This window comes from Sphaerodactylus townsendi, linkage group LG06, assembly GCF_021028975.2.
Source record: "Sphaerodactylus townsendi isolate TG3544 linkage group LG06, MPM_Stown_v2.3, whole genome shotgun sequence".
In the NCBI taxonomy this organism is placed as follows: Eukaryota; Metazoa; Chordata; class Lepidosauria; order Squamata; family Sphaerodactylidae; genus Sphaerodactylus; species Sphaerodactylus townsendi.
The window spans coordinates 48168472-48312650 of NC_059430.1; the positions used below are offsets into that span (position 1 = coordinate 48168472).

At 42.3% G+C, this 144179-nt stretch overlaps 2 protein-coding genes across 4 annotated transcripts; one reads left to right on the plus strand and one right to left on the minus strand.

Annotated features, from left to right (window-relative positions):
- The first annotated feature begins 862 nt into the window (after window positions 1-862).
- EEA1 (early endosome antigen 1) lies at window positions 863-81032 on the plus strand. Its single transcript, XM_048499208.1, has 29 exons — window positions 863-1014; window positions 5730-5822; window positions 13662-13789; window positions 15864-15918; window positions 16031-16090; window positions 17096-17135; window positions 20268-20381; window positions 20471-20592; window positions 23624-23779; window positions 31070-31186; window positions 32083-32421; window positions 34718-34867; window positions 37616-37735; window positions 37844-38047; window positions 39424-39624; window positions 41843-41956; window positions 43336-43491; window positions 45917-46056; window positions 47292-47622; window positions 56340-56441; window positions 56867-57061; window positions 57991-58173; window positions 61879-62064; window positions 63301-63432; window positions 64467-64652; window positions 66401-66639; window positions 74771-74891; window positions 75746-75844; window positions 76964-81032. The coding sequence occupies exons 1-29, from the start codon at window positions 991-993 to the stop codon at window positions 77084-77086; spliced, it is 4230 nt and encodes a 1409-aa protein (XP_048355165.1). The 5' UTR covers window positions 863-990; the 3' UTR covers window positions 77087-81032.
- Window positions 81033-81037: 5 nt separating this feature from the next.
- PLEKHG7 (pleckstrin homology and RhoGEF domain containing G7) lies at window positions 81038-109466 on the minus strand. Of its 3 annotated transcripts, none has more exons than XM_048499211.1 (19): window positions 109402-109466; window positions 109096-109287; window positions 107326-107448; window positions 104212-104905; window positions 102577-102599; window positions 100387-100523; window positions 98879-98919; window positions 97129-97230; window positions 96484-96633; window positions 95478-95573; window positions 93510-93605; window positions 92610-92723; window positions 91529-91700; window positions 90904-91019; window positions 89991-90084; window positions 88856-88935; window positions 86422-86581; window positions 82970-83067; window positions 81038-82814 (listed from the first exon to the last, which is right to left on the minus strand). In XM_048499211.1, exons 4-19 carry the CDS (start codon window positions 104866-104868, stop codon window positions 82707-82709), a joined length of 2244 nt encoding a protein of 747 aa, XP_048355168.1. In that variant the 5' UTR covers window positions 104869-104905; window positions 107326-107448; window positions 109096-109287; window positions 109402-109466; the 3' UTR covers window positions 81038-82706. The 3 variants fall into 3 exon arrangements, with proteins under 3 accessions (XP_048355168.1, XP_048355167.1, XP_048355166.1); XM_048499210.1 differs by having other exon boundaries at window positions 107326-107451; XM_048499209.1 differs by lacking the exon at window positions 107326-107448.
- Window positions 109467-144179: the final 34713 nt, after the last annotated feature.

Sequence of the window (144179 nt, forward strand, 5' to 3'; positions counted from 1 at the left end):
CTAACCACTATAATTAAAGTCTTACCCTATTGGCTGCTTTACATACATCCTTTATAGCTCAAATGTAACTGCAAGTTTTTAAACTTAAGATTTATTTCCATTACAATATTCAATCTGTAGCACAGGAATTCTTTGTGCAGAAATACCCATCTACTATCTTCACAGCTCCAGAAAAATCAAATTCACTGTCTTAAGCTATAAGTCTGACCAAAATCGAGAAATTTTATTAAACACCATACATCTGAGATGGAACGAGTTAAAATGAGCAGAGTAGGGGATTGAAGAATCCGTTGATTCCTCCCAACCGCACATCTAAATCTGTATTACACACCCTTGCACTACCAGTCCGACTCCAGCACATCCTGTTTCATCGAGTCCAGCGCATCTTGTACTGACTCATCAAAGCAGCAGCTTCTCAAGATCTTCTTCGAGGTCCTTCTGAATCCTGCTAACCCAAAAGCTGTTAGAAAAGGGAACTCCGGGTCAGCCTCCGGCCTCTTTTCTCGAAGCCTCATCTCCTGTCACTCTCCGCTTGTTTGCTGGCACAGAAGACGCATCTGGCGTAAGCGCCGAGGGACGCTGCCCTGGTCAAGGCAAAGGGCGGCTCTACGCGCTTCTTCTGCTGCCTTTTCTTCCCTCCTCATCGTTCAGAAGTACCGCTCCGAGGCGCCTCCAAACGCGACCTTCCCTCATTATTGCGACGCCCGATCTGCTAACGATTCCCACGTTCAGGTCAGCCGCAGAAACACTCCTCCGCCTCGCGGCCTCCACCCGCCCTGCCGAGAACGAGCCGCCGTCCCTCCCTCCGCCCCTTTCGCAGTCAGTCCGCGCAGAGGGCGGTCTCGGCCGCGGCGGCCCCGCCTCTGGCTCCTTCCGCTGTCAGGACGCGACGGAACGAGTTGGGCCGGGCCGGAGGGGTTCCGTGAGTCGAGATGGCGCTCCGGAGTCCACTTTGAACCCTCATTTGGAGGAGACGCGACCTTTGCCACGATGTTGCGGAGGATTTTACAGAGGGTAAGAAGAGGCAGGCAAGCGAGGATGCCTGGCGCGCCTCAGCTGCAAAGTAGGCTGCCGAGATAGCAGCAGCAGCAGCAATAGTGGCGGCGGCGGCGGCATGGGGAGGTGGCTGCACTTCCCCGTGGCAGCGAGGGGGCAACCCTGCGCTGGAGTGGGGTGACCGCGGCAGCAGCGAGAGCCCCCGAGCGTGCCTGGCCCGTATCCCTTCTCCCTCCCTGCCCAAATCTTGGTTATGACCGCAGGGCTGCGAGCATCCGCGTTGCTTCCCCGTCCCTAGGCCGCGGATAGGCCTCTTCCTTTCCTGCCCTTGCACGGTGGAAGGAAGAGTGGAAACGGGCCGAGGAACGGGGAAGCGATGCAGGTGGCGCTGCTGCTGCAGGCGACCCACGACAGGAGGCTGCTTTTGGTTTGGGATGACGGAGGGCCTGTAGTTGGGATGGTGCGGGAAGAAGTTGCGAGTTCCCTCCTCGCCCGGGGGTCCGGGGGCGGAGAGAAACACAGGGAGGGAGGTGGGTGAAATGCAGAAGGAAGAATTGGCCGCGAGGCGGACGGAGCCTTTCTTCTCACGCCCCCTTTCCCGCGCGATGCTGAGGGGGTTCCGAGGGGCTCTGGCCTGGCCCCCGTGAATGTGGCTCCCGCGGCCCGCGGCGGTGGCAGCCTGGCGCTGAAGGCCTCCACACTTGCCAGAGTTAATCATCGCGCTTTTCTCCCGCTGACAGGGAGGCGTCTCTGCTGAGGGTGGAAGGCATTACTCACGGACTCTCCTCTGTGGTGTTAAACATAACAACAGATAAAAAATCTCTGGGTGTAGTTGGCGAGAGCCGTTGCACGTTCGCCGGGACATGTTTGAACTGACAGGCGGAACTCATCCCCTAAAGTGGGCGGCAGACGTGTACTCACGCTAATACAGTTTTTGACAAGTGGTCGCGCCTGCACCTTTTCTGTTTGTCACACTGTGGGAAGACAGGAGAACGGCAGCAGTTGTTAAACTGGGGTGATGATACTCAATGCTGAGTCCTTTGTGAAGGACTTTCTCCTGCCATGCGGTCTGGCTCATGTTAAAATGGTGTGCAGGTGACCTGAGAAGGGGTCAGATATTCTTTGCCTTAGGAGAAGGGAGTGGAATTGTTCTTTTACCTCTTCCAGAGGGCAGAAGCTCATAGAGTTGCTGCCGCACACTTGTCATCTGACTTCCAAATCACCCCAGAGCTGCCCCTGCCCATAAAACACACTGATTGATGAGAATCTGGAGTTCAGCCCCAGGACCTCGAATTGGTTGAGTGGTGGTCAAGTCTCATGCTGTTATTGTGCTCACTTGTGGCATATAATTGGTTTTCTCCCCAACCTTTTTGGGCCTGTGAGCTCATTTGGAGTTCTAATACGGCATGGTAGGTGCATCAACAAAACGGTTGCTACAGATCATGGAGCTAATCACAAAATGATTGCCACAGCTTAACTTCAGCAACACAGTGTAGATTCCTGTGCTGTGGTGGCAGTTGCTGCCAAAGCAAATTTTAAAAATCTGCACAGCCAGTCAAATCTCCAGTAATCAACCAGAAGATTTGTTGGGCACAAGCCAACACATGGCCCCACCGCTTCCTAAAAACTCTTAATGGGCACCACCAAGGGTGTTCAAAGGTACCATTGTACCCATGGGCCTCATGTTGGGGATCCTCGGCACAGAGCAGTGTTACTCTGCATCCATGGACAATATGAGCCACTGACCAGAAATTCAAATTTAGTGTGACATGGGTTGTCTTGGTTTTTTTGTGAGAGCACTTCTGAAAGTCTTCCTAGGCTTCTTTTCTCCCCTGTTCTGTTGGCCTGTGGCTAGTATGTGTTAAAAACCAATTGTATTTTTTTAAGGGATATGAGTTAGTACTTGAGTTGGGGCCTTTTAAGTCGTGGCCCTGTAGGTTTTGTTTTTTGTTCTGGTTTGTTTTTTGGTTCTACACAGCTGAGACCATAGTTACTGCTCTTCACTACATGAACCAAAAGCATTGGCTAGAATTCTCCATTATTGTTATTTGGTTATTTATAATCTGCCATTCTCTCTGAGACAATTACTGTATGTGGAAAATGTAAAAGCTGGTAATAGAATGTTAATTCTGTACCAAATTTAATGGAACACTTAGGTGTCACAATGTATCTCCTCCTTTGAGAGTTAGCAGTGGAAAGAAGAGTTCCTGTCAGTAGTGTAGCTAGAAGGGTCTGGAGGGGACCAGAGCCTCTTGCACCACTTCCTGGGTGCGCACAGCAGACAGAACTCCCCCCCCCCCGGGACTCCAGAAAGTTTGGGGTGGGATGCAGTTGCAGACTGGCGAGTAGGACTCACTCCACCCCCAGTGTCCATGTGGAGATTGGGGGTGGGATCAACTGAGACACTTCAGTCAGCTAGTGGGCGGGGGGGGGGGGAAGGAGATGGGAAAAAGACCCACTTTCCCCGGCAACACTTTTTTCGTCTGTGCTGTGCAGACAAAGAAAGGCAAAATAGTTTTTTTTAAAGAAGTCTGCAAGATGTTTTATTTGTGCTGTGCAGAAAAGACTAAAGAGAGGATTTAGCTGATCAGAAGGTTTTATTTTTTTAAAGTACTTTTAAGTGTCCAGTCCTCACCATATGTTCAAAGTTGTTGACATGAGTCCCAGTCAGCATTTTTCTTTAAATCTTCCCTCTTCCATTAACCATCCTGACTTGAGACATCTTTAGCACATTTAAGGGCAGTCTCTCTGTATGTTGAGTACCTGTGTGTGAACACTGTCATTTTTTTGACAAATTCACAAGGTGAGATATACTAGTCAAGGATAATAAGGTATGGAGAGACAGACTCACAATCCCCATTCTTCCATGACCTTACTGAGAGATCTCATGCTTGCCATTCTTGCTCATCGTAGCCTATTTCACAGTATGCTTGTGAGGATAAAAAAGAGTAGAAAAACATATTTTCTTCTCTGAGCTCTGTGTAGAAAGAGCAAGACCAAAATATAATAAATGTGTGGACTTTGTACATGTACATACACATCAGAGAACCAAACTGTAATTTAGTTATGGATATTTTGTTGTTACTTATTCTCATAAAATTATTGTATTTTATAAAAAGATATATTTTGCCTTATTTTCTGCTTCAGGCAGGAGTTGGCAGAAGATAACTTGTGATCTGTTGATGAACTGCTGGCCAATTTCTGGCTGATGGCTATGACTAGTTGCTGCTATATTGCAAAAGTGGTCAAGGCTGTTAGCTTTTATCATTAAAGATTGCATGTATTTTTGAAGAAAATAAATTACGAATTTGTCAGCAGCTTTTTCCTTAGTTCAAATGTAATGCAGAGTTTTGAAGAGTTGTCTAACATATTCTGTAGAAGGAGACTTTATAATTGGAGGTGATTTTAATGGGATAATAGATTCATATATTTGTTATATTTATTTACTTTAAGTTATTTAGAAGAAGAAGAAGAAGAAGAGGAAGAAGAGTTTGTATTTATATCCCCCCTTTCTCTCCTGCAGGAGACTCAAAGGGGCTTACAATCTCCTTGCCCTTCCCCCCTCACAACAAACACCCTGTGAGGTAGGTGGGGCTGAGAGAGCTCCGAGAAGCTGTGACTAGCCCAAGGTCACCCAGCTGGCGTGTGTGGGAGTGTACAGGCTAATCTGAATTCCCCAGATAAGCCTCCACAGCTCAAGCGGCAGAGCTGGGAATCAAACCCGGTTCCTCCAGATTAGATACATGTGCTCTTAGCCTCCTACGCCACTGCTGCTCCTCCAAAGCTGCCTTTCTACCCAGTTTGAAATCCCATGGTAGCCCACAGTCAAAACGTTATTTTTTTTTAAAAAATCATATATATCTATATATGTCCATATCTGTCTGGTTCTCTGTGTTTGTGTATGTATATATATATATACATTCACAGAGCCTCTTTCATGTGTTTGTGTCTAGTTAAATTTTTAAAATTGTTTTATTATATACATACACACACACACACACACACATATATATGTGTGTGTGTGTGTGTGTGTATGTATATAATAAAACAATTTTAAAAATTTAACTAGACACAAACACATGAAAGAGGCTCTGTGAATGTCACTGAGGGAAACGAGTACTGGGGGATGACAGTGATATACCTCTTTCAGGATAAAGATGACACTAGATTTGAGAATTAATCCTCCATTTCCTTGACCATCTTTGTTCTAGAATGCTTCTTTTGGGTCCTGGTGCCTAACTAGTTCTGTCCCAAAGGCATAGGACCCAAGTGGAACATCCTAGCACAAAGATGGTCCAGGAAGTAGTGATTGAATTCTCAAATCGGGTGTCATATTTAACCTGAAAAGGGTATAGATCCCCATCTTTAAATCCTGCCTCTTCCATCATTCCCTCCCTTGGGACACAGTTCCATAATTTTCATGCCATACCTGAGAAAGCCCTTCTGAGGATGGCGAAGGCATTCAAAGCAGGGCTCCTACAGAGGGTCATAGTGCCTGAGTAGGTTCATGGGAGTAGGTCGTCCTTTAGATAAGCTGGCCCCAAGTCAATACTGGCATCTTGAATTAAGCCCTGAAGCATACTGGGAGCTGATGTAGGTGGAACAAGATTGGAGTGATACTATCTCTAAATAAATATATTTATTTTGTGGAATTTTTTAAACTTTACAATGTAATTTTGCATATGTGAGTCATTCTCAATCCATTTTATAAAGATGATGTATTTCTTTTTCAGACTCCAGGTAGAGTTGGGTCTCAGAGCTCTGACTCAGAATCATCTGCAATTTCTGGAAATGCGGTGGATGTCAACAATGAGGGCTCTTCGGAGGTACTGTATTGCAATAGTATATAAATTTATTTTTATCAGACCCTGGATCTGGTCCCCACTTAAAAATCAGGTGTTTTAGTTGTTTTCCCCAGATGTGTTTGCTGTTTCTGGAAAATTTGAAATTCAGTACTTATCAGGTGGTACAGCAGATCTAAGGAGGAGACATAAGTTAACCAAACAGAATATTCACTAAAGTTTGTTTTTATTCAATATTTCAGCAGTTAGCATGTTTTCAATATAATTAATTTACATGCACACTTAGATCTTAATTCCACAGAATACAAGTGAGGTTGCCAGAACAGAATACCATTTGGTTTCCTTGGTAGTATATGAAGCTTAGAAATGGAGACATGCATTATTTTATGGAATAGTTTTGTTCTGTAAAGAACACCTACAATTCCAGAATCTAACATTAGGTTTGATTTCAGCCTTGCTGATTTGTGCCTAAAAGTTACTAGCCTTCATAGATTGTATTTGCTTGTTTTCTTGCTCCTAACATTTGTGTTAGGCACCAAAGACGAGAAGAACAAACTCTATTCCAGTTTACAAAAGTTTCTTTTCCTGGCTGCTTGTTGGTAATTACTTGTCACCAGCGATATAGTGAGTGGCTGTTTTTTTTTTAAGTATGCCTGTAGTGCCAACTGTTGACAAACTTAAGAATATCTTGCTGTACTATCTAATATAGTGTGTTAACTTCGTTTGCTCTGGCTTTAGCATATAGGAAAATGTCAACTTCTGTGCTGCTAGTTTAAGATATAAATTATAGCCATAATGCATAACTGTATAAGAATTGTAACAATCCTGTGAAGAATGGAAAGGTTGGCTGTATATTCATTTGATTTGACCAGAACAGGGGTCTGCAACCTGCGGCTCTCCAGATGTTCATGGACTACAGTTCCCATCAGCCCCTGCCAGCATGGCCAATTGGCAGGGGCTGATGGGATTTGTAGTCCATGAACATCTGGAGAGCCGCAGGTTGCAAACCCCTGGACTAGAAGAAGCTTCATCCTCATTGTTTTTCAGCGTATTGTTCTCACCCTTTGTTTATTTTGTTCTGTTCTGTTAATGTATGTTGATCTTTCAGCATGCCTAAGTGCTTTAAATTTCCCCTTGATTTCTTGGATCATGTTGAACAGATTTAATTCTTTTTTATTTCTTTGGTCATTATATTTCTCTTTGTCTCTCTGTGTGAATCGCTGGAATACTGCATTTAGGCTTTTAATTCTGTTTCTGTCACCTTTTATTTTTGCTTCACATCACTGTTTAGCAATTTTAAGAGTTTTCTCAGTCACCCATCAAGGCTTTTTGTTTCTTATGCTACAAGAATAGTCTTTGCACATTCTTCCTTGACAATATCTCAGGTTTCAACCTGCAGTTCTTCTGGTTCTCATTCACTTGAACTTAGTAATGCAAATCTGTTCTTCAGATGGTCTTTAAACTTGTCAGGAATGGTCCTTAGATTGTATTTCAACAGTATGAATGATTGGCATTTTTCTTTAGCTTTATTTTAATTTTCCATATTAACAATTCAAGGTCTGTACCATAATTAGATCCTGGCCTTGTTTTAGCAAAGAGAATGGAACATTTCCATCTTCTTCTAATTACATAATCTATTTAATTTCTGTATCAGCCATCCAATTATGTCCACATAAACAATCTTCTATTTGATTGCCTGAAATGTATTTGCAATGAATGAATTATTGTCTTTACAGAGTTATGTGAATCAGTCTCCTGCTTCAATTTGTGGTCCTGTCCTAAATCTCTCAACATTATTTGGTTCCTGATTTTGTATTCCAATCAGCTATGATTAGCAGCACATCTTGGCCAAATCCCCACTGAAAATTAAATACAGATACAATCAAGTTTCAAAAGAAACAACATCTTTTATCGAGGTTTCACCCTCCCCACCGCAGCGTGTGTGTGATGAGGACATCCATCTCAATCACACTTTCAAACAGTGCAGCAATCCCCACTACCGCGCGATTGAACGTGCGATCTTCTCAGTGGCTCTTCCTTCCTCATCCTGATTGGCTGTTGTGCTGTGTTGGGGCAGGAACTTTTTTTTTGTGCGAAAAAACCGTGCTAACCTTGAAGCGAGTATGGTTCTTTCGTGCACACGTTTAAGCGAGTAATGTTCTCTCGTGCACATGTTACGATAGACTCAGCTGGCGTGAAACAAAAAAAAGGTGCGCATCTCACACAGCCTTTCACGCTACAATTGGCTGGAAGGCACTTGTGTCACTCTGTATGGTGGGAAATTTGAAACCACATTAGACCCCCGACCCCCCCCCCCCGTCTGGATTGGAGACATGTTTTTTAAAAAAGGTTCACATTCAAGCATGTTTGGGAAAAACGCGGGATGGGGGGAGTGCCAGAACCGCAATGAATCTGTGTTCGGTGGTTCAGCTATGGGGAGTTCTTCATGAAACCTTGATATTTTGGGTGATTATCCTGGGATTAATCAGCAGTGGGAATATCGCCTTTGTTTAGGTGTGTGATTTAGGTGTGTGATCAGTTTCTTCTGGAACACTTGCATAAAAGCTTTCAATTTCTTCTTCATCAACATGCGTAATTAGGGCATAAACTTGAATTATGGTTATGTTGATTGGCTTTCTCTGAAGTCTGATTGATATTATTTGGTCAGACTTTGCATTATAGCTCCTGACTGCCTGTGCTACTTCTCACCTCACTATTAAAGCAATTCAATTTCTTCAGTTTTTATTGTTCCCAAGTAAAACATTTTTGTAATTTTCGTGTACCAATTCAGTCCATTTTAGTTCATTCACTCCTAGGATTTAAATGTTTATTCAATTTCTTGTATTGTCTAAGGCTTTCCACTTCTTGTTTTGCAATTTCATTCCATTTCTAGTTTGGCAGTTTCAGACTTTGATTCATTCTTCTCACATTCCATGTTCCTATTATATGCATCAAATAGGTTTGGATGCATTCTTATCAGCAAAGCCTTTTGGCTTTAGCCTAGTTGCATCATTAAGAGTAGCACTACTCATCCTTATCCTCAGCTCTTCCTCAATAGTTGACTGAGTGTCATCTGCCCTGGGGTACCATCTTTTAGCACTCTATATTCTTTTGCTTTGCATTGTCTCATCATAGAGTTTTTGAGACAAGAGTTGGTCAGAACTGGCTTGCCATTGCCTTCTTCTGTGCTGTACTAACCATGATTAGGTGAAGTGGTACTGCCGTTGTGCACAAAAGGTCTTACACCAGTGTCACTTTCTACTACTGCTTCTTCATAATAGCTACCCTTCAAGGATTCCTGTGCCCCCATCACCACTGTAACATTCTGTTCTCTTCTACTGATGTGGCTGTTGATTCCTGAAGGTGGTGAATGCATCTTAGTCTGGTGTCTCAGCTGCGATCATTCTACTTGAATGACTCTGCTAGGAATTTAGCCTCTTGACAGAGTGTATACTCCTTACAGTATTGCTCTCAGCTCTGCTGACATGTACAAGCCCCCTCACCATGCTAAGGTGTGCATCCAAGTTGGGGTGTACGTGTGTGTTCAGTGTTGTTAAATTAAATTGCTGGGTATGCCCTCTTTACCCTTCATCTCTCCCAGCTAAACAGAGCCCATACCTGTCCAATTCCCCCATGCTTTGGAATTCAGCGTCCACCAGGACTCTAGCATCTTGGCTGTTATATTTTTTTGTAATGCTGTTTAGGCACGTAAAGAAATTTAGGGATTGAGACTAAACCTTTGTAGCTTTGTGAGAAAATCCATGCAGGTTGCTGGAAATGGGAACAGAAACAATAGACTGTTGGATAGGCCTCCTATTGTTGCCTGTGGACTTACTGACCTGTTTAGAACTGCAAGAGTATGGACAGTTCTCTGTGGCCATATCCATATTATTTTAATGAACATATGTTAATCATTTTAACAGGAAATATAGAGGTATTGTATTGTTGGGACATCTGACGTTGTATCAAAAGGAAGTAGTAGCTGATAATAATTCTGTTCTGTATGTTGCAGTATTACAACTCTTTAGTGGTTTTTTTGGTCTTTGAGAAAGAATTGTATTGTTGGTATTGTATTGTTGGGACATCTGACGTTATATCAAAAGGAAGTAGTAGCTGATAATGATTCTGTTCTGTATGTTGCAGTATTACAACTCTTTAGTGGTTTTTTTGGTCTTTGAGAAAGAATTATGTTAACCACAGCTATTTAATAGCTCTTTGGTGATTTTTATAAAGCAGGAGTTACCAGCATTGTACCCATGGACACAGTGGCAACTGCTGATACCATTCCTGGTGCTTGCCAAATGTTTTTAGAATATAGGCAAAGCCAAGTGGGGTTTTTTTTGCCCAGCAGGATTCTGATTGGCCATGGAAGATCTGATTGATTGTGCACATTTTAAAAAGTTGCAGCAGCTGCCGTCATAGCAGAAAGATTTTAATTGCATGAGTGAAGGCATACTGTATAGGACAGTATGTTCATTTTTAAAGACATCCTGACAGCTTCTGCCTGAAATGTTGAAAGTTACTATTAAAATTGTACATGAGTGAATTCCCTGCCATGTTGTGGTTGGCTCTGCATCCTTCAGCAGCTACATTGTGGTTGGCTCTTCCTCCTGTGGCAGTCATGTTGTGATTGTTTCCAGCACCTTGTGCCTGATTTCCAAAGGTGCCAACAGGGTGACAAGGTTGAGGACTTCTCTTATAAATTCATCTAAAGTAGTAATATTTGAAGATGAGTTGGCTGTGGAAGTATACTGGTCCGTCCCCCCCAAGCTTAGCATCTTAATTCTCTTCACCCCAACTCTTAACATCACTGTATTCACTTCCATATTAATATCATATAAATAGCTTAGTTAGTTAGATTTTTTCTGTAAAAAATATAAAGAAATTCTTGGGAACAGTTGATAGGTTGGTTTTTTATTATTCTTAGGTCTTTTATTATTCTTATTTGATATTCAGTTTGTTTAGATTATTGTTTTAAAAAGTACATGTCTAAAAGCAGCTGTTTCACAGGGTTTCATCTGTCCACTGTGTATGAAAATGTACATTACTGCCTCTGATCTGTCTGAACATTACCAGAATGAGCACACTGGAATGGAAACAAGAAGACTGGAGCTTCATGAACCTCCTGCTGCTACTGTGGGTCTTGTTTATTTAGCTGAAGTGACTGGGTTATGGGATGCTTTGTAAAAGTGAATGGCTTTCCCTTTCTGTTTCATTGGTGTGGGCCTCTTCAGTTCTTCCTAGAGACTATGGCTGTTTTTGCATATTTAACAGACAGCAAGAGTCTAAATATGTACATCCTAAGGTTTTCTTGTTTCTTCTTTCTGGTTAGCAGCTGTCTTTTGCGGACTGTCTGGAGTACTGAAGATTTGCATATACTTGGAACATATTTTGCATTGTTTTCTTCTTATGTATATATTTGACCAGCTTTAATGTAGTGTTTTGCTTTGCCTTTGCATCTGCCTACCTCTGTTTAATGAAATAAATTAGAACGCAGCAGTGATTCATCCAGAGCAGTAATTTAACAGCTAAATCCTCTTAATTTTCATTATAACAAAAGTTTTCCCCTAAATGTGGTGTTTTTGTAGTACATTGGTACCTCGGTTTTTGTCGATAATTCATCTGAAAGGAATCGACAAAAACCCAAATTGACGAAAACCAATGAGAACTCCAAAAAGTGCCTCGAATGGATTAATTGGCTTCCAAAAACCCCAGCTGGGAGGCAGAGGGAGCTCCTTATTTGGGCAGTGACATCAGGGGGTGTCACTGCCCAAATAAGGAGCTCCTTCTGCCTCCCGGGTGGTCTTCCTCAAACCCCAGTCGGTTTCGGTTTTCGTGGACTTTTTCTGGGCGAACTTTTTCTGAGTTTGAGGACGAAAACTGAGGCCATCGATGAAAGCCGAGACAAATTTTGCCCAGAAAAAGTCGACGAAAACCGAAGTGTATTGTCGAAGGCTTTCACGGCCGGAATCACTTGGGTGCTGTGTGGTTTCCGGGCTGTATGGCCGTGTTCTAGCAGCATTCTCTCCTGACGTTTCACCTGCATCTGTGGCTGGCATCTTCAGAGGATCATCTTCAGAGGATCATCTTCAGAGGATCATCTTCAGAGTCATCTTCAGAGGATCATCTGGGAGGATCCTCTGAAGATGCCAGCCACAGATGCAGGCGAAACGTCAGGAGAGAATTCTGCTAGAACACGGCCATACAGCCCGGAAACCACACAGCACCCAAGAAAACCGAAGTCAATGATAACCAAGGTACCACTGTACATTTATCTTGCTAGACTTCCACTGTAAGAAAGATAATAGATTCTGCTATTGTAAGAGGGATTTCTAACCTCATGTGATTACACTGTCAAAGTCTTCGTGAATCGTTTTTTAGAACTGTCAGTCACAATATTATTTCATATGCTAAATAAATGTATGGAGATGACAGTTCTGTATAAAGTAGAGCTCAGACAGGGCTGACTCTGTGATTAAGGTTAATGCATTAGGAGGCCTGCAGTACCATCCTAAGGAGGTCCACTTGGGCTTATTTGATCAGGCTTACAAGTATTCTTAGAGTTACATTGCTAATGTGCATGTCTCTTTATAATGAATGTTAGAAATTCCAAGCATTAATATACTTAAGATCAAGCAGTAGTGTTTGCTTTAGTTTGTTCTATCAAGTTGTACATTTGCTACATGCAAGTGGTGCAGAATCATGCAGATGAGTGATAATATTCTTAGGCTGAGGGTAAACAACTTAGCTTATTTAAGAACTTTGCTGTTATACTAAATTTGTTCTACGATGGCCAGTTATCGCTAACTCCTGGTTGATTTTTGGCTTTTGATATGGTAGTTATCTGTGAAGATATGGATGCAGATATCCATGACTGCATAACTGTCCAGTTATAAAGGTGCATGGTTTGACCTTTAAACAAATGGTTTCAGGATAACTTTTAAAAGTACGTTTGTAAATCAAGATGCTCAGTGACAGATCACTGACAAAAGGTGCTGAATTAAGAACAGTATCTTCTGACATGGAAGTGCTGAGTTGAATTCAAACTAAATTTTCTGATGATAGAATGGAACTTTCCTTCCTCCCCCTCCCACTATAGCCCATGAAATGCTGCTCCTGAAGAACAAGCAGGGGAGTCTGCAGCAAGCAGGGAGAATAGTTGGAAATGGTTTTTTAGACAACCCTTAATCAAATTTGTCCTGAAGGGAAAAAACAGTCAAAACACATATCTTAGTTATCACACTTGAAATATCTTCTCCACCTGTGGAGTTGTAAAGTGTGAATGAACTTATTCTGTGCTATCATAGCACACCTTTCCAAGTTGAGAGTTCTAGGGTGAGGATTTTTTTTTATATTTGTAAGAAGCAAGAAAAAGAAAACTGCTCACTGCCTGGTATAATTTAGACAAGATTTCAAACCATGGGATTTACTTCACTTCCTCAGGGTCTTTTTCCAGCTTAATGGCCTCCTGACATCTTTCCCCCTTTCTCCTCCCCCTAGTATGGCACATCTGAATTTTAAATGGGGAGGGCAATGTTGTTATAGTCATTCATTTGATAGAGTGGACTCCAGCCTATGAACATTTATGCTACAATTCATTGGATAGTCTAATAAGTGATACTGTATTGTTTCAACAAAACAAACGGAGTTTTGTGGCAAACTCCTTTTTATTTTGTTGAAATGGAAGAGTGTCCCTTATTTATGCCATACCATGGAGCAGATGACAGTGTTATGTGGTTGGATGAAATGATAAAGAAAAGCCTGTAAACTTTTTACCAATTAGGTGATGTTTCAGTGAGCACTACAAGAAGGGGGGGAAAGCCAAAATAATATTATTAAATGTTTCCTTGCTTCATGTTATAGGGATTTATTTGCCCTCTTTGTATGAAATCCCATGGATCAGCTGAAGAACTTTTTAAACACTATGAAGCGGTTCATGATTCTGGTATTGATTCAAGTCATGGAGGAGAATCTAACATGTCTCCAAAAAGGTACCGGACAGGACTGATTTTATTACCTAATGAAGTGAAATATAATCTGTAATTGAGAAATGATCCATTTAAAAGAAAGAACAAAGTTGGTAGCGTTTGAAGTTTTTGAAGGGTTTTTTTCTGAAATAATGTGGAACCCATATTAAAGTATTACAATAATATCATGTGTTGGCATTAGATTCAGTAGCTCCCATTTTGTGGAATTTCCTTTAAAGGGATACTCCGCAAATCCATACTCTTGCTCTTTAAGAAGGGCAATAAATCCTTTTGCTTTTTCAATCCTTTGAATTGTTTTGTTTAATTTTTATGCATTGTTAAGGTACAGAGAGGGTTTTCCATTTAGGGGCTTAATAACTGAATAAAGGAAAAGAGTTGAGATAATTGAGATAATATATTAAGATTAAGACCTTTGTTCAACTTCATGTGTCATTATTATTATTATTATTATTATTATTATTATTATTATTATTATTATTATTATTATTATTATTATTATTATTATTACTACTACTACATATGCCACTCCATCCCCTGAGGGCTCTGAGCGGTGCACAACAAATCAATATAAAACATAGTAAATGTATCTAAAATTTTGTAAGTCCTGGAGACTTTGCTGTTTGCTTGAAGAAACTAATAACAATCAATTTTCTTTGTTATTTAGTAATTTTATTGAAATGCAACCACACATAATCAGAACCAGTGTGCAAAGCAAACAATACGTCTAGTTCACAATTAAAAGCAAATGAAGGAACAAGCAGTTATAATTAATCCTTTCTTATCCATAATTTCTAACTGCTTAAGGATTTTTTTAAAAAATAAGTCAATTGTTGTCAATTGTCATCTAAAATATTCTTAGAATTCTGAATTGCTGTTAGTTTGACTATTGGTAACAATTCTCACACCTTTAAGAACAATTTTAATTTACCAGCCAACACTGGTTATTTCCAATAGCATGCAAGTACCATCCTCTCACAAGTCAGAGTATATAGTAGTACTTCTCTGGGATCAATAGTTATGATATTGATCCAATTTAAGAGGTTAATTTCAGGCTTCAAATTAAAGACCAGTCCCCAAACATTGGAAATTGTCATGCCATGTGATATGTTTTCCAGCAAACTTGAACCATAACCAATTTTTCTATGTATTCACAATATAGCTAGCACCTAGAAGTAAATGCTGTGTAATGTGATTTTTAAAGATTGTATTTTTTCAGGACCTTAATTGGGAAAAAGAACTAGAGGGTGATTGATACAACAACATTATTGACTTAGCCTCAAGGGGCAATGTTTTAAGTAGCTGTTTAGTCAAGCAGTTGTTTGATTTCTGTGCATAGTGGCTAGATGATCACATGGCTCAGCTATAACGTATAATGGATTCAACTATTCCTTTTTAACCAGCTTTCTAGACATTTGAAACCTCTAAAAGAATGGAGGTGTTCATGTTATTGTCACTGCAAAAAATGTGGCTCTCTTCCCATAAAATATTGTCATGGCTGTGACTGTTATCAAATGTGTTAGTTTTCTTTTTTCTTTTATGTTTTATTATTTACATTCCATATATAATCTTTCTTTAAAAATACATTCAAGCGTTTGTATACAAAGATGTGTACTTGTTTGCAATCTGTTTAAAGTTTCAGTCCTAAACACAATTGCTACAGGAATAAATCCACTGATTTTGGAGTGACTTGTTTTTTTAGTATAGATTCAAGTGGGTATCTGATGTAGCAAAAAAAAGTTTCAGTCCAGTGGTGTCTTTAAGACCAACAAAGTTTTATTCCAAGCATAGGATTTTGTGTGTATGCACAAAGAAGTGTGCATGCACACGAAAATTTATACCAGGAATAAAACTTTGATGCCACTGTACTCCATTTTTTTAAAAAAGTAAATGCATACAACATTGCTTGAGTGATTCTGATATGGGAGCTAGTATGAAAAGTAATTTGTAAAATTCTGACTACTGTTTGTGTTGGGTTTTTAATGACAAGTTAGTTGTTTAAAAAGAGAAATAATGTTAAAGTGATTATTGCTGTTAAATATTTATTTGTCTCCTTCTCTTTAACATGGGATGTATTCAGGGATGACATAACACTTCTCCAGCAAGAGGTTCACGACTTGCAAGCTTCACTTAAGGTTGGAAGCATGCATCCCTTGTTATGCAGTCCCCCCTTCCCTCAAATTGTCATGTGTCCGAAAATATCCAAAGTTGTGCACTCATAAAATACTTTTAACTCTCTTTGTTCAGGAGGAACGATGGTACTCTGAAGAACTGAAGAAAGAATTAGAAAAAGTGCAGAGGCAGCAAGTAATTGCTTTAAAAATACTTGAAGCGGGTTTTCAACAAGCAGTTTGTTATCAACCTTGACTTGGAAGATTAATACCTTTTTTTGTAAGGCACGTGGCCTGATTCAGTTAGTTTTATAACTTGTTTACTGAAGTAATTTAAGAGTTTCATATTCATGTATTATATTCACAATGCATATCATAGACAATTTATACAGTTGGAAAGACAAGTTCTGATGTTAGGACACAGAGCTTCTACATTCCCATTTTGTTGTTCCGTGTTTGACCTTTGGCACTTGGTGAGCTATGAACTTGAATTTCTCTGTTTAACTTATCTTTTTCAATGTAGAACTTTGCTTTTTATCTTTCCTTTGTTGTATCTCCTTTATCAGATTTCCTATTTGTCCTTCCTCTTCTTTTTTCTGCTAGGTCTATCTTTCCTTTCTATCTCTTCTAATGTAGAGTATAAGGTTGCAAGCTAAGGAGGGATTGCTTAAAGGGCTTCTAAAACTAAAAATTACATAGGCTCAGATTTGTGTATATGAATTCTAATAACTGAAAGAAAAAAAACTTGGCTCTTTGACTTCTTTCTCCCTTTCTGCTCTACATTTTCTGGTTACAAGTGAGTGAAATTGAATGTGTCAGACACAGCCTGTACAACTTTTATCCACTAAATAAGTTCCAATGAAATAAATGGAAATTGCATAATACTAGAAAAAGTAGATTGGTTCTTCAGTGCATGGTATATGGACTCTTGTATAAGCATTTGATATTTAGTACAGTACTTGTTAATCCTAGAAACTTATTCTAGTTCAAGGTTATTTTCAGTCATGTAAGCATATTTATTATCTTGGCCCTTTCTAGTGGTAACTGCCCAAATGAATTGTACTTAGAAATGCTTTGTAATGTGACTACAACATTTACTTTTGCACCTTCCAGCAGTAGAAATCTTTTAAATACCGGTGAAAATATTTTGGCTACCTCTGATATTTTGTGTAAGCATTTACTCTAGTGTCTTCTTTTTAAGGAGTCTAAACTTGATGGACCATCAACTGCATCATCTACAGGTAACTCTTTTTAAAAGAAGTTTCCATGTAGATAATTATTCCAGTAGTATGAATGAGGAAAACAAGATTATTTTTGATGATGGTATGAGCTCTATATCTCTTTCTCCTTCCTTTCCCCTTTAATTCATTCCCCTTAGCTAGGTATTGGTTACTGGGGCACTATGGTATGTTGATTGTAATCAGTTTATTTTAATTGTAAATCTGCTGTTGTAAGCTGCCCTGAATCTGTTTATGGGAAAGGGCAGCCAATAAATTGAACTATAAATACATTTTTATTAAGGATAGATAAATATGTCTTCTGATTGTTTTGCGTTCATTTATTGCAGTGATGAGTTTTTTTGTTTCACCCATTTTTGCTGCTGGTGATTTGTTTGTATGGTTTTGCTTTAAATGCCATTTTTCTGCTATTGACATAAAAAGTGTGAATTTGAATGGCATCATTAGCATGACTGGGGAAAAAAACATAGCTGCAGTTTGGCTGCATGCTACCAGGAGGGTATCCCATCTCAGAAGACTGACTTTTCTAATTAAAACCATTCAGAGTATGTTTAATATGATTAATACTTGCATTATATTGGCATGAGACACATACAGTGATAAACCATATTTAGGTGCTAGAACAAGCTTTGGGTTACCACTTTCTCTTCTTCCTTCACACCTGGCATACAACTAGAAAGTTAAATTCTTTGCAAACCATAGTCAATTTTTTTTGTCTGAATCACTAGGATAAAATTGTGGTAGGACAGAGAACAAACTACTTTCTGTTACTGTGAGAAGCAGCCAACTATTGATTGTCCTGGGGGTGTTCAACTTTCCAGTTGCATGTGACAGGAGAGAACACACAGGTCTGCTGACTTTCCAGTCTTGTTCTTGCAATCGTGTTTTTTTCTTTTGTTAATCATGCCATTGCTTACTAGCAGTTTTCTGGGAATAAGCCCCATTGAATAAAATAAATCTTATTTCTAAGTAGCCCTGCTTACTGTTTCTCTTGAATTGCCTGTTGTGTAAATATTTTAATTTAAACCCTCTCTTTTAGGTACTTCAGAATTCACAAAGTGCTTTGCTTTTGTTTAAAAACCTAGCCTGTAGTTCCAGAATATCAATAATTATTCCTGGGTTTTATTTATTTTATTTATATTTGTATTTATATCCTGCCCTCCTCCAAGGGGTTCAGGGTGGCAACCAATAGTATATAAAACAATATAAAACCACAAAAACGGGTTAACCAGTTAAAACAATAACAACCCATTTAAAACCCCACAGCGTAGTAAAAACAGATGGCAATAAAAACAGATGGCAATTTTCTTTGGAGTGTGTATCCCTGATAATTTATTCTGTTAAACATAATATCTTCAACTTGAGTTTGATAACCTGTTTTTCTTTTTTGATGAAGTTGATGTAGAAACTACCCTTTCTAGTAAAGCTTGGAGATTCTGGGAAGTTTCCAATACCTGTTGCTCCTTTTTGTTATAAATGAAGATTTAAATGTATGTGCTCTGTATTTAGAGACCTGCTTAAGGTGACTCACAACTAGGGGCAGGCATTTAGGTAAAGCCAAATAAAAAAAATGCCAGTATTTTTTTCCTGAAAAAAAAATCAGCACTAAAAATGAACCAAAAAAGTAGAACCCAAAAAATGCTGAGGGGGGTGGGGGAGGGAATCTGGGGCCCATTCAGACTGCTGCCTTTAAAAAAAGGAAAAGAAAACCCCTCCACCTTCCCTCACTTACCTGCAGCCTGATCAGACCTAGTGTTTAACTGTGCGTGCCACCTCTGAAGTCCACATGGAGTTTGGAGGAAGCACGTGGAGTTCAATGCTATGCTTAGCCTGGCTGGGTCTAGCATTCAACTGCAGGCATCATTTCTGATCTCTGTATGGAGATTGGAGGTGGTGCCTGCAATTGAATGCTGGACTCTGCCTGCTGGCACCCAGTGTTCAATTCTTCACCTGTGTCTGAAGTCCATGTGGGTGTAGGAGGCAGCAAGATGCATGGGCTCAGCCTGCTACCTCCCAGACTCATGTGTAATCTGGAGGCGGGTGTATTTTTTGGTTTTATAACCAGAACATTTTTGGAAAAACCAGAAAAAGATACATGAAAAATAAAGATTTTTTCCCCACCCCTACTCAGCATGGTGAAGTGATTAAGGATAGGTGGACTGTAATCTGGAGATCCGGGTTTGGTTCCCCACTCCTCTACATGAGCGGCAGACTCCTATCTGGTGAACTAGATTTGTTTCCCCACTCCTTCTGGGTGACCTTGAACTAGTCACAGTTCATTCAGACCTCTCAACCTCACCTACCTCACAAGGTATCTGTTGTGGGGAGAGGAAGGGAAAGGAGTTTGTAAGCTGCCTTGAGTCTCCTTACAGGAGAAAAAGAGGGGTATAAATTCAAACTCTTCTTTTTCTACTCATGAGCAAAACAGAATGTTCAGGCTGTAAAAACAAGCAATTCAAAATAAGTCAGGGCATAAACACTGCTATGTTGATGGGGGACATAAATTTTGTAAATAAAAAAAACCCCTGACCTAAATATTACCTGAGTAAAAAGAGGAAAGGTTTGACTTGGTGCCAAAGGAAAACAAATAACGTGCTAGGTGAGTGTCAAGAGTGAGGACATTCTAAAGACAAGGGTTCAGCAATGAAAAAAACCTGTCTCTGGTTGAGAGGAAGCCACCCAGGTACCATGTGGGTAATTAGTGTATGGTGTTTGCATATAAGATTTTTCTTTTTTGGTCTAGTTTTTCTTCACTTCTAGAACAATGCTTTGCTCATGTATTTGCCCAGCCATTAGTTATTCTTTATTGAATGCCATGTTATCACTGTGAGGGTTTTAGAAATTTTGCTGTTTTAAAGATTGATAGATTAACCGTGGTGGGATGGCTACATCAGAGTAGGCTGATACTAAATCCAGCTCAGACAGAGGTCCTGTGGCTGGGGTGACATGCCAGAGCAGCGGTTCCAGGTGCCAGTTTTGGATGGTGAGGCTTTAACACCTGCCTCATCAGTTAAAAAAAAGCAAGATCCTAATACAATTAAAATTCCTTTATTTGATGAGAATTTCATCTTTATAGGTATTTAGAAAACCTAACTCCAGTCTTAGATCTGTTAATTTATTATACCTTCTTTTTAGAATTAGAATCATTACAAAATCAGCTGGAAGAGAGTCAAGTAGAAAACTTCAATGTTAAGCAGATGAAAGACTTGTTTGAACAGAAAGCCGCCCAGTTGGCCACTGAAATTGTGGGTAAGTACCCATAATTATTAAGTAATATTAGTCGTGTTTCTGTTAAAGTAGAGTGAGTGACCTTTTTGTGTGATGTTTCTCTTAACTAGATCTTAAAGCCAAATATGATGAAGAAACAAGTCTGCGAGCAGCAGCAGAACAGAAAGTGACAAATTTGTCACATGAATTAAAGAAAGAAAGAGAGAGATGTGAAGATTTACAAAATGAGCTGGTAATTTGTATCTTATGAGTTTTGTTTTATCATTCTTTTTTTCAAGGTAAAAGTAATGCTTCTCAGCTGTGTGATCATTCAGTCCACAACATTGTTATGTTTGAGCAGATTATTCTTCATCACTAAGTGGTTGATTTTTGGTAACAGACAAGGGCATGTATTTTTTTTTTAATTAAGCTGATCACATATCCTAAATTCAGAATTGTCTGTTTTATTTATGTAATTTCTCTCTACCTACAGGTTGCTTTATACTTGCATGGTTGTTGTTTTTTAATTGTAATTTATGCATTCTCACGTATACTGTGAATTTCTGGTAAAATGTGATTTGTCCAGTGCAAACTTTAATAACTACAGCTGTTAGAGACTTTGGCCGTACACGCACTTGTGTTTTGCCTTGCAGGAAGCACACCTTCCCTTTGCCATTGACTTTCCATTAGGCAACATTTTTCGCCTCTCCCAAAGCCACCACGTGGCAGATCAGAATGTGAGCAAAATGCAACATTTATTGTTGTACTGCTTTCCCCATGAAGCTAAAAAATGCATTACTCTCTTTCTCAATTTTGTCTCTCCTCTTTGCCTTCTGCCGCTCAACTGCTCCTCCATCCATGCTACTATTTTGTTCTTTCAGATTTCTGGTCAATTGAAAATTTAACAGACCACTGAAATCTCTTGGATTTTTGATAGACCAGCCTCCCCTTCCCCTCAGCCCCCCACCCGAAGGTGGCACATAGACACAGGGGAAAGTGACTAGTGGCCAAAATGAAGGTAGCTTTGCAGCGGGAGGCTCCTTCAGAATGGGGAACCATGGGGGAAACTCCAGAACGAGACTCCCAGCTAGGTAACATAAATAAATAAATAAATAACAGCAGTAAATGCGTAAAAGGGTTTAAACATTCACCTTACCTGGAAGTTCTCTGAACAGTTTCCATGTATCCAGTTGCAATTTCAGTTCTTGAGATCTGAGGTCATGAACAAGTTGCTTGCAGGGGTGCAGCCTACAACTAACCCCTGGACCCTTGTCCATACTGGCTGATAAAAGCTAGTCTGGGAGGAGTGGGTTCATGAGGTGGTAAATGTCTCTTTGAGGGATGGGGGTAGTGTCAGAGCTTCTGAAAGAGCTAGTGGTCCACCCCTTTTTGAAGGGGCCCTCTTTGAACCCTATGGTGCTGGGCAATTATCGCCCAGTGGCCAACATCCAATTTTGGGGCAAGGTCCTGGAGAGTGTGGTGGTGGTTCAACTGCAGGCTTACTTGGAAGAAACTGATTTTCTGGACCCATGTCAGTCTTGTTTCAAGTGTGGTTATGGCATGGAAATACTACCCTGTTGATTCTTCTTGATCTCTCAGCGATTTTTGATACCATACACCATAGTATTTTGTTGGACTAGGTTCAAGGAAAGGGGGTTGGGGGGCACTGTGTTACAGTGGTTCTTCCTCCTACCTTTGGGGTTGGCTCCAGAGGATAGCATTGGAGAACTCATGCTCGCAGTCCTTTGAGCTCTCTTGTGGGGTTCCCCAGGGCTCAGAACTGTTACCTATGCTGTTCAACATCTATATGAATCTACTGAGTGAGGTCATCAGGGGATTTGGAGTCAAGTGTCATTAATGTGCACATGACACCCTACTATTTCATCAGAGTCAGGAGAGGTGCTCTCTATTTCATCAGAGTCAGCAGAGGTGCTGCATGTGCTGAACTACTGCCTGAGGCTGAATCCAGAAAAGATGGTGGTTCTCTGTCTTCTGGGTTTCAGAGTCTACAAGATCTTGGGGTGCCCGGTTCTGCATGGGGTTGTATTGACCTAGAAAGACTGGGTGTGAGACCTGGGGTGCTTCTGGATTCATCGCTGTCATTTGAGCTTCAGGTGATGGCAGTGGCCACAAGGGCCTTCCAGCAGCTCTGTCTGGTTCACCAGCATTGCTCATTTTTGGAAACAGAGGACTTGGCCATAGTGTTACACGCTTTGGTAACCTCCTGATTATATTACTGTAATTGGATGTGAGGGTGATCTGGCTGCGACGTCTGTCACCCCATTGATCACCAGGGTTGATTTGACTGATCTAGCTGGCTAGGCTGGTGTCCCCTACCTCCCTCACTGCTCCATGTGCATCCCTCCTGAAGCTGCTCACTCAGTGGAAGAGGATGACTATCCCAGAAAGGAGTGTACCGTTCTTCGGTCAAGGGTATACAATTATTGTGATGTGCTCTGTGTGAAGCTACCCTTGAAGATGGTCCAGAAGCTGGAGTTGGTGCAGCATGTGGTAGCTAGGCTGTTAGCTGGTACATCTGGCTGGATTCATATCACACCGGTCCTTAAGGAACTGCACTGGTTCCCGATTTGCTCCCAGGCTCAATTCAAAATGTTGACGTTGATGTCCAAACCCCTAAATGGCTTGAGACCTGTCTATCTGAAGGAGCACCTGTGTCTGTATGTACCTGCACAGGCACTGAGATCACAGGGTGAAGCACTCCTGGTGGTACCTCTCCCTGCTGTGGTGTGGGGACAGGGCAGGGGCATGTGAAAGAGCTTTTTCCATGATAGTTCCCAGGCTCTGGAATAGTCTCCCCTTTGAGATTCTCTGTGCGCTTACTGTTTATTAAGTTGAGGCGCATAGCAAAGGCCTTCCTCTTCACTCAGGCATTTGGTTAGCATTCCTGAAAACTCCTTGAACAGCTGCTGGTCTGGAGGGCTGAGAGTGGGAGCTTGGGGTTATCTTAGTGTGATTTTGTTGCAGTTACATTCATGATGTTTTAATTGTGATTTTAATGGGTTTTTTTAACCTTTGTAAGCCGCCTAGAGATGCTAGTATGAAGCGAGGTATAAATATTGTAGTTAAATAAATTTTAGACAGCTACCAGTCTCAACTTTTTGAAAGAAAGAAAGAAATTAATTGGTTTTCTAGAAAATATTCAAATAGTGGATAGAAATGTAATTATGCTCCCAGTCCAAGATGCAATAGTGCAGAAAAACCAGTGTTAAAAGTATGTTTTCATTCTGATTTCTGTAAGACTAATTGCTTCTGCTTTTGTAAAGCTTCAGAGGCCTGGTGTGGAAGATGTCACTGTTTTGAAGAAGGAGTTAGTCCAAGTTCAAACATTAATGGACAAGATGACTTTGGAGCGTGAAAAAGAATCTGAGAAATTGAAAGAAGAGTGCAACCATTTGAGAGCAGAGTGTACAACCTCAGAGGTAATTATTCAAAAATATAGCTGCAGCTGAGCAAAAGTCCTCATGTGAAAATAAATGATTATTGTATAACAATAATAAGCAGTTCTTAGAAATATAACTTTATAATATCTTTATTAGTCCATATTGTTCTTGGAAGTTTGATTATTTTAATAGCCTCAATTTTATTAAAATATTTATACTCCCTCCCCCTTTCATTTGTGGATCAAGGCAGCTTGCAAACCCAAATTTGAAATGTATGATAAAACACCAGATTATTCCCCACCGCCATACTTGTAACCCATATATCACATTAGAAGTGAATAAAATAGTTAAAGGGATTCATGGCTGGAATCAACTGCAGTTGTGGGTTTTCTGAATTGTGCGCCATGGTCTGGTTATTTTAGCTGCTAACATTTTGTCCACATCTGCATTTAGCAACTTCAGAAGCATGTCACTGTAAGATGGGCTTTTCTCCATGGCATAATGTGGAGTGATTTGTGTAGTTGCTTTATCTGTTTTGTTTTCTCAGGTGGAAAGGAGTGAGTGCAGTTCATTTGCAGTTGCATTTAATGTGTCATGGTGGTTTGAATGTGTGAGACTCATATCAGAAACCAGAGTGAGGTGAAGTTGTGTGTGTGGGAGGGGAGGGAAGGGAAGGAGTTTGTACTATCTAGTGGATTGTTGAATGGTGTTTGAAGGGTCCCTGGTTTTTGGTTTTGCTGTTTTTAAGTACCGGTAGCCAGGTTTTTTTTTAAGAGTTGGCTTTTGTTGAAACTTGCTCCTCCTCTTTTACCTGAGAGGAGGACAAAACACAAATAATGCCACACTGTACCACAGAAAGAAACAAATCTTACAGTGACATGCCTCTGAAGATGCCAGCCACAGATATGGATGAAACATTAGGAGCCGGCAGCCCAATCCAGAGGCTCTAGCGGTGGGATGCAGTCCCACTTGGCACCATCCCATTGCCTCCAAGAGGGCTTCTTGGTGGTGCAGGGAGACAGAAAACACCCCCCCCCCTTGCTGCCAAAAGCCCTTTGATGAGCTCGATGGGCTTATGCTACCCAAAAGGGTGGTGTAAGCTCAAGCCCCTGGCGCTGGCATTCTGGCAGGCAAAGGTCAGGTGGAAGTTGACTAATATCAGCTCCACTCCGGCCATTCCTTTGGAATGTCCCTGCTATGCTCGTGTGGGTGGCAAGAGTGCAGGAGTGCTGATGTGGCGCACTACACCATGTCTGGCCGCCATGGAGGGTTATGGCGGCTGCCCATTGGTGGGTTTGCCCCTCCACCAGGGTAAGTGCCCTGGGGAGGGCAAACCCACCAGCACAGTCTCATACCTCTTCCACAGGCAAATCCCCCCACCCCCAGATTGGACTTTAAAATGACCAGACAACAGCTATACCACCCGAAACACTCACAACATCCGGTGAATAAAATAGCCCTGCAGTGTCTCCTAAAAACCTCTAGAGATGGTGTCATCTTCACCTCCTGAAAAGAATCTGTTCTATACAGTGGCAGACACTGTACAAAAGAATAGGCTGTGGTTGATGCCAGGCAGGCTACCTGAAGAGGGAAAAGCCAGTTGGTGGTAGCTTGAAGACTCTAGTCAGTACACAGGGACATGGGGAGAGAGAGATTGCTAGGCTGGTAAGTGATGTGATTTATTATTTTACGTCATTTACCCCCTGCCTTCATTCCCAGTGGAGACTTAGAGCAGCTTACATTGGTCTCCTCTCCTCCATTGTATCCTTACAACAGCCCTGTAAGGTTGGTTAGGCTAAGTGACTGGATCACAATCACCCAGCAAGCTTCTGTGGCAGAAGAGGAATTTGAACTTGGCTTTCTGAGTTAGTGATCTGAAAATACTGTACTGTCTCTTTGATGGTTATCACTTTCTTTCTTTAACATAGTTTCAAAACTTTCCCAGAGAGGCTTGATTCATTTTTCATGTTGACACCTGAGTCTTTGATCATTATAGCATGATTTCAGATGTGTACTTTCAATTTGTTTGCTTAAATAATTTTCAAGTTAACAATTATCAATATATATTTGCTAGAAACATTGGGCATAAATTTCAAGAATTTCTTTTGCACCTTTTCATCATAATAGGATTTTCAGTAAAATAAAGGAATTTGGAATAAAATTATGCGTTATGCCAGCTACTTTGTTGACTGTTCTTTTAATTTTGGCTAAGCATACTGGTATAATTTGTGTACGAGTCACATGGATTCAGCTGCAGATTGTTGAAATCTTTTTAAAAATGTAAAAATGGAATTATCCTGTAACTGGTTTTTATCATAGAATCATAGAATTGGAAGATACCACAAGGATCATCCAGTCAAATACTCTGCCATACAGGAACACACAATCAAAGTACTCTCAACAGATGGCCATCCAGCCTCTGTTTAAAAATATCCAAAAAAGGAAACTCTACCATCCTCCGAGGCAGCATATTCAACTGTCCAAAAGCCATAACCGCCAGGAAGTTGTTCCTAATGTTTAGGAAGAAATCTCTTCCTAACGTTTAGGTGAAATCTAATGTTCTTGTAGTTTGAATCCATTACTCCCTGTCCTAGTCTCTGTGCAGCCGAAGTTTGCTCCCTCTTCAGCATGACGTCCCTTCAAATATTTAAACATGACTATCATGTCACCCCTTAATCTTCTCTTCTCCGCAGTAAACATACACATCTTCCTAAGTCTCTCCTCATAGGACATGGATTCCAGATCTTTTACCATTTTGGGCGCCCACCTCTGGACATGCTCCAGCTTGTCAATATCCTTCACGAATTGTGGTGCCCAGAACTGCTTACAGTATTCCAGGTGAGGTCTGACCAATGCAGAATAGAATGGTACTATTACATCCCTTGATCTAGACACTATACTCCAATTGAGGCCATCCAGAATTGCATAGGCTTATTCAGCTGCTGCATCACACTGCTGACTCATGTTCAGTTTGTGGTCCACTAAGACTCCAAGATACTTTTAACATGTACATGTACTGTTGTCACCCATCTATATCTAAGCATTTCATTTTTTCTCCCTGTTGAAATTCGTTATATTTTGGCCCAGCTTTGTAATGTGTCAAGGTAATTTTGAATTCTGACCCTGTCCTCTGTGGTATTAGCTACCCCTGGTGTAATCTGAAAATTTGATTAGCATTCCATAATCTAAGTAATTGATAAAAAATACTGAGCTCAGGAAAGACCCCTGCATCACTCCACTAGTCACTTCTCTGCACAATGCAAATGAGCCACTGGTGAGCACCTTTTGGGTTCAGTCAATCAACCAATTATAAATGTACCTAACAGTAGCATTGTCTCGGCCATATTTCACTAGGTTTTTTGGGGTTTTTTTTTTGCAAGAATATCATGGGAGATCTTGTCAATGGCCATATTGAAATCAAAGTATGCTACATTCACTGCATTCCCTTCATCTATTAATGACCTTTTAAGATAAACCAGTATTTTAGAAATTGCTAGGTGACTGATCCTAACTAGATTTACTTATAAGTAAATCTACTTATTTCAGATGCCAACTGGGGACAATTCCCACTGAACTCAGTGGATCTGTCTTCTGAGTAAACACGCTTAAGATTATGTTAAGTTGTATTCAGATGTACAGGAGATTTTTTCTGTCAGCTCTATATTTACCATCATTATGTTAAGTTTTGTTACATATTTTTGTATATTATTGATAGATATTTAATTGTCTTCTTTGATTAAAGATATTGTGCACCACACATAAATATACAAGAGAAATGTTGAAAGGTAGAAAATGAGCTTACTTGGTGTTGTTTTGCCTTTTTGTGTTCCATAAAAGTGCACGTAAACCTTTGTTGTGCAGAGGTTGGGTCTCAAATATTAAATTTGCTTAAATAGCTCAACTGTAGGAAAGATGGCTGTATGTTATAGGACAAAAAGTTTTCTACATCTGGTGTTGAATTTTGTAGTCTACCTATATAGTTCATTTAAAGTACATGTTTAGTATAACATTGCATTTATCATTGCTTTTTTTCACCATCTACCCATAATTTGTTTTTGCTGCTTTCTAATGGAGGTCTTTAAACTTGAGGTAATATTTCAGAAAGCTATATCTGCATTTGTTGCTTCACTTGCCAAAGATGATTCAAGTACTTGTTAAAACAGATGGGTACTTATTTGTGTGAGGATATTTAAATGAGACATTTCAAAACAATCCATTTTTTGCAGCTATCTTAATAATAATGCAAAATGTTTGTATATGGATGTCACTATTACTTCAAAATCTGACCACAGAAGAGGGGAAGTTAAAATCATGATCTGCTAGTCACTAATAATATGCTCTTATGCTGAACTTAAGCCTGTTGAAATCAGTGGTCTTAGGCTGGTGTGACTCAGCATAGGACTGCACTGTAAGTGATTTCTTAGTTAACAACTCTTCAGATTGTGAATTGCCTCCATTGAAAAGTGCTTCAAACTGTGCCTTTTCATGCCCATGTCATCACTTGATGTTGTGATCAGAGGAATAGCCTCCCATGTATAAAGTCATGAGATGTCGTGGATCTATTGCAGTAAAGATCCCATTCCCCACATAGATGTTATTGTCTACTAAACTAAAGGCACTTGAAAAAGGGTGCAATCTACAGAACGCAACTGCTAAGGGAGTTTACAAAAGGAGAGGTAGTCTTGGAGTATGTAGATTGAGTTCAGTCTGAAAGCAAGTATGCTCAATATCTATTATGGGACAAGTACCCATATTTTTTTGTAACTAATTGTTGCTTTTGGTGGTATTAATGGGTAGAGTGCCATACAAAGTCCATTACAGTAGTCAGATCTTGGATGTGGTATGTAGAGATGGATTCTGTCAAAGATCAGAGCTTATTCAATAAGCTTATTCAGTGCAGTTAGTAAAACATTTCACTGGTCACTTCTGCCACTTGTTTGTTGTGGAATACAGTAGGTTTTGCACCTGCTCAAATGGAGAAAGTTGTCCCATTTGTCACAGGCAAGTTAACACTTTAAGAATGTCTACTCTATTAATGCGGTACAGTAATGATAGAAATCAGAATATTTATCACTTCTGAAAACAACCAGTACTGGTGTGATATTGAAACATGTTGTAGTTTATTTTAGTATATACATCTAGAGTGTTCCTAGATACGGCACAGAAAATGTAATCAGATTGCATCTGTGTATCGCACACACAGTATTTTTGTCACAAATTAAGTTAAGGGACCAATTTCTAAAATTATTTTTGCCTTAACTGATCACTTGCACAGATATGCCAATGAAATGTGTGTGAATTGGTGTGTATGTACTTTAAAGAGAAATCCTTCTCTTTTACTTTTTTTCTGTTAGCAGTGATAGCTTCAAAGAAATGTTACTACTCTGCTACTATAGCATCAGCTAACTCACAACCAACCCAATTATTCAACCTCAGCAACCTGTGATGCCAAAATCTGAATCTTTATTGTCTCAGGAAGAGACAATTAGCAGTGATTTGTGTACCATTTTTTTTGCTGTTTAAGTAGTGAGAATGCACTCTGACCTGGATGTCAGTTGTAGTGTAGGGACACTAGAACACAGGACTAATATACAACCTGGTCTATTCAGGAATCATTTTGCCCTAGTTTCCATGATGAATGCTGGCAAGATCCTGGGATTGGTGAAGGCCTCTACATGTAATCTGGATCCTTGCCCATTCTGTCTGCTAAAATTTTATAAGAACTGCATTAACAAACCCTTAGAATCTATTCTAAATCAATCACTAACTCAGGGCCCCTTCCCTCGGCCACTCAAAAAGGTGGTTATCCACTACTCTAAAAAGCCATCCCTAAAAAAAATAATATGGCAAATTATTGCCTGGTCTTGAAACTGCTCTTTCTTGGCAAAGTAATTGAGAGAACACTAGTGGACCTACACCAGGATTTCAGTTGTAAACACTTTTCAATCTGGCTTTAGTCTGGGGTATGGGACAGAGACACCACTGCTAGGTTTAGTTGCCAACCTTCATCCGAGTATAGACAAAGGCCATGCCTTTTTGTTGCTCTTTCCGGATACAGTAGGTTACACCATCTTGTTGAGGCACTTGGACACAGAAATAGTCTCGGGATGAGTACTGAACTAGTTCAAACCATTCTTCGTGGATTAGGCTCAAAGAGTTGCTGTTGGGGACCCGTTGTCATCAGTATAGAACACATTCTATCCTGTACACATGTGCTCTGTGTTGTGGCCCCCACCTTATGGAATGGAATTTTTAATTTATATACCGCCCTTCCCTGAAGGGCTCAGGGTGGTGTACAACAATATCATAATACAATACATATAACAATAGCAATGGCAGTAATCAATAACATCAACAACAGCAGCAAGTGAACAGCATAGCAATAAAGCATGAACAATATTTCAGTATCAGAAAAATACTCAAAATGTATGGAATGGCTTGCTTGAGGAAGTCAGGATGGCTCCCATTCCTGGCTTTCAGAAAAATATGAAAAACTAATCAAGAGGGTTTTCCAATAGCATCACACTGTACTAAATGGTTCAAACTTAACTTGGATAAAATTATTATGGACTGTGGTCTGTGCTGCCGTGTATAGCTTGCTGAAACTAGCACCCTACTATGTAATTTTTGCATAATTTTAATGTGTTGCTAACACTTATACTTTACTTCTGTTTTTAGATTTCTGGTTGGCTCTATAGTCCTAATTCATATTGCATTGTTCATTGAATGTCTCGTTGTGTTGATTGTATCGAGCCCAAGTGAGAATGACAGCCTATAAATAATGTAAATAAATAAATAAAAGTAGAACACAGCTTTCTCAGTATTACTGTAAGCATAAAAGGCTTCTGTTTTAAAAGATTAAGACTAAAAGACTTGTGAATGGCAAATTACTGACCTGTATATATTTATAGTTATAGGCATATATATGTGTGTGTGTGTGTAAAATATTATATGATATATGGTTATTGAATGTCACATATTATTGATTGAACTGACTCACTATGTTTAATCTGCCTTGAGTCCCTGTGAGAAAGGCAAACGACAAACAACATAAAAAACCCCCTAAAAATAAGTATTCATGCATATTCTGTTTCTGAAGACCTTTGCAAGTTATTTCGGTAACACTGTTTCCATCTTTTCATGGAAAAGTTTGAAGAAATTATGTTGTGGTAAAGATAAATATTCTAGAGAATGTTGCTTTAGAGATGATTACTTCAGAGATCATTTTCTCACTTGTAAATTTAACCAACTGAAACCTACATTCAGTAGATTTCTCCAAACTAAGACACAATTGATCTTCTGAGATTTTTTAAATGTCTTTCTCTAAAGGCTACCATCAATCAGTTAAGAGCTGAACTCGCTAAAGGACCACAGGAAGTTGCTGTGTATGTTCAGGAGCTTCAAAAATGTCAAACTTCACTTACTAAATTAACACAGAAAAATCAGGTAAGAGTCATATTGGCTTACCTACAAGCATCATTTAACAGCAGGGACTTGGCTAAAGCTGGGCATCTGGTTTTTGTACCTTCTAAAATGTAAATCATTTATTGATACAGAATGACCCGGGATTTACCCTGGGCTGCCATTGCTGTCTTGGGGAAGTAGAAGTTGTGAGATCAGCTGGGGGCAGAGCCGGAGAGCGCATGGCCATATAAGGCCATGCAAGGAGGTTTCCAGCCTCTCTCTGGCTTCTGCCCTGAGAGGGAGAGGGTAAAGATTTCACAGGAACTCTGGAGGGCAGTGAGACTGTTGTTGACTTGGAGGAGCAGGTAGCTGAATGCTTGGGGAAAACGGGTTTGTGGAGGAGGTTCAAAGTGATCCTAGTCTGGAACGATTTCACCAAGTAGCTGTGGATGAAGAGATGGATTTTTTTGTGATTCTCTCTGAGCAAGCAGTCTGAAAGCAGGGATGGTTGTATAGGCTCTGGTTGCTGCCTGGCAGACAGATATCCTGGGGCGCAGTTAGACAACTGGTGGTTCCAGGGAAGTACAGGAAAAGACTTATGGAGTTGGTATGTGACAAGGAATCAACAAGACTAGGCCTTTGTTGAACTTTTACTGGCCCAAGTTAGCACAGGATGTGAGAGAGTACTGTAAATCCTGTCCAACTTGTCAGACATCACACCTAGATTTTTAAGGAGTTTTTAAAAAGATTATTTTTCTCCTTCAGAAGCAGGAATCATTATTCTCTCCAAGACTAGCCTTACTAATCACTGAGAATTTTTAAAGTTCACATTTTGATGTTTCAGTCATGTATGAGACAATGATTTTTACATCAGAGTTTTGGTTTTATTTTGAATTATAATAACCTAAAATGTGATTTTAATTAATCTGATACTGTAGAGTCTGACTGAAAAGTTGAAAAAGAGGGAGTCGGATTATATTCAGTTAGAAGAGAAACAAAGTGAAGAAGCATTAGTTAAGAAGAATCTGCAAGCAACCCTTAATCAAAAGGACCTGGATTGTCAACAACTTCAGGCGAGGTTGTCTGCATCTGAGGACTCATTGAAGAGGTTACAGAAAGAATTGGATGGAAGGGAGGAAGCAAGTCAGAAAATTAAGGAGGAATTGTCAGAAACGGAGACAAAGTATCAGCATCTTAAGGCAGAGTTCAAGCAGTTACAGCAGCAAAGGGAAGAAAAAGAACAGCACAGCTTGCAACTTCAGAATGAGCTGAACCAGGTGAGTTTAATTTACAGAAGAGTTTGCAGTTATTTTAACCATCAGCTTCGATTGTCAGATAAAAATTGCTTTTAATTACTGGAAGGGAGGGTGGAGCAGGGAATAGCCAGCCAGCTTTACAGCAAGTGTCAGCTGATATTTCCCACCAGCCACTTTTAACAAATAATATCAGGCAGTGCCTGTTCCAGTTCTGTACATCTTTTGTGGATTGATGGTAATCTGTTGAATAATAACTGACGTTTCTGCCATCCTGTCTGGAAATGTAACTGGATTCCTTCCAGTTGCCTCCCTAGCAACCCAGAGCGAAAATTCTAGAATCACATCTAACAGAATTCAGCTGGAAATTGGTTTTGTGTTCAGCAGGTCTGCAGCAAATTAACAGAATTTTAAGGAATGAAATAAATATTGGATTGACTGACAAATTTCTAGAAAGGAGGTGACACTCACTGGAATTCCTGTGCAATACCATCACAGATGGACTCATTCCATCTAGACTTTTCTCTTGAGCAATGTATTGTAATATTCATGTCTACCACAAAATATTCAACAAATCTGAAAGGAAATGCCAGTCAAAAATCTTCAATACTGTCATCATCCTGGCCACTAAAGTCCTGGCCAAATAAGGCATTATAGTTCTTCTGGTATATTTGAGTTCAGTAAGGTTTCAAAGCAGTCCCTCAGAATAGGTCTATAGTTTTCAAAATGGAAATAATTTTCTCAAGTTAAATGTTTCAGGTCTGTATGAGAGATTTGATGGGATATGGTGGGGGAGGAGCAATATGTTATAGTATAAAAATATTATGTAACACTTTTAGCAGTGTTTTCATAATCCTTAACTCATTCATTTCTCATAGAACTTTAACTTCTTGAGATTGCTTGTGGAAAGCGGTACAAAAGCCAGTATATTTTCGGATACACCAATGTAATGTGGTCTGAAAGCCTGGCCCTTATTAATACCAGTTTTATTCTGTAAAGCCATTTTATCAATCTTATCTCAAATAAATATTGGGCCCATATTTGGAAAGGCTCTGTTCTTTGATCTTGGAGTATTTTGACTGAGGTTATATCTTATTATAAGGGTAAACAAAGACTAATCTTGCACAAATCTGCTGTTTCTGAGAGAAAAGACATAATTAATCACTTTATAGCCTAGTTTTTTTGTTGTTGTTGAGACTCCAAGGTGGATTACACAGTACAAGACAATGCAGTCAAATGACATTGAGCAATTCAACAAACAGTACAATAGGACTAGCATTACCCAAATCAGAAACAATGAAAAAAAAGCATATCAGATATGTCATCTGATATACAATACAAAAAAATGGAATCACAAAAGTAGGAAACAGTGCAGTAAGAGGAAAGTAATGCAGTGAAGTAGAGTAAAATCCTGTTCCTTTTATGAAAGCACCCTACAGTACAGTCTTACTCCTTTGTAGAAACCTATACAAACATAGATAGGATGTCTGGTCTACTTTTTTTACACACCTAGGATTTGAGAAAAGTTGGTTAGTTTTCTGGCTTTTTTTTACAGATTTCATATAGGATCATAAATTATACTGCTTCATTTGCCTCAGTGTCACAACTGATGAATTATAGCTATGGTATTCCATACTTTTTTGTTTGTAATAAATGTCCGTACTTAAATCACATATTCATGTTCAAACTGTATCTGCCTCACTGAAAGTGAAGCCTCAATGAAGATGACATAATTGATGCCATATTTTTACAATCCCAAAAATGAACAAGGGAAGTAAAAAATGTAAATTGACTGATACCTTCCATATGGTCACTGGAAAATTATAGTAACATTGTTTAATGCAGAGATTGGTCTTTTAGATAAAGTGTTCAGTATAACTGCCAGAGGTTTGTGCAGTGGAAAGTGCCATCTCACAAAATACCTAGTTAATTGTTTGTTCATTTTTGTCTTAGTTAACACACCCCCAAAGACTTCTGCACCTTTCTGGAGGTATGTCTCATCTGTTCATTGAAGCCCCAACCAGATGTATGCAGCAGGGAATTGTTTTCACACATGACTGAGGGCACATAGTTGCTGGTCAGAAAAAATGCAGAAGCAACCACTTCTTTGAATGATGGGACTGAATGAATGTCAGAGCCACTGTTAATCTGTTTGATTGAGTTCTAAGTGTGACTCTCAACTGAGTTTTACATATACACAATATTTAGTAGTGTTGGATGCTGTGATAGTACACAAACGGCATTGTTTCTCAGTAAAAAATAAATCAAGAGTCTGTTGCAACATTTTCCGGGAGGTAAATTAGATGGTTTTCCCTTCCAGTTACACAATAAACTTCTGGAGACGGAGCGTCAACTTGGAGAAGCACATGGGCGGCTAAAAGAACAGAGGCAATTATCTAGTGAAAAGCTGATGGACAAGGAACAGCAGGTGGCTGATCTTCAGTTAAAACTTTCACGTTCTGAGGAACAGGTAAGGATTATATGCAAGATCAAATTCTGTTTATGTCATGGGCTTTGTGAATGGAATATCTTTTTCATTCCATATAAAGGACAGTAGTATCTTGTAAATGTAGACTTTGCAACACATTTATCCAGGAAATACTTTTGAATTTGAAGGAAATCCACAGATAACTGGGTTAATGATTAAACTGACTGTTATTCATCAGAACCAAAATAAAGATATTGACTGGAACAAATAAAATTGGTTGTTGCAAAACCAGTTAGATTGATAGGCACACAAGATTTATGAAGTTACCTGGTTTTGTGAAATGAGCCACGACTTCTTGTGTCTGGAATTGAGACTAGAGATGGCGGTTCGGGAACTCCGACCCATCCATTCGGCCCGAACTGGGTGTGGCTTGGGCGAGCTCGGGTGCTGCTGGGCCAAGCCAAGGCCCTCCGAATATCAGCTGCTCCAAATCCATGAGGTTCGGGGCTGCGGGTCCCCCGAACTGCAGCTCACCCCGAGCCTGGGAAAAAACATCCTCCCGCACACACAATGAGCCCTGCAAGGGCAGCGCAGAATCCCCACCCCCCAAAAAGAAAAAACCTCCCCTGCGCGCACGCAGACGAGTCCTGCAAGGGCAGCGTGGGATCCCTGTCCTGGCAAAAGAAAAAACCCTTCCGGGCGCACGCAGCTGAGCCCTGCAAAAAAGAAAAACCCCCTCCCAGCTGGCAGTTTAAAAATGTAAACAAATACTCCCAGCTGGCAAGGTTCAGCTGGACAGACACACGCACACACATGCGCACGCACACACACACACACACCCTGCGGCAACACAACTCCAACACCCCAACCCAAAATAACCCCCCTGCAACCCCCAAATTCCCCCAGCAAACTCCATTCGTTCAAAAAAACAAGCCGGGGAAAAAGTAAGACACCAGCTGAACCCACTAGCCGGCACACACAAACCCTTGCGGCAACACAACTCCAACATCCCAACCCAAAATAACCCCCTTGCAGCCCCCAAAAAGGACCCCACTCACACACTCGTTGCTGCTGCTACTTCCCACTCTGACGACTGAATGATGAATGGATGGAGCAGGCTAGCACAAGGCTGGGCTGCCGTATTGTGCTACTGCTTCCAAACTAGGGATAGGGGCACCCCCTTTGAGGGCCCATAACTTTGGCCCCCCTGGACCAAACTGCACCAACATTGGGGGGGGGGGATCACCAGGACACTCTCCTGATGATACCCTGCAATTTTGGTGCCAATGCACCCCAAAATGCGCCTCCTGCAGGCCAAAACGTGAAAACACACACAAAAAAATCAAAATGCATCCGAATTTCTTGGATGTTCCTACAGGATCGGATGGATTCAAGCCTGGTAGGCTCGGAGCTCGGCCAATCCGAGCTCCTCTATCCGAGGTTGGGCCAAATTCGAACAGGGGCTGAATTTTTTGCCCATCTACCAACCCTAATTGAGACTAATAGCTCATCTTACATGCTGTGTGCAGTTTCTTCCTTTGCTTTCTTTCCAGTGTTTCTTTGGGACCTCTAATATTCTTTCAGCTCTAGAAATATCTTCCTAAATTGCTTCTGCCCCCCTTCTTTTCCTCTTCCTATGAAGGTTTACAAAGTAGATAATATTTAAACCTTTTAACCTTGGTCTCCCTTAGCTTTATTGGCATTTGGTGTTTATTTTCTCAAGGTTTTCCTTGGGGTTAGGTTGTGATCTCTATTCAGTTTTAACTAAAACCATACAGTATTTAAGATTGTTCTTACGGTTATCTAACACTATACCTAAACATTCTAATTTTGAAATTCCTTATTGATAACTAGCGGGCCTGGCCACGCGTTGCTGTGGCTCAGTCTGGTGAAGTGGAAAAGAAAGAAAAGGGGAGCGAACGGTTCAAACATGTGTCATTGCAAAATGCTTGCAAGGGAGGGGAGGGGCAAGGGGCCCCTCACTCCCCTCCCTCTCTCCCGTTCCCTTGCATGGCACCCGCCCTGTCCCCCCTAATGTTCCCCTTCCTCTGCTAGGGTGGGTGGGCCATGTCCAGGTGGCAGACCCTGTCTCTTTCACTCCCTTCCCTTGCAGGCGAATTACCTAGCTTAAAACACGCTGGGAGGCATGAGCTACGTTGTGTTCAAATTTCAGAGTGTTTGGTCCAGCACCCCCCCAGACCCTCCCTCACCTTCCCCTTCCTCTGCTAGGGTGGGTGGGCCATGTCCAGATGGCAGGCCCCATCTTTTTCACTCCAGATGGCAGCGGTTTTCAAGGAAGGCATGGTTGTTTCCCTTGTATCAGAGGGTGTTGCTTTGATGGCCAGCAGATGGCGCTGTTGCGGAACAGAACTGTGGTTCCAACTGTCACAGGTGTGGCATGTACACAATAACTGGCACAGTTGTGACATGTACACAACAGGAGGTGTGGAAACAGTATGGAAACCTGGCTGCACGTGAATGCGACATTGTGTGAAAATTTCAAAGCAATCGGTCCAGTAGTTTGGGAGATTACCTGTCAGCAGAAAAACTCCCTGATAGATTTTTATATATATAGATATAGCATTGGCCTCTGTCAGTTTGAGAAAGTTCTTTATTGACTGAAAGTTGACTCATTGTTTGCCAGGGAAAAACATAAAACATGGTTTCAAATCAGTAGTAACAGGTCTTTATCAGAAAGTGTTTCTTTATTAGACGAAATTATTTACACTATTAAATTATTAAATTGTGCTTTTGAGTTTTTGGTCAACAATCTGTGACTATTTTTCTAAGCTAAAGGAGAAAGCAGCAAATACAACCGAATTGCAACATCAATTAGATAAAACAAAACAGCAACACCAGGAGCAACAGAATCTTCAACAGAGTACCACAGCAAAGCTGCGAGAAGCCCAGGTAAGGGAATTAATCCTGCTAGGGGGAAAACCCCCCATATTTCCCAAGTATTTGCATGTAATAGTTTCATATTTAATTGTGCTGTTGTCTTTTTCTTGTACCTTCAAGAATGATTTGGAACAGGTTCTACGTCAGATCGGTGATAAAGATCAAAAGATCCAAAATCTTGAAGCTCTTCTGCAAAAGAGTAAGGATAATATTTCCTTGCTAGAAAAGGAAAGGGAAGACTTGTATGCCAAAATTCAAGCTGGTGAAGGAGAAACAGCAGTTCTTAACCAGCTGCAGGAAAAGAATCATACATTGCAGGAACAGGTTAGTTTAAAGGGAAAAATTATTACTTAAAGCTTGTTACTTTATAACAGAAGTGATCAGTGAACAATATGTGAGCTCTGTAAATTGACCACTCTATGGGATTCTTTTTGAAAAGCCCATATCAATAGGAAAAACAGGTACAGTATTGAACGATATCTGTATATAATTGAGTATCCACCTGGTCCTGAATTAAACTTTCCACAATCCCTTAATCTACCACTGTTAATATTTGTGAAGGCAAAATGTACTAATGTCAAAGACTTTTGAACTGCTCAACAAGGTGGTCTTACCAAGCTGCTTGAAGATATTGCTTAGGGACATGGTTTTCTACTTTCATTTGTATGTTAACCAGTACAGCAAAAACACTCTATATACTCTCGCCTTCATGGACTTTATGTTGTATCTCATAAGTGACCAGCCAGCTCCTCTGGAGGGCCACTAAAAGAGTATAGAGTCTGATGCCTTCCTCTGATGTTTCCTCCTGGCAGTGGTGTTCAGAGGTTTACGGACCCATCCAACTGGTGAGGCAGGCAGTTTAATGCTTTCCACATGGAAAGAAGTTCATCTGCTTTCTCCTTGCACTCCTCCAAATGTAGAACACAGTGCCTCTTGGGGGAATTCTGTGTGTGTGGGGAAGAAGGATAAGTTTAGGAACTCTTGCCTATGCAATTGGGAGGAGACACTGTGGTAATAACTACAGTCTTGTCTAGAGCTTTCAAACTGTTCATGTTTTGGCGTATAAAATTATATCTATCATTCACAAGATGTAATCCACTCTGATCATGTATTTTCCACTTTTAATCAATTCAAGCTATCCTTAATGTCTGTTGGGGTAGAGCAGGTAACTTAGCTTACTCTAAAGTTATTTTGTAAGCAACAATATTGTCTTAGACTCTTATTGTCTTAATAACTACATTAGGATACTGTATTGTCTTAGACTCTGCCTTTGAACCATAGATTTCGAAAAAGAGTCTAAGCTGTGGAATTCACTGGACTGTTTTTAGTAGCTTCAGAGGTACCTCCTACCTGTGGTGGATGTGCCGTACTCCCTCCCTAGGGTGGCCCGAACTGGGGCAAAAGGAAAGTAGGCTACTTGTTGATTCCTGTGAAAGCTGAGTGCACCTTTGGGATGAAGGATAAGTCAGTGTGTAAAACTACTAAATCTTGGTGCAACTGACAGAGTTCATTCCTGACTGATAACATCCCAATTTCTAAAACTCCCCTTGCAGACGTGATCGCGAACAGGAATGCCATCTCCCCTGTGAGGTACTTCATCTCAGCTCTCATCTCAGCCAAACAGACTTGCCATCAGTGCTTCTGTTTGTAAACATCTTATATTTGTGCATGTGTTTCCCGCCCTTCTATTTCACTTGTAGGTAACTCAACTGACAGAAAAGCTGAGGAACCAGTCAGAAAGTCATAAACAGGCCCAAGAGAACTTGCATGAGCAAGTGCAGGAGCAGAAGGCACATTTGCGAGCCTCTCAGGACCGTGTCCTTTCCTTGGAAGCAACTATAAGTGAACTGAATAGTCAGATAAGTGAAAGCAAAGAAAAAGCAATTCAACTTGATTTACAGGTAATTAATTTCATGTTGTACTTGGGAGCCTATGTATCATGAGTGTGGTTACTGTATTGAAAAACAATCTCTGTTGATCAGTTTCAGAAAATTGATTGTTAAAACAGTGTGTGTATTTGGTTTTAGTAAGCTGGAAAAATATATGTGTGTTCTTCAGAATTGGTGTTTTTAAGGAGTTTCTCAGCATTGCACACTGTAATACTTTTTGGGGGCTCAGTGAAGCTATCCTAATGTAGTTATTGAGAAAACAGCATGCTGGAGATAGGGTGTAATGCTGTGTAGGCTTGGTGTTTCAGTAAGATTGAATCTCAGAAACCCAAATTGCTACACCTGAATCTTTTACTGATTAAAAAAAAACAGGTGTATTCAAAAAGCCAACTATACCTGGGGCCGAAAAAGCCAAATTAACAAGCCCCAGTGGGGTTTGAACAGCATTGATGGGAGCTAGGTCGACCAGATCCTGCTTGCAGGATCTATCCCCTGCAACTGCTTTTCAAGCTCTGCATAAAAAGCTCTGGTGGGGGAGGGGCCAGTCAGGTCCTTCATGTGGCATTTTACTGAAAATTTTCAGATTAAAAAAACTGAACCCAAGATTTACCAATATATTTAGTGGTGCTCATGCCTAATAATGTGTTTGAATAAAACACACCCACAGAAGCTAAATTGAAAAGGATGTTATCTTAGCATTGCCTTCTCTTGTGACTGTTGGTGATGTCTGTGGGAGGTACACCTTGTACTTCAAAAGCAACTGTGTAAGGAGGATTTTGGCCATAGAGTTTCCCTGGAAAAAAAATGGATACCTTGGAGGGAGGATTCCTTGGCATTATTCCTTGCTGAGGTCCCTTCTTCCCTCAGGGTACAACCGCAAATCTCCAGGAATTTTCTAAGCAGGAATGGGCAGTCCTAGTTTGGAAATCAAATGTGGCTTGCTTCGATGGCCACAATTAATAGTGTACTCTATGCCTGGGTGTTGCTCTTCAATTCTACCTAACCTTTTGGTCTGAGCCAGGACCGCACTGGGGCTTGTTGTGTGTGTGGAAGGGGGATAATACTTAACAGGAAGATTTAATAAATCTTCACAATCCTGCCTCACCACCCCCTGCTACCATTTTAGACCTCCTGGTTTGTTGCAAATTATAGTTTTATGCAAACAGGTTTTGCAGGGATACTTCCCCATCTCCAGTGGTCTGCTTTGCTCTTCTGTCAACACCTTCTCAGCTCTTCTCATGTAACTGCTGTAGCAAGTTCTTTTTTTTATTGCTGCTGGTGGCGTCACTGCTACTGTTTGAGGCAAAAAGGAAGAACACAGTTATAGTGGTGCTGAATTCGTATTGTTGTTCAGGAATCAGAGTCTGTTTAAAAGTAGTAGATTGCAATTTTCTTTAGCAATGTGCTTCAAGAGTCAGCACAATGAGGTTTTAGTATTGTAAAGTGTGCCCTGGTTCCTGGCATTCTGTTTTTGCATTGTATTGTTCCATCAAAAAGCCTCAGTTTGACACTACCCCCTTGCCACTCTGGCTGTAAAAATAACTGAATGTTGACACAAAATGAAAGCATCTGTTTGCCTGTGATTTCTAAAAAGTAAGGTTGGTCTCCTAGGAGGGAGGAAATAGCTACACTTGGAAATCTCTAAATACAGATATAGTTGCATGTTGATAATTAACTTCTGTTTGAACTTTCAGTTTGATCTTTCAGTGTACATTATATAGGGAAGGAAGCAATTGAATCTCTTCAGGGAACTGGAATATACCAGCTGCTTTCTCTAAGAACCCTAAATGTCAGTGTTCCAGTCTGGTCATTATTTACATGCATAGATTTCTCATGCTTAGCAAAGTGTAGACTTCCTACAGGACAAATTGGACATCAAGTAGAAATATAAGTTGATTTTAAACATAAGAATTTTAAAAAAGAAATTTTCTTAGGAAAACTACTGAGAGCAACCAGTGTGGGAATAATCTAGTCCTGTTACAGAGATCTGTGTGAACAGCAATGGTGTCTTAGAATCCTACTTTTAACAGTTATATTTTGTACAGTGTTCTTTTATGACAAATAAAGACTCTTCCTAACTCGGTGGATTCATTTTTTCCAGTGGGTTTTTGCTTTTTGTAAGAATTAGTTATTTGGTGTCAAACAAACTGTTTCCCTTGAGAAAGCAAAGAATCTACAACTAAGAAATATTTATTGTCAATACTGAAACATTTCTTGGTTCTTCTGTTAGATAAAAGCAAAAACGGAATTGCTGCTGTCGGCGGAAGCAGCAAAAGCTGCTCAAAGGGCAGATCTTCAGAATCATTTGGACACTGCTCAGAATGCATTACAGGACAAACAACAGGTGATGGAAACAATTATATAAAGACCTTATTGATGACAATAACTGCTTTGATTGCTTAAAATGGAATTACTCTGTATATAATGCCCAGCTACATGCTGAAACAATATAGTTATCATTTGATTTAAACCAAATGACTTTATAAAATGATGTAAGAATTGTCTACATACTTAAATGAAGAATTACACATTAAAATGGCAGAATGAAATGAATAAAAAAGCACAAGGACCAGTGCAAGCCTTTGGAGTTGCTTAAAAGTAGCCTTTTAGATCCTACTCCATATTTTTGAGTTCAGAATGAATTTCCTCTGTACATATTGCTAGAGCTTTTTGCATTCCCTATAGACTGGGCCCCAGTTTATTATCTTGCCACACCTAGAAATCTGTATTGCATAGAATGACTTATGTGTGACTGGGCTATGAATAGGTTTATGGCTGTTTTTGCATGGCACAATTATACAGGGGTTGAACCTGGAGCATATATACCTGGGCTTTTTTATCCCAGTTTCTCCCTTTGCACGGCTCCCTGCTTCAGCCCAGGAGCAGAATTGAAATGCTCCAGTTTGCTCCTCATGAGCCGGACTTCTGTATTTACTTTGGAAGCATGTCTGACCATGCCCAGTGTTCTGATTGGCTGTTGTTTTTGAATGGCAGCTGCAAGCACCTGTGAGCTTGCCTGGCGCCCTACATTCTGATTGACTGTTGTTCTTGAGTGACAGCTTGAATGGATGTCAGCTGGGGAGATCAGATCAGGCGGGTGGGTGGGAAAAATAAACCGGTCCTGCTTCTGATTGGTGTTTGCATGGTACAGGCACAACAGGGTCACACCGGGATTTTAAAAAAGAACCTCCAAACTGGCGATTTTTAAAAATCCCAGGCTAAGGTAAATATCGCCTGGGGAGTGGGGGGGGGGGGGGCATTTTGACAGTGCAAAAACGGCCTTGGATAGAATAGCCTTGAGCTTTCCAGTTTTCGTGTGATAATTTTAGCACAGTAATGTGAAATTATTTCCCTTACATTTTAACTTTTTGAAACATTGAGCGAGAATATTTTTTACTAATATAAAGATTGCTGTAATGATTTAAATATGCAGCTCCGTACTGAATAATTTAAAGTGAATTTTCAGTGTTGAGGAAACCTGAATTTTTAAAGGCAGATCTAGATCTATAACTTTACATTTGGATCTAGATTTGTATGAATTAAATAGGAGATGTTCTACATGTGGTGTAGTGTCAAACACGTGTCTTCTTCCCCCATTTTACATCACTGAGTTAAATTAGCAGTAAAGTAAAAGTAAAAATAATGTTTACAAGTAAATCACAGGATTTTCTATACAAATAAATGTAAGTTTTTAAAGTTTTTCTTTTCAAACTTTATTAATAGGAGTTAAATAAGGTCGCCACACAGTTGGAACAGGTTACTGCTAAGCTTCATGACAAACAGGAATACTGTACTCAGTTGGAAGCCAATCTTAAAGAGTACAAGGAAAAGCATCTTCATTTAGAGCAAAAAAACGAAGAGCTTGAAAGTCAGTATAAGGTTTGTATTTAGGAACTCTTTTTTGATACTATGTGTATATTGTTGGTGAATTGTCAAGATTGCCAGCATAAGGATAGGGGGTTCTGTGCAGATGATGGCCTTAAAAGCAGTTGTGATCATGTCTTGTTTATCCTCTTCAAAATTGTTGACAGATCTGAAAAGTAGGGGGTGAGAGGACAAAGAAAGAACAAATACACTACCCAAATCATAAAGAGAGAAAGAAATGATGGTTTCCTGAAAATCCTAACAGAAAGGATTTCAACAAAATTAAAAAATAAATCAACATTGAAGAACTTACACTTGGCATTCTTCTTGGTTGTTCCCTTCCATGACTGGTGAAAGGATGTGGGAGAGGTACACAAGCCTTGGGCCTGATCTTACTTCCCTGTGTGTATGTGGTTCCTAAGAAGAAAATATCAGCTGTATGACCCTTAACTCAGTGGTGGGATTCAAATAATTTAACAGCTGGTTTGCTGTAGTAATTGGTGTGTAGTCTGGTTTCAAAATATTTTCCTGTTTTACAGAGATTTTTAGTATTTTCCCATTCAAGTGTGAGGATTAAGGAAAAACTTTTAAGTGATCAGACCATCAAGAGCTACTTTTAAGTGAAGAATACCTTTAGCTTGCTGAACTCTTTAAAAATGAAATGTTTAAAGCTACTCTTTAAATAGGATGATGACTGGATGATTGATTCCTAAACGTCGCATACTTGTGTTGTGACCATGTTTTGGCAAAAGATGTGGAAGTTTTGATCAGAATGATATGTGTGCTATATAAGGAAGGTGTAAGCAGGTAATATTCCTAGTAAATATTTGAGCCATATCTAAAATGCAGTTTATCCAGGATTACAAATAATAGTTTAGAACTTGAAAATGGATCTTTGGATGTTAATTTCTATCCGTAATTTCTTGTCTGTTACTTGAATATTTTTTTAAAAAAATCTAATAATACCAATCCAGTGCATCCTAAGGAAGACAAGGCAAATAGTTAATTTTAGGACTGTGTGTGTGTGTGTGTGTGTGTGTGTGTGTGTGTGTGTGTGTGTGTGTGTGTGTGTGTGTGGTTTGGGTTTTTTTGTATCCTTAAATGGTCTGCATAGATTCCTAAGGAGGCTGTTTTATAGTTAACCTGGTTTGTTTGCCTATAGTTGTCCTTCATTCAGTGAGAGAAACATCTATCAACGTAGTTTGCTATGGCTAATCTCTATCGAACATGATATGTTGGTTTGCAACCTGGCCGTATATTCATATTTGTTAAGCACTTCAGCGTGGATATAAAGAGACTACTGGTTGAATTTAGCTGTACCTTAGCTGAAGAAGAGATAGCCTGCTTTGTACATGGCAGCAAGAAGCATGTTTTCACTTGTTAAACTTCCACACTGTTAAGTGCACACAAGGTAGTTTGTCTGCCTAGAACTGAGTATTGGGCCTATATTACACAGGCTCATGCATGGAGGAGAATGTAGGCAGGCACACATAGGAGAAGTGATGAATGCTAGTAGTTTTATTTGGTTGTAATAAAAGCCTCTGACCTACCTGTCACCAGTCTTGTTCCTTAGGTAGAAAAGGTGTGCCCTTTTCTGTTCGTTCTGGTCTGGATGATCAGTGTGCTGTTCTCCCTAGTAAGATTAAAGACTTAACTGAGACTTCCAACAAGTTATAATTTTGTATGAGGCAGAGATGCTGACTCAAGTCTAGATAACATCTCCCTGTACATCTAAAAGGAGCTTACAATAAGAAAAAGTCACTGCCCATTACACACAGAAAGCGCTAATCTTGAGGTTTTTCAGTGTGCACTGAGCTTGCAGAGGGGTCTCCTTGTGTTTTTCTCTTTGCATGTAAGGAGCCATTCTCTGTCTGTCCTGAAATTAGCTTGCTGGTCTTAGTGGGCCTCTGAAGCTTTTCCTGGTTCTTTTAACTCTGCCCATCAACTTCTCTTAAAGGCACAAATCTTATCACACCTGCAGTTACAAAATAAAGGGCTTTGTTAAAGCCTGTTAAATTGCCTTGTGTTGTTCCGATGTATCGATACAAGCATTTAGAGAGGCTGGAAGGCGTTGACAACAAGGAGGAGGGTGAGGGGGAAGCATTCAAAGCAGCCTCGGTTGGGGGGGGGGGGGGAGACTAGGCAGGCTGGCTGTGGGTGGAGGGAAGAGGTCCAGGGCAAAGTTGTGTTCACTGGCAGCTCTGCTTGTTTTGGCTGTGAAGCAAAAATAAATTCATGCTTGAAGTGATATTTCTTGCTGCAAGGAAAATAGAAAGTGAAAGTGGGGCTTGAGCAAATGCATCCATACAAGAAATCTTGCAGTGAGGCACATTGGCCCTCCTTGTGCAGTAGATGCCTTGTGTGTAGTCGGCCACTTTTTGCTTTCTTGTAGTGGTTTATTTTTGTGGTAATTATTGGATTTCTCAATCTTCCATTATAGAAACTAGAAGCTGACATTCTTGAAGTTACGGGGATTAAAGAAAAAGTTCTTCAGGAGCTTCAGCAGCAAAAGCAACAGTGCACGGACTTAAATCTCAAAGCTGCAGAACTGACCAAACAAGTAGATGCAGAAAGAGAAATGTATTCTATATTTCCTATATTTTTTACTTTGTGACCTGATATTAGCTGTTCCTAGAGATTTTTTTCTCATAGTGTACTCCTGTCTCAAGTGTAGCAGTGTCATGAATTATCTGCAGCAAACTGGACAGGACATAACATGATATTATTCCTTTATACCGGTAGTTATCACTGTGTATTTTAACAGGATCTTACAGGACAATGTGTTTAGCATATCTGAATGTGACCCACTGTGGTAGGTCTGTCATCCATTCCATACTGCAGTTACTTGTATCCAATGTAACCTTCCTTTTTTAGATGTCTTTATTTTTTCTTGCTATCAAGTCACAACTGAATCCTTGCGACCTTGTCGGGTTTTCAAGGCAAGAGACATTGGGAGGTGGTTTGCCACTGCCTGCCTCCGTGTCCCGCCCCTGGTATTTCTTCGATGTCTTCCATCCAAACCCTTGCCAGGGTCAGTCCTGAAAGTGTGTGACTGATCCTAGATACCCAGCATGTTTCCATGGTAGAGTGGGATTTTCCAGGTCCTAGTCAGGCTCTATAACCACTACACCTTGCTGGCTCTTTCAGATACCTTTATAATGCTCTTTTACATTTTCATCCCAATTTTTTTCTGCTTGAGGGTTCAAAAATGCTTTTCACATTGTTTCTTCCCTGTTAACCTTTCCTGACAACAGCAACCTTGTCAAGGTGGGATAGGCTGAGATATTATGATGGGCCAAAGGTCACCTGGTGGGTTTCCATAACAGGGATGAGGGATTCAAACCCAGCTGGCCCAGGTCCTACTCTGACACTCTAATGATGCCACACTAGCCTTGATAGTCCAAGCAGACAATATAGATCTGAATTTTGTGTCAGATTTGTGTATTCTAAATGACTGATTCTTGGCTTGTAGGATTTTCAAGCCAAGAGACCTTCAGAGGTGGTTTGCCATTGCCTGCCTCCATGTCTCGCCCCTGGTATTTCTTCGATGTCTTATGACTGATTCTAAATGACTAAATTGCTGATTCTAAATGACTGGTTCTTGGCTTTCTTAGGTTGATGCATAATTTATATTTTAAGTCTCAAAGTATTCTATTGGCATTACAAGTGTACAGCTGGTCAGGAGACAATGACTACTAGGATATTTGATAAGCTATTGTTTTTGTATTAGTGACAAACGAAAGGAAATACTATTAGTATATATAACTATTATAGCCGAGTAACTTAATATTGAAAGAATTCACTTGCCTCCACAGAGTATCTAATACCAAATCAGACCTACAAAAGAAATGTAATGCTCTAAAAAACGCAAGTCAGCATATATCAAAACTAGAGGAAGAAAATGCAAGACTGAAGCTGGAATTTGAGAAAATGCATGAAGATACGAACAGGCAACGTAAGGAACTAGATGAAAAACTGCAAGTAGTAACAGAAGATTCGCAAAAAATGAAGTTGGAAAAAGATACTCTATTAAAGGAGTTTGAAGTGATCAAAGACAAGCTGTCAAAGAGCACTGAATCTGTGAAAGAAGCCAAAGATGAATTGGAAAAGGAAAAACAAAAAGGAAAGGTGGCAGTTGCAGAAATGGTGAGTAGTGGATTTTAAAGAAACAGATTTCCTCTGTCTGCTGATTTGCACATTTACGCCTGTGAAAATTTAGCACTGTTTGCCAGCTGTAATAGAATAGGTGGTGAGAAATCAGAAGTTAAGAATACTGTTGTGTTTTTTGCTAATTAAGTGTGCATCTTTCAGATGCTGGGCACTGGCTTTGATCAGATAACAATCTTCTTTCAGTTTTTGAACAGTGCCAGGAAGAATTGGACAATAATTAAGCTTTTTAAAAATCTGGCTTATGGAAGAAATAAGGAACTATGCCATGTAAAACTCATGAATGTTTCCACATTGAGAAAATAGTTATTTAAGAAAATTAAAACCTAATTCTCTACTTAGATGAAAATTAAATTTCCCTACAAATGATACTTTTCATACACAAGATAAATATAAGCAATTGCCATTGTACTATTACTCTGTTTTAGAATGACCACCGAATCTAGTGTCATGATGATAGGAGAATTCAAGCAAATCATTTGTTCCTCTGTATATAACTGTTTTCAGAAAAACTTTTTTTCAGAAAAAATTCCATTAAGCCCCCCTTTCCAAAATAAAAGTGAAAACTTCCCAACCCTGTGATTGCAGACTTCTTAGTAGCAATCAATCTGACCTCCTGAGGGCAGCAGTAATTGTAGAAGATCACATCATTACTAGTGGAGCATGATGAAAATGGCTGTGCTTTCTGATCCCTGTTTTGAAGGGTATTAAAATCCACAAATTCAATCTCATAGCTCTAAACTGATGTAGGCAAGTCTCACAACCCCCTCACTTCTGCAGGAGCCTATCACATACCCTGCAGCTGTGGAAAGATCTACATAGGAAACACAAAACGCAGCGTTCAGACTCGTATTAAGGAGCACAAAAGACACTATCGGCTTAACCATCCTGAAAAATCTGCAGTTGCAGAACATGTCTTAAACAAAACTGGACATAATGTTTTATTTGAAAACACTGAAATTCTAGACAATTCAAAAGGTTACTATGTCAGACTGCACAGGGAGGCCATTGAAATTCACAAACACTAAGACAACTTCAACAAGAAAGAAGAGACTCTGAAAATTAACCAATCTTGGCTATCAGTACTTAAAAATGGACTGATAACCCTACTGGCAATTTTTATTTATTTATTTTATTTATTATTCGATTTATAGGCCGCACTGCAAGTTCCACCCAAACACTTAATGATTGGTTCCCCACCCTGGGACATGGACAATATACCCCACTAAACTTTCCCTTCTCACAGTGTGAAACAGAACCAGTCAATGCAAGTGGTTACCCAACATTTTTCTTGCTTCTCTGCTTGCTCAAGGGCTCTAACACAAATAGAAATTTTGCGCTGGATTCGGCCCACAGAGGTATAATTTTAAAGGACAAGGATTTTTAGTATAAACTATCCATTATTAGTATTGTTGAAAGCTTTCACAGCTGGATTCAACTGGTTGTTGTGGGTTTTCTGGGCTGTGTGGCCGTGGTCTGGTAGACCTTGTTCCTGACGTTTCGCCTGCATCTATGGCTAGCATCTTCAGAGGTGTATCACAGAGGGATATCTGTTACACATTGTGTCCAGTATATATTGTCCTTGTCCCAGGGTGAGGAATCAATCAGAAAGTGTTTGGGTGGAGTCCATTGTCCATGGACTTGCTCTGCAAAGGTGTGGTTGATAGTATTGTACTGTGCGTGGGGCTTATCAGTCCAATTCACATTTGCATTCCCTGCAGCTGTATTAGTGAATGCAAACCCTGTGTCTGGGTGGAGTCCATTGCACTGCCGTAATGCCCATTGGGCAAGGTGGGCAGCTGCCCAGGGCTCACCTTGTGGGGGGCATCAAAATGCTGGGTTCGTTTTTGGGTATTTTTAGTGGTTTTTCATTTTTGGCCTGCAGAGGGCGCAGCTTTTAGGCTAGCGGCACCAAAATTTCAGCGTATCATCAGGAGACTGTCCTTATGCTACCCCCCAAGTTTGGTGAGGTTTGGTTCAGGGAGTCCAAGGTTATGGACTCCCAAAGGGGGTGCCCCTATCCCCCATTGTTTCCAATGGGAGCTAATAGGAGATGGGGGCTACAGTTTTGAGGGTCCATAACTTTGGCCCCCCTGAACCAAACTGCACCAAACTTTGGGGTTATCATTAGGGCAGTTCCTGGATGAGGCCCCTGGAAAGTTTTGAGGACTCAAAGTGCCTTCAGAAATGTGCCCCCGACAGCTTCGCAATCTTCATTGACAGCAATGTAGAAGTCTGGAACTCAATGCAGAACAAAGATTCTTGGGCAAATTTGGGATGTTCCCTGCAGGGTGCATTTTTTGATGTATCGGCACCAAAATTTCAGGGGTATCATCTGGATGATCGATGGCACCCCCCAAGTTTGGTGCAGTTTGGTTCCGGGGGACCCAAGATATGGACCCTCAAAGGATAGCCCCCATCTCCTCATAGCAAAGAATGGGGGGATGGGGCACTTGCCCTTTGAGGGTCCATAACTTTGGACCCCCTGAACCAAACTGCACCAAACTTGGGGGGTACCATGAGGACAGTTTCCAGATTATACCCTGAAATTCTGGTGCTGATACATCCAAAAATGCGCCCCCTGCAGGAACATCCCAGAAATTTGCCCAAGAATCTTTGTTCTGCATTGAGTTTTCTGTATTGCTGTCCATGGGGGTTGCAGGATGCGGGGGGGGGGGGACATTTCTGAAGGCACAGTCTCAAAACTTTCAGGGTCTCATCAGGAGACTGTCCCCCAGGTTTGGTGCAGTTTGGTTCAGGGGGGCCAAAGTTATGGACCCTCAAAACTAGCCCCCATCTCCTATTAGCTCGCATTGGAAACAATGGGGGATGGGGCACCCCCTTTGGGAGTCCATAACTTTGGACTCCTTGAACCAAACCTCACCAAATCTGGGGGGTAGCATAAGGACAGTATCCTGATGATACGCTGAAATATTGGTGCTGATATGTCTAAAAATGCACCCCCTGCAGGCACCAATGTCCTGGTGCAAAAGAAATTTGGTCGTGGTGGAGTATGGTCATTACGATGGGGGGGGGGGGCATCCAACTCAGGTTTTGCCCAGGGCTACAGTTTGCCCAGGGCTGCCTCGTTACGCCCCTGGTCCATTGTCCATGAACTTAGCATACCTTTGGCCTTTGATTCTGGTGTTTTTAATTAAGAATTGAGAATTAACAAAACTTGGCTACCAGTAATTAAAAACAACAGAATCAAAGGCCAAGGGCATGCTAGGTTCATTCTCACTGGACACAGTGTGTAACAGGCTTCCTTCTGTGATACATGTAAGGGTTTCAATGGTGTTGATGGTAAAGTAACCTTGAGTGCATTCCACGGCCCGGGCGATGGGCCAGCTTCATCGGCGGAGACTTTATCTCTGCGCGGGAGATGAGGTCTCCGTTCCCATGGGAAGCAGGAAGGGGGATGGGATGAATAGAGTTATAACCTGTGCTTCTGGCGGGAAGTGTCATTCCTGCTTAACACGCTTTGATGTACTTCTTGAGCTTTTCTAAGATGTGGTCTGAATAAACGGTCTTTTTCACCAAAGAGCCTTTTATTTCTGCTTCTATGGAATTCCTTACATTGTGGCAGGAATCCTTAATCCATCTATCTTACTAGTGTAGTGGACCTCTAGTGTCTCGACATGGAGAGGGTTGAATGTTAATACTGGCTTGGGAAGGTGCGGTAGCCCCTCAAAGAGGGTCTCCAGACCTTTCCCTTCTGGATCTGGAGGAACCGGCGGGAGAAACGGGCCCCTCGCTGGTGACTTCCTTTTCCCCGCCCCTCGTGACAGCACGAAGTCTTCCTTTATTCGCTGGAATCGAGGGACGTGACGACGATAATTTCATGGGGACTTACATGGAGTCAGTTTGGGGCGCTGTCTATGGATCGAGCGCCTCGTGGATCCCGGATCTCTACCCGTTTTAGTGTGGATTACAATCCTCAGATGCACCCTGTCATGGAGGAGACGTGCTTGACCACCGTTCATGCGGCAACGCAGGAATCCCATTGAAACGGTTCCTGGACTGCAGTATTTTGCAGTGATGCTCCCAAAGAACCACCGCGGCACAGCACTGGGAGCCCATCCAAAGCGGACACCTGGGACTCAAATCCTGGGATTGGGAGAGGGTATCCGATGACTGTTTTCCAATCGGACCCCTGACCCCGGGTCCAGCAGCCGCGACCCATGAGGTGGCCTCTCGGGAGAGCCACCGGTGGCTACGGTGTCTCCTGATGTCTCACTTCCAGACTCCACGACTTAAGAGTCCGACAGAAAGCTCTGCACTCCCAGCCGGATCTGTTCCCTCTCCCACTCAAGGAGACCTGGGATGAGGTGAAGTGGGGCCACTCGCGCAGGGATGCCTGGCTAGAAGCATGGACCCGTGAAGCGCCAGCTATGGGAGAGGAGTGAACGGGCACAGTTGCTAGCAAGAAGCGCCAAAACCTGCAGAGGGACCGGAACGGCAACGCATAAAGAAGTTCCAGCTTTCTCGAAAGTTGGACCGTGCAAAAGATCGCGCTCCAATCGTACAATATGCCTCCCAGAATCTGTCCAGTCCATGATAAGAGTCCTGGAACACCTCCAGACTGGATTTTACAAGCGGCAACGCTGAAAAGCGTTCAGGCCCTGCGCGACGCGAAAAGTGAGCTCACTCGCAGCTTTTAAAACGCCCGGAGCGAATCTTCGGCTAAAGTAAGTGGAACGCAGAAAAAGCTGCTCTGCATGCTTGCACTCAGGATGCATTGACCCGCAAGGAGAGGGAGCTGGCTGGCGTTGGAGAGGGAGCTAAGGGAGGCAGCAGACCAGGAGAGCCCCAAGTTGGAGTTCTATGCCAACATGTTACTTCGGATAATGCCGGGTGCCAGGGGGGCCACGCATTCCTGGGTCCTAAGCCACCCAAACGCCAGCCCGGCACAGCCAGCGCTTCCGGATTCCGGCCCCTCCCGGCAGCGGTACGGCAGCTGCCTGCCCAACCCTTGCTCGCTAACTCAGCGCTAAGAACCGCACGCCGTATTTCTGCAGGCTAGCCAAAGAGCCAGTGGAACCCGGGGTTACTATAGAGCCCCCGGGATACCGGCCCTGCTTTTTGATGGGACCGGGCTTCCAAACTTCCCTTACTTCATTTTGCAACTCAATGCCCACTTGGAGAGCACTATGGGATGATTTATATACCTGCGGGTTCTGAGGCCCCAGCGAAAAAATATCGGGACATCGGCTCGAGTCCTGGATGGGGCAGCAGCCGAGCTTGGTTACCGTGGACTCTTTTGGATTTGCAAGATGAAGACTCTCGCGACGGTGCCCGCCATTCCCTCCCAAGCCTTTAAGAGCGCTGGCTTCCAAGATCCAGGGCGCCGAGAATGAAGCTTATCCGCGACCTATCAAAACTATCCAGCAAGGCAAAACGCCGCTCGTTTGCCAGAATTCGCCCGTGAATTTCAGATGCGCGCAAGGACTGCTCGAGAAACTCCCTCTCTGAGTGGCCTGGAAGAACGCGATGAAATGCTAGAAATACTTCTCTCCGGATGCTGTGGACGGCAAGCTGCAAGTGAAACGGGTGGCTTTTTAATTCGGGTTCCCCTACGTGATTCATTGCAGATTGGATCCAGCTTGGGATCCCAGGTGGCGCCTCTCGCTTGGAATAAGCGCCCGTGCCGGAGGCCCCCCACGCCCAAAACCTGCCACTGCTAAGCCCACCCAGAGTGCCCAAGCTTCTCCAGCCGCCTTTACCGGGAAAACCTGTTCTTCTGAACGCCGCCGCCGAGCTCGGGATTGTGTTCTTTACCATGGGAGGGCCAGGTCATCTAGCCGCCTAACTGTCCCAAGAAACAAAAACCAACAACCCCAGCTACGCGCACTCCATCTGCCAAACCACCACGCGATGAATCGGGCCGCTTCCAGACGGGCTGCGCTCTTTAAAGCGGTCATCGGCGCTTTACTCCAGAGGAGGGGGGAAGCAGCTGTTTGCCTTTCTTCAGCCCCCCCCCTATGGAACACATGGGTCCGACTCCTGACGCGGTGAGTGAAGGCAGCGCTCCCATTACTGTCCAAGCGTTTCTGGCCAACCCTTCGCTAAACACACTCGCATTATAGCGTCGGCCCTTGTGGGTTCTGGCTGCTCCGATTGCTTAATGGGGCCCCAGGCAGAGGAGCTAGGGTCTGGATCAAATTCCCCTGGCTAAGCTTCCATACCATTCACCCTAAATGGACGGCAGCCCCTCGAACGTAAGGAACCGGCCCAGTTCAAAACACAACCGCGCCTCCTCCGCTATGCCGCCTAATTCATTGGGAGAAAATTACCTGTTTTATTTTGGCCACAGTGGCCAAACACTCCATAGTTTTGGGCATGCCATGGTTATTGTTACATTTTAAACCAAAAGTTCATTTGGAAAGAACGGAACGAACGGATGCTAGAATTCACTGGACCCTCCCCGCGTGAACATACATGAATTGGGGGGAAAACCCAACTTCTCCCCTGACACACACCCTCCCTTGGTTTTATCAGCGATTGCTCCCATTCTGTTAGCATCCCACCGGGCGTATCATGATCTGTAGCCAGAGTTTTCAGGAGTTAAAGAATGCTATCAGTTGCCACCCCATAGAGACACTGACTGCAAAATCGTTATACAACCAGGGCGAATTGCCCAAACAAGAACCTCGGGCCATAGGGTTCATACGGGCGGGCTACCTTTCAAACACACACACGCTGTCTCCCGCTTTTGTTTTGTGAAAAAAGAAAGATGGGTCTTTACGGCTTTGCACAGATTATCGAGGTCTTCAATGCAGTCTCCCTGTCCAATAAATATCCTTTGCCTTTTTGATCAATAGGACCTTTAGATGCACTGGGCAAAGGGCGATTTTACTAAATTGGACTTGGAGAGAAGCTTTACTACAGGGTCAGAATTGCTGAAGGCTATGAACACTTCGATCAAGGCGCTTTTAACACAAAAGTTTGGACAGTTTGAATAATACTTGATAATGCCATTTGGGGTTAGGGGGGGCCCCCGGGGCTTTTATGGCCCTTATCAACGAAGTTCTCCATGATTTTATTGTACCAAGGGAGTTGTGGTATACTTAGATGACGCTTTTAATTTATTCTACAAACCATAGAAGAGCATGAAACATTGGTTCTGGAGGTATTGGAAACGCTTTTGCTCGATTAAATCTCTCTTTGCCAAATCTATCCAAAATGCTGTTTTCTACCAGACCTCCACATTGACTATTTGGGTTACCGGATCTCGCCTCGAGGGCTTGAAAATGATCCTGCTAAAATTGACGCTGTCCTCCAAATGGCTCTGCCCCCCACCAACCGCAAAGAACTCCAATCTTTTCTGGTTTTGCTAATTTCTATCGTGGACTTTATAATCCCCAATCCGCTGAACTGGACTCTCCCTCCTCACAGACCTCTTACGCACTAAGGGTGGCAAGATCCACTGTCCGGCCAAGCCCGGCCCCTTTCCTGGTCTGGAAGAGTGTCAAAACAGCCTTTCAACTCTTAAAAGTCTGCTTTTACCAATCAACTCTATCTTTAAAGCACCCCTGACCCAGATCTCCCGCTGCTGGTGGTTCACGCGGGATGCCCCTCGGACAAAGCACTTGGGGCAAGCCTCCTGTTGCAGAAAAATAAAGATGGTAGGCTGGTTCCGTGCAGCTTTCATTTCTATCCAAGAAATTCCTCTGGTGCTGAACTCCAATCTCGGACTGTAGGGGATAAAAGAGACTGCAGCCATCAAAGTAGCACTCTCCACTCTGGCTTCACTTTCGGCTGGAGGGGGCTAAACACCTTTCAGGTTTTGGTCGATCACAAAACCTGGCCGCTTCTTTCCACCCTCTCTCAAGATGTCCTCACCGCAAAACAACTCATAAGTCATTTCTTTTCTCGCTTTACAGTCCATTTTTTCCCCGGAAAACCAATAAACTGGCTTTCGATCGCCACGCCTCGCTACTACTCTCGAGGAGGGGGGTGGAGCTGTCCTTTAATGGAGACATCTCCACGCGACTGTTCTCTCCCCCTCCCAGTTGGGGCTGGCTGTCACCCGATCTCAAACGTCCACTCCTCCTCCACCGCCCATTCCTAGTCTCGTCTCCCCTTTCCTGCGGGAACTCGAGGAGGCGGGGCTGCACGAGCCTCCAGCGGAGGAAAGTGACTCCCAATTGCGTTTGGAGAATGGAGTTTGGCGGAGGGGGGAATGTTGGTACGTGCCTCTGAAGATGCCAGTCACAGGTGAAGGTGAAATGTTAGGAACAAGATCTATCAGACCACGGCCACACAGCCAGGAAAACCCACAACAACCAGTGTTCATTATTTGTTTCCAAAACTTCTGCCCATCATGTAAAAGAATAAAATAGTTGTTTCCTGGTTTTTCCATTGACAATTATGATGAACATAATTTGTTGCTGTAATTGATGAAGGTGTATTTATGATTGAATAGGTGACATGTCTTATGAATCAGTACTATTTTAAATTTAGAGAATTGGTTTCTTGTTAGAAATACTGTGGTACCAGTTACAATAGTGTATTGAATTGATAGACTTGATAAGATTTGAGGTGTATAGTACTTAAATACTATGAACTACCAGTTGTCCACTGATTTGAATTTAAAAGAATGTCAGAATTCACTGATATTTTGTAGTTTTGCAGTTTTTATTGTTAGGAATCTTGGAGAACAATGAAGTGCAAACAAAATGTTCATTTTTACACAGGAGAAGTCTTGTCAAGAAACTAAACGTCAACTTCAAGTTCAGACAGAATCTATAGCTAAAGAACAAAATGAACTGAAAAACTCACTGGAAAAACAGGAAGGGGTAATGTTGACTATATGACTACAGACATGAAAAATATAGAATGGGTTCTTTTTTTCCCTGAATACTTTTGCTAAGAGTAAAACTTTGTAGAAAATAAGCAAAACACTTTCCTTGAGTTGCAATTATAATCAGGCCTCATTCAGGACAGGAGTGAATTATTTATTTAGTCAAGTGTTAAATCCCATTGTCTCTTGGCATGTCTGTGTGTTTTGCAGAAAAAAAATAGCTTGTGTTTAGGAAGCCTGCAGTGTTTTTGTTTGATTCCCATTTTACAACTTGGATTTAAAATATGTAGAATAGATTAGATTGTGGAAAATATTGTAGCAACAGAAAGGACTTTGTTTAGGCATAATGTAAAAGTAGCTGGTTAAACTAGTAATATCTAAGGTAGTGATAACATATCACATTTACATTCCCATTTGTAGATCTCCAAGCAGCTGGCAACAGACCTTGATTTGGCACGTGCACAATTACTGCAGACTCAAGGTGTTCTAAAGGAAAAAGAAAAAAATGAGCAGCAGCTCCAGCTGAAGTTGAAAGAACTGAAAGATTCTTTTGATCAGAAGAAAAAACAAAATGAAACCCAACAAGCTGAATTAAAAACAGCTCTCTTGGAAAAGGTACGAGTCCGGCCTTTTATGTTCATACTTGACATAGGTGAAAGAACTGTCAAGTTCAAGGTTTGAGTATGTAGACTAATATGTAGACTAAATATTTAACAATTGAGCCACTGCCACTGAGGTAGCAAAGCTGATGCCAGGCAAAATGGGCGGGGGGAGAGTGCTATTATCACTGTATTGTCGAAGGCTTTCACGGCCGGATTCAATTGGTTCTGGTGGGTTTTCCAGGCTGTGTGGCTGTGGTCTGGTGGATTTTGTTCCTAATGTTTTGCCTGCAACTGTGGCTGGCATCTTTAGAGGTGTATCACAGAGAAAAGTTTGTTTCAGTGTGAAACAGACTTTTCTCTGTGATACACCTCTGAAGCTGCCAGTCACAGATGCAGGCGAAACGTTAGGAACAAAATCCACCAGACCACAGCCACACAGCCTGGAAAACCCACCAGAACCAACTATTATCACTGTTTTAATTGAGGCAACGAAGCTGGGATTGGGTAGGCCACCACCTCAGCAAAACTTCTCCTCCTACCCCAGCAAGGGCACCCAGGTGAGGGGTGCATCAGTTCCCCTCACTGCTTCAACAGAGATCCGCATGCACAGACAACACTCCTCTGGAGGTTTTTAACCTCCCTCCCGCCATGTTTTCCACAGGTCCTTAGATTTTTTAGAAAGGCAGGAGCGAGAGACACATTTGCAGGAAAAATGTCCTGCTTTTCTTCTGGTTCCAATCATTGAATTCAGTTATCAAGTTGGGGTTCAGTTGGCTATTAAATATATTGATTTGCATTGGCAAGTAAAGTAAGCTAGTAGACATCCCCTAGCCTAAATTAAATCATTAATAGCTATTTGATTTACAAGAAATCCATATTTTTGTTTCTATATTAATTGCTTGTTTTGATTGCCTTGTAAAATTGTATTTTTGTGTGTATCAGGCAGAACTAGAGAATAAACTACAGCAACAGATAACATTGTCAACACAGGAACTTATAGCAGAGAGGGAAAAAATCGTGGAACTACAGAATACACATAAACAAACCCAAGAAAAAATGGACAGAATTCAGCTGGATATTTATGGTAAAGAATCAGAGCTCTTGGCTATACGGCAAGACCTGAAGGTACATTAAATTTCTTCAGTGGACATTTTTTTCAGTATGCACAATGGTAAAGTGTTGGAGCTCCACAGTGTAACTAGTTTTACATCTGCATCAGTGTCCCTAAATAATAAAGTTTGTACTGGTTGTTTTGACTCTTGATGTCCCCAATGCTGCTTTTCATGAATTTTTATGTGGACATAATTTTGGGTTGGGGCAATTCTCTGCTTGTTTTTTGTTTCTGTGCAATGATGCTAAATATATATTGCTCTATAGATATCAGAAACTGTGTTGGGATTCTGTGACGAAATGGATGGGGCCCGTGTGAGTGGGATATAGCCTGAAGGAAAGAAGGAAGGTGGGTGGGTATGGGGGTGGGTAGATTGATGTATAGGTAGATGGATATTGGATGGGGCTTCACTGTCTTAAGTAAGCAACACTTACAGGGTGGGATCTTCTGGAATGTTTGTTCAGGCAGAAGAATTTCTGTCCATGAAGGGAAATTTTTTTGCTTCCTCCATCCTTCTGCAGTCCAAAATGTCTGGAAATAGTCTGGTGAATCCAAGACACAGTTAGAATTTTTGGGGAGAAAAAGTTCTGGTAGTGAAAGATAAAGGGGGCAGTAAGTAACTGGGCACTGTGAAACCATTTGTCCAGACAAATGAAAGGGTATTATGATAAAATTGTTACCTGTTGATTTAGGTGCTTACTTTGAGATTAATATACTTGGAAATGTAGAGTTCTCATCATTGGACTGCTGTTAACATAGTATGGTGGCACCACCTGCTGGAATATTTTTGGAAAACGATTATTTGATGTATATTCTTACTGAAGGCTGCCCTACAAGTTAATTTGCTGGATTGGGTCCAACTCTGTTCTCTTACCGAATGGAAGGGCAAAGGGAAAGGCGGTTTATGGTGATTTTCTTTTCTCACTGTAACGTCCACTCCCATGCCTCATGAAGGCTCATTGATTCTTAGGAGTGGTTTTCTGAGGAGTTTTGTGGAGGGACTGCACTTAGAAGGATAAGATGAAAGAGAAATGTTGTGCAAATGAAGCTATGAGTCATGAATATTTGTTTTATCTTTTATTTAAATTGCTTATGCTTTTTTTCTCGCTGTACTCCCTTTCTGTTGCTAGAGTATTCCTCCTTTTTGCATAACCATTGGAGGAGACTTCTGGAGTTTGCACAAGCTACCTTTGCTTGAATTCAGCTTCACTGTGCAGTAATACATAATCCATGTTTGTGTGGGCTAACTGCCACTTTTGTCCTCTTACTAATTACTGTTCTGCCTTTTATCACTTTCTTCCATATCCCTGTGACAAACAATAGAGATTAGCTATCTTCCATTGGCCGGGACTGGAAACACATGTAGTTAAGGTCATGTTCTGGATTGGGCAGGGTTATCTAAGTAGATGAATGAACAGATGGGGGATTGTTTTAATCAGCCCGTTAAACACCTTTTTCCTGAATTCCACACACTTGTCTCGCCCCCCAGGGGTCTGCAAATCCCATGTGTCTGGGGTTGTTAACGGAATCTCATCCTTGGATTGCTGCTCTGTCCTAGCTGCATTCTCTCCTCTCCAAGCTTTCCTAGCCTCCTCCACTGCCTGATTGTACTTCTACGTTTGTTAACTGCTGCAATATGTGCAACAGTTCAGTGGGGGTGAAGTTGGACGGGCCCAGGGAGTTGCCTAGTTCTTTTATAAATCCCTCAGGATCTTCATTGAATTTTGGCAAATGGCCTTTCATCTCTCTTATGTCTGTGGAAGTTAGGGGTACCTCGACGTATCCTATCGTCCCCCCTCCCTGTGGCACTTGTCTGAGGGGAGCTAAAGTTTCGGAGTCCTCAGGAGGATCCTCTGACCTACCTGGTCTGCTCACCCCCCAGCGCTCATCCCTTTCTTGTATGTCCTGCAATTCTCTTGTCATTTTCCTTATGTTAAGTTTCGGTGTTTCTCTTGGTCTTACTATTGGAATTTGAATAGGGGCGGATGCATTATTCCTCAAAGGTCCTACAACGGCCTGTGGGGGTAGTCTATATGGGGGTGGGAGAGCCTCTAACGGATCCCAAGTTTTTTTATCCTTATTCCATTTCCTCATTTCTTCTATGCCCAACTCCTTTGATGGATATAACTGACACATTCTGTCCTGACACTTTTTCTCTTATATAAACCCATAACGCCAAGCCATAATGTAGGAGAGCTCACCCCCTGATCCAACCAGGGATCCTAACTCTGTCAAATAAGTTTGTACTTCTTTGCAAATATCCTCCTTACAGGTTCCAAACCTGGGCCACCTATCTCCTGATTCTAAATCATAGGTGGGCCAAACGTCTGTGCACAGCTTGGCCATTACATTCCTCTGGAGATCTACAGTGCCTTCTAGGGCCTCCCACTTCCCGAGTACCTGGCCCAATGGACTGTTCTCCGGGATCTCTACCTGCTTCTGCTCGGGCTTTGCAGGCGGGACATCTCCCTCGAGAATCCCCTTCTGTTTCTCTGTAGCTCTTCTCCTGCCTCCCATCCTATTACCCATCGTAATATAGGGTCCCAGAAGATTTTTGTCAACTCACCAAGTCAGAGGACATCTCTCAGTCTCTGCCGCTTCCGGCGACTGGTTACTGCTGCTGTGCTGGGGTTCTTTGACGTGGAGAAACGGAGGGACTATCGTGTGGGAAGCGGGCCGAACCAAAGGAAGGTCGGGGCGCCTCCCTGTTCCCACACGAGTCGCTCCTTTTTCTCTTCGGTCAAGAGGGGTCCAACCCCTCTGGCCCAAAGGGGCACTACTATCCCACTTCTGACACCAAATTGTTATCGAGTATTTTCAGATATCCCCAATCAAATCAATACTCACAAACGCAGCAGTCAGCAGTAAGCAGTTTATTCATGTCTATAGAGGTGGAGAGTACCAACCGAATCAGGGTGTGGCACTCTGAAGTCTGCATTGCAGTGCAGCTCAATTTAAAGCATCCCCTCTCTGTCTCTTGAACCAATCCCAAGACACCACATGGCTCTTAGGGCTGACCCAAGGCTCACAATCTTCCTAAAAAGGCAGTATTACAAATTTTACTCACCCACCCCAAAAATCCCCGTAACTTAAGAACATAAGAACATAAGAACAAGCCAGCTGGATCAGACCAAAGTCCATCTAGTCCAGCTCTCTGCTACTCGCAGTGGCCCACCAGGTGCCTTTGGGAGCTCACTTGTTATTCTGTTAGTTTTACCCGCTTTAAGCAACAGGTTATTGAGCAATGGTTATTTCCAGCTAGCACAACGGTTATTTCCATTTCACGGCAACCTTGTACCCATGTACCCGTGAATAATCCTCACATGATGGTGTCAGTTCCCTTTTCTTTGCACGTAGGCACACTACTTCTCCTTTCCATGCAAGCTAGAAGCATCCGGTTTAATAAATACCTTTGCAATAGCTAGGGCAAAGTTTGAACTTATATCTGAAGCATATCTGAAGCATATAACTCTATATATTTCTTAACACCACACAAGCATATAGCATATAGTCTGCATATATATCTGAAAACCTCACAACTTATCAATATTTTCCATAACATTCTGGATTGGGCAGGGTTATCTAAGTAGATGAATGAACAGATGGATAATTTGGGACTTGGTCCAGCCAAGATCTGCTTCTAAGCATTGTCAAGAGTTGACTCTGTGATTATACTGGTAGTCTTTTTTTTTTAGTAATTGCTTTTTTCCTTAAATTAGTCTACAGAGGAGAAACTTGCTTTAGCTCAAGAGGAACTGATTTCTAACAGAAATCAAATTAGTAATCATAACCAATTGATCAAAGAACTCAAGACTGTAAGAGCTACAATGGAACAAGATGCATCAAAAAAAGAACAGCAGTTAAAGGAGCAGGAAAATCTGCTACAGGAGATACAGAAAGAGAAGGTAATTTTCACTCTCTGCCCCTCTACCCACTTCTGCTGCTTTGAGCTGAGGTGCTAGTAACTGCTACTTCTGTTATTTATTTTGAAAACAAGACTGCTTTCTTCACAGTGTAAATCTTTTGGCAGAGAATGAACAACTCTTTTGTGTGTTGCTACTGGTATTTGGTCTGCCATACAGAGGTGTTTTCAGAATGAATTTAAGCTTGAGCTCAGTGTATCCTAGGGAAAAATGTACCTTATCTAGAGTATGTGAAATTCCAAAATTATTGTAATAACATGGATTCAGTGCTATAGTGGTTCAGTGGTAACGGACTCCAAAGTTAGCCTTGGGGACATAACGGTTAATACCTTTCGTCTGTGCACGTGCACACAATTTAAAATCTTCGTCAGTTCAATCAGGCTTATTTTTAGGTAAATATACATAAATTTGTACTCTACTCATTTATACTTCATTTTTCACTGAGATTCAAGGTAAACTACAAAATATAGAAAACAATTCAACATACATAAGGTGTACAATAAACCAAATCTTAGATCAGGTGTCCCCAATGTGGTGCCTGTCGGCATCGTGCCAACTGCTGACAATTTTTCTGTTACCCAGCAGATGTCTTTAGGAGGTCGGTGGGACCAGGTAGAGCTTTTCCCCGTAAGGTTTCTGAATGGATATTAGAAACTTGAGTGGCTGTTCTCATTTTTTAAAATGCTGCTTTCACAGTTGCCATGACAGCACAAGAATCTTCACCATGTGACTAAAGTAGGCGATGACTATCATTTTGTGGTCAGCTCTGCCCCTCTGTGACAGCCATTATATATCTGTATCTGCCATACCATGTCAGAATTCCAAAGGTGTCCAAAAAGGTTAAGGACCCCTGCAATAGAATTAAGATTACAGAACTGGAAAACGATGCCGACCCCCACCCCCACCACTATCTAAAGCATGACATACCTTTATGCAGAAAGTGGGTTAAAAAGTAGAATAGAACGCAGTACAACCAAAGGGATGTGTATAGTAACAGTGCAACTTTGACATGTATAATCTTGTATTTACATGATGGTATTTTCTGGTAGACTGAAAGTAGTTCTACTAAACAGTTTTTATGTAGGGAAGAAACATGCTGTGGAGTATTAAAATGCACCTGTCCTTACTGGCAATGAAAGTGCTTCTGCAATAGCATAGCCATCAGTCAAAGAGAAAGCAGCCTCTTAAGCATGTCTGCGGGTTTTTTTCCTTTTCAAGGCTTTAAAAGAAAAAGACTTGGCTAATGAGAAATCCAAAACAACAGAGTTCCAGAATATAAACAACAAATTGGAAAAAGAGAATGCTAAACTGAAGGAAGAGGGCAGGGCCTTCAAACAAGAGTTTGAGAAGGTATGTTATCATAAGAGATATATGTGGTTGGAACATTGTATGTATGTATTCCTTGGAAAAATAGGAATCACTGTTTCTGCAAGATTTATGCATTCTTTTACTGAAGAAAGCTGGAGTGCTTTGGATTGCAACACCAAGGTCTAATCCAGATATGGGCAATTTTGTTCAAGTCCCACAACTATATTGAATATATAATGTATTGATCAGCCAAAGAAAGCTTTCATCAGCATACTCTGAGGTGGGTCAGCTGATGGAGCCTATTGTCACAGACTCCCCTGCCTGTTTATCTCTCCTGCTACCTGTCCATGTGCTTTTCCCTGCCCATTTGCTTGCAAGCACTCTACCACCTATGCTCTCAGCTTCCCAGTGTTGAGGGGGAAATGCGTGATGCACAGAGACAGCTAATGGACAGCTAATGCTGGAAAGATAGCTATAGTCGCCCTTAGTTATCCATTCTCTTCTTACTGTCAGAACATTCCCTTGCCTATGGCTGAGCCGAAATGGAGCCTGTGTTCATGGCATTGTTAAAGCAGAAAGAATTTTTATGCCTTTTGACGTTTCCTTATCAAAGTTCTATGAGACACAAATGTACAGATGACCACTTGAAAAACAGGGAAGCAAACATGTTTCTAGCCCTCTGTCACTTGGCCCTATTGGTCGTCTTTTATGTGGCTGGACTATGCTATGCTTCAGTTTCTCAACTTGCATCAACCCTCTTCCTGCACAGTTAACCACCTTTCCTCCTGAATAAAGAGTTTTTCCTGTTCATGTGATTTTGAGATTTTTCCAAACAAGCTAATTCTTTCTCTCATCTAGAAACATTATGATGCTGAATTTGCCCTTCCTGAAGATTTCAGAGGTGTTCTTGGAATGGTTAAGAGATAAAATATATTTATTGTAAACTTGTAATTGAATACTTTTACTGTGTTTTGTCTGGCTGGTATATCACTCAAGACTCTAAGACTGTAGTAATGCGGCGGAAAATAATTATCTCACGTTAACTTTTTATTTTGTAATATTGTATGTTTTAATAGGAAGTTACAAATCTAAAAGAGGCCAAGCAGCTGTTGATTCAGCAGAAATTAGAGCTTCAGGGGAAAGTTGATAACATGAATACAGCTCTTGAAAAGGAGAAAAAGAATAGAGAAATGATCAAAGATCAGCTGAAAAAGAGAGAAGAAGATTTGAAGAAGAAATCCTCTGAACTTGAAGCAAAATTGGTAAGTTTACATACTATGAAGAGCACTTGCTATCTTAGCATACTTAGGTGTTATTGTAAGCTAGAAAAGTTTTGTACATTTCAAAAGCAGAAATAATAGAAATAGTGTACATGTACAAATAAATACAAAATACCCTGTTACCTATAGGCATAAATAAAAAACAAATACAATCGTTTTCCTCAGTGGTCATAAAATAAATAACAAAATGCAGGAATAAAACATCACAAAAATGCAGATAATATATAATAAACAAGGGGCCATGGCTGGTCAAATATTTTATGTTAAAATCTATAATTTATATTTGTTTGTTTGTTTGTTTGTTTATTTATTTATTTTAATCTCCATGAAATCCTGACCAAATGAAGCAGATTTGACCAGAGGGAAAACTGTTTGAAGATTGACTGTCTCAATTTGCTATTCATTGGGAGTCTGTCACTGTTGACAGATGGGTTCTGTGTATAATAAATAATGGTTACTTTTTGGAACTGGTGTCTGTTCCTTCCTACTCGAAATCAAAATTTGTGATGGGTGACCACCCCACCTGAGTTGTTGCAGGAAGTAGATTCTCTGTGAGCAAAAAGTGTGTTAGGGACGTTCCCAGTAGCCAAGCCAATATCAGTTTGTGTTCCAGTTATTTTTTTGTTTGATAGAAATTCGGGGGGGGGGGGGGCAATCCTGGACCAGTATATTCTAAACAAACACCTGAAGGTGTCTAAATTTCAGATGTTAATGCTTACTGATATCCCTCCCTTAGTTACTCTGGGAGCTTGGTTTATGGTCATAGACCTACAAGATGCTTATTTCCACATCCCCATACATCCAGACTGTAGGCTATACCTCAGGTTCTAGCATTGGCACAAATTCTACTAGTGCATGGTATGGCCTTTTGGCCTTGCAACAATGCCTAAAGTTTTCACCAAGTGCATTGCTGTGATAAAGGCCCATCTAGCTACCAAGGGATATCCTATTTAGATTATTACTGGGTGATTCCCAGGAGGATGTGGCCCACCAGGTTCATGTCTCCAATTCAGTTCTTTCACAACTTTGGATGTTGAATAATGTGAAAATATCTGTCATGATGCCTTGCAGAGCAAGAGAGGGTACATACTCATGTGCAAATAAGGCACTTCTATCTGTGTCTAGAACTGCTACAATACACAAATTGGTACAGTGTTTCAAACACTCAAGATTTGAGATGGCCATAACTATTTAAAGGCTGTTGGGTTTAATGGCCTCCACCACTGCAGTGATAGCACAGATCAGGCTTTGAATGTGAGCCCTGCAAAATTGGTTCCTCCTTAAATTTAACCTGCTCTGAGATCATTAGTTGTTGAAACTTCAGTACCTAGATAAGTAGTCAGATTCCTGTCGAGGTGGTCCAGTCAGTCTAACCTTTTAGAAAGGAATCTCTTTGGAATCCCATCTTTTGACTTGCAGGTATTCACTAACACCTCATGGTATGGCTGGGGTGTGCATTGTGGTGACTGTGGTCCATGATCCAGTGCAGAGATGATCTTAATTCATAGGTAGTTTTTCCAGAAGAGTTATGCTTTAGTGTGAAGAGACTGGCTCAGGGGAGGAATTGGGAAGAGCCTCCTAGTTCAACCTTGGTCAGTTATTCTCCATTCTCTAGTGGATGGAGAGGAGAGCACTGTTTGTCTAGATCACTGCCAGTCAATCTAATAGAGGAATTCATTAAGCAAGCAAGTTATCTGTTCTGATCTGTTGGCATGTTTATTTTGGCTTAGCAAGCGGAGATTAAAGAAAAAGATGAACAATGTAAAAGTCATGAGGAGTCGGAGGGTAAGCTCAACATGCAGATCACAGCATTGAATGAAAACCTGGGTACAGTGAAGAAAGAGTGGCAAAGCAGCCAAAGAAGAGTTGGTGAGCTGGAGAAACAAACAGATGATCTGCGTGGAGAGATTGCAGTACTAGAAGCCACCGTACAAAATAATCAGGATGAGAGGAGGGTGTTGTTAGAAAGGTAAGGCAGTTAATGAGGAGCGGGGTTTGTTGTTGTTTAATTCAAACAGTTTTTAAATTTATTTTTATTGATTTATTGGATTTAATAGGCCACCCCTCCCCTTCTGAGCTCACTAGTGTAAATTAAGATGGAGTGCTTTTAAAATTTGATTACTAAATATGTCACTGCCTGCATTGTTTTTTTTTATTATTATTATTATTATTATTATTATTATTATTATTATTATTATTATTATTATTATTATTAGTATTAGTATTAGTATTAGTATTAGTATTAGTATTAGTATTATTTATTCAATTTCTATACCGCCCGATCCCCAAAGGGCTCCGGGCGGTGAACAACATAATATATAAACAATAAAAAGGAGCAAATCCGATAAAATACAAACATAGGCTCCGTCAATAAAACATCTTAAAATACATAAAAACAGCGGCTAACAATTAGCAAATTAAACAAGAGGCGTCCAGGCTCAATTTAAAAACCCACCCCAAGAAGGGGGGGACGGCAGGCCCCTCAATATGAGGAGCTCTGTTGTACCAGTGCCAAAGCAGGAGCAGTGGGGGGGCACCATATCAGCGGCTGGACACTCCAAAGGCCCGGTGGAACAACACAGCCTTACAGGCCCTGTGGAACTCACCAAGGTCCCGCAGGGCCCGGATAGTTGGTGGGAGGGTGTTCCACCAGGCCGGGGCCAGCGCTGTGAAAGTCCTGGCCCGTGTGGAGGCCAGCCGCATCATTGAGGGGCCGGGGACCACCAGCAAATTGGCCTCTGCTGAACGCAGAGGCCGAGTAGGGACATATGGGGTGATGCGGTCTCGAAAGTACGAGGGTCCCAGACCGCGTAATGCCTTGAAGGTCAGAATCCACACCTTGAAGATGATTCAGAATTCAAACGGGAGCCAATGCAGCTGGCGCAACACAGGCTGGATATGCTCTCTAAAGGCGCCTCCTGTGAGCAGGCGCTCAGCTGCATTTTGGACCAGCTTTAGTTTCCGAATCAAACGCAAGGGAAGGCCCGCCAGAAGCGAGTTACAATAGTTTAGCCTGGAGGTGACCGTTGCATGGATCACGGTGGCTAGGTCCGTTTGGGAGAGGAAGGGGGCCAACCGCTGGGCCTGACGAAGATGGAAAAACGCAGTCCGGGTTGTATGGGCCACCTGGGTCTCCATTGAAAGAGACGAATCCAGATGGACCCCCAGACTGCGAGCGGAGGAGGCCGGAGCCAATAAGGCCCCCTCCCACACCGGCGGCTGGAAATCCCGAGCCTCTCCCTCACGGCCCAGCCATAGGATCTCCGTCTTCGACGGATTCAGTTTCAGCCTGCTCTGCTGCAACCAACCAGCTACCGCCTCCAAACAATGCTGTAGAGCCGCAGGGGCGGCAACTGCTCCCCCTCCATCAACAGAATGAGCTGAGTGTCATCGGCATATTGATGACAGATCAGCCCAAAACTCCGTACCAGCTGAGCAAGTGGTCGCATATAGATGTTAAATAATAGCGGGGATAGTAGTGCCCCCTGGGGTACTCCGCAATAAAGCGGGCACTTCCTAGAGGCTTCATCCCCGCACCACACTTCCTGGCTCTGGGTCCGGAGAAACGAGGCAATCCACTGAAGGACAGTGCCCCGTACCCCGGACATGGCCAGGCGGTGGGTCAAAAGGTCGTGATCGACCATATCAAACGCTGCGGTAAGATCTAACAAAACCAGCAGCGCCGATCCGCCTCGGTCAAGCTGCATACGGAGTGTATCTGTGATGGCGACAAGAGCAGTCTCCATCCCGTGCCCAGCACGGAAGCCGGACTGGAAGGGGTCGAAGGCCGATGCGTCATCCAGGAAGCCCTGAAGCTGCTCCAACACCACTCTCTCAATTACCTTCCCCAGAAACAAAAGATTCGAAATGGGGGGGGGGTGTAATTGGCCAGATCGCCAGGATCTAATGATGGTCTTTTCAAGAGTGGGCGGACCACTGCCTCCTTCAACCCATCCGGAAAGACTCCTTGCTCAAGGGAGCCATTGATGATGTTCAACAGATGGGGTCGTAGCTCCGCCTGGCAAGCTTTAATGAGCCAGGAGGGGCATGGATCCAGAGGACAGGTAGTAGGTCTAACAGCAGCCAAGGCCCTGTCGACAGCGGCTTCGGAGAGCAGGGAGAACTGGGCCAAACTTGGGCCTGAAGACGGCAAGGGAGCCTCCAGTTCACTAATTGTAGATAATGTGGCGGGGAGGTCCTGGCGAAGCGACGTGATTTTATCCGCAAAAAGCTCATGAATGCCTCACAGCTAATAACCAATCGACAATTTGTAGACCCTTCCGATAAGGAGGTCAAGGACCGAATTATACGGAACAATTGAGCCGGGCGGGAGCTAGCAGATGCAAGAGAGGAGGAGAAGAAAGCCCTCTTCGCCTCCTTCGTTGCCATCTCATAGGCTTTCATAAACGTCCTATAAGATGTTGGCGCAGCGCCGTCACGAGATCTCCTCCACACTCGCTCTAGTCGTCTAAGCACCCGTTTCATATGGCGCAGCTCCTCGGTATACCAGGGAGCCTGCCGAACACGGGGGCGAAGAGGACGCCGGGGGGCAACAGTCTCGATGGCATCGGAGAGCCGGGAGTTCCAGTCCTCCACCTGCTCATCGAGCGTGCCGGCGGGTTCAGGGTCCCGCAGAGCATGCAGGAAACCAATTGGATCCATAAGTCTCCGTGGGCGGGCATAAATCTGCCCCTCGCCTAGACGGGGTTGACGCGGCAAGTCCATCCGAACCCTCAGGGCATAATGGTCGGACCATGGCACTCTATCTATAGAGGATACGACCATATCAACCCCCAGACCAAACACCAGATCCAGTGTGTGACCGGCCTCATGGGTGGGGCCAGAACTTACCAAGGAGAGGCCCAGTGTTGCCATGGATGACACCAGGTCCACAGCTGCTGTACATGAGGCGGCGTCGACATGGACATTGAAGTCACCCAAGACAATAAGTCTGGGGAACCTCAGTGCCCAGTCCGCCACCACCTCCAGCAGCCGCGGCAGACTGTCCCTCGGTGCGCTAGGCGACCGGTACACCAAGAGGACAGCCATCCTCTCCGAGGCCAACCACTCCAGGCCGACACACTCCAGGCCAGTGATCTCTGGAACGGGGGCAGCCCTGAAGGGAATGGAATCTCGGATGAACATTGCTACACCGCCCCCCCGGCCCTGTGTTCGTGACTGGTGGAGGCACGCGAAACCTGGTGGCGTGACCTCGCCTAAGGCAACGGTCTCACCCTCGCGCACCCAGGTCTCGGTGACGCAGGCCAGGTCCATCTGCTGGGCTCCGAGATAATCCCGGAGCACAGAGGTTTTATTATTAATGGACTTGGCATTAATCAACACCAGAGACGAAGCAGGGTTTTAGAGGGTTTTGCTGCCTCAGAACATGGAGGTTCCATTTAGATATCCTGGTTAATAGCCATTGATAGACCCATCAACCCCTTTCCCCTTTTAAGATCAGCTAATTTAGTAGTCATCACCATATCCTGTGGCAATGAATCTCATAGGCCAATCATTCTTTAATTGAATAAGTACTTCCTTTTGTATGTCCTGATTGTACTGCAGATTGACTTCCTTAGGTGTCTGCTTAATTACGGGAAAGGGGAAAAACTCCCCACTTTTTTCTCAACCCCATATATAATTACATAAACCTCTGCCATGTTGTCATTTTCTGCACCTTATTTGCCCATTGTTGTCACCTGTCCACCTACCTTGACAAGATCTGTTTGAAACCTTCTCACCATCCTGAATATTGATAGTGTTACCTGCAAACCTGGTCATTTTCCTTACAGGATCATGATTACAGACCATTTATGAACAAATTAAATAGCATCAATCACATTGCACTGTATTGATGCTGCTAGTTTGCACTGTATTGCACTGTATTGATGCTGCTAGTTTTATGTATTTTGTAAATTGTTTTAACCTGATTTAATTTATTTTATTCTGTGTACTGTTGTTTTGGCCTATTGTATGTAATACTGTTTCTGGCCTGGTGTACACCGCCCAGAGCCCTTCGGGGGTGGGCGATTTAGAAATTTGATAGATAGATAGATAGATAGATAGATAGATAGATAGATAGATAGATATTCAATCAATCAATCAATCAATCAATCAATCAATCAATCAATCAATCAATCAATCCCTGGGAAACCCTCTAATATTTTGTCTACTTTCTTACACTTGTTGTTTCTTGTTGTCGAATTACTTTCCAATTCACAAGATAATCTGCCCTCTTACCCCATAATTGCAAGTACACTTAGGAGCCTTTGGTGAAATAATGTACACATTATTTCGGATCTCTGTGTATATTGAGACTAACCCTTTTTGAAGAACTCCAAAAGGTGGGTGAGATGAGACCTCACTTTACAGAATCAATGTTGATTATTATTCAGTAGGGCTTGTTCTTCTATTTGCTTAATAATTCTAACTTTAATAACAGTTCCCACCAATTTACCTGGAAGAGGTGTTAGGCAAACTGATCTGTAATTTCATGGATCTCCTCTGGATTCCCTTTAAAAAAAACCTGTTGAATTTGCTACCTTCCAATCCTCTGGATGGAAGCTGATTAATGAAAGCTACATGTATCTTCATGTTTGAGTTCCTTTGACCAATAGGTTTGCCACTTAAACCCAATAACTTGCTAGTTTTTAATATGTTAGTTAGCCCTAGACGTGGAAGAACTTTCTGAAAATAGTTCTGGCTTGGGTTTATGCCTTGTTTTTCCACAATGAAAATAGTTTATTTATTTATTTATTTATTTATTTTATTATTTGATTTCGTATACCGCCCTATCCCCAAAGGGCTCAGGGCGGTGAACAATATAAAAGCATATATAAACATAAATATATAAAAGTTTAAAATTTTCATTCTAAAACAGTATCCCACGAACCCATATGCAACCCTCCCAAGAAGAGTGATGGGTCCCGATGATGTTAGGGACCCTATACAGCAGGGGGAGGATGAAAGCAGGGCACCCTCAGCGGCTGGTCTCTCCGAAGGCCCGGTGGAACAATTCGGTCTTGCAGGCCCTACGGAACTCTCCAAGGTCCCGCAGGGCCCGGACAGCTGGTGGTAGAGTGTTCCACCAGGCAGGGGCCAGAGCCGTAAAGGCCCTGGCCCGAGTGGAGGCCAGCCGCATCATTGAGGGGCCAGGGATCTCCAGTAAATTGGCCTCTGCTGAGCGCAGAGGTCGACTCGGGACATATGGGGTAATGCGGTCCCGAAGGTACGAGGGTCCCAGGCCGCGTAAGGCCTTAAAGGTCAACACTAACACCTTGAAGATGATTCGGAACTCCACTGGGAGCCAATGCAGCTGGTGCAACACAGGCTGGATATGATCCCAGATGGCACACCCTGTGAGCAGACGTGCAGCTGCATTTTGGACCAGTTTTAGCTTCCGAATCAGACGCAAGGGAAGGCCCGCGTAGAGCGAGTTACAATAGTCTAGCCTGGAGGTGACCGTTGCATGGATCACAGTGGCTAGGTCAGTGTTGGAGAGGAAGGGAGCCAGCCGTCGGGCCTGTCGAAGATGGAAAAACGCAACCCGGGTTGTATGGGCCACCTGGGTCTCCATTGAAAGAGACGAATCCAGGTGGACCCCCAGGCTACGAACAGAGGAGGTCGGCGCCAATGTGACCCCCTCCCACACCGGCGGCTGGAATTACAATCTCCCCGGCCAAGCCAGAGGATCTCCGTCTTCGATGGATTAAGTTTTAACCTGCTCTGTTGTAACCAACCAGCGACCGCCTCCAAACAATGCTGTAGAGCTGCAGGGGCGGTGACAGCTCCCGCCTCCATCGACAGAATGAGCTGAGTGTCATCAGCATACTGATGGCAGACCAGCCCAAAGCTCTGCAGCAACTGATCAAGGGGTCGCATATAGATGTTAAATAACAGTGGGGACAGCAAAGCACCCTGAGGCACACCGCAATGAAGCGGGCACCTCTGGGAAGCTCGGTCCCCACACCACACTTGCTGACTCCGCCCTCGGAGGAACGAGACAATCCATTGAAGGACAGTGCCCTGTACCCCGGAGGCGGCCAGGCGGTGGGCCAAAAGGTCGTGATCAACCACATCAAACGCTGCGGCGAGATCTAACAACACCAGGAGCGCCGATCCACCTCGGTCAAGTTGTATACGGAGCGTATCCGTGACGGCGACAAGAACAGTCTCCGTCCCATGCCCAGCACGGAAGCCGGACTGGAAGGGATCAAAAGCCGATGTGTCATCCAGGAAGCTCTGAAGCTGCTCCAACACCACTCTCTCAATTACCTTCCCCAGAAACGAAAGATTCGAGACAGGGCGGTAATTGGCCAGATCTTCAGGATCTAACGATGGTCTTTTCAAGAGTGGGAGGACCACTGCTTCCCTCAACCCATCTGAAAAGACTTCTTGCTCAAGGGAGTCATTGATGATTTTCAACAGGTGGTCGTAACCTCCCGGCAAGTTTTAATTAGCCAGGAAGGGCAACGGATCCAGAGGACAGGTAGTAGGTCCAACCGCAGCCAAGATCCTGTCAACAGCAGCTTCGGAGAGCAGGGAAAACCGGGCCAAACAAGGGCCAGAAGACGGCAAGGGAGCCTCCAGTTCACTAATTGTAGTCAAGGTGGCAGGAAGGTCCTGGCGGAGCGACAGCCACTTTGTCTGCAAAAGCTCATAAATGCCTCACAGCTAATAGCCAATTCACGACATTTGTAGAACCCTCTGATAAAGAGGTCAAAGATCTAATTATCCGAAAACATTGAGCCGGGCGAGAGCTAGCAGATGCGAGAGAGGAAGAGAAGAAAGCCCTCTTCGCCTCCTTCGTCGCCATCTCATAGGCTTTCATAAACGTCCTATAGGATGTTCGCGCAGCTTCGTCACGAGCTTTCCTCCACACTCGCTTCTAGACGTCTGAGCACCCGTTTCATCTGGCGCAGCTCCTCTGTATACCATGGAGCCTGCCGTGAGCGGGGGCGCAGAGGACGCCGGGGAGCAACAGTCTCGATGGCATCAGAGAGGCGGGAATTCCAATCCTCCACTTGCTCATCGAGTGTGCCGGCGGGTTCAGGGTCCCGCAGGAGCATTCAGGCACCCAATTGGATCCATAAGTCTCCGTGGGCGGGCATCAATCAGCCCGTCAGCTTGTGACAGGGCGGCGCAGCATGTCAAGCCGCAGCTTCAGGGCATAGTGGTCGGACCATGGCACTCTATCAATAGAGGATACGACCAGATTAACCCCCGACCCAAAGACCAAATCCAGCGTGTGCCCGGCCTCATGGGTGGGGCCAGAATTAAGGAGAGGCCTAGAGTCGCCATGGATGACACTAGGTCCGCAGCCGCCATACATGAGGCGGTGTCGACATGGACATTGAAGTCACCCAGGACAATAAGCCTGGGAAACCTCAACGCCCAGTCGGCCACCACCTCTAGCAGCCGCAGAAGGCCGTCCCCCGGTGCGCTAGGCGACCGGTACACCAGAAGGACCGCCAACCTCTCCATGGCCAACCACTCCAGGCCGACACACTCCATGCCGGTGATCTCCGGGACGGGGACTGCCCTGAAGGGAATGGAATTGCGGATGAACATTGCTACACCACCACCCCGGCCCTGGGTTCGAGACTGGTGGAGGCACGCGAAACCTGTGGGTGCGACCCCGCCTAAGGCTACGGTCTCGCCCTCACGTACCCAGGTTTCGGTGACAGGGAATACGAGGACCCAGGTGGAGCAGAGCATTCTACAACAAAGAAGATCTGGCATGTTGAGTTTTGTGGTGGAGGAATATACAGCCCTACTAACTTATTTTCTGAGACACTATAATATTCTACATTCGATTTGGTTGCTTCGATGCATGTGGCTAGTCAAACCTACCAGTGAGCAAACATTCCTTCTATAATTCACTTCATCAATTTTGTCCTTTCTTCTGTGGTTGTATCTGCCACCAACTGCTCTTCTGTGGTGGGATCAAATAAAGAAGCAAAAATAATCTATAGTAGTTAATTGCATGTATTTATATGGCAGTTATTGTATTAGTTTTATGTTTTCACAGTTAGAACTTTGAAAGCCTACTGTAATACTATTTTGAAAAAATAGGGAATTGTTAACATCTCCTTTTCTAGGTGCCTTAAAAGTGAAGGAGAAATTGAAAAGCTTCAAAGCAAACTGATGGATTCACGAAGAAAACTGGATGATACTACTGCAGCCATGCAAGAGCTCGGCAGAGAAAACCAGTCACTGCAGGTATTCTATTTTAGTGTCTAAACCTGAAGTCAGTGCTAATATTCAGGACACCATGGCTATTAGCAGGACTTTTGAAGGTAGTTGGCATAGATGAAAAAATGTGGAGGCCTAGTTTTGCTGTAAAAATGCTATTATTTTAGGTGCAACAGTCATTAGCTGTTTTTTTTTTTACAGGACTGGATCCATGGGGTTGGAGCTATGTAGATATATGTGTGTATGTTACAAACTGTTGGGCTTCCAGGCAACATCTGTTGAGCACTAAAATCTGATTAGGCTTAAGCGTCTTCCCTTGGCTTCAGATAGGTGCAGATATTTGCAGGGGTTAAGCACGCCCCCCTATTTAACCTCCTCTCCCCACTCTACTCCTTTCTGAGAAGCTAGACCTGCATTCAGTGCCTCTTCCCTGCAGATTTTTAAAGGTGACCTGGAGTATGTCTAATGACCTCCCTCTACCCAGAGGCCCTATGGAAGCATGGTGAAACCAAAGAGGGAGCAATAGCACCTTCTGAGCAATTGTTTTCTTTTCTTTCATTCTGTGTCCCTGGCTTGGAATTTCCTGACAGCTGATTGTCAAATGGCTGGCTGTCAGAGGGCCTACTGTCAGTAACTGACTAATAGGTAAAGGGCCAGCCAGCACTGATCAGCTGGCTGGTGTGTGAACCTTTACAGGGTGAAGCCATGGTCCGTCAGTTCTGATGGGTTGGCAACATGGGGTTTGCTAAGAAGGGCAGGGGCTGGCATCCCTAATACCCTCTGATACCAACATTATTGTTGAATTTCCATTAAACTGCTTTGCTGTCTCTTGGCTTTTTGATTTAAGATTCACTAAAAGCTACTTTTTAAACTTTGTACAGATCAAACATACACAAGCCCTAAATAGGAAGTGGGCAGAAGACAATGAGGTTCAGAACTGCATGGCCTGTGGAAGAAACTTTTCTGTAACAATAAGAAGGGTATGTGTGTGTTTTTTTCTTTTTGAAGCAGCTTGTTTCAATTTTAAAAGATGATTAGATAAAAATGTTGGTTATCTGTTGGATTTATTTAAGAAAACATATTCTCTCCTTAATAAATGTACCTTGAGGCTTAAGGTACCCCATATTATTGTCTTGTTGAATTATGTATTCACTCCTTTCTTCAAATTTGATGACATAACCTGCTCAACTTGATATCAGTTTCTTCTTTTATAATCTGAAAGGTTGCATGTAGCTGGAGACAATTTTAGAACTGAACAAAGCAGTGTGAAATCATCAATTAGAGATGCATGTGTGTTTATACTGGCTCTATTTCAGCAGGGTCAGCATTAAATTTACTCAAACTGATTTCCAGTTTTGATCTACTTGGAAAGGAGTGCCATTAACAGTATACTTTCTAGCAATTTTAATGGGGTTGCTTGCTGTGACACCTCAGATACAGTCTGCATTTATTGTTTACAAGATTGAACCTTGAAAGCCCTTAGACTTATATGCCATTTTCCTTCTTACCTTTTTTTTACTAGGGAATTGAAGGCTTCCTAGTTCTCATCCTACCATAGTTTATTTGTTTGTGCCTGAACCAGTAAATGAAACCAAGTGGTTCATTGTGGTGTCTTCAGTGCAGTCTTGCATGGGACTTCACAGATCAGCCACAAACTACAGACTAGAAGGCTTCTAGAAGCTTCAGAGCATTTGGATCACTACCCTCTCCTGTCTGTAGTTGAGTGTGGGCAGTCCCCCCCCCCCCGAACAGTCATGTGATGTGAATTCCCTGAGCAGATGGGTTTCATTAACTCATGAGTGGTCCCTCAACCCCACACTGTTTAGTCCCCATTTTCCTTACGTTAGTTGTTTGCTGTCACATCCAATACAAAGTGCCCTCTGCTCTGCTCTAGGGCAGGGATGCACAAAGATTCATTGGGTGATTCTTTCCATGTCATCCTAGTTACTGGGAATACTTTTTGCATAAAACTTACTGAACAGTTGAGATATTTAACCTAACAATAATATATTATTTTAACATTCCATTGGCAATTTTGTGTGTGCATGTGATGACATACAATGCATGTGTATGATATATATTTTCTTTCTATTTTACAGCATCATTGCAGACAATGTGGAAATATCTTCTGTGCCGAGTGTTCATCAAAGAATGCCTTAACTCCTTCTTCAAAGAAACCTGTTCGTGTTTGTGATACTTGTTTTGTTGATTTACAAGGATAACTACTATTAACTCTTACATGTTATGCTAGAATAAAAGTTTCTGGTATGCACTTCGTACAGCTCTCAGACTACTGTTTGGTTTGGGCTATGATTGTAACAATTGGCAAAATTCTAGTAGCATTTAAAATATACTTTGCTGATAAAAATTTCAAATTGTACTTCTTGTAAGGCTGATGTTATTTATGGCTTATTTGGTTTTTACCCTACAGGAGCTTCTTTGTCTAGTTTAAAAATCTCCAATAGCCTGTAAATAAAGTTTAAGCAGAGAAGCAACAATTGATTTTTTAAATTCTGATTTCTTTGTTCAAAAGTAAAGATATTTGTAGGGATTTTGTGTACCAAATATAGCTGCTGAAATGGCATAGTTACATTTTGATGGCTGCAGTGGAATGTTTAAGATAATTGTCCCAAACAGCTGTTGTTTTGTTTTGTTTTTTGCCTTTTCTTTGTTTTTCCTTGCTGGTAGTTCACCCAGTTAATGTAAAACTGCCTTGAGCTTTTAAAATACTGGACTTGTTCACTAGGATATCACTATATGCTTCACTGAAAATGAAAAACAGAGTTAAGACTGTAGTGTACGTTTGACATATCTTCTGTGAATACATAATATCAAAGGTATTTATGTGGCTTACATCCTCATTAATATGCAAGTTCTTTTACCTTTGAGGCAGGTCTGTGTTTAATTCTCCCCACTACAAGCTCTTATGCATCTTTGCATTTTGAGGCTACCACTAAAAATATTTTCCCAGGTAAGTAATTAAGAACCCTGGCACTCCAGCATTTCCACTGTATAGTTTTTGTCTATTTTTCTCAGTTCTTGCTAAAGGCTTGCTTAGTCAGTTCGCAGAAATGGAGTAAAATACCCAACTCTGTTAATACAAGATGACTTCAAAGATTTTTAGAAAACAAAAATTCTACAACCAGTATCCATCCTGCCTTACCTGAACATGTTTAATGAGATATATGTCGATTGGGGCATAGTACAATGGTGCCATATTTTATTCAGCTGAAATTGCTGTTAACAAGTTTAACATTTGGATGTAGGTGACATATATGTCATATTGCTATATTGTTGTCCTTTGGCTGAGAAAGGTATGCTGGCAATATCCTCACATAAATACCTACATGCACATGTATGTATTGTGTTGCTTCACAATAGTGGTGTGCTTGTGAAATGTAGGATTACTGAAATGCAAGGTGGCATTTAAAATTTGAAATTTGTGGGGGGTTTTGAACCGTTTAAAACGCCGTGGAGTTTTCCTTGATACCTTGTTTGGGAATGAAATGAACAAGCAAGCACAGATGCTATCTGTCATTTGATTAATATAATTGTAATGCAACTTTGGAATAATTAAACCTTAAGAACACGTTGTTATTTATTTTCAAAGAAAGATGAGTAGGAAGTGCTATCAATGAAATCTCCACACATTCAAACATGATGAATGAAACTTGCAGATGTCCTGAATCAGGTATGCAAGTTCTGCCTATGTCAGATTTTCAGCTGCAGTTTTTGGACCCCTGGTCCTGAAATTTGAGCAGAGAAAAGAAATATCAAAAGCAGCCACTGAATAAAAGGGAATTATTAGCGTTGTCACCTGGTTTTTAAAATTAGTTTAAATTGGTTCAATATACATCAACTTGCATATGAGTAAACAAGCTCTGACATTTTTGTTTTGTTTTTAGCTGATGCCTTTGTAGTAGGCACTGCTGTGGGGCAGCATTCACTCCTGCATGAGAGACAATGTTTAGTACCTCTTGGAAGGTAGCATCTGTCATCCGTGGTTTTTGTAAATGCTGATATACAATTAAGCAGGGCCTTGTTAATTATTAATTAATTGACTACACACTGGAGCCCTAGACATTACATATATTTGGGAGCAGAAGTGTACAATTATATTGTCCAGAAGAAGAGTATAAGATTTCTCTAACAGTGGTACAATTTGGAAATTTGAATTACTTCAAGTAGAAAACCAAAAACCTCAGGAAGGATAAGAATAGCATTGACATGCACTATGCACTTTTTCTTTCTAGTATAATGAACATAATATGCAAGAGATGAAATGACTATTTTTCAAGAACTGATGATACACAAGTGTCTGTTCTGAGATAAGTGCTGATTGAAATCCATAGAAATTTTGTTTGTGCTTAGGACTATTATTTCAATAATTCCTATGCATTCCCATGGAAACATACATTGCGAAAGAATCTGCATGCTCTTAATGACCATTGTTTTATTTAATTTTTTAAAATGAAAAGTGTGAGTTTAGCAATTTTGCACATTTACATTATTAGTTTAAGTGGTTTTCATTATTCATTTTTGGGATCTTGCTTTTTGACCATTAAATCACACTAGAATTTACTAGATGGTATGTTTTCCAAATCATAGCAATAAGTACAGAAGAAAAACCCCTACCTAAGAGAACTATGTTGTCTTACACTATGATGTGAATAACTAAAACTTATAAGAAGTATACCCTTAAAACAATTATAGTTGCTGCCTAAGAGCTGTCCCTCATTGTTGACAGTTTTCCTATCCATAAAACAACACAAGATTCTATGCAGTCATTTTACAACAGCTACTTGAGCTGTAGAGCATGTTTGGTATTAGTACATTAATATTTTGTGTTCTGATTAAAGAGGCACCGCGTTCAGTGGCAGTTTCTTTTTTCCATAGTCATTTCCACATGGATAAATTTTACTGCTGGCATTTTTTCAAGTTGAACAATTTTTAAATGATTTGGTCATTGTTGATATATCAACAGACTGGTGTGGCAGGTCCGGGTCTTTTGTTCACTATTACAAAAGCTACATTGCATCATGTTGTTTAATCCCAGTTCACAGCACCAAAGGGATAAATGAAGAATGTCATATTCAGTTTGCAAACACAGAAACTTTTTATAATAGATATCTGTCCAAAATGCTGCTTGTATAGGATTTGTCACTTTTGTAAAAAAAAAAAATTAGTTTTTAAAAAAACACAAAAATATTCAATCTGACACTTTATGATTCTCTATAAGATTTCATTTAACTACCTCTTGATATGAAATTCGACTATAGTCTAGTTTGTTAGGGTCTTCTTCCTCACTATAATGTTAAGTATAATTTGTGATGACTGCCAAATTTGCAAGTGTTTTGTCTAACCAAAAATGTAATATTTAGGAATGTATGTGTGTTAAATAATTTCAGATTATGATTAATGCACTTCCATTCTTTTGAACTTTGTAGTCTCAACTCTTAAAAAAAACCTGTTGCAGTTGGACAGGTGTTAAATTATCAACACAAACTGTCCTAGCTAAGATCTGTTGGACTATATCAACTGTGTATGTCATTTTGGCGACAGGCTACCATTAACATTTATGTGCCATTATATTAGCCTCTTTTTCCAAAACTGTAGACGAGGTTGACAAATGCTATTATGCTATAACGAATGTGTGCCACAAATTGTACTGTCTTGTTAGCCTCTTTCTAATGATTGGTTTATTATGGTTGCAGATGTGAATATTGTGAATAATATTTACTGATTTTTCTGTATAATTGTACAAATTAGAATTGGATAATTTCTGTGCTTACCTTTATATTTACAGGAAAAGTATTAAGGTAGTCTTAGAGACATTGCACTTCTTTTTAAACTGGACTCTTGTAGTCATATGATCTGTAGATAGTCTTGCATGACCATTTTATGAGTTGGATTCTCTTAAGTCCTCCTTTCAGTGGTGTGTTTATGACTTGTTGTCATGTAGTTGTGCCTTAATTGTGAAAGGGTTTGGTTCAGTATGCACTATAATCCCTAAACTCCACATTTGGAAATTAATGAAAGCGAAGGACAAGAAAATGACACCATGCATCAGCTAATTCCGTATGAAACACATGGTGGATAATTGTGAAAATGTTACTTTTGTATTCTAATCTGTTATTGGGCTGAAAATAAAATTAGACATTTCTATCAGACGGTTTTCAGTGATTCATTTATTGTGCTTTTGCCAGTGTAGAAAAGTACACTACGTTCTTTTTAAAAAATTAGGTTTCAGTCACATAAGATTGTGAAGCATCCTTTCCCTGTCTCTGATCTTGAACAAAATTGTGGTGTAGATGTGTGTTATACTTGATTGTAAAAATGGTTGTTAGTTCAAAGGAGCTGCTAAAAGAAAACACAACACAGATGCTAGCAGTTGTGGCTATAGTAACACTTGTATTTCTCATGTTGTTTGTCCAGTTCATGCGCAAAGTAGCCAAGGCCAGTTCTGCTGGCATCATCAAGGAACAGTAACATTGTGGGTGCCTCCCATGTGATCCAACTTATGTGGAAGCTGTTTTCTGCACCAGCCATCCTGTTGCTCTGTTCCTAAAAGCTTTCCTTTGTTTTTCAGTTCTCCTAATGTCAACTTTTAATTGCCAAAAGTAGTAGAGATACCTCCTCCTCCAAAACTGAAAACAAATTGGGCAGGGCTTCACCAACCATTAGGAATTATGAACTGTGTTAAGCAAAGTATCAATTAAATTTTGACAGTTGGGTTTGTGATAGTTGTAAATTGGGATGTAGAAATAATATTGCAATGGATGTATTAACTTAGCAGGAAAGTGGTCTGCACCAGAAGGACAGAGCCTGAAGTTGAAAGAATGATACTGAATTACATCGGGGTGCTGTGGATTACTGTTAATGGTTTAAGGAAAGTATAATGCAGTATAAAAGCTATCATAGAAAAATCCCCTCCCCTTGTCAACATGAGTGGTTTTAAAACTGAAATCATGTAGTAAACCTTCTCTTTTTAAAGAAAAACAAGCTTGCATTATGTCAAAGTGCAAACGTCGTTTAGCACCTGCAGACCTGTGTGGATTTTTTTATTCCAAGCCAGAAATTCTATCCCAAAACATTGTTCTCACTGAAATCTATGGTACAGCAGAGAATGTGGGAAAGTGGAAAAAAAAGGCTGTTGAGGTGAAGTTTGTAAAAGGGATTTGTCCCACGAAGACATTGCAATTCTCCTAGCAAGCTATAAGTTGAGGACATTGAAGGCCTGAGGATTACTCTGCATCAAAAATACTTTTTTGCAGAAACAAATAAAACAGGGGGAGTTTTTTTGAAGGTCAGTGGTAGATAATTATTTAATTAACCTTTGTGGAACTAGAAAATTGATTTCTGAAGTACGAAAACAACTGTCATTTTCACTGGTATCCTAGTGAAATTTGTTCTAGAAGTATGTTTTTTTAATCAGACCATACATAAATGTATGTTTGTCCTCTGTTAATATAAACTAGACTGCACAGGAGCTTATGAAGACAATTTAGGAGATGTTGATTTAATGACAGCTTTTCTGGTTTTTTTTTTTTTTAATTATACATTTTTCCATTTTAGTATATGCCGCCAGTGTTGCTATTACTCTTTCCAAGTTTTCCTGTTTTTGGTTATGAGTAAACAGCAGAATTTTATCAAGAAGCTTGAAAATTCTTCCTGAGAGAACTGTAGCCTGCACTTGGCCAGCAAAGTAATATTTTTTTATTTTCTTTTTTCCAAATTTCTGTTGAGGAAAGTGCTCCAGAAATACTTTCAAACATCTAAAGGCTTGCTTTAAAAAAGTGAACTTTCTATTACCAATGCCCATCAGTTCACAACTGACCACAATTAAATTTCAGATGATTCAGCTGGTAAACTTAAAAATGAGTTTCGGGGGGTTATGTGTCTCTTTGCATAATTTGAGATTGCAATCTCCATCTGTGATATCCATGCTTTCTGAAATGGAAAAAATGGTATTTTGTTATGGTTTGGTAGTAACAGTGCACAAGCAAAGTAAGCAGATAAAATAGATGAATCAGAAATAAAATTTTAGATAATGTTTGTGTGTGGATACATGTAATTTATTAAGTAAAAGTTTGTAAACTGGCTACCTTGACTGCCTCTGTCTGTGCCTGTATTAAGAAAGCTGCTATGCACTGCTGATACCGGTTTTCTTGCTGTATTAGAAAAGCATTCCGTAGGCCTAAAACTAAGAAAACAATTAACACTTGATAAGACAGATTTCAAACCAGCCAATCCATCATCCTTTAGCACAGTGTTTTCCAACATTTTAGATGTCATGGTACCCTTGACCTCACTCTTCATATCTCACGGTACCCCTGCCATCCTCCCCCCACCTTCCCCTCCCAGGGTGAAGGGAAGCACGGAGGTGGGGGTGGGTGGTAAGTGGCTGCTGACCTTGCACCAGGCCCTGCCCCCTGGGACAACTCCATATCCTTGCTGGTGCTAGCGGGACACACCACAAAAGTGAGGGGGCCAATAGCGTTGCCACGGTACCCCTGGGACATGCTCACGGCACCCCGGGGTACCACGGAACCCTGGTTGGGAATCACTGATTTAGCAGATAGCTGCATCTCATTTCCACTGAATGCTTAAGAGTGTCATGCATTTCCATGAAGTTCATATGAAACCAGCATTTTTTCTAAATTAGGTTCTCTGTGCTGAAGCCAGAGAGCATACAAGGAACTATGGTTAAGGGATGAGTGTGAACTGCATAGTGATGAATGCTCTTTCCCTATCCTCCTGTCACTACGTAGAGCAGAGGATTAAATGCTCTATATACAGTGCCATTCAAAAGAAAAGTCTGGCTACTATTTATGGAAGATATGTATGTTAAAGTTCCATAAAATCAGATAAAGAGCAGCCGCGATTGACCGCGGTGGCCATTGCTGGTGGGGAAGGGCTTCCCTCAGGCAGCAATTTAACACAAGAACATGGAAAAGCTCAGTGTTAATCCGGATTCAAATGAAGCACTTATGCAATTACAGAAGATGCAAAACCTAAACTTCTAAAGTATATATTGGTGGTTATTGCTGATTAAGGTAGCTTGTTCCCTGCATTAAAAATTAGGCTTGAATTCTAAGTAAAGTGATTGGGGTCATGCTAAGGAAGGCAATTTCCATGCCCTACCTCCTCACTGAAGCCTTCTTTGACCTCAAAACCTCTAAAGGAAAAGTAAGGGGAACAAACTGGAAGTCTGCAACAGGAAGGGGAATTCCCAAAAATTGCAGCCTGTTCTCCAAAGTGGGAAAACTGCTCTGTCAGAAAAGATGCCACTGGGCTGATGAAATGGCCAGGCAGGATCTTTGCTTTGAAAACTTACCGATCTTCAGGCATTCAGTGGTTTTTCAAAGGTTATGTTCATGCTTTTTACACAGTGTATGCTATTTGTATTAATGACATCACATCTTTAAACATATCTTTTAAAATCAAATATTGTAAATTAGATAGAACTAGCGGGCCCGGCCATGCGTTGCTGTGGATCAGTCTGGTGAAGTGGAAAAGAAAGAAAAGGGAAAGCAAATGGTTCGAACATGTGTCATTGCACAATGCTTGCAAGGGGGGAGGGGCAAGGGGCCCCTCCCTCCCCTCCCTCTCTCCCGTTCCCTTGCATGGCACCCTGCCCCGTCCCTCCCTAACGTTCCCCTTCCTCTGCTAGGGTGGGTGGGCCATGTCCAGGTGACTGTCCCTGTCCCTTTCACTCCCTTCCCTTGCAGGCGAATTACCTAGCTTAAAACATGCTGGGAGGCATGAGCTACGTTGTATTTCAGAGCGTTTGGTCCAGCAACCCCCCGGACCCTCCCTCACCTTTCCCTTACTCCGCTAGGGTGGGCGGGCGGTTTTCAAGAAAGGCATGGTTGTTCCCCTTGTATCAGAGGGTGTTGCTTTGACCGCCAGTAGATGGCGCTGTTGCGGAACAGAACTGGTTAAAACTGTCACAGGTGTGGTATGTACACAACAGGAGGTGTGGAAATAGTATGGAAACCTGGCCGCACACAAATGCGATGTTGTGTGAAAATTTCAAAGCAATCGGTCCAGTAGTTTGGGAGATTACCTGCCAGCAGAAAAACGCACTGATAGATTTTTATATATATACTAGCGGGCCCGGCCACGCATTGCTGTGGCTGAGTCTGGTGAAGTTGAAAAGAAAGAAAAGGGGAAGCGAACGGTTCGAACATGTGTCATTGCACAATGATTGCAGGGGAGGGGAGGGGCAAGGGGCCCCTCGTTTCCCTCCCTCTCTCCCGTTCCCTTGCATGGCAACCCGGCCGGTCCCTCCCTAACGTTCCCCTTCCTCTGCCAGGGTGGGTGGGCCATGTTCAGGTGGGCTGGTCCTGTCCCTTGCAGGTGAATTATCTAGTGTAAAACATGCTGGGAGGCATGAGCTACGTTGTGTTCAAATTTCAGACCGTTTGGTCCAGCAAACCCCTGGACCCTCCCTCACCTTCCCCTTCCTCCGCTAGGGTGGGTGGGCCATGTGCAGATGGCCCGCCCCATCCCTTTCACTCCATAAGGCAGTGGTTTTCAAGGAAGGCATGGTTGGTTCCCTTGTATCAGAGGGTGTAGTCCTGAAAACACTCAATTTTCATTGTTGAGTCTTATGTGCAGTACCATGCTGGGACTGTGCGTGCAGAGGTCAGGTGGGAACTATACATGTACAGTCCCAGTGTGCCTGCACAGAAGGCATAATGATGAACTGTGTTTGCAGGTAGGCACAACTGTTACCAGCACAACAACATGACTCTTTGACTTCAGGCAGTGCAGCTTCATAACTTTGGGGAAGAATCTGCACAAGAGCAACCATGACTTATTTCCACTGAAAATAACTGTAGATAAAAGTCTGAACTGCCTGAGTTCCCAAGAATTAATGCACTTGTGGCAATGGTAGGAATTAAGGATGGGTTTGGGAAGCTGACTTTTGCATTCTGAAGCTGCCTTTCTCCACACACAGTGATGGAAATACAAAGGAACATAAAAGCATGGGATCAAATAAAGGAGGCCAAAATGAGAATTGTTTCCTTTAAAGTGTGTTTCCTCTAGCACTGACACTGGTGCTACAAATATTGAACAAAAGTGAGGAAAGTTTGCCTGCTCAGTCTGGATCATAGGTGACAAACTCGTGGCCCTCCAGATGTTATGGACTACAGTTCCCATCATCCCCTGCCAGCATCATGCTGGCAGGGGATGATGGGAGCTGTAATCCATAACATCTGGAGGGCCACGAGTTTGTCACCTATGGTCTGGATTGTCACTAGTTCACATTTCACAAGGAAATGTCAGCAGTAATTGCTATCATGTAAACTTTCTGGGAATGCCCTTCTGGAATTTGTATCGGATACACCCAGAGGTTGTGAGGAGAATAGGAATGAAAGAGATATTTTGAAGAGGTGGCAGCTGCCCTCTCTGATTTCGGATTAGGTGTTGAAAAGACAGAGCTGCTTGAAATGCATATGCCAGCTGCTTAGAACTGCATATATACTGTACCTCTGCTTAATATTTACAATCTTGATTATACCATATGTCCACTGTAATTAATATATACCTGTTATGTTGACTGAATCAAGACTTTTTACAATCAGCCTGTCTAATGGAATAGGCTGGTTCAGCACTGTGCAAGAACCACCTTCTTCAAGCAAAGATTGCAACTCAGGTGTGAAGAAAGGGCAGACAGGTATTAAACTCATGTTGGAACACACAGATTTCTGAAACAAAAAGGAAAATTAGACTGCATAAACATCTCACTACTCTGTGTGTGTTCTAGACTATAGCAGAAATTGGAAATTTAAAATCAAAATGGTAGGGGAAACAAAGCCCATTTCACTTCATTTGTTTTACAAAAAGGAACACTAAAAGCAGGAATTGCTTTCTTGAACTACTTTCCTTCCAAGCATGCACAATAAAACGCAGCCCCAGAGTCAGCCGGGGCTGTCATTGCGGCAGGACCGGGGCCAGCAAGCCCCAAACGGCGAGCAACGCACACGCGCATGCTTGGCCTTGTGTCACATGACACGGGAGATGGTGGAAGAGCCTATATAAGGTGTTGCCCGCCATACTCTGGCCTCTTTCGAGGCTTAGACTCTGCTCGCTGCTTCGGAACTACCGACCGCATGCTTGGGAGTGGCTTTTAGGCCCAAGTTTATGCTGCAAAGTCTGGTTGGGAATTGGACCTTGGTCTGGAGGACATCGCCTTGATTCGCTGGCTGGGTTGCCAGGGTATGAAGTGGGATACATTGCTGTTCATGGTTTGTGCTCCAGTTTGGCTCTTCCCAAGCCATCATCAATCAGCTGGGAGAGAACGACATCCTGGAACAGAAGGGTGTGGTGCTGTCTCACCAGATGGCTGCAGATCTGAGGGAACTTTGTTGGCAGCTGCCAGGGGCAAAATGCTTTTGGTTCTGCCTGTTGAGGAGGTAGGCATGGCAGGGGGCCCAGGACCCAGGGAAGGTTGACTGAGCCAGGATAAAGGTGTGCAAGGCCCCAGCCCAGGTGGTAAGGAAATTGGGCAGAGCGGTTATTCCGCACCATGACATTTTCCATTACCAAACGCATTTTTTTCACCCTGACGGAGTGCATCTGTCCAACTGGTAAACGGAGATATGGTTGCATGCTATACGTTACACACTGCTGCAATGGCTAAGGGTTAGGAAGCTGTGGCGGGAGCTGGAAGGCCAGTTCATTACCTTATAGAACTTTGAACAAAAAGTAACAGCAAAGTGCATAATCCAAAGGAGGGGCCAAAAGGGCTTTTGGGAATGGTGTGCCCTTGCACCTGTGCATTTGCACTCCCGGGGGCACTTAGGCACCTTCCGCACGTGCAGAATAATGCACTTTCAATCCACTTTCAATGCACTTTGCAGCTGGATTTTACTATGCGAAATAGCAAAATCCAAGGAACAGCTGGTGTGAGGGAACTGCTGCTGCCAGCTTCCCCTGGTGGTGGGATGCTGCATGGGATACTGCGCCAGCGCCACTGCCACCTTCGACACAGAAGGAGCTGGCCAGGGGCCTGGCCAGGGGAGGGGCTGACATTAGTCAGCTTCCTCCCAGCCATTCACTGGGTTACACTGGTGACGGGAAATTCAGACTGATGCATCCCAAAGAGGCTTCTCAGCAGTGGGGAGGTTGTTTTGTTTTGCAAGCCTCCCTGTGCCGCCAGGAAGCTCTCTGGAAGTGGCGGGATGGCATAGTTGCGGTGTCACAGCTGTCCACCTCACTGCTTGGATGGGGCTGTAAGGAAAATACAGTTATGGCAGCAGTAACAACATTATAAGAGACAGAAACTACTTCTACGGGCAATTGCAGTTTCAATATTTTTACAGTTAGCATTTGCTTTCTCAGCAGGCACAGGGGGTTGTATGTATTTTTTTGCATCTGGTCAACTTCAGTTGATCCATTTTCCATTCATTTGCTTGTTATTTATCCAACAAAGGAAGATATTTGGAATTTTATGTGACGTCATCTCAAATTGACCAAACTCCTTGATGCCTCCTTACTGTCTCGTCCTGCCTTTCTTTTATTGCTACAATCACATCCTTCTTCATGACTATTATAACTATGTTCTCATGACTCAGGACTGTTCTCAAAGAGGCTGACTGTTTGTCTTTTTTAAAGTGCCACAGGACATAGCAGAAGCTGTCGTCTTGGAGAAAATACTGCACAATTTGCTATAAAGGAAACTTGGATGTGTAAGCAGTTTATTAACTTTTTAAGCTAAGAAGCTCAGGCAGCATACATGATTCTCTATGTAATATTATCAGAAGTTGTCAGGGAGGAGATGTTGACTCTTGCAACATCTGTGATAGAGTTACCTTACCCCACTCTTGAATTCTTTGTTTTTTGTGTATTCACTATACTAGAAATACCTATCTACGTAGAAACTCTTAATACTTTGTGTATTTTTAAAATAATTTAAATGTATTCTTAAGCATATATACAGATATAAATATATGTATGGCAGCTGCAATGAATGTTCTTACCTTTTTGTTCCGGTTCTGTTTTGTAATCAAAAGCAAATCATCAAATAGAAACAGGTAGATGTCGATGAGTCTTGTATGTTCTGAAGGAAAAGCAGAAAGTTGTATGTTTTTACAAATCTAATAACCTGAATTCATCGCTGCTGCTTGGCTTTGATTCTGCATGACTGAAATAATTTGGAAGTTTCCTTAAGAAATTGTTCATTTTCTAATTTAAGAGTTCTGCAAGTTAATTTTACTAGGAATGGTTGATTACAAAGATAGTAAACATTCCCTATTAAATTTCAATTTATCCCCACTGACATGCCTCAAGAGGTTTTAGTATTGAAGCTAAAGTATAAAAATAACTGAGCCTAATATAATCCTCCTACAAGACAGCAATCAAAAGTTGTCGAGTTGAGATTTTCACTTTTTACTTCTACTTTACATCTGCGATAATTCTGTAAAGCAGAAAGTGCCAAAGCAGGATTATAGCTGAACATCAAGAAGACAAAATAATGACTACTTACATAAGTTGATGATAAAGAAACTGAAATTGTTAAAGATGGTCTATTCCTTGGCTCCATCATCAATCAGCTGCGATGGCGGTTTGGGCATTGGAATGGATCTGTTTGTGGTGGAGGTTGTGCCTGCAAGCCTGCCTCCCCAGCTTTGGGACTCCTTTATAGAGTCACGGGGGGGGGGGGCGTGGAGTCATTCAGTGTCATGGCTGGTTGGGGGCTACCAGCTGGTGCTCACTGCTAAGTGGCAAGGGAACCATATTGTTTAAGGTCATAGGGCAGTGGTGGCGAACCTTTGGCAATCCAGATGTTATGGACTACAATTCCCATCAACCCCTGCCAGTGTGGCCAATTGGCAGGGGCTGATGGGAATTGTAGTCCATAACATCTGGAGTGCCAAAGGTTCGCCACCACGGTCATAGGGGATCCTGGGACTTGGCACCAAGTCCCCCCACCACCTCTAGGCAGGACAGGGTTGGTGTAGCAGGCAGGTTGCCCAATGCTGGATCCATCCCCTGTGCCAGTGCTCTTGCAGTTGTGTTCATTAAAACTGTGCCTACTTTTCTCCAGTTGTTTGTTTGTGGCAAGTTCATTTCCTCCCTTGCCCCACATTCCATTCCTTTGTCCATGGGACTTACCTATGAGTGTCAATCTCCCTTCATGAACAAGGTATCTCTTTGTGGGTGACAAGATGCTTTCAGTTGGGTTGTCCTTTAATAGGAGCTTGAGAGTCTTGTAATAAAGAATAAGAGGACCGTACAGGGTTGATTAATCAAGTGTAAGTGAGAATTTGTTTAAAGTTTAAAATCAATAATGTGTGGATTACATTATTTTACTTGATATTGGCATCAGCACTGGACAACAATTTTAGGATTTATTGGAACATATTTTAATAGACATGCATGTTCTTTTTCTCCAATTCTACTTCTGTGTTTCTGAAGAATTATTTTTTTCAGGGTTTCTGTAACTCCTCAGCATCTAAAATCCCAAGCAGCTAAAATCCCCCTAAAGCTGCTATAAGAAAACAACATGTTTACTACGTTCATTGTTTCATGACTTTCCATTTAAAAACCATTTTTCCTATGTTGCAAATAAGATTGCTTTGGGAGATGCACAACTTGGACTTATAAATCTGAGCAAATAATTCTTGCATATAGGCAGCTGTGAATTTACATCAATATAAATCTGGATCTCTTTATCTGTACTGTACTCACCAAAGAGTTTTGTTATCTTTATATTAAGGGTGAGCAATGTCATATCTCTTTTGGCCTAGCACATTTTTTTCTCATCATCACAGAAAATAACTGAGGGTGAGGACTATTGTTAGCTGCAGATCAGTAAATTTCGTATTCAGAAAGGATGTCCCCTTGCAGACACACATGTTCAAAACTGAAGACAAACATATCATTGCCTCTCTTGTGGAGAACAGCCCAGATATAATCTCAACTTATTTTCCGCACTAGTTTGTATGTGCCAACTTTTAGATATTTATCTTATCTTATGCTCAAGTTTTCAAAAGACTAGCATTTTTAAAAATGATAAATTGTTTACCTCAGGAACAAAAAATCTTTTGTCTTGATCCCAAAGTGGAGGCCAACTTATAATTTCCTGAAGCTGCTTAAATTTCTGAAAATTATCCAGCCATTTCACTTTACCTTCCAAGTTCCCTGGAAGATATACCACAGATAATAGCATAAATGTAAAGTGACTCCAAATAGGGTTGAAAAAATATTGAGGTAAAAATGCCTCCCTGCCCCAAACTGGAGAAAAACCCATGGAAAAACTGAACAGAATCCTTAGGGTTCCAAAACACATGCAGAAATCAGCAAATCCCAAATCAGAACCAGGGGCCAGAACCAGGGTAAACTACCCATGAAGAGAACCCTAGTGTTGGGGAAAGTTGAATGTCCTCCCTACTGATAAATACTAGCAGAAGTTAATGTCCTGTGGATAATAGTAAAGCATGAGGATTACAATTTGTGTTTTTGTCATGTCACCAGACCTAGTTCACATTTCACTGTTTTTATGCTTTTTTATGTTATTTTTTTTAATTCACATATTCCCATTCCTGTATTTGTCTGTGTGGCTTTTTGTAGTGCAAGGTTCATACTCATATGTTCTGAACAACTCAGCTCAACTACCAAACCAAGGATTTGATATTTGGCCTCCTACTCACTTATAGATTTTTCCACCTTCTCCTTAATTGAGCAGATAATTGCTCTCTCCTCTGGATCTGCCTTTTTCCAGATGTTCTCCAGGAGGAGGGGATAGCGAGTCAATCTGTGCAAAGGCGCAACCAGCAGTTCTGACAGATGTAATCGTTTGCACTGTTTGTTCTGCTCACACCACTATTGGATACAAAGAAATATCATGTTAGACTGATGACTGGCACAATGGTAGAGCATCTACTTGACATGAGGCTGAAGCTCTGGCAACTCAAGCTAAAAAGAAAGTCCTCTACCCTGGAGAGTGGCTGGCAGTCAGTACAGACAACCCATGGTGAGATTGTGAAACCAAACATCTCACAGCCCTCTCATTGCACAGCAGAAAAAAAATGCTGGGAAAGTGGTGCCTGCAAAAAGCTGATCTCAGGAAAATGACAGTATTAGTGGGATCCTTGAAGGCCAGGAAGAGAAATGCCATGACTAGATTGTATTCTTCCTAAAAAGACTAGTGTAAAGCATGTTTTTCCACTGAGGCAGGACGACACCTTAAATAGGTTCTTCATTAAAAGGATTCATCAAATCAGATGACAGCAACATTTGCTCACCTCTATAGGTCCACATAACCAAGGGAAACCCATGTCTAAGACAGCTCAACTCCATGCTCAAGGCCTGCATTATATAGGCCTATAAATCCCCAAAGATGAAGGTCCCCATAGCACGCTGTGCTGCAGCTCAGCCATATGTAAGGCTGCAACTTAGTCCAGCATTTCCACCTTTGTTAGGCATTGTAAATTAGCTGCATATAGTTCTGAAGCAGCCTCTGATAAGAAATTTCTGAAGCAGCCTCTGATAAGAAATTTGTGAAAGGAGCAAACACTTGCTCAAAAGTAAGGGGAGAAATGTCAGTCAATTATTCCTTTTTGCTGCCACAACATATTCTGGGGGGTTCCCTATGCCTCAGCAGCAGTATTTTAAAGGGTGTATAAAGATGCTAGGTGAAGGATTAAAAAGACTTTCATGAAATCATTTAATTTGCAGAAGCCTTGGATGCATTCTTTAGACTGTAAACATTTAATAAGAACAGCATTTTACTTTCAAATAGGTCCCAAAATCTTTTCGTTTCTTCAGCTTTTCCAAGTAATACACTGCAGAAGTATAATTAAGGCAGTATATCTGGAGAGTTTGACAGAGGTTCCCTTGGAAATACTGCAAGACAAAGAAATTAGGTATTTAACATCAGAATACAAATTATTGGTACAGACACACTTTTTGTTCTTAACATTATAAATGTCCAACCAATTTGAGCTTTGATTTTAAACTTACATAACTCATCAGTGGATTTAAGATTATAGCTGCTTGTTACTTCAGGATTCACCACACCTTGAGTGTGTTGTTCATTTAAAAACCTGCCATATTGAACCAATCCACTAAAAAAGTGGGGAATATACAGACAATGGCCAATTATGCAGAAGCCAATTATGGTACGGTGGCAAAACTGAACCCCGGTGCGGCAAACTTCCTTGTAACAACCTACAAGGAAGTTACCGTGCACGGGGAACAGAAATGGTGCATGGCAAACTTTCTTGTACCGACATAAAGGAAGTTGCTGCACGCCTCCTGTTCTTGGTCTTGGCTTTCCCCACGGAAAGCAAGAGCTCTTCCAGCGCGCACCTGATGCTGTGGTGGGCAAAGAGGAGATAAGTTCTCCTGCCCATAATCAACCAATAATTTTTTGTTTGTTTGTTTCTCTGTCCATGGCCATGTCATGTAAACCTATGGGAATTCAACTACTTCAGTGGTAGCTTGAATATATTCAAACTACTACATGTTGTAATATGTGAGCCCTCTGGGGGAGGGCGGTATATAAATTAAATATCAATCAATCAATACAGAAAATTCTGTTGAGGTAATGGGATATTAGGTCATGTGAAACTAAGCGGCCTTACATTTTCTGCTCTTTGTAATAGGTAACCTTACTGAATACATCATTACCTTTGTAAGCACAGAGATGAAGTCTAAGGAGGATATAGCCTTGACAAGGTGATCCTTTATAATGCTAAAGAAACTGGTCACAAAACCAAGGCTTACCTAGGTAAGAAATACATCAACTTGAAATGACCTTCAGTTAAAACAATGGCATATAATTACTGCTGCAACTTAACAGCTCAATGCAACATGTTACAACTTCCCTTTCTTAGACCCGTAAATGCAATAAAAGCTGTTTTATCTAGCATTTTGATATCCATACAATTTGGTTAAATGGTGATTGTCTCAGCTACTACTATGTCTGGAGTAGAAAACATGTTTTTGCACTTGCCAGCTCTTTTAGGAGAAGGAAGGAAGACTTCATGCCTGAGTGTCTCATCATCATGAATTCACTCTCTCATGCTATGCTGAAGCTCCAGGAAATGGTGAGCAGTGAGCTGGGCCTTTTGCAGAGATGTCTGCTAGTGGCAAAGACAGTTGTGAACCTGGCAGTGGCACCGTACAGTGGGATCAGCTGAGTAGCAACCAAGCCAGTCTGAGATGAGGTGCAAGCATGAATTGTAGAGTAACAGAGACTGCTCTCCTCAGCATCTGTACCTTAAAGGAGAGGAAGCCTCAGTGCTGCCACTCTGTTCCCTCCAAGGTTGTAGCTGCCTAAAACTGCACCCAGGGTAAGCACAACTGCTTGCCCTACCTCCAAACTCCACATGGAGTTCAGGGATGAAAGGCACCTGTTCAACACTGGGCTCAGCTGCATCGAGCTTTAAACTACAGACTTCTTGTCTAGAGTTCAAAGCTCAACCCAACCAGGCTGCAAACTGAGCACTGGATCTGACTGACTCCAGGTTTATACTACTGGCTCCCCCCCACCCCCCCAAGCTCCACCTGACCTTTAGAGGTGGAGCTTCAGAGATGGAAACAGCAGTATAAAGCTGCAGCTGGTCAGACCCAGCACTGAGTTTGATGTTGGGTCCAGTCTGGCTGGGTCAAGCTTTAACTGCAGGCTTGAAGCAATTTAAAGCTGGACCCAACCAAGCAAAGTTCAGTGTTGAACAGGCCCATCCTGCTTCCACAAGTTTGCGGTGAGGCAAGCCCGGTTGAATGGTGGCTGGGTTCAGCATTCAACTATATGCCTGCCCCTGAACTCCACGTGGAGTTCAGGGGCAGGCATATAGTTAATGGAGTTTGGGGGGAGCAGCCTGTTGAGCATGCCCCCCCACATTACCTACTCAAGTGGCACCTGGGGCTCCAGCCCCTCATGCCTCACCTTCATTATGCCATTGGCTACCTCACCTAGTCCTGACACTTCTAGCAAGGGTGAATGAGGATGCAGGAACTGCAGTGAGGGTAGCTGCAAATCCAATGCCCTCTAAAATGTTATCATGAGTTTCAGCAAAGCAGCAGCCTGGCCAGGCCCATGCAAACTGTAGGCATAATTTGCCAGGCAAGACAGCTCCATCCTCCCCTGATGTCTTCAGGCTAAAGGAGGAAGAGAGGAAGATCAGGATTCAGGATGCTTGCCAACCCCCTCTCCTCTCTGTGCAGCCTATAGATAGCCTATAGAATGCTACAGATAGCAATATCACCATCAATAAGCGAAGGAAAGAATGTGTTGTGTTGACAGTACCCCTGAAAAAGAACATAATTAGGCACCTTTGGTTTGATTGGCACCCACTGTGGACACCTTTGGCCATCTCCGAGATGAGTAGTTCCTGTAGCACCGGCTTGTAACACTTAAGAGGCCACTCTACTTGCTCCAGGGCCATTTTAACTGTCTTTTTCTGAGCATCTCCCCATCAAGCTTTAAAACACACTCAAAAGCAGGATCTAGACCCCATTAGGACTGAAATTACTAGAATTACCCAGGGAAATTATTGGAAGGATACAGTGCATATACCTGCTGTTTCTGCTAGTGATGTATCAGTTACAAACACTAAATAGGCAAACTAAGGTATTTTGGTGCATTTTTCTCACCTGGCTTAATTCCTCCAAGTTTGCAAAAAGTAGCCTCAAATTCACATCTAAGAGGAACTCCTTACTTTGTAGGCATTTTAATGTATCCATAAAAACCTTTGGAAAAGATGATAATTCCAGTTAGTGATTTTCTCTCGAAGTCACTGAATTCTGTGATTGCTACAGGTTGCCCTAAGTTCAAAGAAACACACTGATCCAACAGGTCTAAAAAATCCATCCTGAGAGTTCCATGCTTAAGAATATAGGAACCTAGACAGTCTTTTCAGGGCAGGACATTCCTTTTCGTACTACACTGTTTCATGCTATTTCATCATTCTTTACTGTATTTTTTGAGTATCATCTATAGCAAATTATTGTATATATACCATTTCCTCTTTAAAAATCATGCTGAAAGCAAAACTGAATATGAGAGAATTGTTAAATTGCCTCATAACCTTTCAGATGAGTTTTACATTCTAGAGGTGCCTGTAACTTCTAAGGGAGAAATTTCAAGTAATGTGCTTCCCATAATGAATTAAGAGTTACTTGAGTGGACACTCTTGTTTAAAAGTGCACTTGTGTGTCTTAACTTTCAAGGACAGATTATAATGGAAAGTAGTAAATGTAACATTGAAAGCAAAGGAAGCGATTATACCAAACAGTACTAGGAACATGTATTAAAAGAACTATTAAGCAAAAACTGCAATATGCTTTGCATCCTTTCAAATCATAACATAGTGCTCTAATACAGCACTGTAAATTGATTTAGCAAACGGTTTCATTTTCTAGGAAAATGTAACTATCCAGGCCACAGATTTAATGCACTTTCTAGCCTCCCATTGGGTCTGAAGGCTCACCAGATTCATGATGATTTTGTCCGTGGCTGAACCAAGATCCGTGTTCATCAGATAAAGAGCATGAACACACTTCTTGCTGGAAAAAATGGCTATGTGAAGCTATCTTAAACCAGGACAGACTGAAAATTTATGCTACAAAAAGAGGAAGTAATTCTAAAATTTAGACTTACCATTCTAAGAACCAGCAGGTGATCTAGAAAGTACGTGCATTCAGTTGTGAAAAGCTCCCACACTGCTTCTTTCTTCTTTGTATCTAATAGATCTTCACTGGCTTTTGGCTCAACCTGATACAGTGTTATGATTTCATGCCATACTTTATCCTATCAGTTGAGATAACATATCATGCAAAATAACCAAAATAACATATCATGCAAAATTAATACCACCACTTCCCCACCTTTACACACTGGTACTAATTGAATACACTTTTTTGCCATCAAGTCACAGAAGAATTATGGCAATCCCATAGGATTTTCAAGGCAAGTGACAATCAGAGGTGGTTTGCCATTGCCTGACTCACTATCATGGCCTTGATATTCCTTGGTGCTCTCCCAACCAGTTCTGACCCTACTTAGCTTCCAAGATCTGACACAATCAGGTTAACCTGGGCTATCCAGGTCTTGTTATCACTGACTTTTTTCTGCACATTTGTGTTAGGGTTCTATATGTTGTACAATAGTGCAGGGAAACATTAGTGTATTACATTTTTTGTCTAGAGGCAAAACAGTTTTCATTTAAGGGAAAAATTAAAACAAGTGATTAAAAATTAATAAAACGTAAGAGATGTTCATGTATCACATAAAGCATTTCTCTACCTTAACACTGTGAAATTCATAGCTGCTGTACTCTGAGGTCCTGATGGTTATAGTAGACAAACAGTTTTCCAGGTCTGATGCTTGTTTATGTCTGTCTCTACTCTGTTTCAAAATAAGAGGTTAATTTATGAAATACAGGTGGAGGAAGGTTCTCTTCAAACTGGGATCTTTCCATGTAACAAATTGTACTTCAACATATGCATTTTGAAAATGCACAACTTTTAAAAAAATGTACTGATACTTTCTTTTCCCAAAGTTTTTATTATTTTAAAACAGAAAAATAATCATCAATAGTGTGTATACTAGAGAGCTGATATACTTGCAACAGAGAACAACAATCACATATATTGGGGTACAATAAATAAGAAGGGTCATCTTTAATCTTAGTGTGTTTCTTGTTCTAATATGTGATAACCCATTTTCAATTACCTTTATAATTTCCATTCTTCTGCTGACATTTGCTGTGTCTAAGTGAAATTGGTGTTATATATTCCCCATTTTTTCCTTAGTTTGCTGAATTCAATAGAACTTCTTAGCAGGAAAGTTAGTTATAAAGGACACTCCTTAGCTTATCCATCTACCCCCTCCAACCACCAGAGGGGCAGTTTAGAGCAGAAAGGAGGAGGGATATTCAGCTGACCACCAGTAGTCAGTTATGAGGGAGAGGCTGGTAGCAGAAGATGTACAAGATGCCCTTTTTGCTCCAAGATCTCCAGCCAGTTAACTGTATAGATCTTTTTTAAAGTTACGATATTATACAAGCACATATATCACTTCTCTGTTTTGAGGCTGTTTAGCCCCTCATTTTACTAAAGGTTGGAGATTTTCCTGCAAACATGGAGATTCCCACAGGTTTGTTGCAAAATCTTCCATTTCTGTACCTAGCTCCCTTTGTGTGTATATTTTAATAAAAACATTTAATTTTTAAATTAATTTTTGCTGGCACAAACAAAAGTGAACAATACAATGGACTCAGAACTCTACAATAAGACTTTATGAGGTACAAAGAAGCCAATACATTTGAAAAAAGTTACATCCAGAGGTATATGATAGGTTTCCACACTTGGTTAGCTAAAACAAGAAAGTCAAGTCTGTCTACCAGTATCAACAAACAACTCATTCATTGTGAAGGGGGGAAAGAAAACATTATGTAAATTACATAGAAAAAAAAGAAGTAGGAAGGATAGCAACACAAAGCATCTCAGGAACATTCCCACACAGTACAGTCCTGGGCAGGGGGAGGGGGGGAGTTTTGCAGCCCGCAGGTATGGTGCCACCACAGTTCAGCTGTGCCACCTCTAAAGGGGCTTCAGGTAGTGCAGGAAGGATGAAAAACTGCAGAAATCCCTGGCCGCTGAGAAACCCCCTATGCAGCTCAATGGACTTTTAGCTGGTGTAAGTTTGAGCCAGTCAAAGAAGACTTCTCAGGCTGAAAGGCGACATCAAGCAGGCTAAAGATGGCTTCTTTCCTGGAAATGCCCTCAGAATAACCAGCAGTGGCAAGTACTCCTGTGGACGAGGAGTGGCAATGGCAGCTTCTCTATTTGGGCCTTGTGGAGCTGCACACTATTACTGCCCCTCCCACCAACATATTAGTTCTTTCTGCCAGCGTATAGTACATTTGCATTAGAGCACCCTTGTGCCGCCTGCACAAGTTTCAGCCCCCTTCCAATAGATTGTACTGTATGACATTCAGTCCAGTCGAATATCAGTAAATGAGAAAATGGAAAAACCCTTGCAAAATACTTACAATTCCTTTTTTAGTGAATGGCCACCAAGGCCTTTTGCATTCTAATGGGCAGAAAAGAGACAAAGGTATTGTCAGTCTTTTTCAATAACCAGAGGCAGTTATATCAAGGTCAATGGCATGCATGTGCACAGTCTTGACTCTAAAAATCTTATTAAGGTAATCTCAGTGGCGTAACTAGGCAAACTGGAGCCCTGGGCAAAACCTGAGTTTGATGCCCCCCCCCGGCGCGTTTCCGGTGCAATGCGCACCCCCGGTCCCCTTGTAGCTACACCCAGTGACGTATCTAGGCAAACGGGAGTTTGCCGCCCCCCCCCCCATGGGCAACTGCCCTCCCCCATCATGACCAAGCAATGATTTTTTACACCAGGTGATTTCAAAGTCACTATCACATTATAGAACATGCATCAACTCACAAATCTGAACACAGCAATAGGCCATGCCAAACAGCAGAAATAATTTTTTTGAAAACATTTTCAAAATGCTTTCAAAATGTTTTATTACTGCTATGAAAACATTTTATGGTGTTGTATCCAGTCCCCCCAATTGGTGGAAACAGCATCACTTTCAATGTTATTTAAACTGGGAACCCCAGATTTGGTGAAGTTTGGTTCAGGGGGTCCAAAGTTATCAACCCTCAAAAGTGTAGCCCCCATCTCCTATTAGCTCCAATTGGAAACAATGGGGGATGGGGCACCCCCTTTGGGAGTCCATAACTTTGGACTTTCTGAGCCAAACCTGGGTGATAGTATCAGCAGAGTCTCCTGAAACATCCCTGAAATTTTGGTGATGCTAGCCTAAAAACTACGCCCCCTACAGGTTAAAAACAGAAAACCCACTGAAATACCAAAAAACCCCCACAAACAAACCCTGCGTTTTTGGCGCCCACCACAAGGGGGCACGCTGGGCAACTGCCCCCTTTGCCCAATGGGCATAATGCCCCTGTGTTATCTTGAAGAACAGAAGCCATTTCCAGAATTGAGACTGTAGGTCCAGAGATGATGAACACACACAAACAGCCTCAGTGAAAAGCTTTGTAGATCTTCAATCAGCCTGCAGAGATTTCCCCATTCACTTCAATCCTCTGTAAATGGAAACATTTCCAGCGTAAAGTAAATGAAAGCTTGTGTTCATATGGAGTTACTGACTTCACACTAGAGTCAGTAAATGAAGTGCAATCCACTCAGTGAAGTTATGTGAATAAACAAAGCTTGGTTCATTTTGCATGGCCTCTGATGCTCATTCAATTTGTGAGGTACATACTGTACTATACAAACTAACCAGAAGTTATTTGCATTGTAGCCACACTGTTTTGAAGTTCAGTACCATGGTGCTGTCTGTGCTACTTTATTCCTACTTAAATAAAATCTATCTTGCTACCATTCTTTATGTTAAAGCCAAATTTAGCAAAGCCAAATGTGCAGTGCAAACCTGGTTAAAGGGTTGCCAAGGTATACCGCACCCAAGTGATTCCCAGTTTAAAGCCCAGTCAGTTCCTGTCCCCAACTGACCTTCACTTTGCAGTGATGTTGAATGATAAAGAAATTCTACTGCATTGACTGATATCAGCAGGTCTCCTGGGAACACCTCGAGTCCAGGCAAACTTACCACCACTGAGCTATGTCTGCGTTCTGCAGAATTGTAGAGACTGCAATGGGGAAAAATATGTATGATTATTCTTAGCATATTCAGGGCTGAGGAGTCAGTTTCTGTCCACAAAAGGATCCTTCAGTCTTCATACTCGAGTGAATACAACGGCTAACCATATTTTATAAAATTTAACTAAATAAATCAGAAATAAACCCATGTAATTAGCTTACTGTACCTCAGACTTCATATTTAGAATGCTGCTTGCTTGGGAGTGCCTCTGTGTAAAACAACTGTCTCCCACTTTAAATCTCATCACATCAAAAGAAAGGAACATTAAGGTGACTCCTTAAGGTGAAAGTATTAAAGGACAAGAGAGACCCCCTCACTTCTGCAGGAGTCTATCGCATACCCTGCAGCTGTGGAAAGGTCTACATAGAAACCCAAAAACGCAGCATTTAGACTCATATTAAGGAGCACGAAAGACACTGTCGGCTTAACCATCCTGAAAAATCTGCAGTTGCAGAACATGTCTTAAACAAAACTGGACATAACATTTTATTTGACAATTCAGAAGGTTACTATGTCAGACTGAACTGGGAGGCCATTGAAACACCAAGACAACTTCAACAAGAAAGAAGAGACTGAAAATTAACCAATCTTGGCTACCAGTACTTAAAAAATGGACTGATAACCCTACCCGCAATACAATGCACTCAACCACACCTTTGCATAGCAAGTTTCACCCAAACACTTACTGATTGGTTCCCCACCTTGGGACATGGACAACATACCCCACTAAACTTTCCCTTCTCACTAGACACAGTGTGAAACAGACTTTTCTCTGTGATACACCTCTGAAGATGCCAGCCACAGTTGCAGGTGAAATGTTAGGAACAAGATCTACCAGACCACAGCCACACAGCCCAGAAAACCCACCACAACCAGAAGAAAATATACTTTTTGATCAGTTACAAGCATTTGGAAACTCTCACATGTACTGAATTCCCTGTGTGTGGAACTGACTGGGAACACCTTTGTTCCCACTTGGATATTACAATGTAGTCCTTTCTTCCTGGTGCAGATGCTTTACTTCTGTGTTGAATAAATATTAGCATGTTTTCAGTAATTTTGGAAAATTTCGTATGTTGAAGTGAAAGCTTTCCTCTCAGTTACTGTTGTGTAATTTTCATGTATGATAGAAGGCACCAAGGCAATGGCCTTTGAAGGGCGATCATGTGATAGTGGTTTCAAATATTCATGTCATCACATGATAAAAGAAAATCTCACATGCCTAATATGATGGCTTAATGTGGCCACATTCGATTTATTGTGAACTGCCTTGAGTCTTTGGAGATATGACAGGATACAAATATGAAAATAAATAAATAAATAAAGTAGCCATAGAGTAATGATTGGTTTTTATTTTGTATGTACATTTAATATAGACTATTTTATGTAATATACACATTAGAGCTTACTTGATTACTCAAGATTTATAATTGAGGGGGTGTAAGGAGAAAGATTCTGAAGTCACATTTGGCATGTAATGACAAAAGGTTGATGCAATCTGAAGGCAAAAGCAAGTGCATAAAACATTGCAAATATTTGTGTGTAAGGTTTTCTTTCAATCTACTTTTCTCAATCTGTCATATTGCAAATTAATAATGATTGAAAACCTGCAGTTAGCCTGGTATTGTACTTTTGTTGATTGTCAGTATTGTGTAGGAGTTGGAAAAAGGAAATATGTGTTTTGTTTTGTCAAGTTTGATGGAATGAAATTTTACTTCCTCTATTATAACACATTCTCTCAGCTCCACCTACCTCATTGAATGTGCAGAAGGGAAACACATTCTGTCAGCTCCACCTACCTCAAAAGTCCAAGCTCTTCTTCTTCTATTCAAGTTCCTCATTATTGCCTCATTCCACTGTATGTACTATATCTACAGATAAAGTGTGACCCTATATGAAATTCCAGCTTGCTTAGGCATAATCTGTATTGGCATTATTACAACCTCCCCTTGTGCAGGAATGCCTTCAGACAGGCCATGTCCTGTTACAAGTGTGCCTATATATTGAAACAGATGATGAATAAAAAATCCTCACTTACATACCTTGCTTTATGCAAATCTAATTTCTGGGGGGAAAAAAGAAAAGTAATATTATTTATAAAAGAAAAATATTGGCACATTTAAGCTCATATTTTTTGTTGAACAAAGACATTCCAAATATATATTTGAAATTCAACAATTTTGAGTGAAATGACTGCTTAAAAGCAGGATAATTTGATATCTTTCCTGAGCAAAAATAATTGAAGTTCAACTTAAATCCTGGTAGTTGGTTATGGGCTAGACTGGTAGATACCATGTTAAGTTCTCCCCAGAGGCACCGATTGGCAACCAGGAACCCTGAGCAAAAACAGTTTTGAGCCACCTTTTTCACCCCTGCAAATGTTGCCAATATATAGCAGAGCAATTATAAAGTTTAGTGTGTAAAAATCACAATAAATGTTAATTCACTAAAGAAGCAAACAGGCTTCTTGTTCAATTCTGCAGCTACCTCTCTGAAAGCCAAAGGTGAAAAGTTGGTGGCTGAAACCTTGTTTATTCCAGTAACATTAAGCAATGTGAACCAATATGTTAGAAGTTAACCTTGTGGGGCCTCATAGAATTTTTGGTATTTATTTATTCAGAATTTATATCGTATTTTTCTGCAACCAAGGTAGCTAATAAATTAAAACATGCATGATAAAATCACATTTAAAAACCTATCCCTCCACAAAAAAGCATAATTAAAACAATTAAAATACATACAAAGACACATTTTTTAAAAAACATTTGTCAGGACAGGGATCACTGAGGGAATGCCAAATGAAACAAAAAGTCTCTACCTCTAGCAGAAGGCAGCAACAGAAGAGAACAAACATATCTCTTTGGGGAAAGAATTCCAGAGTTTTGGTGGCACGACCAAAAAGGGCATCTCCCTGGTTGCTACTTGTCTAATCTAGTGTGACCAGACACCCTGCTTTTGGCAGGACAGTCCCGCTTTTAACCAATTTGTCCCGCGTCCCACAGGGTTTTTTAAATGTTCCGATTTTTGGAAGGCTGCCACACTGCCTTCTGGGGGGCTCCCCTTTTCCCGCTCTGTCACAGGGCGGGAAACAGGGGAGCGCCCCAGAAGGCAGTGCGGCAGCCTCCCGCTCTACCACATTGCCTTCTGGGGTGCTCCTGGTTCCCACCTGAAACCGGGGAGCGCCCCAGAAGGCAGTGTGCTCCTGCGGCCGCGTGAGTCCCGCTTTAAAAAGGTGAAAATCTGGTCACCTTAGTCTAATCTCAAAAGGCCAGGGCACCCAAATCAAGGCCTCCAAAGATAACTGTAGTGGTCAGGCAGGTTCCTATGAGATAGGTAGCCCTTCCGGTATGTTGGTTTCAAATCATATAGGGGTGTGAAGATCAGCAATATATTGAATTGTGCCTGCAAGCAAATTAGGAACCAATGTATTAGGTTTCAAATCATATAGGGGTGTGAAGATCAGCAACATATTGAATTGTGCCTGCAATGCAAATTAGGAACCAATACAATCCATTCCAGTCAACACCATTGTTTCCCCTCTCTAAACTGATTGGTCTACTTAAGTCTAACAGCACCAGATTCTATTTATTATGTAGTTCACAAATAGTTATGAATCAAGCTCACCAATCCACAGTGAGAAAAATAATATTCCTTTTTAAAAAATCTGGCAGCATTACCTGAACACATCCCTGAGAATTCTGTTCTTCCTCAGACTGGAAAGAAGGGTTGGTTGATATAGCGTTCTGCGAAGACTGATCACTGCTGTGATCATTTTCTTTATGATGTGGTAAGATTGGTGTGGTGTCAATGGAAGTAGAGTTTTCCTTCTGTGACAGGGAATGTGTGTGCATGTAGGGTTCTGAGAAAAAGAAGTGATCAGAAAATGGAGGAGAACTTTGGCAAATAGGAAGATGAGAATCAGCTTGGTTGCCCATCCTTGGGCTTTCAGTGCTATCCTGGAGTGCAAATATTTGAGAGATTGACACTGTACTTTTCCTTAGTCTCCTCAGAGTTGGAGAAGTAGAAATCCTTCCTGGAGCATACCTGATAAATGGGCAAGGTATGTTGTCACCCTCATCATATTCCTCAGAAGGAACTTTCAGAAGATGTGGGTGATCCCTTATGTTCTGTTCCTGTATGGTATTGGGGTACAGTGGTGTTTCTGTGTCAGACGGGCCTGGCATTTCATAGGATGAGATGATGACATTTCCCAAATTGCTCTCTCCTACCAAATTGAAAATGTCTTCCCATGGTTCAGTCCTTTCTTGTGTATGGTGTTCTTTCACGTTGGTTTCTTCATCCATCATGGTTTCTTCATCCAAAGGAAAACTCATATTCTGTTTTTTGCATCCTTATTCACTGCAGAAGAACCTTTAGTTGTTAAGAGAGAAATCACAGGACAGCTGTCATGTTCAAAATATTGTATTCTAGGATTGTGTGAGCAGAAGATGATCACAGTGGCAGAACTTCCGCCATCTTCTGCTTTCCACAGCAACACTCTACGAACTATAAAATAAGCACTGCCAAGATATGGTTGCTTTTGGTACCTCCATGGAAAGCCAGTCAACATGAAGGCTGCAGTGAAGAGGGAGAAATTGGTAGAACTGCACAGAATGTATTATTGTAGCAATAGAGGGATTGCTATGCCACATTTCTTCCGCCAGTGGAAGGGTAATTTTTCAAATCCTCACTTCTTGCTTTATAGCTTCATGCATACACTCAAATCTAAGAAGGAACATCATGGTACGTTCAGAATCTTTTACAGGTACTCTGCCTCCGGACATAAACACTACCTTGAACTTTCAGTTTCTCCTACTGGGGATAAAAACAACACATGCCACAGGTTGACTGCTACAAATCATCCCTGTTATGTGTACCTACTGTGTATTAATTCAGCAGCACTTCTTCCCTCAGTAACAAACAATGAGTTCCATACAAGGGGCAAGAGCTAGTGTGGTGAGGTGGTTCCAGAGTGTTAGATTAGTACCTGAAAGATCCAAGTTCAAATCCCCAGATGTGCCATAAAAACTCACTGGGTGACCTTGGGCCAGTCTCAGCCCAACCTATTTCACAGGATTGTTGTGAGGATAAAATGGAGGACAAGAGAATAATGTAAGCCTCTTTTGGCTCGCATTGGGAAGAAACATGGGATGTTTCTGCACCGGCGGAATATAGCGTCCCAGGGACGCTAAAAACAGTGTCCCTGGGGAGGGGTTCGAACAACTCCCAAGCGGTGCAAAGCCGCTGTTTCCGAACTTTGCTCCTTGAGTGAGGTATTTCGGAAACAGTGGCTTCTGACCGCTGCCATATGAATGGCAGAGGCTGGAAGGCAGCATTTCCCCCCCTTTTCCTGAATGCCTACCTTGTTTCCTGGCTTCCGGCTTGCCGCAGAGGCCAGGGGACACCCCCCCCGGCCTGTGACTCCAGAACCATTGCTCCAGGCTGCGGGGGCATGTCCACTGGCTTCTGCGACAAGCTGGAAGCCAGGAGACAAGGTAGGCATTCGGTGACGGCGCAGCCTGTGCGAAGGCTGTGCCGCCGCCTGCCGCACTCCCAGGACCGTCCATATGAACAGTCCCGGAGGGGTGTGTCGACATTGTTTATGCCAATGCACCCCCGCATCGTTGCGGTGCGGAAAGGGCCATGGAGTCTAAATGAATAAGATGAATAAAATAAATTGGATATACCCAGTGCAGATGTGGTGCCCCTTGGAAATATGCTGAAAGTACATCAACATGGTGTTGGTATACGCCCACATGCTAATGCAGGAAACTGGGCACATAACATCTCTTCTGGATTGTCATCAGACAACCCAACCATTGGTACTGCTGGCCAATCGCTGCCCATTATGCAGGCACCACTGGTGCCACGGCAGCTCACTCTGCTTTTGGATTTTCCTGAGCTCTGCTGTACTCACCAGCTCCTTCTCCAGGAAGGAAGGGAGGAAGGGCAGGAATAGAAAATGCCCAGACTAATTACTCATCTCCCTTCCTCCTTTGGCTATAGTTCCTGCTGCCACTGCCGTGGGAGGAGACTCTGTCCTGTTCTATAGGAAAACCCCGAGCCCCTCCACCATTTGGCCATTTTGCCTGGCCACCACTGCCTTTTGTCCTTTTACTGTATCAACCCATTAGATCTATTATCAATCTTAGGGTATTTTGATATTCCTGTATTAGCTCTATCATTATTTCAATTGATCTAATGCTTGAAGTTGGAATAAAAATTTTAAAAGCCCTCCCAATCATAGGGGAGGGTGGAAGTAGAGTAGGGGAGGCAGGGTGGAGCCAAAAAGCCCAAAGCAAATAATAATGCAGGGCCATTTGCTTAATTTTCCCTGAGAAGCCGGGGGAAAGGTCACTCTTTGCCCATTCTCACAAACAGTGGAGATTATCAGATCTGCTATGTAGTGAGTGTGAGGGGTGAGGGGTGGGGGGAATGTTAATAACAGACGCTCTGCCCTGAAGAGAATCTCCCTTCAGCACAGGGTAGAGCACAAGTGTATTATCAGCTCATGATTCTACATGGAGCTTCCCAAACTGAAACAGTAGACCAACTTCCAGTTCAACTTCCTACAAGACATATGCATGCAGTGAAAAGAATAATTCTGCCATGTCACTGCAGCATTCAAAGGCATGGAACCTCGCTTAGAACAAGAGAGTGGGCGACCCTATTCATAATGCATAACTTTCATTCTGAACTATATTCCTGATCCTGCTCAATACATTTTTGGATTGTTTTATAGCTGTATCTCTTTTTAATGGGATCTGGTGGATGCCCATCTCTTGACTGACCTTTGCTGTCTTCTGCATGAGACTTTCACAAGAAGAAGGCTGAGAGGATCCTCCTAGGTCTGCACAGCTGTTCACTGGCAAGGGAAAAGACAGGCTCCTCCAGCTTCGCAATGGACCTGATCACTGCTGGTGTGAATGGTACAGATGGGAGTGGAGAAGGGATGAGTAGCAGCAGGCAATAGTAATGAAACTCCTGCATGCAGTGAAGGGGTGGCTACGGTCCTTTCTGCACACAACACTTTTAGAAAGGAAATGAAACGTTACCTCCATGGAGTTCTGCACTGTTTTTACCCCCTTTGTCTCTGAAAACATTTTTATTTCCATCCTCAAAATGTTTTCAGTGAAAGGATCAAATTTTTCGGCTGAAACGTTTTCAGAATGGCTTCACTGGTGTGCAATCCCTTTAAGATGTTACCCCCATGCCTTTCTGCCTTCCCTGCACTCCCTCATCAGTGCCATTTTCTCGGTTCACTCTCTGTTTCCCCTCACCTACTTTTTCAAGCATTTCTGTGAGTCTTGGGGGCTAATCTTCAAGGAATCGATTACATGAGGTACAGGGCATTGCAGCATGAGGCTGTGAAGACCATGAAGCATGGATTCAACAACAAACAAACAAGGGAAAAATCACAACATGGCAGGAGGAATCATTTGGAGGGGGTGAGTACAAACAGATTTCATGTTAAAGGGCTCAGCATGGGTGTTAAAGCGCTGCACTGTGAAGATACCTGGATAATACGGCTGGCATTCCCCATCTTCTTTCCCTGTCAAGCATATGAATTTACAGGATGTAATTTGAACTGAAGAGCTTTCAGGAATACATGCCACAGCCCTTCCTGAAAATGAAGTTGCTATGTTCCTTGTGTTCTTTTTGTAGGTTAAGGCAGCGTTATATTAAGGAGGCTTGCCAACATTAGTAGACGTTGGTTGGCAACTTCCATGTCTGGCTGACAAAAGGGTGCTTGTCAACACGCCTCTTTGTGATTGGCAGGCATGAGCTATGAACTCCCGTGAAGCTGTTATGATCTCAGCTTCTTGGAAATGGATCTTTTGGGAAATTTGTTTTCTCTGCTGCAAGAGCATGAACTACTGACTAGCAACCTGATATTGTGAGCTAGTAATGGGGTAGCATAAGGGTACCTACACTTAGGGTAGCACTATTTACTTACTTCCAGAGCAATACACAACTGTTTCAGAAAATGGTCTGAAGTTACATGATACAATTTTACTGACACAATGTTATATGTTACAATTTTACTGAAGGGCATCTAGCTTTGAGAATAAATAAGTTAGCCAAAGGTTATGAAATAAATTTACATGCTATGACTGCAAATCTCTTTTAACACAGGCAAAGTTTTACATTCTTACAGCTGACTTCTTTAATTCCCTCCCACCCTCAAGAGCTTTATGTGATTCATCAGTTGATATTTCTGACACTACCCTGACATTATTGAGTGGCAGAATCTAGGTGGGAGAATGCTGCTACCAGACAGAGGTGTATGCAAAGCTTGGACCTGGCTCTTAATTTGGGACTGAAAGCAAATTGTATGCATACAAACTACTCAATCTACTACATGAATGCTTAACTAGTTAAAACACTATATCACCTTTAAAAACCTTGATTTTAGGGGGTTTGGAGCCATGCTGAAATTTATATCAAATCACAGAACCAAAAACTTACTGTAATATATACATCTAAATAAGACATAGAAGCAAAATACTTCTAAAGTATAACACAAAATTTAGACAAACATACTCCAGCTTGTAACTTACCATTTCAACAGCACCTGCGTAGTTGTCATTGATACTGCCAGTGCCACTTGGTTAACATCCTGCACAAAAATAGTATTTAATGACCGTTGAAATGTCTGATGGTACTTGAGTAGAAATTCCCCTTCTCACTTTCCAAGACTCCTTCCTGAATGCAAACATAGGGAACTTGTTTTTCCTCTTTGTATATTTCAGCTGTGAAAAGGGAAGTAGAGTCAAGCCAATATACAAAAGGTAACATGATCTGTTTCAATACATAACAGATTATCTGCTTTCTTTGAAGACTAGCTAGTTTAATTCCACATTTACCTCCCAATTTTTAATTTTCTGCCCAGATTTGGAGGTTAGCGAGTGCTTTAGAAAATTAGCCTGACTCGTGGGAGGAAAATAGACTATCAGGAACCTGGTTGTTAGGGGAGAGACGTCAGCCAATGTGCCTGTCCTTTGTGATTAAATGTAGACTGAATGCTCGACCTTTCCTTTGAGGCTGTTACTGTCTTTTGACAAAAGGAAGTTCTGTGTCTGTAGTAATGGTGCCCTTTTACAGTTCTCCCTTAGGGTCCTTTTCAAAGTCTTCCTTTCACAGGATACTACCACATAATATGTCTCATCTCTCCTTCTGAATTCATAAGCTGGCATTCCACACTAAATCAACAACTTTTGGCAGATGAGGGTCTCCTTACAGTAATGGATTTTATCATTGTATGCACTGAAAAGTATTTACAACCAAAATGGCAACACTTCAAAAAAAAATCTGTCACTGGGATTTCATTTCCAAAATCTCCAATTCCTAATACAAACTCTTCCCTTCACTGACTTCAGCCCAAAATATCTAGTGATTCCCAACCTGGAGCTGGCAATCCTATCTAAGTGTATTTTAATGTGCCAAAGCAGCTTTATGTGTGAGTTCCTAGCTCACTGAACCCAGGCAGGTCTTCCACCAAAGACTGGAATCCTTTATCTCTAGACCCCAGCAATTGCTTTGGTTAAAGATATGCAAAATCTCAGTTAACTTCAGGAAACTCTAGATTAATTAGGTTAATTAATTGAGTAGGAGGCAAAGATCATGATTAGGAGAACAGAAATTTACATTTGCCAACTCTGGATTGAGAAATATTAATATTTGTTATTATTTAATTTAATATTCCACCCTCCTTGATCAAAGGCCAGGCTCAGGGTGACTAGCAGACATGCTTAAAACAATTATACAAATATATCAAATAAATACAGCTAAACAACATTAAATCTTCCAGTATAAAATATACATTTCCATATACGGCCTTATGCAAGCAACTAGCCCAATCAAACCAATCTCCCTGCAATTTTAACCTTGTGGGTGAGAAAGGGAGGTAGCAAGATTATTATTTTGGGACCATATATTTATACAGTCAGCATCATTAACTATATGCCCTGCAGAATAATTTGGTCTTGCAAGTCCTGTGGAATTTAGTTATATCCTGCAAGATCCTAACTCACACTGGAAGTAAGTTCTATCAGATAGGAGTCTACCAATAAACTGTAATCAGAGAAATGGGGTCCTATGGGGGTGTTATAAGGAGGTCCTATGGGGGTGTTATAAGGAGACAACTATTTTATTTTAGGGGTGGAGTGGGACCTCAATGGGGTATAACATCATAGAGTCCAGCATTCAAAGCAGCCATTTTCTTCAAGCAACCTGATCTCTGTTGCCTGGAGGTCAGTTCTAATTTCAGCAGATCCTTAGGCCCCACCTGGAGGTTGGCAATCTTACGCCTAGCAGCTGGTCTCTATTTGTGTGCATATTTGCACATGTGGCCTTTGGTCATCTGGCTAGAAAATGCTGTCCTTCCCTGTTAATGCTATTGGTTTTTCTCTGATGGATTCAGAAGTGAAGGTGGAGGCATTTTTTATGCAAAAGCACCGGCAGGCTTTCTGCATTTTAAGCTTAAACTCTGACATTACTCTACTGTAATTGTTTGGCCATTGGTTTACTATGATTTATGAAGCTATGCCTCCCTGCCCAAATTGTGGAATGGCAGGAAATGTTTTTGGACTAGATCCTGCTGACTCTTGCTGTCCCCTGGTATTGTTCTGTCCTTAGGAAAAGAAGCTCCTGAGTCACCTCCTAGTTCTGAACAACCACAACTAATTGCTGTTCAGGCTTTGAGACCTTGCTTCTGCTTTTCTCTGATATTTTCTCTGGACTTGTGCTAATATGCAAAAGGGGGTGTGCCTATGGAGATGGGGAGAGTTCACAGGCACCCTGCTGGCTTCTCCTCTCCTTTGCAAAGCCGGGATTCAGATTTTCAAACAAGGGGTGCCTATGAAGATGGGAAGATGGGTGCAATTTCAGAGTTTGCACCAGGTGCCATTTCCTGTATATGGCTGCCTGTATATACTTCTCTTGCCCTGAGAGGATTAGTTTTCTATGACCCATTGTATTTTTTTGCACAGCAGACTTTATTGCTAGTAATTAATATTCACTCAGCCTAATTTGAATCTTCTTTCATTTTCTACATTTGCTGTTGCTATGGGATTTTTTTGTTTTGCTTTGGTTTCCTTGGCTCATAACTGCTTCAGATGGATGCCCAACGTGTCTCTTATGCAGTGCTGAATGCCCAAACACAGGGTAAGAAAAGCAAATTGTAAAAACAATAAAGCTCATTAATTGTGCGGTCACTGTTTTGTTTGCAAACAGGAATGACATGCTGTGTGTTATTTGGCATCTAATTTTTCAGAGGTGCAGAGACAGAAAGACCCAGAGACAGCATGCTTCATTTCCTAGCTAAGTTCTTCTTTGGGCTCCTGTTTTCAATTAACTTTTGCTCTCAGGGGATTGTCATGAGCCATCCCCTGAGACCAATGAGTCTTCAGGGGATGAGCAGAGCCCAGTAAACCCAAACCAGGTTGGGAATCAACAAGGGCTTGGCTTGGAGCAAGACTGCAGACTTTACAGGGCAAACAACAGGCAGGTCAAAACTCAGAGCCAAAAGTGCCTGCAGAAGCAGGCTGTGAATCCAGCCCTGCTCCAGCTACAGAGACTCAAGCACCTAGCTCACCTGAGCCCACATGACAGCAAAGGCAGAAGAAGTTGTTGCATGTTAAACCAAGAAGTGCATGCCTGCTAGCCCAGAGAAGGCACCATCTGCAGCAGGGGGAAGTAGAGTTTTCACAGGATGAAGTAGCCTAACATGCTGGAAGAGCCTATATCCAGCAGGTTCACATAACATCTTAGCCTGGTTGCTAGAAAGCATGTGACTGCTGAAATGCTTCCTCTGACTTGTGGATTCTGTGCATTCTGACCTTCAGAGCAGACTTCTGATGCTGAAACCTGACTCTCAGACTGGACTCTTAGCTCCCTGCTGTAACCTGATATCTCTGCCTGGCAGCTCAAGCCAGGACACTTTTGTTGGTATTTTTTCAAGAGTCTGTCACAGCTCAGACATGAAAGAGTTAACTGTGTATATGTTAATCAGTTACTGAGGTCACAGTTTTATGACCTACTCTATTGATTAAGCTATTGGTCGGTCAGTCCAGTATTGCTAACATGCCACTGGTCACATAGGCAGAAGTTATAAAGTATGTTTCTTTGTCTGAACCACACCACCAGTCCTAGCCACGATGTGAAACCATGAGGTGCAAGTATGCAACTAAGTGTAGTGTTATAATAGAAAGGTGTTATTATTTTCTTTCCATGTAACCGTCCCTTATAATTAGTAAAATTCATTTATATAAAACAGCAACTGTGTATTGGTCTCTTTTATGCTTCTCTGCTGATATATTAAATTTATGACAACAAAGGTTATCAGCCCCAGAAAGTCTTATTTGCTGCAGAGAGACCTCTTTTAGTAATCAGTTGTTGAATTTTAAAAGGGAGACAGAAAGTTTCCGCTGCCTGCCTGTGTGGATTTACAAGTCCTGCTCTTTTGCAACTGGCACTTGAATGGGAAAGTATAAGCAAAAAACAACAACTGGAATCATGTCGAGAAAGAATGCTCCAGGCAACGTGTCCTCTTCTACCGATGGAATGACTGGCAACGACCCCCTCTCTGTCACACACACAACTCAAACATGAAAGAATCAACTGTGTGTATGTTAATCAGTTACTGAGGTCACAGTTTTATTACTTACTATATTGATTAAGCTATCGGTCAGTCAATCCAGTACTGCTAACATGCCACTGGTCGCGTAGACAGAAGTTATAAAGTGTTTTTCTTTGTTTGAACCACACCACCAGTCCTAGCCACGAGGTGAAACCATGAAGTGCAAATATATTCTTATGTAACTAGGTGTAGTGTTAGAATAGAAAGGTGTTATTATTTTCTTTTCATGTAACTCTCCCTGTTAGTAAAATTCCTTTATATAAAACAGCAACTGTGTATTGGTCTCTTTTACATTACTCTACTAATATTTTAAATTTATGACAACAACATTGCATCCAGCTGATAATTGCCAGGGCAACATGGCAATCTCTTCTGCAGGAAATGGAGAACATAGCTGGGCCAGCATTGACCGATTTGACTCAGCAAAACCAGACATTGCAAATGCAGGAACAGGAACTATTCCAAGTTGTCTCACACCTGTAGCAGCAACTGGCTGTCATGGCTGTAGCATCAGCTGCCCCACCTCCAGGAAAGTGTCCTGTTGCTCCTCCTGACAAGTTTGGCGGCAAGTCAGAAGATTTTCCCATGTTTCTTGCTCAGTGCAAACTGTATATGAAGGTGAGGGAGTGGGACTTCTTTAATGACCAGACCCGGGTGAGCTTCATCCTAAGCCTGCTGAAGGACAAGTCAGCCAAATGGGCAACTCTGTTACTGGTAGTGGACTCCCCTCCCCACTGACTGAGTATGCAGTCTTCCTAGCCTATCTCCAGACCGCTTATGCCCCAGAAGCTGGAACAGGCAAACAGCAGAATTTGACAGTTCCAACAGGGTGTTAGCATGGCCTTCATCCCCTGCCTTATAAATTATTGGATTTTCATATTATTTTTCACACTGTGTGCTGCAAAATGCCAGTTTCCGTGTTTGTGTGGGTGGATAGCAGAGTGTCCAAGCTGAGAGCAAGCCTAAGGCATAACAGTCTGTTTGCAGAGATTAAATCTATGAGTTAATCCAGGCAATACTATCTGGATGTGTCATAACAAGGACATGAATCTTTGATTATCCCGCCCTACCAGAATACTCCTTTAACATAATGGAATCTGTAGAACTCCTGAGCACCACACCTCGCTAAGCTGCTTTTTGGAAGTCCTTGATACTGTGCTTCTGAGAAAACATTTCTTCAAACAATTGCTTCTTCCATGTATTTTTTCAACCTCTAGGTACGATCTCCCGAACAACAACATCCCTTCCTGATTCACTCAAGCCTCAGCAAAATTTGAATACTTAAGGCAGAGACTGTAGGAAGTACCTCTGCATAAACCATTCAAGGTTTCACTGATATAATCTAGGACCAATTGACTCCATGGTCCTGGGGAGTAGAACAATAGATAGAGTTGCTAATTAGCTCAGTCCTGCAACCAGCATAGAGGCAAGAAACGAAACCTAATGCAAAGGGTCGCTTTCCCCGCCAAACTAGCGATCCACCCTATGAAAGCCCTGTTCACCTTAAGCTCATTGCTCATTTCTAACCTGAACCTCCCTTGGTCAAGTTGGGGTGAGACACGATATATCGTCCTTCGCTTGGGTCCCTATGCTGGCATAGAAATCCTTGCCTTCTTCTGGAACTTCTCTGCAGATCGTTGGTAATGTATAAGTCCCCTGCTTTCCCAAATCCCATTCTATCATCCCACCTATCTTTTCTTCCCTATCTATATACTTAGGAACTGTGTGTATGTGCCTTAACGTCTCACTGTGTGATTGCAACCAAAACTTATATAGACATATTTAAACTACAATTTGGTCTCTTTTGTGAATTCTCTGTGAATACGTTTCATGCTGTTTCTGGTATACATAGTCTAAAAATATCCCCTCCCAGCCTGCCTCTAGCATTGCCAAGCCGAGTAATTCCCCATTGCTCTATAAAAATAAGTTTGTACACTGTTAAGCTGGGTAACAAGGGCAAAACATCTGTGGCAGAGTACACAACGGAATTCTGGTGGCTGGCTCAGAATTTGGACTGGAATGAGGGAGCCCTGAAAGACCAATGTCTGAAAGGTCTCTTAGATGAAGTCCTAGATGAAGTGGCCAGGACAGAGTACCCTGCGACTTTGGAAGGACTTATCAACCTTTGCCTGAGAATCGATGGGCACCTGGAGGATAGCCACCAAGGCATTCTCCAACCTCAGTCCCTCAGGCTGGCTTAGCATCTGGGTGCCCAGCCAAAGATCTAGGTGAACTCATGCAGATAGGCGCAGCCCAGCCCCACCAGTCAAGCAAAGAGAAAATGCAATGGCGAAATAACAATCTCTGCTTATATTGTGGGGGGTCAGGCCACTATTCCAGTACGTGCCCTGAAAAGCATAGGAACACAAGCTAAACTCCATGCCCCAGGTAACAGTGGGTCTCTCTACCTGGGGAGAGCCACAGAACCTGATGGCCCCCCAGGAATTGGACCCCGATAACTATCAATCCCAGTGAAGTTGTATCTGCTGATGGAACAGTGGCTACTAGTCCATGCCCTGGTGAACTCTGGTGCTTCTCGATCTTATATGGATACTGTGTTCGCAGCACAGTACCAGGTCTCCTGCATTGTTATATTCATTAATAATATTCATTTTTCTCTTAGAATGGGGTATTTTTTAACCCAAGAACACATCTCTCTGTGGGGAGGCAGATGTTCTCCAGATTATCAGGAAGTGTCATTAGTTATCAGAAGGGGACATTTTTTTTGTAGAGAATTGAAAATACGTTCCAGCAGTAGTGTTTTATTTTCTCATACATTTGATAGGCTGGGGAAAAGAAGTAACCTAAATACAAAATGCATGTTTCTATGGTTGTTTGAGTCCTCATCGCTTTTTTCACATTACTAATGTGTAGATGACAGTATCCTAAAAGGTAAAGTTTTCCAGCTACTTCTCTATGTGTTCTGTACCTGGGTACGGATTAATCCCAGACCAATGACCCAATGCATGCATATATATGTACTCAGTCTAATACATAAGATATATATTGGTCATTCCATCATATTTACCCAGATCTTTGAACCAAGCTTCTGTGTATTTATGTTTGTTGTTGTTTTAATGTTCCTGACACAATTGTTTTTATGAATTGACATTTTTAATGCTGCTGTTTTTATTGTTAATGTGAGTATATGTTATTGCGCAATGTTTAGTTTTATATTTTATAAGCTGCCACAAATATCCCATGGGCACAAAGGTGTCATACAAACTGTTATAAATGCTATGCTATTGTCCAACCCTGAGAAGCAGATGGCACAGTCTGATCACACAGGACTGTAAAGGCTCTTTTCAGAAAGCTGATATTTAAAATTGGCAAGCATATGGATACATTTCACAGCAACAACACAGTATCACAAGTACATTAGCAAAGTGCATCCATATGTAAAACTTGACATTTCTTGTGTTAGCAAATATGAATGGTTGTTAGTGTTAACACTGACTTTGTGTCATGTCATCAAGTCTTTTGTTTTCTAAAAATGTAGATATGTTATGCAGGCATATATTTGCCATTCTGGTAACAATGGTAGTTCCAGATTATTATTAGTCATCTGGAAATAATTGCTTTTCAGCTACAAAAAAATGTGAAGCGAGCTAATTGTTTTGGTGCTTTATGAACCTGCAGAAATATGTCTTTTCACCTACTTTTAATTCATTCATTTGTACAGATGTACGTGTGAACTTTCTCATATTTTGTTTTCTCTTTTTCCCATAACGTGCGATTTTCGCTTTTTGTGCAGAAGTAATCAATCATCTAAGGTCACAGGAAACTATTTCAAGACCATCTTTCTACACCATGTTGCTTAAGCAACAAAAGCTCTTCTGGGGTGGAGGAGGGGAAGGGGAGCAATAACTGATTGAATATCTCTTGATTTTTTGAACCAACACAGATCATACATAATCTGTGTTGGTTCAAAAAATCAGTTTATATCACTGGGGCTGTCCTTAAAATATGTAGCAGTGTTAAAAAACCAATATATCACTCTAGTACAGGTCCTCCCCTTGTCACATAATCTTGGTATTTTACATACCAGCAGTGGCGTAGTGGTTAAGAGCAAATGCACAATAATCTGGAGAACTGGGTTTGATTCCCCACTGTGCCATTTTGAGCTGTGGAGGCTTATCTGGGGAACTAGATTCGTCTGTGCACTCCAACTCACACCACTTGGGTGACCTTGGGTTAGTTCTTCTGAGCTCTCTCAGCCTCACCTACCTCACAGATTGTTTGCTGGGGAGGGAAGGGAAAGGAGATTGTAATCCCCTTTGAGCCTCCTTACAGGAGAGAAAGGGGGAATATAAATCCAACTCCTCCTCCTCCTCCTCCTCCTCCTCCTGTAGCCCAAGGACATTTCTTCTATTTAAATGGCTGTTCCATTGGAAGAAAAGCTACTTGTTGGAGAAAGGCTCCTTAGACTGGAGAGAGCCATCATAGTTTGCTCAGTGAAGTAGCATTAGGGTTTGCTCAGTGAAGTAGCATTAGGGTTGTCAGCCAGTAGCTAGCGATATCTGAAGTCTGGGTGGCAAGGACATGAGAGACACCTCTGACAAAGGGAATGACATCACTTTTGGGGGAAACAAGGAAATGATGTCAGTCTAAGAATTGCAGAAAACTCTTGTTTACCATAGAGTTTTACCGAACAGTTTCTGGTGATTTCTTAGAGTGGACTGCCATCACTTTTGAATTTCCCCCAGAAATAATGTAGTGCTGTGAATTGATAGTGATTTTTTAAACTTTTTTCTTCTCCTGCTGGCCTCCATAATGACAGCAGGAAACAGGAGCTGCTGGAAATATAGTACCCCTTGGTAGGATCCTGCTGCTGCCTGCAATAATATATTTTATTACACTGAATTTCAATGAAGAGTGCTGTAAAGATGTTCCTACTTTTCTGACTATGGTTCACAGAAAGGCTAAATGGCCTGTTTTTAAGTATATTTGGTATTAAATTGCAGTACACACATGTAAAGAAATGTAAAAACTTTTGTTATGTCTGTTTGCCTTTCTCATAGTAGTAGTGGTGGTGGTGTGGTGGTGGTGGTGGTAGTAAAAACAATAATCAGGTATGCCCGTTATATGTAATAATAACTATAAGAAAAATAGGGTGAGTGAGAAAGAATGAATTGCCCTTTTTTCTTCAGCAATGCCAATGCCACTGAAAAAAATTAATTAGAAATATGTAGCTACTGCCTTTTCTTACACTATCCAAGATGCCATATGGTCTGCAGAGAGAGCAGATGGTGTAGAGCAGGCAGTGACTGTTAAATGAGAAGTCGTATGACAACAGAAATGTATCTGTTGGCACCAAGTAATGATGAACTAAATTATTGAGCAGAAAAAGCAAATAAACTGGCATTAATTCTACCCCTACAATGCTGCCTAGTTTGACAATGACTCTCCTGGGCTACTTTAAACTCTTGTAGGGATAAAAGACCATGACTATGCCTGGTGTGGGAAAGGGAAGAGTTCCACTTCCCCATTCTAGCACTATGACCAGCATCTTGATTGGGCCCTAATGTCATCTTTTTAAGGACTAAATTAGATGCCTGGAATTCCAGTCATGGAACGCTTCTTCTAGATACTTAAAAAGTCCTGTTAGTTCAGTGGCATAAACTTGTGTTACATAATGAACAGCATAATCCAAGGCCACAAGATGGCAGTGCAGCATTTTACAAAGCATTACTTGGATCCTCGCCATAACCTGTTCTGGGCTTTCTGTTGAATCTATTCTGAACACAGTGACATTAGGCTAATCTATATATGTGGGATATCATAAATAATGAAAAGGCTCCTGCTACAGGGCAATTTTACTGACTCCAATGGCCTGTGGAAGACAACTGCATTCACAGTATGAATTTAGGAACCTGTATTAGCATATCTTTAACATCAAATAAGAACATAAGAACTAGCCTGCTGGATCAGACCAGAGTCCATCTAGTCCAGCACTCTGCTACTCGCAGTGGCCCACCAGGTGCCTTTGGGAGGATGTGAAAGCAATGGCCTGCTGCTGCTGCTCCTGAGCACCTGGTCTGCTAAGGCATTTGCAATCTGAGATCAAGGAGGATCAAGATTGGTAGCCATAGATCCACTTCTCCTCCATAAATCTGTCCAAGCCCTTTTTAAAGCTATTTAAATATTTTATGTACATTTTTCCATATATGTAGAAGCACATTTAAGAACACATAAATTGTTTATTACACATTGCTCATGGTTAGTAAAAGTAAGAACATAAGAACATAAGAACTAGCCTGCTGGATCAGACCAGAGTCCATCTAGTCCAGCATTCTGCTACTCGCAGTGGCCCACCAGGTGCCTATGGGAGCTCACATGCAGGATATGAAAGCAATGGACTTCTGCTGCTGCTGCTCCTGAGCACCTGGTCTGCTAAGGCATTAGCAATCTGAGATCAAGGAGGATCAAGATTGGTAGCCATAGATTGACTTCTCCTCCATAAATCTGTCCAAGCCCTTTTTAAAGCTATCCAGGTTAGTGGCCATCACCACCTCCTGTGGCAGCATATTCCAAACACCAATCACACGTTGCGTGAAGAAGTGTTTCCTTTTATTAGTCCTAATTCTTCCCCCCAGCATTTTCAATGAATGCCCTGGTTCCTAGTATTGTGAGAAAGAGAGAAAAATTTCTCTCTGTCAACATTTTCTACCCCATGCATAATTTTATAGACTTCAATCATATCCCCCCCCTCAGACGTCTCCTCTCCAAACTAAAAAAAAGAGTCCCAAACGCTGCAGCCTCTCCTCATAAGGAAGGTGCTCCAATCCTTCAATCATCCTCATTGCCCTTCTCTGCACTTTTTCTATCTCTTCGATATCCTTTTTGAGATGTGGCGACCAGAACTGGACACAGTACTCCAAGTGCGGTCGCACCGGTGCTTTATATAAGGGCATGACAAACTTTGCAGTTTTATTCTTAATTCCTTTCCTAATTATCCCCAGCATAGAGTTTGCCTTTTTCACGCTGCCATGCATTGAGTTGACATTCCCATGGAACTATCAACTAAGGCGCCCAAATCCTTTCCTGGTCTGTGACTGATAGCACTGACCCTGCTGGCAAGCGTGTTAATGTGAAGTTTGGATTTTGCCCCTCGGTGCATCACATTTTACATTTCGCTACATTGAACTGCATTTGCCATTTCTTAGCCCACTCACCCCTAATTTATCAAAGGAGTCCGGCTTGGAGCTCTTAGCAATCGCTTGTTGAGTTCTACCACCCTACATAATTTGGTATCATCTGCCAAGAGCTTGGCCACCACCACTACCCACCCCTACTTCCAAGGGTCATTTTATGAATAGAAGTTAAAGAGCACTGGTCCCAAGAAAAGCGGATCAACTTGGGGGACACCACTTCCCTACATCTCTCCCATTGCTTTGAGAACTTTCCCATTTTATACCCACCGCTTTGTTTCCTGTTCCTCAACCAGTTTTTAATCCATGGGAGGACTTCCCTCTTATTCCTTCATTGCTGGAAAGAGTTTTCTCCAACAGTCTCTGGTGGCAGGAACTTTGTCAAAAGCAACTTTTGGAAATCCAGAGTAGACAAATGTCCACTGGTTCCCCTTATCCACATGTCTGTTTACACCCTCAAAAGAACTCCTAGTAAGATTTGTAAGACAGGACTTTGCCCTCTACAAAAGCCATGCCATGACTCTTCCTCAGCAGAGTCTTGCTTTTTCTACATGTTTAATAGATTTTTATCTTTAATGATAGATTCTACTGAATTTACCTGCAGGAACAGATGTCAAACTGAGCAGCTGGCCTGTAATTTCCCGGGTCCCCTAGACCCTTTCTTAAAGATTTGGTGTGACATTGGCCATCTTCCAGTCTTCAGGGGATGGAGCCTGATTTCAGAGGGATAAGTTGCATATTAATGTTGAGAACATCAGCAATTTCATGCTAGGCTCTTTAAGAACTCTTGGATGAGATGCAATCTCTGGGCCAGGGGATTTGGTACAGCATTTAGTTTATCAATGGCTGCCAGAACTTCTTCCTTGTCTACCACTATCTTTTGTTAGTTCCTCAGATTCACCTCTAAGAAGCTTGGTTCAGGTGCAGGAATTTTCCTCTACCTCTTCCAGGTGAAGACAGATGCAAAAATTCATTCCAGCTTCTCTGCAATCTCCCTGTGTCACCTTTTAGCACACCTTTTTGTTCCTTCATCATCTAACGGACCTACAGCTTCCCTAGCTGGCTTCCCTGCTTTTGATGTACTTGAAGAACTGTTTGTTTGCTTAGTCTTGATGTTAAGCAGCCATCGCGTTCCTCATAATCCTTTTTGCCTCCCCTTACAGCTAACTTGCTTCTCTTTTGCCACCATTTGTTGTTCTCTCTGGTATTCTTCATCAGTTAAAGTTGGACTTCCATTTTCTAAAAGACATCTTTTTTTTACTAATAATTACCTCAACCTCCCTTGTTAACCATGGTGGCTTTCTTTTGGACTGGTAGCTGCCTTTCACAACCTCGCGGAACACATTCCAGCTGAGCTTTTTTAAGACTGTGTTTTTAAATAACCTCCAAGCACCTTGGACATTTTTTGACTCTCTTGATTTTCCTTTTCAGCTTCCTCGCACTATCCCCTCATCTTTGAGAAATTTCCCTTTCTGAGAAGGCAAATGTAACTACATTAGTAGTTGTCACTTGTTACGCATGCAGAGATACTGAATCTGACTTCCAGCATTGTGGTCAAGCTGTTCCCTATCGGCTCAACAACACTGACTTCCCGCGCACCAGGTCCTGGGTCCCCACATAGAATTAGATCTAGGATCACATCTCCCCTGTGGTTGGTTCTACAACCATACCTGCTCTAAGCCACAGTCATTTTAGCATATCCAGGAATGTTCTCTCCTTACTATGACCTGTGAACATGTCATTTTTCCAGATTTTATGTGGGGATAGTTAAAATAAGCCCATTACTGCGACATTTTGCTTTTGTTTGGCCTCTCTAATTTCTTTTTTTTTCCATCTCCAGAATCCTCTTACGTGCACTTTGGTCGGGGGGGGGGCGATAACTATATTCCTAATGTTAAACTTTGCTTCACCCACTGGTATTGATATCCACGAGGTGCTTCTGTAGAAAGGAATCAGCTCCCCCCCTGCATTGTCTATTTTATGTGACACATATGCTTTCTCTTTGATGTAGAGGAGCCACCCCACCCCCAATAAGCCCTGTCTATCCTTCCTGTAAGGAGCCTGTAACCTGGGGATAACGCCATCCCACTGGTTCTCCTCATTCCACCATGTCTCTGTGATGCCCACTATATCAATGTCCTCCTTCAAAACTCTGTACTCCAGCTCCCCATTTTAGATTAGAATGCTTCTACTATTAGCATAGAGACACTTGTATACTCTGTCTCTGTCCTTAACCTGGGATTTGTATAATGTTTTGCCCTCTAGCCTTTTGTAGACACTATCACTTATCACATTGCTATGCTCCTCAACTTGTATGTGGTTGATTTAGAAAAACCTCTCTCTGTGTCTGCATCCCCACTTGGACTCTGTATTCCGAACCGCAGTCACCCTCAGCTCACTGTCGGAAACTTTTTTCCCCAAGGATCAGTTTAAAAGCTTTGTTCTGCCACCTTTTTAACGTTGAGCGCCAGCAGCCTGGTTCCTCTTTGGTTAAGATGAAGCCCGTCCCTTTTGTACAGGCCTGCCTTATCCCAAAAGGTTCCCCAGTTCCTGACAAAGCTGAAACCCTCTGCCTTACACCACCTTCTCTCATCCCGCGCATTGAGATAGCCCTGTATCTCCGGCTTGCTAGCTCTCTACTCGCAGCGTTGGAACAGGTAACGGCATTTCCGAGAGGAGAATGCCACCTTGAGGGGGTCCTGGATTTTAACCTTTTTCCTAGCAGGCCTAGAATTTAGCTTCCAGAACCTCCGGCTACATTTCCCAATGTCATTGGTGCCAATGTGGACCACAACTGCCGACCCCACCCCAGCACTGTCTGGCACAGCCACCATCTGGAAGCTGAAGCCGGTGACATCCGCAACCGGCACCGGGCAGGCAAAGTCACCATCGCGGTCATCCGCGCCTGTCACAAACCCAACTCTCTATATTCCTAATGATCGAGATCACCCACTGCAAGGAGCCCCACCTCCCGAGGGGTACATCCTCAGTCGCGAGAGGATATCTGACCACCAGCTAAGGAAGGGGTCCCATCTAAGGGAGCATCTTCCACCACCTCAGACTGGCACCCTCCGTCACCCAGACTCTCATTCTCCATGACATCTGAAGAGATGTCACCTTGGGAGTGGGACCTGGCTGCTAGGTCCCCGAAAGCCTCGTTTGTTGCCCTCTCTGCCTCTCTCAGCTTCTCCAGGTCTGCCACCTTGGCTTCAAGAGAACGCACATGTTCCTTGAGTGCCAGGAACTCATTGCAGCTGAAACCCTTAGAGACAACTTTTATAATAAATGCTGGCCACAGGGAATACTTTCCTCCAAAATGCAGGTCATAGAGCTTCCAGACAGTGGGGGTGGATTTCTCCCCTCCCAGCACTAAAATACAGTCTTCCAAGCTGAGTTGCACCCCTGAAGTCAATGGGCTCTGGAGGGTGTAACTATATTTACGACGGCACTGTCAGTAACTAAAATTTTAAGTTCCACAGAAGAGGAGTCATTGTATCCAGCATTAGATGCCTCCATTCTATGAGGGAATGAGAACAGCCTGGATATCTGCTGGCATAGGCTTGTGAGCAGATTCAAACTGCAGCTAGTCCAACCAAGTCACAACAGGAATCGAGAGGAAACTTGTGAGAGGGATGATACCTGAATACCCTGAAGGAACTTCCACCCACATTCCCAGCTCCACTCCCTAAGACCTGTCAGTACTAGCCCACATGGCCTGGAAACTGTAAATTCACTGTCAGGTTTTAAAGATTTAAATTAACAGTCCATTATACATAGAAAATATGAATAAAATTTGGCCAAGCGAGGCAAGACCAGACGCTGATTAAAGAGCTCCAACAAGCAGCCCTGCATCAGGAGCTTCAAGACTTGAGAGGCTAGAATTTCGTGAGGTAAAAGTTTGAGGATAGCAAAGAAGGAACTTCCCTATGCACCCTAAGATGCCTTCTGTTCAAGGACAGGGAGTGATCAGTCCCTCTTGATTTGGGCTGAATTTTGAGATTCTAAATACTTATGTACAATTTTTAAAGCTGTTTATTAAAACCAGTTGTCATTATTTTTGAAAATATGTTTAAGTTTTTCCCAGAAACATACTCCCCCCCTTGATTTTACAACAATTTTTATTTCTAAACCTTCCTTGGTGCCATTTTATCTTTTCTTTTACATTGTATGAAAGAGAGCTTCTTGAATGACCCTGCATTTCTTCCACACTGTATTGCAAGGGTATGTAATGAAACAGAGTCAGAGGTCTCCTTTGCTTTGAGCATAAATTCCCTTCAGGTTTGATTCTCAGTTAAGCTCATATTTTTCTTTCTCCAGGGCCTTTTCCGCACAGGCAAAATAATGCGTTTTCAAACCACTTTCACAACTATTTGCAAGTGGATTTTGCTATTCCGCACAGCTTCAAAGAGCACTGAAAGCAGTTTGAAAGTGCATTATTCTGCATGTGCGGAATGAGCCCAGGATTTATCCTGCTCTCAGATCAGAAAATCCTTGTGGAGTCTGAAAATTCTGTAAGTGTGATTTTTTCCCCTCCCTTTGCAGGGAAACTGAAGGAGAACACCATGTGTTAAGATTTATTTGGGTTTTCTTGGTCTTTCCCACCTTTCCCCACTCACACTACAGTATCCCTCCCACTCTACCGGCCACCATTTGGGACAATTATAAAGTTGGGAAGGTTCCATTGCTGACTTTTAAAAAAATCATTGCTGGAGTGGTGAACCTGGTGGAATTGACAAAGCTGGGTTCATTAAGAAAGCTGTCTCGTTTCTCCCCCTTCCAGCTACTGCCATCTTCTTTCCTCTATCCCTCTCCTCCTGAAAGTCATGTTTTTATTACTTAGCATGACAGATTGATCCCCATGGCAGACTGATTCTTTCTGTCTCTTATTTTTTCACTGGCCACCTAGTTTAATGGAGGCAGGTCTGTGAACTAACGTTAGACCACGACGGCCACAAAAAAATTGTAGGTTGCATGGCAACTACAAAGAGGCAGATATGTGAGCAAAATGGGGGATTGGGTCAGATGGGGATACTACTCAGGAGGATAACCTGTGTAAAAAAAAACATGGGGGAAAAAGAATGGTGTAAACAGGAAACCTCACTGTGAATCAAAGTTAGAGAACTGACTGCTTCTCAGCTGGAGGGTAAGTAATGCATGTATAAATGGGAAGAGTTTCATAGACTACATCTATTCTTCTCTCTTGAGGAATCTCCAAGGATCAGCCCTACTTTGGTGTAGGAAATCGGTCAGAAGAATCTGGTGGCAGTAAAGCAGGATTTTGGTAAATCCTGAGGAGGAAATTTTAGTCAGAACTCATAATCATCAATGTATCTATTTTTCAAGTGTAAGCAGTGGCGTATCTACCTAGGGACAAGGGGTACCCCTTGTCCCGGGCGCCACTCTTCTGGTCACGTGGGGGGCGCAAAATTGGTTCCCCATGTAACCAGGAAGTTCTGCTGTCTCATTTTCGCGTGCCTCACCCCCGTCAGTGTCAGTTGAGGCACACAAAAATGATGAGGCAGCAGGACTTCCTGGTTACATGGGCAGGCCAGAAGAGACTGCAGTCCCGGCCTTGGAGACCTGCTTTGTTAAGCACTGAGGCTGGGGGTGGGGTTTGGGGAGCAGGAAGGGTGGGACTGAGGAGACTGCAGGCTGCCAGCTGGGAGCAGGAAGGGTGGGACTGAAAAGTTTGGGGAGCAGGAAGGGTGGGACTGAAGAGACTGCAGGCTGCCAGCAGGGAGCAGGAAGGGTGGGACTGAAGGGTTTGGGGAGCAGGAAGGGTGGGACTGAAGAGACTGCAGGCTGCCAGCTGGGAGCCCAGCTGGCAAGGGGAGTCTGGGGTGGGGAAGGTGGGCACCCTAGACCTTGCCCATTTCCATGGTGACATGGGCAGGGTCGAGGGCAGTGGGGGGTGGAACCTGGGGGCATCAGGGGGCAGAGCTGGGGTGGTGGTGGGACAGACCCTGGGGGCGTCCTGGAGACAATTTGTCTCTGGGCACCAATTATCCCTGGTACGCCTCTGAGTGTAAGTAAATCTGTGGATATCTCAATCTGCAGATCAGGCCCATACTGAAAGGAGAAGTCTTCTCCAGACTTGGAAAACTTCCCAGATTTGCAGAAAAATCTGAAAATGTTAAAAAAATACATTGCAGGGGGGGGGGTATTCCATCCCACCCATAGAACAGTAGCATTGCCTGTGCCTGTGCAGCTCTTATACTCCTGAGGTGACAAAGCTGCAGGTTGGTGGGGAAAGAGTTGCAGCTGCCATTGAGGTAGCAAAGAGATGAGTGGACAGATAAGCTACTGAGGCCACAATGAGACTAGGGGCAGAAGATGAGGGGCTGTTGTGGGGACCACCACTGCAGCAGAGAGGCCAAGCAAGGAGCTAGCTCAGTTACCAAGGCAGCAAAGCTGGTAGTGGGGCACACAAAATGCAGCCTCTGTGGAAGGGAAGAGGCCAAGTAAGCAATCAGGTGTGCTGCCCAGGTTGTAAAGAGGCCAGATGATGAGCCAGCAGAGCAGGCAAGATGATAAAGTTGCCACCATGGCAGAGAAGAGGCCGATTGACTAATCAGATGAACTCCCCTGGTGCGAAAATACTGAGTTGTGAGTCAGTAGACTCTCCTTCCCTCCCCCTCCCTCTGCTAGGGTGGGTGGGCCATGTCCAGATGCCAGGCCCCCTCCCCTCCCCTGCATGCCACCCCTCACTCCCTCCCCTTCCCTTGCATGCCACCCCTCCCCTCACTCCCCTCCCCTCCCTCTGCTAGGGTGGGTAGGCTGTGTCCAGATGCCGGCCCCTCCCCCTCCCTTGCATGCCACCCATCTCCCTCCCCTCCCTCCACTAGAGTGGGTGGGCCATGTCCAGATGCTGGGACCCCTCGCCTCCCTTGCATGCCACCCCTCACTCCCTTCCCTTCCCAAAGAAACAAAGTTGGGGAGGAGGGGAGGCAAGTTGTTGCCACTATGGCAGGGAAGAACTGAGCAGCCAGAGAGAAAAAGAGTAATGGCGGAGAACAAGAGAATGAGGCAGGGAAAGGGGGAGGATATTCCTGGTGGAGGGAAAGAGGTAATAAAGGGGAGAGAAGGATAAAGGGAAAATTGATGTGCTCCCCACAAATCCTTGAGGATGTCTTACTATGCACTGCACCACAGAGTTGTGCCATACCTTTCCTAGGTTGAGGCTTCTGGGAGGGACAGGGAAAACTGGACAGGATGACAGATGAAGGTAGGTTAACTGTTGGAGGAGTGGCTATGGTGGCTTTCAGAAATGGGCAAGTAAAAATGGGGAGGAAGAAATTAGATGCCCCTTGCAAGTCCTTACATGTTCTCACATGTTCACATGGAACTCTAATAGTCAAACTCTTTCCACTTAACATTTAATGTCATGCACAGCACAGATGTATCAACAGTTTGAGTAGAGGCAGGGGGCTATTTTTAATTTATGCTTATTTTAGTACCTGATTGTATACATAAGTTCCTTCCTGTGCACTGTAGATGATAACCAATCTGGTCAGAACCCACAGAGATTGTGCAGACTCTGTATCTGACTCCCCGCCACCCCCCGGCACTGCTACTTCCAAGGTGCAGATGTTGGATCTTAGAAAAGAACTTCTGATTCCTCATGCAGATGTGTCTTGAAGTGGTTTCTAGGGTTAAAATGTGTTTTCTTTTCCACAACCATATTATTCCCATGTGTGTGGGGGCTTCCTGGCAATTAAGAGTTAGATAAAATGAATGTGTATCCTATCCTTTTTTCCCTTCACAATAAAAACACAATTACTGGAGAAGCATTAGAAACAACAAGGTGGTTAAAATACTGAACTGTGTATTATCTGATAATTACTAAGAATATAAAAGCTTGATTATTGATCTTCAAAAGAAAGTTTCAAAGCCATGTTCTTGGCAATCGCATGCTAGCTTTTGGTGGATTAGTAGTAGAGTTCATGCTGTTTAGCTAAGGTGATCATAGCCCTAAAACCTCAATACAAAATTTCATGGCCTCTTGCAGATAACATATAACTCATGTCAGCTACTTTCTCACATGTGGTAAATATAACCTTTGGATTCAAAGAGTAGGCCAAACTTTTGAAGAAGCAGAAAACAGGTTATAAATGGTTCTTCTGTATACTGTTTTTATCAGAAAGGTAATAAAAGCTTTTATGTGTATACACATGTAATATATTCTGTTTTTTTCTTACTGACTATGGATTTTCTTCAGCTGCAGTGTTGCAAGAAAGGACTTGCCAGTTCAGATGACATCCAGTTTTGTCTTTGGCAAGCAGGGAAAAGCCAGCCAGCTTTTGGGGATCAAACAGACAAAATCTGATTGAAAGGGTTCCCAATTTTTCTGGGAACCTGCAAGTCTGAAAGTGTTCTAATCCCATTCCCTTTTTAAATCCTGCAGGAAATCTTTTAGAGACTGTTTAACCTGTTAATTCTGGGGTTATTGACAATATTAATCATTGGTGGTAGAAACAAACAGCATAATGGTGCACCTCAACCAAGTGACCATTTCAATTAGGACAAAAAAGTGTTGCACTGGGAGCGAAATTATCTCACTACTTCCAAACCATTTCACCTCCACAGCCCCAAGTGTTGTATGTGAAGAGAGCTCTGGCTACTGTGGATTACATTTTGCAAATGAAGCAAAGGTTTGCCCCTTCAGACAGAAATTGTCACTAGAAACAAAGCAGATTTCAGAGGCATAGCGCCCATGGGGACATGTGGGGTCACATGTCCCCGGCATAAGTTATGGGGGGGCCCGGAATATTGAGGCGACATGGGCCAGGTACAGCAGGAGCCCGGCAGAAGCCAACAGAGACGTGCATGAGGAGGGAAGGCAGCAGGCTAGGCCTCCGGCTGTCTCCCACATCTCCCTCATGGACAGGCCAGAGGAGACCCTGCCACCAGCTGAGCCCCTCTGGCGACTGCCTGCCCATTTCCACAAGTACTTGGGTGCACGGGGTGAAGGTGTGGAGGGGGCTGTGCCAGGCAGCCAAAGTTGGCTTTCTCCAGCCTGTCCAGGATGCAGACATGGGAGACAGCTGGAGGCCAAGTGTGCTGCCTTCCCTTCTCGCACAGGGCTCTGCTGGCCAACTGGCCTCTGCTGCGTTATTGCTGCTCCAAGGCCTCACTGCTCCTGAAGCACCTCAGGTGCCACTGTGCCAACTGCCTCCCATTGCTGGGCCCCGCCGGTGGAGGGTAATAGGTGGGCAGCGAAGGGGCATTGCTCTTCCCACTGCTGGGCTGGACAACAAGGCCGGCAATGACTGGGTTGCCCTGAGGTAAGTGGGGTGTGGGGGGGGGAAGGGGTGCGAGGGGCGCAGGGTACAGGGTGCAGGGGAGGGGGGTGCTTGGGCAAGTTTTGACCAGGGTGCCATTTCCTCTCTCTATGCCTCTGGCAACTTTGGTGGTGGAGAGCATATTTAGTATGGGGAAATTATGCAGGCGAAAAAGGATGAAAACTTCTTTTACGAGTCCTGTGGTTCTAATTCAATTATCTCCATTCCACTTACTTTTAAGACAAAAATCACAGTTAATTTAGCACATAGGCGCTATAGCTGATGCAATCCAAGTGGTGAATAAGGAATTGTGTTGCGTTTAAGTTTTTTTTTAACCACAGATTAATTGACCAATCTCTTCGGCTAGTCAGCTATCGGCGTACGTCAGTGTTCTTCAACTGTGAAATAGAACAAATGTCTTTTGTGTGGCGTAAAGACTTAAAATTGTAAATTTTTTGATGTCATGTCACAGTTGACTTATGATGGCCTTTTAGGGTTTCAAAGCAAGAGCTATTTGGAGGTGGTTTGCCACTGCCTGCCTCCACATCACAATGCTGGTGTTCTTTGGAGGTCTCCTATAAAAAAACTGGCCAGAGCCAAGGCTGTGAGTGTTCAACTGGCCTTGGTCTCTCAGCAAGCTTCCATGATGCAAGTGGGGAATTGAACTTGGCTTTCCCAAGTCCTAGACCTACACCTTAACTACTACCCCACACTAAACTATAATGGGATTAACTTGGTTCATGGGCTTTAGAATAAATACAAATACATAAATCTTTATTGGCATATAAAAGGGATTCCAAAAGAGTACACAAATAAACTGCTTTGTTTACACATTATTTTTTCTGGCTGAACTAGACTGCTTTTCCTTTCCACTGTCTGGCAGATCACACCCCTTATCTTCTAGGTTCTCATGCACAGTTTCTTTAAAGCTGTAAAATGTTGAGATATATGGCACTGTTGTTTGCTTGGGCAAAGGGCTATATTTTTGCACAATCAAAAGCCATTGCACAATATGTTTCAAATGCACACACACACACACACACACAAATATACACACATCTATCTATCCAGCTCCCTTTACATAGATGCATGTGAGAAACTATATTGTTTCTACTGTCAAAAGTGGATTGTCACTCAGTAGCATTGTCTCCCTCCCAATTCATGAATAAATGCAGCTCTCTTTTAAAAGTAAATGTTCATTCTTGATTCAAGCTATTCCAAATATTATAAAACCTCCACACATCAATTATTTGCCAACCCTGGAAAAACTGCTGAGTGACATCTAAGTATGTAATCATTTAAATATTTAAACCACACATTTTTTTAAAAAAACCATGCTACTCAAACAAAATTGTGCCTGATTTTCACTGACACACACCTGACCCAAATCCATCCTAGAGTGTGTCAACGACATCCATGTAATTAAAGAAAGAGAAAAAAGGTGCATTTAATCTTGATTTTAATTGGATACTCTTTGTAATTTCTTCTTGCAATCTAGTAGCATTCTGATTCCAATGTGCCATATGGCATTGGGGGGAAAAAATCTTTTCCAGTGCCTTTAAATGAAAAAAACACCATATGACAGGAATTGCATGAGGAGTAGAGGCCTGGTCAGCTCTTGATGCCAAATAATTCCTTTGTTTGATAGTGGACATAATCCAAAAACTGCCTGAGACAGGAAGGTAGGAAAGACTGGACATTGTAGGACATAGAATGTTTGTACCTCTCATAGCAAGGATACACACTTGAAAAAGTAAGTGAAAACAAATCTCTTTTCTTTGTGGGTGACCTTGGTGACTGCAAGTCTTTCCAGCTATTTATTATGGGATCACAGTACTGTTTAAATCTAGGAAACTTGCCATTCAGCAGCTTTAATGCCCTCATATGAATGTAAATAATTAAGCTTGGTCTTGTGTAAGCATGAACAAATAACTGGTACATATAGCAGCCCATTTCTTTAGAGCCCTCCTCCTCAATCTCATGCCCCAATAACCCTAATGAGCAAAATGCTACGATTTAGGGGAGAGAGTGAGAGAGAGAGAGAGAGAGAGAGAGAGAGATCCTTGAGCAGAAACTGTGGTGCCAGTAGAAATAATATTCTTGTGTCCCCTATCTGATTCATTATCAAAAGTTCAGTAGTTTTCTTCAGATTAGTCATCTTTCCAAAGTTATTGAGCAGGGTGCATTCAGATCAAATTTGAGTCTTTATATACAGAATGCACATCCATATTGTGTGATTGATCTGGATGCTATAGTCCTGTGTAGAGCTTATTCTAATGTACAGAAGAACACTGTTTAGTAGAAAAATGACTATTAATTGAAAACTAATGTTGCAGAGTTGGGCATTAATTCTATATTGTAAAAGCGATGTCGGTCAGATCTTTGGATACCTAAATCTGGTGACGGATGCTGTGAGCAGACAAGAGACATCTTTCTACAAACTTGAGAAAGACTCCATGTTTGCATAAAAATGTGAAATCTTTAGTTTTAAAGGAGAGTGTTAAAAAGTCCAAAATGATAAAAGGAGTTTCTGTAGCTTTAAACAGTGGATTTCCTCAGTGACTATTTCTAGACAACCATAGATCCCAGGCTTCAGTTTCTGTGAATAATGGCCAGGATGAAGGAACAGGGCTCTTTTCAGGCCTATTTAACCTTTAAAGGAGGATTCACTGGGGCCAGGCCTGGCTAGGATTGCCAACTCCAGTAGGGAAATTCCTAGAGATTTTGTGGTAAAGCCTGAGGATGGCAGTGTCTGCAGAGGGAAGAGCCACCTCATGATATAATGTCACAAAATCCTCCTTCCAAAATATTTATCTTCTCTAGGGAGACATATCTCAGTTATTAAATGGATTCTCTGGGTCCCATTTGGAGGTTGGCAACCCTAAGCTGGAAGCAAACTCTGGGTGACTTGGTATCACCTGGCTTGTGTGACTCAACTAGGCCCAGCTTCTTACAACTGTTCAACAGCAGCCACCCTATGAAAACCAGTGTAGTAACATGGTTAGAACTTTAGAGCAGGTCTGCAAGACCCTGGTTCAAATCTTGTTGTGGAAGCTCATTGGGTGATTTTAGGCCAATCACAGGCCTTTTAGACATGCACTACTTGCCTCATGGCTGTTTCCTTTACAGTGGGGTTTCCCCATTCTTTTGTTTACATGAGGATTTTCCCCTTGTAAAGTGTTCCTAGAGTCCAGCCACCATTTTGCCTGCCTAGTGCTCCCATGGTCTTTCTGTGCAACTTCCATTTGAGAAAGCTGTCTGCCATCTTTTTTAAAAATGCCATCTTTGGTCTAGCATTACTTTGACCATGTACATTTCATGTAAATTTCAAGGATTTATTGCTGCAGGGATAGGCCTTCAGCATTAGGTTTTTTTTAAGAAGGCCTTGAAATGGTGGCCTGAAGAGTGGGAAAAAACTGCTTGGTTGCCAGGTGGAAGGAAGAAGGAAAGCTGAACATGGGAGCAGATAAAGGATGTGATGGAGAAAAAGAAGCAGGAAAACGTGAGAATCTGTGGGGGCTTCCATGAAAGGGAAATAGAAAATAGTGGAAGAGGAGAAATTAGATTCCCCCCCCACCCCAAATCCTTGCATGCCCCCTGCTTACATAGGTTTTAATAAGGAGTTAAGTAGTTTCTTAAAGTGCTGGGAAAGAAGGTGTAAAAATGTTTTATTTTTTTAAACAAATGAATGGATGAGGATAAGAGATTCAGAACTGAAGATGAATATTGTATTCATTTGTTTATTTGTCTTCCTTTGTCCTGTTCTTTCATTTTTCTTTTCTTTTGGTTAGAATTTTTTTGAAGTGTGCTTGCAGTTGTGTGTTTTGAAAAATTGCTAATATAATAAACTCATATTCTGGCCCAAAGCCAATAATCCAATAATACTTGCACTAATGCTTCTGAGTTCCAATCCCAGTATTCATCTACTAGATTTCACATACAATCCAATGCCAGTTTGTTCAATGTTGTAACAATTACATTTTCAGAGGAAAAATAAACCTTTCATGGAGCCCAAATTCATTATAACAGGTAACAGCAGCAACAAGCTTGACAGACTTACCTTGTTTTAAGCAACATGCCTCTTTCCTTCCAGAAATGCTGCTGAAAGCATAATATAGCATCATTCTTCATGGAAAGGTATTAGATCACAAATTCACTTTGATATCTACCTTAGGACAAGCAGCTGAGAAGTGTCCTCAAGAAATATATCAGATGCCAAGAATAATTCATCTCTTGTAGAATGTTTTAAAGGAGCCAGATATAATTTTGAATACCACATGCAAGCCTTTTGGCAGTTACATGTCTTCTGCTGCACCAAGGTGTGGTACTATTCTATGGCCGATTTTTCAATCAAATTGCCCCATAGTAGATTTGGGGAGCGTGCCTGATGTGGAGCTTTCCCCCCTGCTGTTGATTCTTCACTGTTACCCGGTTCTTTGTGGGATTCAAAGCAGGGCCGGTGCATTATGCCCCAAATGTTTCTTCATGAGCCTGGTGCTTCTCCATTTGCACCGCAAACTCTTCCGCAATGTCTTCCACACATGCACAGACAACCTCTGTTTCCCACGTTCTGATTGGCTGAATCTCCCCCCTCGCTCCCCCCCACTCACTTTCACTATTTTAGTTTTAAATGACTCTGAACACAAAACAGGCACTGAGAATCGGCGCCCTCAACCCCCCCACCCCATCTAAAATCCTTGTTTGTGTGATGGAATCGCTGTCCTCCACCCTCCCTTGGTCTACAATCTAAATCTAAAATCCTTGGGTGTGCGAGAGAATTGTCGCCCTCTCATTGGCGGCACCTTCACATGCCGCTTTTCTGCCCAAGTTTTATCCCTCCTGTCTAAAAACCAAGGTTTCTCCCTCTGTTTTTTTTCCTACTACAAGGGTGGGAGGGCGCCGATTCTCAGTGCCCGTCCATTGGTGGGGCGTTACAGAGCGGTGAGGCAGGAAAAATGGCCCCGTTTCTGCTACGAAGGAGTTTTGCATGGCGGCAGAAACCTCCAGAGTAACAAAGGAGCATTTCAAAAGAACTTCAACCTTTGCAGTTCAGGAAATTCACAGAGCAAATTTTTCAAAGTTCAAATGAAATACTCCTTATGTATGTCCCCGTAAGTATGATCCCTTTATTTTAACATTGTTTCTATTGGTAAGCTCCCTAGAAATGATTATTGCATCCTGGCAACATCTTTGCTGTGAAATCATCAATCACTACATCTTCTGCTCACTATCAATTGAATCTTCTTTCCCTTAAGTAGGAAGATGAGAGACAACATCAGCTAGAGATAAAGACTGGCTTTCTCTAGTTCCTGCTCCCTCTTTTATTACAGTGCCATTGAGATAAACAGAAACTGAGAACGTACAGAGAGCAACAAAGAATATATACCCATTGTCTTTGTGCAGACCTGCATGTGTCCCATGCCAGGTCTGCTTGACCAATAGGGGTCAATTATCTGGTCACTGACTTCTGATCTCACTGACTAATTAGCATGCACAAAATTAACTCCTTCATTACTGGATTGTGTGACTGGCAATTGCGAAATGCGAACAAGAACCAAACTTCACATTATGGGAAAGATGTACAATTAGATTTCCCATTGTTTTCTTTAAGATTAAAAAGAACATACGAGATAATTCCTTTTGCAATGTGAAGGTGAAAGTGTTGGGTGGGAGGAAGGTTTAACCTTTCCCACTCATGCTTTTTCTCTCTGTGAAGAAATTTCTATTTGCACTTGCAGGAAAGAAATGAAAGGTTCCTTTGTCATACCTTTCTCGCCACCCTCTTTCCCTGTGGCTAATAGTTTTTCCAGGGAGATACTAGTATTGGTGGAATGGTGCAGGGAAAAGGATAAATCCTTGTCTTTCCTGTTATGGTTACAATTTGATTTTTTCCCCAAATTTCCAATAAAAATGCAGCAATTTGTCATTTTTTGCTCTTAATGGTACAAGCATTATATTAAAGACCTAGACTTGACAATTCTGTATCATTTCTATTCGCTGCCCTACATTTCATTATTTTCCATAACTACTATTCTTCTCCATTTTGCTCATACCAATCGTGCTCAACCCCACCCACACTTGTAAGTTTTTATCAGAACTCACTTTTTTCTTTTCTGGTGTTTTTTAGTTCTATTACCTGTTATTTTCAGCGATTCCTGATTTTAGATCAACTGTCTACTCTCTTGCTTCTTTCTGCCATTCAATCACATGCACAACTCTCGTGTCTTTCTCACCCATCCCATTTCATGCCACCAGTGCATAATTTCTTCCATCTTCTTGTCGTCCTTTTCCTATAATTTTACCTATGTTTCCCTCATGCAGTTGTATCTGGAGGGTTTAGCTATGGAAAATGAGTGGTGTAGAAATGTGAGAATAAAATAAAATAAAATGTGCCTAGTACAAGTTCTGAAATTGTCCAATTCTCTTCCCCCCCCCTCCACAGATGCCATTGCCCCAGCATGTCCTCCAAAGTGGGGCAGTGGAGTCTTGTGGGTGAGTACCAAGCCACCCTAGTTGTTTTACTTAGGGGCTCCCAAAGAGGGCAGTACTGGCACCTGGGGAGTGGTGGAAACATCATGGGGGCAGTGACAAATTTTAAGGTGGTAGGGGGTAGCAGAGAATTTTACGGTGGTAGGGGGGCAGCCCAGGGATTCCAGGGTTAACTGGCAGGAAAAAGATCTTGTCCTTTCATCCTGGTAACTGGGGAGTTTTAAAGGAAAGGCAGCAGCACTCTCCTCACTGTGTAGCCTGGGGATGGGGGAGAAAGCCAAGGCAAAGGCTTCATTGTTGCTGCTTTGCAATGCAATTTTTAAAAAAAGGAAAAGCAGCATTCTCCTCGCTGTGCAGCCCTGAGGTGGACAAGCCAAGGCAAAGAGCCCCATTGCTGCTGCTTTGCAAGGCCAGATTGCAAGGAAAAGTAGTAGCACTGTCCTTGCTGTGTAGTGCAGGGGGGGGGGGGAGCCAAGGCAAAGAGCCCCATCACTGCTGGGGGGGGGGGAGAGGAAAAAGAGAGAAAGGCCTGCCTGGACTTTTCTGTCCTGGCAAGGCCTCTGCTCTGGGGCGCCATGGCTGAGTCCATGGGAGGGAGTGGGGAGGCTGAGCAACTCTCCACCATCCCAGCACAGCCTCCACAGCCCTTTCTCACTGAGGAATGGTTGCAGAGGTTGTGCTGGAGTGGCAGATTCCAGACAGGGGAATCCTCAGAAGCTGTGGGGTCCCCCCACCCAGACTCCACCACCCCAGTGTGAACTCTACAAGGAATGTGGAGGCCAGTGAGGAAGGGTTGTAGAAGATGTGCTGGGGCAATGTGGTGGAGTCTGAGTGGGTGCTGAGGGGAAGGTTGGTTGGAGGTGCAGGAGGAGGACCCAGAGGCAGCACAGTGCTCCTCTAGCTCTTCACTCCTGAAGGGAAGGGAGGGAGTGGGCTGTCAAATATGCTCCCCATGGGAATGACACCCAGGGCTCCTGCCCCCTTCAGTCTCCCTTATGACACCTTTGTGTATCTCTATGACAGCGGTTCTCAACCTATGGGTCGTGATCCCTTTGGAGGTCGAACGATCCTTTCACAGGGGTCGCCTAAGACTCTCTGCAACCGTGTTCGCCATCTGTAAAATGGATAAATGTTAGGATTGGGGGTCACCACAACATGAGGAACTGTATTAAAGGGTCGCGGCATTAGGAAGGTTGAGAACCACTGATCTATGATCTACTCTGCCCCTTTCCTTTCTACCTCCTGCTTCTGTGCACTTAACGTTGGATCCAGACTACTTTTTCCACTCAATCTCACCTAAATTCTTCTCCTTATGCAGACTCCAGCCCACATGACTTTTGTGCCTGCAGATTATCAGCATATCCTTTGCAGTAGGGAGATTTACAGAATCATCCTAAACAGAGTTACACCCTTCTAACGCCATTGAAGTAAATGGAGTAGAAGGGTTTAAACTCTGTTTAGGATTGTACTGTTGATTTACTATATTGCAATATTCCTTTTCGCACTGTTTCCATCATTAGACTACTTGTGTCTCTTCTTAAGGTCTATGTAAGTTTTTAATCCTAGATAAATTGGCAACATTACTTTCCTACACAGAGGCAGGTCTGTGAACACTCAACTGCTGATATTTTAATTCCACAAGCAGTTTACTATTCATGAGCATTAACATTTATTGCAGTTTAGCTAATAAAGACCAGAAACTTTTTCATTAAGAGATTATACTTCATAATACATTTCAGTATAGCTACAATTTCTTTATTGTGAGGAATGAAAGTGGATATTTTTATTTCCTTTTCCGTGAGGAGTGATTGTGTGTACCCCAAACAACTCATCTTTTGAAAGACATTATATGATCTTCTCTAATAGAACTGTGGCTTTAAGCCACATTTCATCCCGTTATGTCTGCAGTAGTAATCTTGTCCATACAAAATATGTAAAGTAAAACCTTTAAAATTTTTATCATTACATGCAACTATTACTGTGTTCCAACTACCTCATTAAATCCATGTATTTCTAGGATTTTTATCCCTTTTCTGATAATTTGTGGGCAATCATTGCCATACTTGAGAAGCATAATAGCCCATTGTATCATTGCAGAGGCTGAATTTTATGGTGGCTTCTAATTAGTGCAGGGCTGCTGCTTATGATTATTCCTTTTAGTAGCAACATATTTTCATTCAGTATCGGTATTGAAAGAACTTTATGACTATTCAGTGGGTGGGTCACACCTGGCTAAACAGAGGCATTAAAGCCTTTTGTCTTGCAACTGAATGGGAACTAGTTTGGGCTAGATTTAAGCAAATGAATGGCCCTTGCTTCATGAGAAGAACAAGTCAGTTGGAAGCTTGTGAGTGTGCATGTGTGCTACAGAGAGGCCAATTTCATGTTAGCGTTTACAAACAGATTCTGGAAAGTCTGTACAGAAACAAATTATCTTTGAAATCTAGAACTTGCGTACTTTAGAGCACTGGTCACTGGATCTCTCCTGCTCTTGCAGCAGGAGAAAAAAGATGTGGCGATGGTGTTCCAGAGGAAAACATCTCTGTTTGCCACAAAAAAGTGACTCTCTAAAAATTTACCATCAATATTGGGGAAATTCCTAGACCTTCCCAATGCAGTGATGTCACTTCAGTGTCTTTACCTGGAAGTGACACCATCATTGTGCCTGGGGCAAGCCCCACCCTCAAAAGCTCCCAGGACTGTCAGTTGCCTGGCAACCTTAGAAAGGCAGGGCATACCTTGTTAATTCATTTGAATTTCAGGAGTGAATATGATCCACATGCACTGCTTGTCTACTTCATATAGAGAAAAGAAAAGGAAGGCACAATGAAAAAGTAGTAGCCTATGAATCTATCACACAATGAGTTCTTCAGTTTCACTCTGCAAGAGGATATTTTCCTCTTGGCTCCCTTAACAAAGCAGGGATTCCCTTTCCTATTTATGAAGGTTCCCACTCTAGCTGAACACCTCCTGCTGGGGCCCTGGCCAAAATTAAATATGGGGCCCCAGAATCACTGTTACCTCACACACTGCCATAAAGTTAAAGCCTTTGCATAAAGTTGGGAAGGGCTGCCCTCCTGGGGCTGCTCCATCTTCCTCCACTAACCCCTGATCATAACTTTAGACTCAGAAGAAGGCTGTACACTAGCTGACTGTTGTGACGAATGTACTTATCCTACATTCAGATTACAGGGTGGACCCGCCCCTGAAAGAGTTAAGCCCTGGCCAACCCTGATTGGCCAGAGAAAAATAACCGCAGAGTATAAATACTGTCAGCGCTAGTGCTGAGGGGTTCTTTCTTTTTAGTCTTCGGACTTTGTGGCTCTGTAGGAGCTGGTGTGCCCTCAGGTACTTTTGAGGCAGAGTGAAGAGAATCCGCAGAGATCTCTTACTACTGTGGTTTAGGAATAGCTGGAGGCTATTCAGAACAACTAAATACCCTGAGTTTGGAGGAGTGTGTCTGCCCTCAGGTGTTTTATTTTGTGTGTGTGAGGGAAACCTCTAACAGTCTAAAAGTCGGTCCTCAAAGTGAACAACAGTCTTGGGAGGCCCAGCTCCTGTGGCAGAGAAGCCAGATTTTGGGAGTGTGGGAGAGGGAGGCTGTTATGCCTGAATCCCACTGGGCGTAGACTGAGTGTTTTATTTTTGTGAGGAGGAACAGCAGACTGAAGTTTTATTTTTAAAAGGGAGTGTGAAACCTCCTCAGTAACATCTTTGAGAAACATCTTTTCCCTAAAGTAACATCTTAAGTGAAGGGACACCTGCGAGTGTCCATTGTGTAACATAAGTAAAGGGCCTGAAACCATTAAGCTTTTAAGAAACAAACTTACTCTGAAACCGCTAAGCTTAATCAAACTCTCTGCAACCGATATGCTTATTTCCTCTCCAGTTTACCTGAGAAGCCTTTGTGAAGCCAGCAAATAAAAGTTTTGAGTTTTGTTCATTTAAACACCGTTCCAGTTTATTTATTTTTCTGTCTGTGTCTGTGTGTTCCCCAGTCAAGGTGGTGACCGTTTAGAAATCAGTTTGAGTGGGCTATAAAAATAAATTTATAGTTTGGTGGCAGCGAAAAGCCTCTTCTTCCACACTGTTCTCACTGCATCCTTGGTTTGGGCTGCCTCTCTTCTGCATTGGGGAACTTTGGGAGGAGGTGGTTGGCAACAATGAGGTGGAGATAGGATGCTCAGGAGGCTGCTTTTAACTCCTCCCTCCAAGCCTATACAGGAAAAAGCCTGATGATATGTACCTCCAAACTATTTGTCAGTCTTGGATGGTCAACAAAAATGGACTCTCCATGCCTTTACTGCAGGTAAAAGACTTGTATTACAGCATTGGAAAGATAAAGTCCCACCTTTGATAAATCAGTGGATTGAGGACCTTAGAACTCTATCAATATTTGAATGTGTGGCATGTAGGCAGCAATTCGAGATGGACTTGTTTTTAGATATTTGGAAACCATTTAAAAATTGAGGTCTAGATCTGCCAGCATTATTATTATATTTTGTTTCTTTAAATGTTTTTCTTGTTCTGTTCTTTTTTTAAAGGATATATATATATATATATGGTTCTGCATTGACAGGTGGGTTCACAACTGTTGTTCCCCATTCTTCAGCCTAGCAAAATAGTCAATAAAGATTACTAGTTCACAACATTTTCCCTAACCTGTGTACCCATATGTGCCTATATTGGTGAAACACAAAGCTGTGCAGCCAGAAATTTTTTTAAAAAACTTCCTCAAGCAGAGGGGAGGGGCCGCGTGGTCACGTTCCTACCCCAACAACCAATCGGAAAGACCCGCAGAGCAGATTGCGGGCTCATGGAAATAGTTACAGTTTTTGATTCTGGGATTAACTTTGACCCCCTCAACAGACGCACATTGTGGGGGGAAGGCAGACTGGGATGAAAAGGTGCTGTATCTTATGGGACCAGGGGGAACAAGGTTTATTTTCCCAGTGGGGAGTCGCCCTCTGTTACAGTCACATAAGATTCCCTTTCTCATCACCTCAGGTAATGCTTGCTTGCCACAGAGAAGCAGGGGCCTTTCCCCACTTACCTCTTTTTGGGTGCCAAAGGGCGTCTACCCTGCGTTTGTTGCACTCCGCAGCTTTTGAGCACGGAGAAATTGTTCCCCACTTCATTTTGTTATTCATGAAATAAAGCGGGGTCAGAATTGCAGCATTCCCCAAGAGCACGTGTCCCGCCGCGGCAATCGTGGCCAGCGGAGGGCGGGTCTCTATTTTGATTGGCTGGCACGTGTACACGTGTACACATCATTGTCATAAAAACGTTTCATTTTCCACTGCCTATGTTCCCCGCAACCCAGTTTTCACTTTAAAAGCCAAGCCCGCGCGCTCAGTGGCACTCTGCCGTGAATGGCTGGTGCAAAGCTGTGGAGCTCAAGCAGTAAAAGCGATGTTGGAACATCGCCCTGTGCACATGTCTCAACTTCCTTAAAAAATGGAGAAGCCTGTTGCCTGATTGATTGGAAGGCTGCACGTCACAGAATCAACTTTGCGCAAACATGCCGAAGTTCCCCACCACCTCGTGGCAAGTGCGGCGTTTTGAGAAAAGTTGCTGTTTTAAGAGGAGCTAATTTGACGCGCACTAAGGAGGTGGGAGAGCAGCAGATTTGGGGCGGCTGCGCTGCGACCGCTGGTGTGGTGGGGAGCGCAGAGGATCCCCGGGTCTTTTCACGCGGTTACCCCACAGCATAGGGTGAGTGGGGAAAGGCCCCAGGTCTATTAATTTGCTTGAAGAGCCCACAGATTCAGGAATTGCTGGTTCTGTTATTTTATTATTTGTAATGTAAACAAACCAGGGTGATATATTATCATGTTTGAGATGTCCAGGTAAGTTACTGGTGCCTTCTTAACTGTCATGTAAATCCTTCCTTTTGGAGCTTCCTCATATTCTGAAGTATGTTCTGAAAGCATTATGACAAAATGTTTATGTCTGAGCTGTGCTTATATTGGGTAGAGGGGGGAAATGGATATGGGAAAGAAGTTTAACAAGAGCTGTCATGTTCAGTTGGTCAATTTTTTAGATTAATCCAAAATATTTTGATTGACTAGAGAAGTGGTTCTGATTTAATCAGGCAGCAGTTTTAATTAAAAATTGTAATATAAATGCATGTTTAATCAGCAGCAGTGAAACACCAGTTTACCATGGGCATTCTTTCCTATCTGATACTGGAAGGAGAATATTCTAAAGTGATGTAATACATGAATATGTGGTTTACGCAAGATTTGTACTGCGGGGTCCCTCAAGCTCATGTTTTTTCACCTTTAAAAAAATGTATTAGGATGTTCAATGTGGTAATCTGTAGTTTGGAATGAGGCATCATTTGTATGTTGACAAAGTTTGAATATCTCTCTGGTTGTAAACCAATGCAGAATGGAAAAGTGTGGATTATGCTGGAGTCTGACCTGTGAGTTTAATGATCACCTGAATTTTATTCTGTTGCAATGGTGCATTTTTAATGGATTGTGTTCCAATGGGATATTTTCATATATATTTTATGACTACTGCTAGCTATGCCAAACTGTGTGTCTGTTGTTTGTTTGGAGGACTAAATATGAAAAAACAAACCCAAAACAACTGGATGTAGCTTGGCCTTTTGGTGCATAAATAAATGCTTTTCTTGGAACTCCTCATCTTCTGTATGAAACAGTACAGATAATACAAGCGGAAAGATGCAGGCTGGTGCTCTGAAGACCAGCTGCTTCTTCCACAATACCATTGTGCGGTGTCTTTTTCTTTCCAGACTGGCAAGTGTGTTTTCTGCTAGCCTTTATACTTTGTCTCTAGGATACTCTGCATTCTGGCACAGTCTGTCAGCCAAAACAATAGATGTGCTTCTTTACCAAGCTTCAATGTTGCTCTTTTGTACCACTTGGTCTTTGGTAAAGCAGGATGGTCCCTGCTGCTTACAAAATGTCAGAGCTTTCTTGCCAACAAACACATCTCCTGTCAACCCAGGAGCTTTGCTCCAACGAATATGATGCTCATTTGGTGCTTTCCTGCCCTGCTGTGCATACAGGCTCCACAGAGTAATTTGAGCAAGAGTAATGTTTTTTCCTATGTAGATCTGTTACATTCACAGCAGCTATAAGACAAACTTGATTGCTTTATGAAGGGCTGTTTTTCTTTAGCAGGGAAAGAATGAAAGCATTTCACTCATTGGCAGAAGTCCTCCTTCCCCTCAGTGATGGTGTCATCCATTGAAATATTTCAAAACTCAGTGAGCTACCTCAATAAACTTTACCACCCCTAAATTCCTCACCACCACCCCTACTGCAGGAATTCCTGGGCCAGCTGGTGGGAAAAAGATGTTGTCCTTCCATCCTGGGTACTAATGAGTTTTAAAGGAAAGGCAGCAGCACTCTCTTCATTGTATAGCCTCGGGTTGGGGGAGAAAGCCAATGCAAAAGGCCCCATCACTGCTGCTTTGACTCCAAATACCCTGATGACCTCACCCAGCAGCTTCATATAGATGTTGAACAGCATAGGGGACAGGACCGAGCCCTCTGGTACCTTACCAGGGAATTGCCAGGAGTGTGAGCACAAGTCCCCCAACATGTATAAATTTAAGAATTTTGAAGAACAATGAAAAATAGGGTGAAGTGACTTTTTAAATAGATACTGAGAAACACCATTATAAGTTTTGGTCATCTTGGCTGCTGAAATATGCAGGAGTATTATTTTAATTGTTATCTTATATTAGCTAAGAAGGTTCTAAGCTGGTTTATTTTAAATTGTATTGTAAATGCTTTGGTCAAAGACCGTAAATAAATCTTACTACTAAGTCCCCCAACACTGTCTTCTGGAACTGACCTCAAGGGTAGGGGAATCACTGAAACACAGTGCCCCCCAGTTTCATTCTCTGGAGCTGGTCCAGCAAAATGCCATGGTCATTTTGCACAAATAAGTTTGCCAACTTCCAGGTGGGGCTTGAAGATCTCTTCCATATTATAGAAGCCAGTTTCCCCTAGAGAAAATGGCTGCTTTGGAAGGCAGAGTCTATGGAACTATACTCCACTGAGGTCCCTCCCCTATCCAAAACCTGCCCTCCCAGACTCCACCCC

Excerpts from the sequence above, each read along its gene's own strand:
- EEA1 (XM_048499208.1), top strand. The coding sequence starts at position 991 with ATGTTGCGGAGGATTTTACAGAGG. Across the intron at positions 66,640-74,770 it reads AGGAGGGTGTTGTTAGAAAG|GTGCCTTAAAAGTGAAGGAG; the intron begins GTAAGGCAGTTA and ends CTCCTTTTCTAG. Across the intron at positions 74,892-75,745 it reads GAGAAAACCAGTCACTGCAG|ATCAAACATACACAAGCCCT; the intron begins GTATTCTATTTT and ends AACTTTGTACAG.
- PLEKHG7 (XM_048499209.1), bottom strand. The coding sequence starts at position 104,868 with ATGAGTTTTCCTTTGGATGAAGAAACCATGATGGATGAAGAAACCAAC. Across the intron at positions 97,231-98,878 it reads CATTCACTAAAAAAGGAATT|AGTAGAGACAGACATAAACA; the intron begins GTAAGTATTTTG and ends ATTTTGAAACAG. Across the intron at positions 93,606-95,477 it reads ACTTGGAGGAATTAAGCCAG|GTAAGCCTTGGTTTTGTGAC; the intron begins GTGAGAAAAATG and ends TTTCTTACCTAG.